At 46.2% G+C, this 140,225-nt stretch overlaps 2 protein-coding genes across 3 annotated transcripts; both read left to right on the forward strand.

Moving 5' to 3' along the window:
- The first annotated feature begins 223 nt into the window (after positions 1–223).
- NXPH4 (neurexophilin 4) lies at positions 224–82,408 on the forward strand. 2 transcript variants are annotated; one of them, XR_008328150.1, is made up of 2 exons: positions 224–817; positions 17,618–18,094. XR_008328150.1 is itself a non-coding variant. In XM_053370441.1 (2 exons), the coding sequence occupies exons 1-2, from the start codon at positions 764–766 to the stop codon at positions 81,495–81,497; spliced, it is 810 nt and encodes a 269-aa protein (XP_053226416.1). In that variant the 5' UTR covers positions 242–763; the 3' UTR covers positions 81,498–82,408. The 2 variants fall into 2 exon arrangements, 1 of the variants encoding a protein (XP_053226416.1); XM_053370441.1 differs by lacking the exon at positions 17,618–18,094 and adding an exon at positions 80,742–82,408 and having other exon boundaries at positions 242–817.
- Positions 82,409–110,299: 27,891 nt separating this feature from the next.
- Positions 110,300–129,993, forward strand: SHMT2 (serine hydroxymethyltransferase 2). Its single transcript, XM_053370460.1, has 12 exons — positions 110,300–110,456; positions 113,461–113,652; positions 115,953–116,032; positions 117,329–117,529; positions 118,064–118,145; positions 122,359–122,481; positions 122,819–122,958; positions 123,671–123,836; positions 125,844–125,943; positions 127,807–127,962; positions 128,809–128,916; positions 129,563–129,993. The coding sequence occupies exons 1-12, from the start codon at positions 110,424–110,426 to the stop codon at positions 129,688–129,690; spliced, it is 1,509 nt and encodes a 502-aa protein (XP_053226435.1). The 5' UTR covers positions 110,300–110,423; the 3' UTR covers positions 129,691–129,993.
- Positions 129,994–140,225: the final 10,232 nt, after the last annotated feature.

Raw genomic sequence — 140,225 nt, forward strand, 5'->3', positions numbered from 1 at the left:
ACCCTGCGATTTTGCGCATGGATCTGAACCCACTGAAGTAAACGGATTTACGCGTATGCTGCCGAGTGTGGGGCGGGGGTGGCGGGGGCGACCTTTGATGTCTTCCTTCCCCCTGAGATCACAAGTTCAAACCAACCAACCAACCAACCCTACTCTCTTCTGTGAAAAGTACAATTTTAACTTCTTCAGCATGTTCTCCGCCTCCCCCCGCTCACATTTTTTTTTTTTTGCCCCAGACTCTTTCCCTCCCAGGAAGAGGTGTAGGAAGAAAAATCGCAACACCCTCTCCCATCAGCGGCGGGCGGACTGGGATTGGTGAACTAGGGAATTAAGGAACATCATACCCCCCCCCCGCCGCCGCCGCCAGCGCCCCCTTCCCTGCCAGCATCTTGGGCAGGGCGCATGCAACTCACGCCCGTCTCTTCTCCGCGCGCTCCCCTCCTTCCGATCAAGTGCAGAGTCAACTTTCTCCCCCCCCCCCGCCTCAATTCTCAGTGCATCTTGGATTGCTGCTCCGGATACCTGCTGCTCCTCCTTCCCGCACAGCTCTTTCGCGGTCTCCTTCCCACCGCAAGGATTTTGTTGTTTTCCCCTTTTTTTGGGGGGGGGGTGCCCGCTGCTGCTGGTGGTCTTCCTTTCTTCGAGCTCCCCACACCTCCTCCAGACCCACCTCTCTCTCTCTCTCTCTCTCTCTTTCTTTCTCCCACCCACCCCCCTTCCCCGCCGCGCTCTCAATGCTGGCGGAAGATTTTTGCCTTGAAACATGAAGGTCCTTAGCTGGGTGCATCTGCTCCTTAGCCAGTGGCTCTTGCAAAAGGTAAGGAGCGAGCGGGGAAGGGAGAAGGCGCGGGCGGCTTGGCTGGCTGGCTGGCGGGCGGGCGAGGGGGTCGCGGGCGGGGGAAGTTGCCGTCGCCCAAGAAGGCAGCCTTGTGCCCGAAGCAAACTTGCCCCTTGGCACGAGGGAAGGGAAAGTGGGCACCAAAGGAACCAGGAGAGATTTCTGCCCGGTCCAAAAAAGGCTAGTAGTGTGTATATGGCGAGGAGGGATTGCTTTAATTCTGGCCGCCGCCCGCATCGTTTCCCCAACTTTGACTCGACTCCGGGTTACATTTCGTTGGAATGTAAGCAGCAGATACTTGACGCGTGTCTCGAAAGTTAAAGGAGACGCTGTTTTCTGGGGAGCGGGGAGTCATCTGTATGCATTCATTGGCGAGCTGGGCGGGCGGCTGGGTTGTGTGTGGGTTGCGTGTGTGTCCTGTTTTCTTAGCGTGGGACACAATCAGATTATGTAGCAAGTTCGTCTCCCCCCGCCCACAAAAAAGAAACCAGCACGGAGCGCTTGTGTGGGGTGTTTGGTTTGGTTTTTTTGGCGGAGTGGGGCGAGGAAGAGAAGAGATTGCCAAGCTGTAAAAACACCTCCTCCGCTCTCCTCTGGGGCGACGGCCCGTCTGGCGGCTCCGCGGAAGGCGGCTCGCGAGACGTGAATCGTGTAAATATAGCCTGGCTGCCAATTCGGATCCTCTTCCCGCTTAGCCCGCAGACAGCGATGGGGGCGGTTAGGTGTAACTCCGGGTCAAGGCGCGCTCGCAATGCTCGCGCCGCGGCGCTTCGCAATGGCATCGTAAAAAGCCGAAGAGCGGCGGCTTGGTGACGCGCGGGCACCCCGAGGTCGAGTGGTCGGTCCAGCTGAGAGCAGCGCCGATCTTTCTTCCCGAACTCAGACGTTCACGCTCGTGTCATATTCCAGTACAATATTGCATATTCTTTCAACTCCCATAGGGCTGAAATGCGCACGGAACGCGCTCGCAGGCGCGGCACAAGCGAGGCTCCGGCGCCCGCCCTCACGTACCCCTTGTGTGTACAAACGCGCGCACGTGGTCGTGCAGTGCCACTTGGCTCCCGGAGGCAGGTGGATCAGTACGGAGTTGGTGTGCAAGGTTTGCACGTGGGAACACCATGCAAGTGTGAATAGACTGCACCTACACGTCCGGGTCACACCGTACAATAGCGATTTCGTGCAAGGTGGTGGGAAATAGTGTGTGTGTGCTCACACATATTTCAGACTCTTGTTCTGTGAGTTGTGCAAAGTGTTAGAGAGCTGAATAAACGTACCTAGCATTTGCTAAGATCTGGGGCTCTCAGGGCAGATCAGCCCATCCAGACCTTCCACCACAATCCCAGCATTCAGAGTTTTATTTCCATTTCATTATCTACAAAAACTGGTTTCCACCACTTTTTCAGAACCCACTTCCACTGGCTAGGAAAAGAGGTACATTTTATTCCTCATGACATGGCAACTCCCCTGCTCCCCTCTTTTGAGGTGCTTCTTCTGGTTCTAAACTGAGTAATTTTAGACAGAGCTTTGACCTTTTGCACTGGGTGTTCCTGTTGCGAATTTAGCTTGTCTCAAATGCCACAAGCACTGCAGAACCCTGGGAGCCACTGTCGCTTCCCCCAGAGGATCCGATGCACTAGTTCCAATTTGCTCGTCTTGAGGACAGGATGGTTGTTTGCTTGGTGCAAGCCCTCAGAAAAAATCAAACTGGAACCCAGTTCAGGCACAAAGCCTGTCCCCCCTGCCCTTCTGACCTTGACGCCCATCTTCTGAATTACAATCCAGTCCGAAGAGATGTCTTCCATAAAATGCATCATTCTCTCTGTTGCACATACGTATGAAAGGGGATGTAACAGCCAGTGTGTTGCTGTTGGTTCTGTTTCTCCAACATGCTTACAGATTGTGGCATTAAGTGTTTCTTTGTGCCTAGTATATATAGCATACCCCTTATTGGTTAAACCAGGGGCCATTAGCTGTTCCACTTGCTCCTCTAATTTGCCCAGTTTAAACTGAGTGGAGAAGCACTTAAAGCAAAGTGTTATTAAATAATTGCAGAGGCCTTCCAACTTAGACTCCCCCCTCCTACTTCCATTCCCCTGGGCTTCGGGGCTTCTTTTTTTCTACCAAACATGCTGCCATGTTTTTTTAAAGTGACTTTTGGGAGCAGAAATGACCTGGCCCTCGTGATTTGGAACTTTAGAACTTCCCAATTTCTCTTTAGACCAGTCAAACAATAGCTTTCAAAAAGAATCATAAAATTTTGATTCTCTTCCGTCTGCTTCATACACATCCGCTGGTGTGCAGTGTGTGTGTGAAATAATTCTTTCACAGGTAACAGGCATTGCAGTTTTTAGTGCTTGCAAATGGGGAGTTAAGAGCTTTGGTTTCATTTTTAATTTTTTTCTCTGCCTGTGTCTTATTTTTCTTTTTATGGCATTGTAATGTTGCAGGGAGAAATAAGGAACGGGCTCATTAAGCACCAGGCCAGCGAGAATCGGATTTCATGACAATCAATTTTTACTTTTCAACAGTTTCATGAATGCAAACCCCTCCCCCACCCTCTTTTCTTTCTCAAGGAGCTAGATACAGACTTTTGCAAGGTTAGATCTAACTAGTTTGTCTTTCTTGGGCTTATCTTATTCTATGTAGCAAGATGGGGAGGAAAACACTATTTGGGGGCTACCCTCAGCTTTCCATCAGCCTGAGAGCACTGCTTTTAAGAGGCTGTGGGGGGACCTTTGTTTTAATCAGATAACAGTGATTTTTGTTGCTGGTGTGAAAGGCAGGGAGATCAAAGGAATGAGGTGTGCTTTGGGTTTGGAAAGAAGGTTTAGCTACTGGGGTTTTTTTTGAGCCCTGCATTAGAGAAAAAAACATTCAGTGAAGGTACAAATGAGATGCTCTCCTGATTCTCAAACTAGGTCTTGTGCGATGTGTGTGTGTGTGTGTGTGTGTGAGAGAGAGAGAGAGAGAGAGAGAGAGAAGATACACTACTGTGAGCTCAAAAAAAGCCCAACATCTGGGTGGGAAATCCGCAGCCCCCCAACTACACCTCACTGGATCATCAGTTGTTTCAAATAAATATTACAAGCAAAGTTAAGGAATGAGAAACAATTCAGACACCAGTGCCTGGTCTATATTAACTTCTCAGGCTGCAAGCCGCCACTATTACTGTGGAGGTGCCCCATTAAAATGTGGGGCTGCTTTTGTGGACTTCAATTTTTTATTCAGTTCCTTTGTGGCCCTGTTATAGTGCATCTTAGGCAGACAGCATCCCTCTTCAACTACATTTCTAATTTATCCCAACATTTTCCGTGTTGTCCGTACCATTTAGACAAATGAGATTTTGCAGTTGCCTATAGAACCAAAACCTTGTTGTGAATGAATATTTAGAGCAGAGCACAGCAATATGCCATTCTTTCACCTGAGAATTTGGTTGATATTGAAGACCATTGGAAGTTTTTATTTGCCCCATTTGTGCTTCCTGGTTTCCAGTCTACCCAGCAGCAGGCAAGGAAGTCTAAGATCATGATGTGAAATCCAAAAAATAATAGTGCTGAATGTTGTAGCTGCCATGGTAGCATTTTTGGAGTTTCCCTCAAATAAACAAAAGAAAAGGAGCAGTTTGTTAGCCCTCAAGATGTGGACTCTAACTTAAAATAATGTCTGACTGCTATCTGGTAATATTGATCTACTAACAGGGAATTGACTTCCCTAAAGTCAGGGGAGCTTCTCATCTTCCTTTGTATCTTCCAAGAAGTCTGTGATCGTGTTCATGGGGATTGTGTCCCCTTTTATCTTCACAAGATGATAACTAACTCAAGACTGCTCAGTGGGCTTGGAATGTAGATTTAGGGTTTCAGATTTATTTGTTTCTTTTAAATGCAGAATTGCCAATCACGTATATAAGTATCCTATCTGTGGCTCTGAGGATGTTGAATGTGATCCTGCCACCTCAGAGTATACTTTGACTGAAAAGCATAGCTAAGTGAAATTTTACTCACCTATTTCTATCACTGAGATAATCAGATTCAACTTTATGCAACCTTTGGCCATAAGGAACCCAGGATGTTGCTTAATACCAGGTCAGCTACGGACAGACTGTGGACATTATACAGTTAAAGCACATTCAACCCACATGTAAAGCACCTAATTCATCCCCGAAGGATCCAGGGAACTGTAATTTTCCCTTCACAGAGCTACAGTTCCCAGCACCCTTAACAAACTACACTTCCCAGGATTCTTTGAGGCTAATTGTGTGCTTTAAAGGTATGGTGTGAATCCATCTAGCCCAGTACTCTTCTACCTGAGAGCAAGCCTGGTGTGAGAAAGAACGACTTGGCATGAGTACCCTATCCATTACCAGGCTTTGCCCAGTACCAGAGCTTAGTGCTGAAAGGCTCTCTGTTGACCACCTACAGATGTCCTTTGCAGAAAGGGCACGAGTGCCCCACAAGGCAATTGCTAACAAGCCGATGTACATTGTCTCTCTGAAGATGCTAGCATTTTGGCACATGGCAAGCTCTGCAAGGGGGTTCAGCTGAAAATCTTGTTGACTCTCAGCCCAGAGTTCCCTTTCCATGCTGATCAACCTTCAACTAGAGTATTTTGTCAAGTTGAGGTGGGAACTCTGATTATCCACAAACCAACCTGAAGTTATTTTAACAAAGTGGTGGTGGGGAAATCTACAGATTTTGATAGTTGATACTGCTTTTTGAAAACAGTTCAGTTGATGTTGAGCTTCTTACCCAAATGTTGTTTATGGTGTTTAACCAGCACACAGTATTTAGAGAAATTTCTAACTTTGCTTTTGCAAATTGAAAAAAGCTTATTAATGGCAGCCCCCTGTGGTTCAGCACCATCCGGGTCAACAGGACCCTGTCCATTAACTTGTTTTGTGCTTGTGTACATTTCTGTCAGCAGATGCTGGGAGATTATGAGGAGTGGGATCTACAGCTCTGAGCTAAAAAAAAGTAAGAAATCCCCAAACATTGCAGGATGGAATAGAATAGTGCTAATCTGCTTGGTGTGCTTGCATTGTGGTTGCAAAAGAGACAGTAGAATTTTGAATTTACTTTACCAAGGACTAGTATGTTGGAGGAAAAGAGGAACTGGGTGGGTAAAACATTAGAAATAACATGATCCAGAAGTGTATGAATGAAGAAGACCAAAAATGTAGCAAGGAGGTAGGGTTGGGGGATGTAAAGCAAAGGTGTGGCCTTCCAGCTGTGACTGGATTCTGCTTCCCGTCATTCCTAACCACTGCCTATGGTAGCTGAGGCTCATAGGATTTGGAGTCCAGCAACATCTGGAGAGCCCCTGTGTCCCTCACTCAGCCACCGACATCCCAAGAATCTCATTTTGGAGTGTTTAGAAATTGCTACTCAATTTTTTACATTTTTGGTGAGAGGTGTCTCTTTGTTATGAGGACCGCAATTCTGCTGCTTTTGAAGAATGAAGGCTGTACTGAACTAAAAGTGAGGGTTCAGATTCCAGAAAGCCATATTCATCTATTATAGCAATGCAGATTTCTCAAATCCAGCCTCAAATATCAACCTAACAGTGGTGTTTAAAAATGTACAGTGGAAAAACATTGAAAAGGAGAGATTTGGAAATTGCTACAGCAGAATCCCTGCCCTTCCCCTTTCCTGATTCCATCTTTGTTTCCTGTAGTTCCTCCGGTGCTTTTTTCTGGGGGGACGCAGGGGAATGCATACCCCTAAACATTTTGTGAATCTTTGTACTTTTATCCATGTACTGTATTTCTTTTTCCCGATTTGAACTATAAAATGGTGAGTCAAAACTTTTAAAGGAAAAAAGCACTGAGTTCTTCCCTATGTTCTGCTCATATACTGCCTCAGTTCTTTGGAGGCTAGGGGCGGGGAGGGGCTGATGGTCGCAGCAGGAGGCAGCGACCTCAGGACTTTTAAAAAAATGATTCCTGGCCCTACAGAGGAAATGGGATTTAGTTCAGAGCCAAGAGATCAGAGATGGGGTGCAGGACAAACCTCTACTTTGGTTTTTCCACTCAGTTTGCTTCAGTAGGGTGCATTTAGTGCATCACTTTCCCCCATATGAAAATGGTTCTAATAACGTAGAGCAGGGGTCAGCAAACTGTCCCTCAGACCTTGGGGGGGGGGCAGACTAGATTTTTTTTGGGGGGGGGAAATGAACAAATTCCTTTGCCCCACAAATAACCCAGAGATGCATTTTAAATAAAAGGACACATTCTGCTCATGTAAAAACACGCTGATTCCCGGACCGTCTGCAGGCCGGATTTAGAAGGCAATTGGGCCGCGTCCGGCCCCCGGGCCTTAGTGTGCCTACCCATGATGTAGAGGCACCCTTGCAAAATGCAACACGTTTAACACATGTCTGTCTCTAAAGGAGTTCCACAAAATGAACATCCTATTATTTTTCTGACCCAAGGACAAAGGCATGTGTCCTCATCCTCAGATAATAATGCCTGTCCTTTTGCTGGGCTTGCTATCTTGCTGCGTTCGGCATTGCCCTGTCCTGGGGAAAGGGCTGGCTTCGTTTTCTTTTCCATTTATTACGCTCAATAGCCACTTAAAGTAGCTGATGGGTGCCTGGAGCCCCGTCTGGCCCTGCTGTTTCACAGGGTCATGCGGTGCCAGATGTTCCTGCATTTAAACAGCTGCCGTAGCCTCATTTTGATAAAATAATAAATCCCTCCTCTTTGGCTTTAACCCCTTTCTGGCTCATACCACTCACAGCCAGTGCTACATAGCAACTTGGAGCTATTAACGTTCACACTGGATTGACATAATGATGTGAGGGGCAGGGAATTTTTTAACCCGTAGAGAAATGGGCCTGGATTGTAACTGGAGGGGGGATTTATTGAGGCCTTGAAGCTGTTAGCAGATGTATAGAAGGGATAATTTTGAAAGGGGCTGCTTCTCCCACTATTACAGCAATATTATGGAAAAAAGGGAACACTGAAATTCCTCCTCCAGTAAAACTGATTCAGTGCACCATAACACTTCTTTTCTTTGACTCTTGCAACCCTGGCTGGAGTAGTAACTGGTGCTCTTGTCTATAAGACTGGTGGTGGGCACTGAAGGAGTTATCCTGCCCAATTCTGAACTGAGCAAATCTAAGAAATATTCCCCATCTCAGCAGTATTAATTAGCAAGGACACACTTCTTCATTAGCCACAGCCTTGTTAAGAGCTCATTGTCTGACTGGCTCCCCCGTATTGTAATTGGGACTGGTAGGTAAACAGACAAAACACAGTTCTTATTTTGGGAGAGAAGCAATCATGTAACATGGGAAACAGCTTTTTCTAATGGATGCAGCAGCTAGGTTCAGAAGGGCACTTGAACACCTGAGAAAATGAGAAGCAAAAGTGCGCTTGTGGACTAAAAGAGTGGGGAGCAGGCTGAGAGCCAAGATGCCTGAGGGATGTGGCTGACTTGGGCCCTCTGGAAACAAAATGGCCGCTGCATGGCTGCTACATAAAATGGCACATGTGTGACAGGCTCCCAGTGGAGCAAGCGGTGCAATGCCATAATCAGTGCTGGCTCACCTTCCATACAGATGGAGTTCTAGGCAGCCTTCATGTTCTGTCCTTTAATGTGTGATGGGATTCCTGCTCTATTTGTTTTGCCTTTTCCTTAAGAAAGGCCCAGGCTCACATAGAACTAGTTTCATCCACATGGCGAACACAGAGGTGGGCCTGGAGCTGGGAGGGTAAATTTAAGAACCTTGCTTGGTCACGGACCTCCTGCCTAAGGGATGTGGCTGACTCGGGTTTGGCCAAGTTGCTCTTTGTTGGCCTCAGTATATAAAATAGAAATGGGGATGCCTTACTTCCCACATAGTTGTTGGGAAGCTGAAGATAAAGCCATAAAAACATTTTATATTATGAACAAGCAGTATGTAAACCAGGCTTCCTCAACCTCGGCCCTCCAGATGCTTTGAGACTACAATTCCCAGCATCCCTGACCACTGGTCCTGCTAGTTAGGGATCATGGGAGTTGTAGGCCAAAAACATCTGGAGGGCTGAGGTTGAGGAAGCCTGGTGTAAACCATTAATAAATGCATCTGTATGAGTATGTGCAAGTCTCAGGAGGCATTAACACTTTTAGCCTTATTTAGTCAGTCCAATTTACTCTCATAGTTCCAAATTGAACCTTGGAGTTCTGGCTCCTATATTCTTCTGTATTTTCCACCTCAGTTTAGGCTTATGCGCTCTTACTTTTTGCCCTGCTCTTTCCACACGGAGGTCTGCACTTTAGTGGTCTGTGTCTGAGTGTTGTTGTGGTTGGTTTTTTTGCCCCAAGTTTTCCCCGCAAAATCCTGCTCTTTAAAGCTCAATCGGAGCAACTGCCAATTCTGGTTTTCCACAGGTTGACTTTGCTCCAATTGAGCTTTAAAGAGTGGGATTTTGCGGGGAAAGCTCAGGAGCAAAAAAAATGAAGGTAAAAAACTGGGGGGTGTTTGGATAGAGAGCTTTAAACTGTGGACTGTGCCTGGAAAGAGCGGAGGAGAGTTAAGTGTGGACAAGCCCTTTGTCTCATTAGACCCTCACTCATTATACATACAAAAATGTGAAAGGTAAGTATGTGCATCCAGGAACTGGGCGGGGGAAAACAACAGCGCATTGTGCAAGCCTAGAAGGCCATATTGGAGATCCAGGGGTCACTGATCTAAGCAAGCCTCGCACACCCTTTTGTCTGACTATCAAGGGGCGAGTGGACAGAAGCTGCTGTCCCTGGCTGAAGAGAACCTGCTGTGGATTTCCTTTTCTTCCCTCTCTTCCGCTTTGCACCTGCATGCTCCATGTCCATCCAGTAAGGGGAGCTCTTGATTTCTATTCCTCTCAGTTTCCATTCTAGCCCCCTTTTAGCTTTAACTCAAAGAAGCTTGTTGAGAATTGGGACAAGCTGTAGTTGGCATAGCCAGTTTTCAGCCAGAATGTGGATACCTCAGAATCCCAGCTGTTTTTACTTTGTTTTACAGTTTTGTTACTGGTATTTTCTTTATATTTAAGCATAAGTTTCTAGCCCTTATGACTGTTGAGAGATGTGTTTCAGATGTACAGTGCCTTTCTAAAAACTCGCTCCTTCTGTTTATGTGTAGTTCCTTCATGGCTTCCGGTGATACTGCTCTCTGCATATACCAAACCCAAACAGTACGTCATTTGGCAACACCTGGGAGAGTGTATGGGGTGTGTGTATGTGATTCCCTCCCCCCAAACTATTTTAATTGGTCACATTTTATCTTGCCCTTTCTCCAAGGATAGCTGATTCAGAATAAGACATGCAAAACAAACTAATTTGAAAATGTTTGAATGATAATCCATAATGTAATTGATTCTGAGTTAAAAATCTTGAGTTTCCATTGTGCAGGATTTGGAGAAACAGGCCTGGCCCCCAGCAATACCAGGAAAAAAATCCGGGGAACAATTTGGAAATCTAGGGAATCCACCTCCCTTTCCTGCCCTGTATTGATTAAATGTTAAAATAAGACTATCTCATGCCTTATTACTTAAGAGATGCCTTCTTTTCTTGTAGAGCAGGGAGAGTCATCTGGCCTGCCAAACCTCTAGATCCATACCCACCTCCTCCCATCAGGTCCAGCCTGTTCTCCCTAGACTGCTCTTTCCTTGCTATTGATCTGCAATCCCTGTTCAGTTGTGCAGCACTTCCTGCCATGTGATCTCTCCCCACCCTCCAGATTCTGCTCAGCTGATTGCAGGTTTCACTACTGCTGAGCAATAATCTTTCACTTTGTAGTTTGGCTCCATTCTCCACCCATATGTCACCCCTGATCACTTTGCCCAAGAGACTGTGTTCCTGGGGGGTGGGGACCCACCCCAACCCAACCCAACCCCACCCCAACCCCACCTTAAAGCTATATAAAGAAGGCCTCCCACTGTTTTATGTTCCTACCTCATATTACTTCCATAGAACTGGTATATTCCATCAGCTCCCAGCATTGAATACAGCACATCCTGGCACAGCTGGCGTTCGCCCGATGTCCTCAGTGGAGCAAGCCTCTCAGCTCTCACGGCACACCCATATGATTTTCCTTGGCATTGCTTTACTCCAGGGGTCAGCAACCTTTTTCAGCTGTGGGCCGGTCCAGCGTCCTTCAGACCATGTGGCGAGCCAGACTATATTTTTTGGGGGAAATGAACGAATTCCTCTGCCCCACAAATAACCCAGAGATGCATTTTAAATAAAAGCACACATTCTACTTATGTAAAAACATGCTGATTCCCGGACTGTCTGTGGGCCAGATTGAGAAGGTGATTGGGCCGCATCCAGCCCACGGGTCTTAGGTTGCCTACCCCTGCTCTACTCCCTCCCAGACTGTCATCCATTCCCCTTGTCCCATTTCCTTGCCTGGGCAATCCAAGGAATTGAAAGGGGTGGTGGTGGGGAAAATGTGATGCCAACAACCAAATACCAAGATGAAGGTCTACCAGGTTTGTGTGTTGAGCATGCTGCTTTATGGAAGTGAGACACGGGCAACTAACACCCACCAGGAGTGACACTTCAATGCCTCAGGAAGATTTTGGGCATCACACGGCAGGACAGAGTCTCAAACAAAGATGTGCTCTTCCAAGCCCACTTTGCCAGCATGTTCGCACATTTCTGTCTCAGTGATGACCTGGTCATGTACACAGAATGGAAAATGGCAGGATCCAAAAGGATATGCTCTACAGGGAGCTGACTTCAGGCACCAGGACTGTTGGCAGACCAACTCTGTGTTACAAAGACGTTTGCAAACGTGATGAAGGCTGGCAACATCAATGCCGCCATGTGGCAATCCCTTGCAGATGACCGTAGTGCCTGGAGACAGACATTCAGGTCATGTATCCCCAGCAATGACCAGAGGAGAAATGACCACTGGGAGAAGCGCAGAGAGAAGAAACACCATGGTGCATCTATAAGAGTGAAACTTGACACCTTCAGCTGTCACCCCTGCAATAAAATATTTTTCTCCCATATTGTTCTCTACACTGACAGCAGGAGCTGTAACTCCAACAATTTTGTCTCTCAGGACAAATCAGTGCCAATAACAACAAAATTCCTCCACCAGTTCTGCATAACTGGAGTGGTGGTGTTGAAAGGCTGCCAGAAGAAATCGCATTGGCATGAGCACCAAGACGATGCACAGGAGCAACCCCTGAAACCAGATGTTGTAAACCAGATGTTGTCTTGCATCTGCCTTGCATGATCTGCTCCCCGCCATTCTAATGTGTGCATAGGTAGGTAGGTAGGTAGGTAGGTAGGTAGGTAAGTAGATAGATGGATGGATGGATTGGATTGGATCAAGGTCCAGCTAATCTAGGACTCATTGCAAGGTGGTCCTCTAGAAACTGACCTGTAGACCACCAGTAGACCATGATCAACCTTCTGACTCAAAACAACAACAACAAGCCTGGGGCAAAATCACAGCAAGGGATTTTTATAAGACTGGGTTTGTCAAGAGGCCAGAGAACCAAGTTCTCTGGCTTAGGCTCCCCCAGTTTGGGACTACATCTGTTCTGTCTGGGTAAGGTTTGAGTATGTAAATGTCACTCTTATTTGAATTCTATCTAAAAGTAAAAGGTAAGGTAAAGGACCTCTGGACAGTTAAGTCCAGTCAAAGGCAGCTATGGGGTTACGATGTTCATCTCGCTTTCAAGCCAAGGGAGCCGGCATTTGTCCACAGACAGCTTTCTGGGTCATGTGGCCAGCAGGACTAAACCGCTTCTGGTGCAACAGGACACCGTGGCGGAAGACAGAGCGCACGGAAACACTGTTTACCTTCCCGCCACAGCGGTACCTATCTATCTACTTGCACTGGTATGCTTTCAAAGTGCTGGGTTGGCAGAAGCTAGGGCAGAGCAACGGGAGCTCCCCTCTTTGTGTGGATTTGAACCATCGACCTTCTGATCGGCAAGCCCAAGATGCTCAGTGGTTTAGACCACAGCACCACCCGCGTCCCTGAATTCTAGCTATTGTTGCTATTGCCATACACAACTGTCAAGGGCACTTCTCAGACAGGAATACACATGGCAGATAGTTAAGTATTTCTTTTCAAAGATAGCACAGTCACTTCTACATCTCTGGATATCTACACACCCCAATCTAAAGGCTAGGCAGCTATTCTCAGGTCCGCATTCTATGGAGTAGTTGCAGCAACGGGGGACCATTCCCTCTCCACCAGCTTATGCACCTTCCTCCGAGGGGCTGTGTGCCTGCAGCTGGAGACTGTGCCTGTATGGAAAGGAAACTTTCTCTGTGCATCCCGTTTCAATTCCCTCCTCGTTCTGGGAGAGTGGTGCAGGAAAGGGTGGAGAAGCACCTTCCCTTGCCTGACCTGCCTTTTTCTCCTCTTCTTCTGACCCATCCTGTGCTCCACTTTCCAGCTCCGAAGCTTCCCCATGCCTCTGATTCTTGCCTCCTGCCTGGTACAGGTCCCCACAAACCATTGCCCCTCTCTCAGAAATTGCATCTCCTTAACTGGGAGAGGGGGGAAAGTAATTCAGGGGTGGGGTGGGTAGATTTACCCTGAGTTAAATCTGAGTAGATTTAACCTACTTCCTAACATGCCATAAAGATAAGTGCTTAGTGATCTGTACTTCAACACCCTTATTTCAGTTTGCTGCTCAATTGAGCACAACCAAAGCCATTTTGCTTCTGGTGGCCCAAACAATGCCCGTTTCCACCAACTCCTGCATGCCAAAGGCGCATCTGAATTTGAGAAATTATTATTATTACTATTATTACAACTACAAGATCTCCACACAGTACATGTGGGGAATCACTTCAGCTAATGTCATGCCAATACTGTACATACAGTGGAGCTCTTTTTGTTTTAAAAAAACTAATAACATGGAAGACCTCTGTGTTAAAAACTGTGCAAGACCTCGGCACCATTTTTCGATTTTTAAAAAATGCCATCAGATTCGGGGTGTGTGTGTGTGTTATTATTTAAATGTGTGGAGGTACAAAAATACCTGCTTGCATGCCCAGAATGGGAAAAGGTAGAGGAAGACGGAGGTGCAGGACCAGAAAATACACCCTAAGAACATTCCACCAAGCACTGCTCACTGGTACAGATGGGATACCGCAGAATGGTTATGAAAAATGTGTGGACACTTGCATACCAATTGCCCACATGGAAAAGCAGATCAGAACAATCAAATTGAGAGGTTAAGCCCCCATCTGGAAGTCCCCTAATGGAGCCATTGTTAAGTCTCATGTGCATTCTAGCCAATGGTAAGTGTTACAGTCTCAGGAGGTGCAAGAAGTACATTCAGTTCTGTCTGAAAATGCCTCATTTACTGCCCCCCACTTACTACACTGGAATCATCGTGGCTTAACAAGCTTATTGTGAGCCTGAATGAGATATGGAGAATGAACCGCAGGTGGAGGAAGGCTGGGCCCGCAAGCAGCGAATTTGGTATCTCTTGCAGAATTCAGCATTGTGCGAAATCTCTTTAAAAAGTAAAGCAAGTTTCTAGCACTCAGGGCTAAACATTTCTAGCTCATATGAGGTAAAATCATAGAATTGTAGCGTTGGAAATGTCCCCAAGACTCATCTAGTCCAACCCCACAGCCATCCCTAGGTGGGCTTGAACCCCCAGCTTTGTGGTTAACAGATGCACTAACCCATTGTGCCACTGGGGGAAATCTCACACATTGAGTTAGGGGTTTAAAGAGACTTCCCGCAGAACAGAGGTGGTGAGTGCTGCAGAGCTCATTGCCCCCTCATGGAAAACAGAAATGGAATGTATTATTCAAATGAGAGCGAAAATGCTCTAATTTGCATAATTTATTCCATTTGCAGAATCTGTTTCCTTGGTGCTAAATTTGGACCAAGTGTGCTTGTGGGCAGAGTGTACAGCAGTCCTGGGTACAGGAGGAACTATAACTCTAACTAATAATTATTTCTGAAGTGCTCTTAATCGATATTAAATTTATTTTCTGAGTGTTGCATACTGCCTGGATTCCTGCATCTTACAGCAGTAGCCGAGGTGCTAATGTTAGGAACTATGCATGATTGAAAAGCTGTCTCCAAGAGACCGGAGTGCTGGCTGGTCTCTTTCCAGCCATCTCCAGAGCTAATATATTGCCGAACAAACACACTGTAATTCAGATTGAAGCTTTCCAATATGACTCATTTCCCTCCCTTTTAATAACACTCCCCCTGCTGCGGCCTTTAAACCCTTGGCTGCGAGCAATTCAATAAGGAGGCACACGACCCCGTCTGCCACCCCGAGACAAGCGCTGCGCATATCGCAGGACGCAGCACATCCATCTGGAATAGAAACGAACCAGCGGCTGGGAAGCTGGGGCTAGACTGGGGCAGAATCCGACTTCTCCTGACAAATGCCACTTGCTTTTTAATAAGAATGAAATATTCTTCCTTTGCCATCCCCCCCCCCTTTGCGGTTGATTATTTTTGAGAGCATTGCAAGAATCAGTATAAACAGGGAGGCTGGAGGTCAGAACTGAGGGGCACCGTCAGAGCTAGGTTATCAGGAGGTGTGGGAGGAGATTGACAGACACAGGATGTTATGGCCAGTAAGCAGAGTGTCCATGGAGGGCGGGGGGCTCTTTGCGTTTGCATTCACTGGAAGTTCATGTGTGAGCTTGTCTTATTCAGAAGTGCGGCTGTGCAGATGAGGGTTTAGAGCTCCTTTATCTGTACCTGGAGCAATGTGGTTGCTGATGCTTCTGTGGTTTCTCCCACATCACTCCAGGAATAAATGTCTGTCCACATGGTTGTTTTGTTTTTGCTTTTGCTTTATAACAGAGAGATGATGCCCACACTCCCTTGGGAAGTGTATTTCTTCTCTGTTATACAAACACCATAAAGCAAAACTTCATGGTCAAAGATGTCCAAAACTTGTAGAGGGAGTAACTGCGGAGGCAGGAATATTCCATGCTGCCCCAGGAGCCTCTATAAAGTGGGCCTTAGACTTGTTTCCAAGAGAGGAGAGTTCAAGTCCTACCTCTGCCATGGATTCATAATATCAGCCAGGCTAGTATTTCTGAGGGTTTCCCCCCAAAAATGCTAAAAACTATTTGAGCCTTCCGTATTGCACATGGACACTGGTTAATGCAGGAGAGAATTGGGATGTTTGTGTAGTCAGAGTCAGCTGGATTTAAAGATTGTGGGAAGGTTGGTGCCTCTTTCGTGAAATGCTAACTTTAATGCCAAGAAATTCAGAAGTGGAGTGGTGGTTAGGGGCAAGACTGTGCTTTACCTCTCCCCCGCAAACCCCCCACAGTTGAGGAAGATATCCCCCAAGCTAACAATGGCCAATATTTTTTGCAAGTGTGCAACAGGCTCAAAGTGTTGCTCTGGTTAATGTTTGCATAAGTATTTAAATGTCGTTTGTGAATTATTTGGAAACAGTGCTATATTATGTAAATGTTTCTGACGTCGTAAGATGTTGCACAAGGTTTCTGGTGGAAGAATGGCATGCAAGCTAACTGATTATGAAAGTAGACATGCAAACCCCTCTCCTCTGAGCCATTCGTGTTAGTCTGCTGAGCCAGAAAGAAGGCTGTAATGCAGAACAGGAGAGGCAAGCGGGACTGTAGCTCTGTGGGCCCCCCAAGTGTGCCAGGCCTATGGGACCCCTCTATGGGTGAGAGTGGTGACACTCAAGCTGCAGGCTGGCTATCACACCCATGTCCTAATAGATGTCTGCGTTTAACTGGAGGACTAAACTAGGAAGAGTCAACAGTATCATATTGAACACTCCTCTCCAAAGTGTCCCTGAATTCTGCTTTTGAACCCAGTTATTTATTTATTTTACATTCTTAGCCCACCCTCGCTTTAGGGAACTCAGGGTGAAGTACTGTACACGATTCCCCTATTATATTCACACAACAACCCTGTGAAGTAGGTTAAACTGGAAGATACTGACTGACCCCAGATCATTTAGAAACTTTTGTGGCATGTATTTAAACCCAGTTTTTCCTCTCTTAAGTCTAATGCTAGCCATCACACAATACTGGCTCTCACTTGTAAGGCTTTCTATACTGGATCCCTTGGACGGAAGACTATTGCTGCAGTGTTTGTTGGTGAGGGAGTGTCCAGTGTTCAGGATGACAGGAACCCACCTCAAAGGGGTGAAGCGCAGTCAACTGATTTTACTTAAGCTGAAAGCAAAATGTTCATCAGCAGAAACCTGGGCTGTGTATCCACCATACATTTAAAGCATATTCCCTGTCAAAAAGAATCCTGGGAACTGTAGTTTACCCCTCACAGAACTACAGTTCCCAGCACCATTAAAAACTATAGTTCCTGGGATTCCTTGGGTGAAAAATGTGCTTTGAATTATGGTGTATATGTCAGCTTACTAGAGCTGTGGGACTAAAGAATGAAAGGACGCTGGCTGCTCTGTGGTGAAGCAAGATGTGCATTTGCCTTCCCCTGTTACACACAGCTTGGCTTACTTACATGAGCCATCCTAGGCTGTTTCCTCTCTAAGGACATTGGTACCTAGTTCCTGAGTGTGTGCTGCTGGTGTGGATTGCAGAGAATGATATCTATGTTAGCTGATCCAGCTTTGCGGCAAAGGGCTGAGATGGATGGCCTCTGAAGTCCTTCCAACTCCTGCAACGATTGCGTTGCCATGCGCCTATCGCTCCCGTCACCATAATCTGCTACAAATGAGCATTCAAGGCAAAATATTATCCCTCCTTAGCAAATCCTCATGTGTCGGCGACACAGGTTTTTAAAGGTCGCCAGCGTTGGCGCGAGACCCCGGGAACAAATGGTTCGTGTCTCTTTTCTTTGTAGGTGATCGAAAAGCCCTTTCCTCTCCCCACCCCAGCCGAATCGCTTCCCCTGTTCAGCATTCCTCCTCTGCTGCCAAGGCTAAATGGCCCCGAGAAGATGAAAACTTTTCTCCGCGCCCGACTGGATTGATGCTAAAGAAATAATCAACCCCCGGATCGCCGGGCGAAAAGCCATTCGGCAAATGAGCACCGGGACTGCAATCTCGGCTATTAAGAGCCGCCAAGGCTCACTCTAGGATTGGAATTAATTTCCCCCTTCTTCCTCCCAGGGCCTGTTGTGGGGATGCTATAAAAGCTGCTGCTTCAGCTCTTGAGGGGTTTTGGGGGAGGGGGGAACTGTCCCATGGTGGACCGGCTGTCTCTTTATCTCTAATCCCTCCTTCAGTGCTGGTCGCAGGCAGCTGAACTCACACAGTTAGCACTCACAGTGGACAAATACTTTTTAATTTCTTTCGCTCCCCTGAAGGGCAGAAGAACATCTGCCATATATATATATATACCTTCTCTCTCTCTCTCTCTCTCTCTCTCTCTCTCTTACACACACGTATCTACATCTATATCACAGTCACAGAAAGTCTATGCTCCACTAGGTCATTGTGCACGTCCGTTTTAATAAAGCTCTTTTGAATCTTGTGAGGGTGGGAATGTGTCTTCCTTATGTAGTTTTTGTTCTACGCTGAAGATGCACATCTTTACTCCAGCTTTATATATACATATGTACATATGTAGGGCCCACCCTATTACCTTGACTGTAATTTTTTTAAAAAAACTATTTTAATACTGCATTTTAAAGTTGTTGCAGCACTCCCTGGGAAGTTACGGTGAAGGGTGGGGAAGAATTCTAATAAATAATAAGACTGACAAATTAAGTTTGTCAAAGGAAAAGCCTTTGAGAAAAACGAGGGAAAACATCTGTCTCAGCCACGAGATCCTTAAAATACAGATGATTTAGCTCTCTGAATAAGGTATGATTCACAGAGATCAAATCCAAATCCCAAGAGCAGCAGCTCTGAGGAAAATCTGTAAGGGGAGATTTAATTTGTCACCCCAAGCAGCAGCCTGGGCTCTGACCTGGAACAGAAGTGGGTGACCAGATCCATCAGGCCAGCATAACCAGAAATAAAGATGGCAGAAACTCACCCAGGGCCTAAAGAGACCCCTGGAGTTTTTAACCGTGAAGCCTGACCACCCCACCGCCAGGAACCAACCCCTTCCACTCCAGGGACCCACATCCAGTGTTAGAAACTCAGATATATAAGCTAATCACCAAAGGGCACCTTAAACAGAGGTTGTAGTCATCACAATGGAATATCTAGGCACCATTTTATTTGCAATGGATATTATTATTATTACAGTGGTACCTCGGGTTACATACACTTCAGGTTACATACGCTTCAGGTTACAGACTCCGCTAACCCAGAAATAGTTCGCCAGAAGCGGCTTAGTCATTCTGGCCACATGACCTGGAAGCTGTCTGCGGACAAATGCCAGCTCCCTCGGCCAGTAAAGCGAGATGAGCGCTGCAACCCCAGAGTCTTCCGTGACTGGACCTAACAGTCAGGGGTCCCTTTACCTTTATACCACTTTGTATTTAAAAGAAAAAAGATCTCAAAGCAGTATACAACACATTGAAACATTAAATCAATCCAGAATAAAATAATTAAAGCTTCAAAGGAAATATTTCAGATCTAAGTGACATTTTGCTTTCCCCTTATTTATTTGCCTACTAAATTTATGTAGCTGCTCCATAGCAGAAGTACTCTAGGACAGTGGTTCCCAATTAGCTAATTACTGAGGACCCCCTATTTTTCAAAAGCCAAGCCATGGACCCCCTACTTTTGAATTTTTTGATAACCCTATGCGCTGGGGGGGGGTGCGCCCAAGGTGAAGCACAAGTCCCAGAGCCCAGTGTGTCACTCCCAAAAGCAGCGCCACTCAGGACTGGGCTCTTAGCACGCTGAGCAGCTGTATCCCCCCCCCCAGCTGCCAGAGGGCAGCCGAGAAGGATGCAGCTACCACACTGGAGGGCAGCTGAGGGGAGCAGCGGGCAGGTGCCCTGCAGGCTCTGTGCTGCTCACGGTACGCGCAGACACACCGTCACATCTTGCGTTCCATTTGGGATGCGAACGGGGCTCCGGAACGGATCCCCTTCGCATCCTGAGGTACCACCGTACAGTTGCATTGTGTGTCTTCAGACTATTCTCTGGACCCTGAGAAAGGTCTTTATGGCACTGTCAGCAGTGAGGCTGAACAAGCACAGAGAGACCAAAATATAATCTGAACACCCTCCACTTACAACTTCTTTCTTTTTGCAATAATTGGGTTGCCACAAACTTAAGCAGGGGTTACCCAATGCTCATTAAATACTTGTTCAGTAGCCCAGAGTAGATCCAGTGAAGTTTTCATTTTTCAGAGGGCAAAAGGGAGGTTGAAGAGTCCACAGCTAAGCTGAGGTTTGAACATGATACTTCCAGGGTCAAGAGTCAAAGGGTGGTTCCTAAATTACAGGAGTGGCGTGAGGTATGCTGCTGGCTAGCAAGGGAACTAATTATGCCAGATCTTCCCAATTGACTGTTCCCACCCATTAATGTGATTGGAGTCTCATGGGATGGAGCCATAGGGAAACAGCAGCCAACAGTGGAACCGTCCCTGTGGCATCTTACAAAATGCATAGTTATATGCATGCAAGCGCACTCAAATTTCTCACATCCAGTAATTCATGACTCTTGCCTCCAAGCCCTACTAAAATGAGAGATTTTGCACAAGTATGACTGCGTACTAACAACTCTCATCCATTTCACTGGGGCGAGAGACGTTTCTAGTGGATGGAGCCTTGTATGTTTAATGCCAATACCACCCAGCTGCCCAAATAAGCCACGTTACACCAGTGACACACCATATTTAATGTGAACAGCGCTCCTGCATTTCTGCAAGCATCTGTCTGCTGCAAATGTTGCTCCTTTCTCTTTTTTTAAACTGGAGTACTGGAGCACTGCGTGGTTTTTAATGGGTAATAAACAGAAGAGCAGAATATCTAAAGGTAACTCTGTGACCTCCATTAATGTCATGTCTGAACATGTTAAACAGTTTAATGGCCCCATTAGGGTCCCAGCTAATGGTCGGAAGGCACTAGATATAAATGGTTCCATCTCTGAAGCAAAAGTAGAGGCTGCCGTAGCACCACAAAAATGGTGCTCGAATGAACAAGGTTCTGAAAGGTGCATGGTACCCCTTCACCTTCTGTTGCTTTGATTGGAGACTTTTTCCATTGTGATGCATTTTCAGGGACTATATTGCCTTCTACTGAGCAGGTATCAGAAGACTTCCTGTATCCCCAGTCTACAGATTGGAGAATGGATGCACAGAGAAATTGATGCCTCAGTATCACATGTTCCGTTTCGGTATCTGCTGATTCCTATATTAAAGGCTAGAGAGGGGAAAGGAATTGAAAAACAAACTGCTAATAGTGCTTAAATTTTATGGATCACTATTCCAAAGTGTACATGATTTCAGTCATCTTAACAGGAATCCCATAAGGTAGCCCAATACAATTCCTTCTGTATTATAGAATGCCTAGGGGCACCTGCTGAGGGACAGCAGCTTGCCTAAGACCACTGATTCGGTTCCTGGGGTGAGCCAAGGTTTGGACTGTGGACTCTCTACTTGTAGTTCATCCACTATGGAGGACACTGTAGCTCTCCAGATGTTGCTGGACTCCCTACTGCTGTCATCCTTGACCACTAGCCATGCTGGCTGGGGCTGGTGGAAGTTAGAGTCCAACGATGTCTGGCATGCTGCAGGTTCTCTATACCTGCTCTGCTACCCTGGCACTCAGGAAGGACCTTAGGCTAGGCAGCGTGAGGGCAGGAAGGGCATGTTTTTACCCCACATAATGTCGGGAGTGAGATGTGACTTGGTGCATTTGTTTGGTGGGAGTTGACTTCTCTGGTTGAGATGAAAGGGAGTGAGTGGATCTGGGCAAGTGATGGATGCTTTGGATTTGCCCCCCCCCTCCCAGCATTCTGAGAGAGGTTGGACTTTCAGCCTTCTAATGCTTCAAAGGACATTTTGGGTAGTTTATTACCAGAACTTTTTCTGAGTCACTGAGATAAAGGCTGTATGGAAATCTAAAGCAGAAATAAAAATGAAGAAGAGCATCTTTTCTTCCAACTCTCATCACTGCAGGTCTCTTCCAGTTTAATCTTTGGAACATCGGGGGGGGGGAGGTTCGCTTCCAGCTACCCCTCTGTCCTCGCCCTGTTCATTCCGGGAACTGAACAGAGAGAAGAACAGGACATCATCACTGTTGCCCTGCCTTGCTTTCCTAAAAGTCTGGCTCTCCCTTTTCTTCCAGCTCAGTCATCCTCTTCTGACTGTACTTGTCCACAAAACAAATCATCCCTCCTGGTGCCTCTGCTTTGATTTCTTTTTTAGCAATATTTCTCACACGGTGATTTTCATCTGTGTTCCTGCTCTCCCTCCCGTGGCCCCAGGAGAGAGCAGGGCTATGTAGCTAGAGAGGGTGTGCAAATAATATATTGTCCCACCTGAGCCAAGCGAATCAACTGTCTCCCCAGAGGGCCTTTAAGATGCAGTGGGGCTGCTGTTTGTTTTGTTTAACTCTTTAAAGCGGATGTAGCTGAACGAAATCAATTGGGTAGGCAAACATGGTATGGGGGAGGGGAATAGCAATCCTGGGACTGAAGATGGCCAGAGGAATTGAGGGCCAGGGGTGGGCCTGAGATTCCACAAAGACAGTCTCCTGCTGTTTGGGTGTGTGTGTTGGGGTAGGGCAATGGAGGCCGGAGGGAAGGGCGAGCAACCGAGGTGGGATGGCCTGTGGCTGTTTTCTGTACGTTCACCAATATTGTTTGTGTGTTCTGGGAGCAGGGAAGGTCCTTGTTATTTCAAGCTTTTCCCTTCTTGGAATTACTTGGGGAGCCTGGGGAGGCCTTTGCTCCCATCGCCACCCTCTGATGCCCCACTTTTTCATTCCGACGTCTGACCTTATGTGCCACCAGCAATCGGCTCTCATACAAATCAAGGGGCGTGCAGCATGGCGGGGGAAAAGGGAACTTGGAAATGCAATTTATGACCCTTCCCGATAAGATCTTATAAAATTTCCTGGGCACACTCGAAATTACATTTCCATAGCTCCGTCGCACTGATCTCCTTGAGTATATGATACTTGCCACTTTTATGGCTACATTTATTGCAATAATAAAGCGAAATGGTGGGGCCGGTGGTGGCAACGATGGAGAAACGGGGAGCGTCGAGACATTTCATTTCCCCCATGGCAGCAGACAAAACTTTTGCTTTCCAAAAGGAAACACCCGCCTGGGAGTCAGGCCTCTGTTTGGTGCCCTGAGCTGGGGGTGAGCCATGGTGCATCCCAAACCACTTTCCTTTCCCTGCTTTATGTGTGGTGCATGGAGTAGAGGAGTGAAGGAAGAGAAGGAGCGAAGGGAAGACCCGCAGCTCCGTGGCAGAGTATTTGCTGTGCATGCAGAAGGTTCCTGGTTCAACCTCTGGCACCATCAGGCAGGATTTTGAATCTCCCCAGTCTGAGACCCTGGAGACACAGGACCATTCAGTGCCAGCAGTACTGTGAGAAAGGGTTGGTGTAAGGCATCTTCCTAAGGCATTCTGTTTTCTAGTTCTTCATCTTCGTGGTGTTTCTGCAGCTCCACATTCGGGTTCTGTGCCAAAGCAGAACAAACCCTTGCCAGGCAAGTGGCACTGCCCTACCAGGGTCTGCCTGAGACATTTAGTTGGGGTCTGTATCAGCTCTATGTGTACCCCAAATTACAAGGTGGCTCAATATTCAGAGAAGGGTCTCATAGAACCATAGAATTGTAGAGTAGGAAGGGACCTCGAAGGTCATCTAGTACAACCCTCTGCAGTGCATGTTTCCAAGTCAGATGGTGCCATTAACAAGGCTGATCTGGACCCCCAAACTTCTGAGTGGCTCTGTGATTGTTGGTTATTTTTCTCCCCTGAGAAATAGAACCAAGCTGACCTGGGTGGGAGGGGGAATCTTTTGCTTTAATGGGCAGGTCCATCCCGTCCAACATTTCTCTGATGAAAATAGGGACGTCCCATTACATAATGATCATTTTACTGTTTATACCCCACACATCTTTCTGGGTTGCCATATATATATATATATATATATATATATATATATATATACACATACACACACATAACAAAGCATTAAACATTTTTTTAAAAAACCTTCCCTATACAGGATTGCCTTTAGATGGCTCAGGGATTGGGTAATTCCATACCCTCCAACATTTCTCAAATGAAAATAGGGATGTCCTAAGGAAAAGCGGGACATTCCGTGATCAAATAAGAAACTGGGACTGCTTCTCTAAATCAGGGAGGTCCCTGGAAAATAGGACCACTGGTAGGGTGTGCAGGTCTAGCTTTAAATCACAGCTAGCTATTTTCCCAGTGCACTCCAATCAAAGTGATTCAAAGTAGTGTCTGTTTTTCACATGGATCTATGGCTCTCCCATGGCAAGTCAATGGAGAGCTTTCCCATTGCACTCCCCAAAATTGGAACTTGTGTATGGAACTCTTCCCCCAACGGTCCTTGGGTTAACAGGGTCATTGTTGGAGCTGGGTGGCCAGCTGGCTATGAGAAACATAAAATCATAGCCAGGCTAGTGGTTTATCTAGGTCAACATTGTCTACATTGACTGGCAGTAGCTCTCAAGGGTTTCAGATGGGGAGACAGTCCCAGCTCTACCTGGGGGGATGCTGGGGAGTGAGCCTTTTGCTACCTCACCTTCTGCTTTTGGAAGTCTATAAGAAGCTGCTGCAGGAAAGGGGCTGTGAGCATCATCATGGAAGGCTGTTTCTAAGACTAAGGTGAAAATTTGACACTACCTTGTTATTTCTGCTAGGGGATGGTGTGTGCTGTTTAAGTAGAGCATTTACCGTACATAGGCTTTCAGAAGTTTAGAGTCTTAGTGTTCCTTATAATACCCTGTAAAGCAGACGGGTGGCGCTGTGGTCTAAACCACAGAACCTAGGACTTGTCGATCGGAAGGTCTGCGATGGGGTGAGCTCCCATTGTTTGGTCTCAGCTCCTGCCCACCTAGCAGTTCAAAAGCACGTCAAATGTAAGTAGATAAATAGGTACCGCTCTGGCGTTTCCGTGTGCTGCTCTGGTTCGCCAGAAGTGGCTTAGTCATGCTGGCCACATGACCCAGAAGCTGTCTGTGGACAAACGCCGGCTCCCTTGGCCTATAGAACGAGATGAGCGCGCAACCCCAGAGTCGTCCACAACTGGACCTAACGATCAGGGGTACCTTTACCTCTAAAGCAGATCAGTGTCGGCCTCCCTCTCCCACTGGCGGTATTTAAGAAGAGCGCTTCTGGACCAGACCAAAGACCTACCAAGGCCAGCCTCTGGGTTCCTGCAGTGGCCACCTGGATGCCTCTTGGGAAGCCTATGGCTCCATGCTAAAGTGCACATTGCAAGCAAAAGGGTCCCGGTTCATTTCCTGGCATCTCCAAGTGGGGTAGGAATATCCCCTGTGTGAAAGCTGCTTGTCAATGCAGACAAAAACTGACCTAGATGAACCAATGGCCTTAATTGGTACAAGGCAGCTTCTTATGTTCCCACTTGCAGGATCCAGTTTCAGACAGGGTATGTGTGCTGAGGTTTGCCCAAGGCTACTTGCTCAGTTCAGGCCAGAGCCCAGATAGTTTACCACTCATTCTCTCATAAATCCCTGCTCAGAACTGCCTCCCACTGAGTTCAGCGGGACTTAACCCCAAGTAAGTGTGCACAGGAAAGTATTCTGCCCCACTATGGCTGCTTTTCCATATTCCTTCCCCACTGTGTTAGAGCTGTAATAGTTCCATCCTACAACTGCGGCCATTCCTTGGAGGAGAGAGATTGTTGGAAAGTAGCAAGCTCACATTTTTTTGCTCCTGCTAATCAGCCAAGTCTAGGCTGCTTGGCTCTCAGGGTAGGGAATCTAGCCCAGGGGGGATTAACCCCCCAGCCTCACAGGCGAGGATGAGCCGGGCCGCAGCCTGGTTGTGTTCTTACAAGGGAATAATAAGAAGTCTTAATAACCTGCCAAGGTGTGCGCTCAAAGGAGAGAGCGGTGTGGAGATTTCGAAGTGATGAGCCTCTATCGATCTCACTGCTGCCGGGGATAAAGCGATGGATAAGGTCTGCTTTCCCAGAAGCTGCCTTCTGCCTTCTGCCTTGGCTTTAGGGGATTCTGTGTTCATGTGCCTCGATCCCAACCACCTACAGCTATTTGCTGTCCTCGTCGTGGACTCACCCTCCTTTCTCCTGATCTGATGCTGAAGGCTGCACTTGCAAGTTACTCTGCCGTTCCATATCTGTGCTGTGTCTTTCTAGGAACACCCTGGGATTCCACTGGAAATTTGATGCATTGATTATGCCCTACTAGTCACTGCTAGCCCACTTGGCAGACCAGAGGAATACATGGGTGGCCTTTCAACATTTCATAGTTTAAAATGGGGTTATTCTTGTCTACTTGTAACAGTTCTGTTCACACATCCCCAAACACTGACTTATCTCCTAGTTAGCTACTTGTCTTTATACATACAGTTTCTCTCTCTGCTGCCCATTCATTCTGCCAGATTCTCCTGCATTCACTTCTGAAGGAGTGTGACTAGACCATACCAGTTTGATCTTTGCAATTTTCTCGAACACTTTTAGCAACCTTTAATTTCTCGATAAGCAAGAGAAATGGAAGGAAGGGAAGGAGCACACTGGTATTTGGGGTCTACATATGCATGCATTTTTCTTGCTTGAAATAGGCATTGCCCAGCCCCCCAGCCCCTTCAGAGGTGTACAGCTTAAGACAAACTTGAGCAAACTGGTGTTTTTCAGATGTTTTGGACTACATCTCCCATCATCCCTGACTAGGGGCCATGCAGACTAGAGATGGTGGAAGATGAGGTTCAACATCATGTGGAGGTGACCTGGTTGGAGTGAGGTGGAAATCCTATGCATGCCTACTGAGAAGTATGACTTATTGAGTGGGACTTACTCCCAGATAAATGTAGACTGGATTGCTGCAATCCTATTCCACTTTGCCTGGGTATAAGCCCTGTTGAATTCAGTGGGACTTACTTCTGAGTAGACATACATAGGATTGAGCTTTTGACTTCTAGAAACTCTAGGTGGTAACTCTAGCAATTGACACAAACCGGTTTTTTTTTAATTTAAAAAACAGCATCCTGAAGTCTCCCCCAAAGGTAATTAGAGGCAAGGACAGCTGCCTCCCCTGGTAAATGCAATCCATGTGGCACAGTAGATACAACTGAATTGAATAACAATAAATAAATAAGCCAGGAGAAGCTGGGTTTGCACAGGACTAATAGGCCAGTTCTGTATCAATCAACCATAAAGCAGCTTTCCCCTCTCTTAGAGCAAGGCTGTGATCAGCTCTGATTGGCTGGCCTTCATATCAATCAGAAAGCCACCTCCCTCTCTCCAGACACATCTCAGTGTGCCTATATAAATAACTTAATCAGATGCCCATACCAGATGCTTGAATGAGGAAATGCAAAAAATCAGAATATGTATGGCACCATGGGTCATGTGGTGTATTTATTGTGCCCATTTATAAATGTTCATAGGGGGAAGTGACATGGGTCAGAGTTCATAGGCTTTGGTCATTCCAAGTTTTTAATATATGGGAGCATCAAAGATTGCAGTCTCATTGGCCCCCAGTTAAATTCAGTAACATAATAACATGCACAATACCATACAGCAGTATGGTACCTCATTTTTTGTGTGTGGTGTCCCCAGTTTAACAACAAAGCTCTTGAATCAGCAGGGTGGGTAGATCTCATGTGGACATTCTCCCATCCCAGCAGTTCTTGAAGCATGAGGTAGGCATTCCCTAGGGAAGCATTGTACATCTAAGAAATCCTGGACAGCCTGAACAAGCAAGCAGGTGGATGCACAGAAAGAAAATGGCAACCGCTTCACTCTTCCTCCAGTCCTAGTACATGAAGCCAAGCCATGGTTTGGCTTGGTGTTATGTCTGAATCTGGGTTCATGGTTTGTCTCTCCCAACCCATGAGCAGTTTGCCAACAACAAACCTCGGCTATAACTTTTTGTCTGTTTGGAACAAAACAGACCACAAGCCCAGATTGGCTCGCAGTGCTAAGCCAAACCATGGTTCAGGTCTGGATAGCATGGCAGCAGCACAATGAGGAGAGGCGGGAAGAGGTTTCAATTTCTGCTTTGTGCAGCTGTACATTTGCTAATTAAGCTATAGTTTGTCTTAGAATTGCATGCAGGTTCTCTTGGATTTCATTACTGTCTTTTCTTTGCCAGGTCACAATTTGCAATGATGGTAGAAGCCCTTATATGCTGCAAGGTGGTTAAGGCACACAAGAGCCCTCTCAATAGACCCAATAGACCTTAAGCCATGTTGTTGTTTGGCTTATTGTCCCTAAGCCTTTTTTCCATGCCTCTGCCTTTCTCTGACTCTTCTTCACAGGTTCCTCTATCTCATTCTCCTGCCTGTTCCTCCCCTTCAATCTTTCAGTTACTGTTCTTGACCCTCCTAACTCTTAGGTTCCCTATAGTCTAGAATTTGCCAGCCAGCTTTATAATTTTTTAGTCTGTTCCTTCTTCCACAGGACATGTGTGAGGTTTTAATGGTAGATTACACTCTCAGCTATCCATTATCATAGGAGCTGGCCTGTTTCTGACCACTTTGTGCCCTGAACAGTTGGAATGTTTAAACACGTTCTGTGACACCACACCAGTTTAACCAATCAGATGCCTTGCAGCAAGTGCAACACAGCAGAGATTTAATCTGTATAGGCCTCAAACATAGTCAGGTAGAGAGAAGAGTCTTCTGCTGGAGGTGTTTCTGTATTTCTTTTACTGCAACTCATCACCTGGAAGGTTGGATGAGCTGACTATATTTAAAATTGGCTTGCCTTTTCATCCGGGTAATCAGTTGCAGTAAAAACTCAGAAAACGCCTCTAGCTGTACAAACACTTTTACCCATATCTGTACAAATGACTGTCTGGGATTGTGGCCTAAAATAATTTTTTTCAGCTGTCTACAAAACTAGCTCCTAGAAATTTGAAATACATTTTCCAGCCTGATCCCAACCCACTATTCACCTGTCCTGCAGTCAACATGCAGTCTCACATGTGGGTACACTGTGGGGATTCACTTCATGTGTTGAAAGCATGTGTGAAGGCATCGCATGCATAGCGCTTCTTCTCTTCCACCACTGACGCATCTTCTGGTCATGCTGTGAGCAACTGTGAGCAGGGGCCTACAATCATACCAACAGACACATGTAGGGGCCTCCATGAAAAGGAGGACGTCAAATGACTCATGACTCCCTCGTGTAATAGGTAGGCATGTAAGGACTCTTCTCACAGAAACCCAACACACAGAAGATGAGCACTGGGCATACCAGGCAGTATTAGAAACTCAGATATATAAGCTTGGCACCAAATGGCTCCTTAAACCAGGGTTACGGGTGCCAAAATGGAATGCCTAGTTGCCATTTTTGAGCCAGACGACTTTTTGGTTCCTGAATTCCTTCAGATTGTGCAGATAAAATATAATGGATAGAATTCTACAGGATGTGTTGCTGGTGTGTGAAAACAGTCAAGATCCAAGGATCCCCAGGCACACACCTCCAGATGGTGGAGGCAGAAGTCTTCACTTGGTTGCAAGTGGCTGATAGCCAGGTGCAAAATGTGCCTGGCAAATTTCGAACGCTGAGGGCAGGAATGGGACTAACCCCCACATCGCCCCTCACATATGCTTTTAATGCATGAGAGGCCTTCTGTGACTCACTGAGGAGGCTGGATGCACCATCAGCGTTTTGTCCTCCCTGCCTCCGGCAGAGAAATTAAATAATGATATTTTCGTATCTGGGAGCAGTTTGGGCTTCCAGTTTTGCTACTTCTGCGGCAGAAGGTTTTAAACCACTGATATGCCAACAGCAGCAACCTCCTATTTCCTTTGACCAATTGGCTGGTAGCTGTTGCCAGCTTTTTATGTATCAAATCCAAAGCTTTCCTTTCTCTCTCCATTTACTGGGTTCACTGTTCATTTATTCCTTTCTCTCCCTCTTTTTTTTTAAACCACCCGATGAGTCACCCAGCTCAGATTCATTGTCCTCTCGGCGGCTGCTTCCCCTCACTGCTTTTCCATTTTGCAGAGTTTGGTGGTTAATAATGTGGGAAGGGGTGTGTGTGGAATTGAGTGGTACCTCCTCTCTCTTTCTCTCCCTCTCTCATTCTTCTCCCCTCCATTCCTGATTTCCTCCAGGCCAAAGATGTTCAAACACACAGAGAGAGAGAGAAAAGAAAGAAAGAAAGGGAAAAGGCAGGAAACAAGTGACAGGGATAAAGCACAGTAGAAGAGGGTGGGGGGAGAGCAGTGATGAAATATTTATTAGCTGGCATGCGTTCCGGGCGCATTAATAAAGCAACCACATTTGCATGGTGCTCCTGTCAGGGGTGGTGGTGAGGTGTCTTATTTGAGGGTGGGGAAAAGGAAAGAAATACACTGGGTTGTGGCAGAGGAGTGGGTGTGAGAGAAAGAGAAGAATGTGACGTCCTTACAAGAGAGAGATTTAGGACCTGGACACTATGTGCAAAATGCATGCTGGATGGTTCAATCAGTGGCTGTTAGTCATAGTGGCTACGTGGAGCCTCCGGTTTCAAGGACAATATGCATTTGAATGCTAGATGCCGGGGTCAACAGCTGGAAAGGGCTCTTGCCTCCAAGCCTGCCATGTTTCTGGCTTCCCAGGGCAGAGCTGTAGCTCCCGTGGGGGGTGGGGGAGAGGCTAGCCAGGTTTTTTGCCCCAGGTGAAGTCTCCAGAGGGGAGCCCTTGAGGCTTCCAGCATGTGTGTGTGTGTGTACAGAAATGCGCATGGTGGGGTGCCATACGGGGTCTTTGACCTGGGTGAAATAAAGCCTAGTTTGCCCCTACCCAGGGGCACTGTAAGAGGCAGTGCTGGTCCAGAATATAAGCAGGGCTCTTCCCGCATTCCTCTTTGGTTCTGATGGAACATAGGAAGCTGCCTTATTGCTCCATCTAGCTCAGTATTGTCTACAATGACTGGCAGCTGCTCTCCAAGATTTCAGGCCAGAGTCTCTCCCAGTCCCAGCCCAGGACTCTCCTGGCCCCAGCCCCAGGGACTGAACTTGGGAACATCTGCGTGCAAAGGGTCAAATGAAAGCTGAGTGGTTTCTGCAAGGGCCTCTTGAGTGTCAAGCAGCAGGAGTTTCTGTGGCCTGCATTCTAGGAAAAGCATCACCTGCTGGTTTTTTGCATGTGTGGCTGCCATTAGAGTCACAAAAGCAACACTGGTAAAATAGTTGGCAACGCTTGAGGTATGCTGCCGTTGAATACATACATTCAGTTCTTAGCATCATGGTCAACAGGCACTGATATGACCCCCTTGGGGCTACCTAATCTTCATGAATTGAATGTTTAAACCTTAAAACAACAACTGCTCATGTAACACCTTTTAGTCATTTAATTCCCTAGGTTTAGTTTCGCTTTCTGGAGAAGTACTTCCTTTTATTTGATGCACAAAGGTTCCTAACTTTTTTTCCTCCAGAACTCATGCGCCTTCCGCAGGTGTTTACCATGCAGAATTTCAGCCACCAATGCTTTTCATAGCATGTGGGTTTAAGGTTGTGGGAAGAATCAGCTGTTGAAGTTCTGAGTGTGATGTAGCTTGGGAAAAGGCTAAACTCAGTGTGAAGGACAGAAAAGGTGAAGTAGGGGTTGGTCGTGTTGTATGTTGGAATCTTGGTACTTCCCTGATGAGTAGGAAGTTTTCAGGAGTAAACCTTTTAAAAAGTTGGCTGTTTCCTTGTGAGGAATGAGAACTAGAGACATGGAGTGTTTTTGTATTGTTGTCTCCCCTCCCTGCAAATGCAAGCTGAAAAGTGGGAAGCATGCAAGCATCTAGACAGATGGTGCTAATCTTCAAAACAGTGTAGATTTCCACCCCTCAAGCATCAGCATACTCTTGTAGCCCTCCAGATCTCCTTATCAGCCAGCTGCAAAAGTTGTTGGTTCTATTCCAAACTGTCAAACTGTTGCCTTCAGCCTGCACTTCAAGCAGGAAAGATGTGTGCTCAGTAGCTTGGTGTCACCAGCCATCAAAGGCCATCTGGCAAGCACATTCAGCTCCAAGTAATACAGAAACGTGAAGGAAAGGTCATTTTGTGCGTCTGAAAGAGAATGCCTGCAACAATCCTCTTTCCCTTGTTTGCATTCTCTCTCTCTTCTTTTTCAGCCTGTGTTGTTCCCTTCCTTCCAGTCTTCCCCTCCCTGCATCTATCTTTACTGTTATTCCCTCTCTCCCCCCTCTACGTGCTTTCCCTAGAAACTGCTCAGTCCCCCTCTTTTGCTCTGAACACGGTGGTTGGTATGCCACTCCTAAGCAGACACTCCGGAGTTGCACCCAGGACCCCCCTTGAGAGGACCAGCGTCCTGTTAGGGTCCCTTCTACATTTCCATCCGGCACTTTCGATCTTGCTGTAGTGAATCCGATTTCCTTTCTGCGTTGGGGAAGGGCAGGGTGGGAAAGAAGAAAGCAGAGAAGCCCCCCTGGCGACGGCAGCTCCATTAGCGCCCACGACTAATTGTCAGGGTGGTTTTGAAATTAAGATCAAAGCCTTTGAAGTCGGGGTCGGGAATAAGCGGATAGGCACCAAATGCCAAGCGCAGGGAGTCCAGCCAGGAGCTGGTTAACCCGCGTTTAGGAAGGAGCAGTCGGGATGTAAATGAAATGAGTCTGTAGCTGGCTGGTTCCCCAAACAGACGGCCAGAGACCGAATCTCTTTCAAATGCCTTTGATTCTGGATTTACTTTGCAGAAGGTTGGCCGTGTCTTTACTAGAGTGCAGCCCATATGAGAGAAGGGGGGGAGGGTTAGGAGCGCAGTTCCTTCGGAGTGCAAAGGCAGGAGGAAAGATGGGGGGGGGGAATATCAGTGGGGGTCGTTTGGAGCGGATCAAGAGGAGGAGAGCTCCAGACGCAGCCCTCAACTCCACACTTTTTAAAAGGTCCAAATTGTTTAGTGTCAACATTTGCATATTAATCAGAGAAGGATTTTTCCATAGAATGAGTATGCAAATTATGCAAAAATCAATGTGGTTCCACTATTTTCCCTCCTAGTTATGGAGACAAAGCACTGCTCATAGAGAGCTGTGAAAAAAAGCCAGTGTGGTGTAGTAGTTAGAGGGTCGGACTAGATCCTGAGAGATCAGGGTTCAAATCCCCACTCAGCCATGAAGCTCGCTCGGCGATTAGGCTAGCCACTGCCTCTTAGTTGGGTAGTTTGTCATGTTTTAGGGCGCTCCTAGCAACTTAAAATAGGGCTCTGTGTGTATATGCAATTTATATGTAGCGGTTTAGACTTCCTTTCAACGGATTTCTGATTAGGGGCTCATCCACACTTTCCAGGCATGGTCTGCAATTGAAAGTTCCATCTCCAAGCACCCTTTTTTTGCTCTGGTGCTTTTTCCGCAAAAACCCACTCTTTAAGGCTCAATCAGAGCAAACATCAATCCATGAAAACCCGAATTGACGTTTGCTCCGATTCAGCTTTAAAGAGCAGGTTTTCATGGGAAAAACTCGGGGCAAAAACAAACATATAAATGCTCAAACACCTCTGCCTGAAAAGAGTGGAGCAAAAGGTAAGTGTGGATAAGCCCTAACTAACCCTCCCTGAATTTCACAAAGAACGGGATGCTTGCATGATGCATCCAGTCTTCCTGGATCATAGAACAAAAGCTAATGAAATCTTTTCTTGCCTTTGGGTTTTCTGACCTTTGTTTGTGTGTATGAGCATTTGTGCGACCATTAGCTACAAACTACTGATGTACAAACTATGCATTAGTTGATCACCAAGCCTTGAAATTGCAGGCAAACTTGTTATGGAGGCTGCAAACTGAAATGGGTCACGAGGAACTTATCATAACATGTGCACTCAGCCTGTTATCCTAGCTCTCTTGATCAACTTGATGTATACCTCCAAATAAAGTACAGTATGCGACTCTGTGTGATCAAATGCTCCCCCACGTAAATCAAAACCAAACCTCCCTGCTCATGGAAAACCAGCACATCACTGAGATAATGAGGCTTGGCCCCTTCTCCTTAGCATGCTGGCATTCCATAGGCTGGTCTTCCTCAATCTGATGCCTGGCAGATAATTTGGAATACTACTCCCCATCATCCCTGGCCAACAACCTCTTGAGTGAGGGTAGCAGATGGGGGAAAGCTGCAAGAGGGAGTTTTTGTGTTGAAAAGAAAATAGCACAGGAAAAAACATCCCTGTATTGTGTTCTCCCTCTCTTCCATTGTCATATGTAGTTACTAGTTGCCAGATTTCAGGACTACAGCTCCCAGCATTCCTGATGGTTGGTGATGCAGGCTGGAACTGATGGGAGTTGTAGTCCAATAACATTTGGAGGGCACCACATTGACAAACCTTGCCTTATGCTGTTGTGCCAAAATGTTGGGTGCTTCCTGCCTCAACTCCTCATCATTGGCTGGTGGTGTTGGGAAAATGCTCAGCACCATGTCCATGAGGACAGGGAGGAAATATGTTGCAGAAGGTGGGCAATTCAACACTCGGGCGCCATCTTCAACCATAAATTCCATCCCTTTTGACTCCCTGCCAAAGTCGTCCAGTACCTCTGTCTGCATCCCAAAGTGGTGCAGGCACCGGAGGACTGTCTCACTTGCATTTTCTCCATGCTTTTGATCTACCTGCTCCAGGCTCTGGGCAGCTCCTTTCAGCTCTCAAACTGGCACCCAACCCTTGTGCCACTCATTCCGCGCTTTGGTCACCCACCTCCACCTTGAAGGACTTGCCCCAACTACTTGCAGCTCTGGCCTCTCAGGAGCCTCTCCATATGCAGTCATATGCCTACTTACCTGAGAGTAAGCCCCACAGAATTCAGTTGGACTTACTTCTGAGTAGAAATGGATAGGATTGCATTGTTAGGCACTTGATGTGCATATATTTGATTTGTGTACACTTGATTTGCATGTTTGAGTGAACAAACTAGTGCTGTGTGTAAATTTTCTACTTCATTTTTTGTGTGGGGGGGAAGGACCTTTCTCCATCAGTTAATGAGGAAAGAAATACCATTTGAAAATTATCAAAAGTGGGGAGGGGGAGAAAATGTTGGTGAAATTCTCATGGATGAGGTGCAGGTTTTTGGTTGCATTTAGCTTGCTTTCAAGGGAGTTGAGGGATGTTTGTGGGTGTCCTTTCTTTCATTCTGCATTTCAGATCTCTCTGGTGGTCTGCACTCTGAAGCTTTCCTGAGTGCCTGTGCTTCCTGGAAACCCAGTGATGTCCTCAGCCAGGCTTTTCTGTACACACAATGTAGGAGTGCACCTGATGGCTGCTATTGTTGCTTTAAGGCAGCGGCAGTCAACCTTCTTATACCTACCGCCCACTAATGCATCTTTCTTGATGGTAAAATTTCCTTACTGCCCCCCAGTGCTCAATGGAAGGAGGATTCAGCTTGTGCCCTAGAACCTCCTACCACCCACCTAGAATCCTGAAACGCCCACTGGTGGGCGGTAGGGACCAGGTCGACAACTCCTGCTTTAAGGTGAAATCTTCTTTCTTTTAAAGAAATTGGTGCAGAAAAAATAGAAAGAAATTGGTGCAGAGGCTGGCCTTGCCTCTGGCTCTGCTGTCCCTGACTCTTGCTCCCCCTGCCGCTGGTCTTCCTGCGCTCTGTGCTGCCAGTTCCAATGGGCACCAGGGGAAGGCGCCATGAGGTAACTTCTCACATGGGGCTTACTCAGATCAGGATTTCTGAGGGAAGGTTAACTGGAAAAATAAAACACACCAGCACCCCTCTCTCTCACACACCCAACAAAAGTAGAGAGAAGTGTCCTGTGAAAGAGTCAGAGGAACAGAGGGCACTTTCACAGGTGAACTAAAACTTCTGGGAAACTGGAGGACACATTTTGGCGCAGAGCATGGGAGCAAATTGCTGGCGCGTCTTCTCTTGCCTCCCACGTGCATTCGCAACAGGACTCCCCTGTGGCTGCCTTGTCCCTCCCTCCCTCCTGTCTGCCCCCCCTCCGTGTCCCAGCAGCGGTTTGTTCTTGGGCTGCTCTTGTCAGGCCCTGACAGATGCAGCTTGCTGTGCCATTTCTTCTGGCCTCATTGAGGCAATCGCATTAAAACCCTCTCTGGTGTCCTTCCCCTAGCCAAGATAAATGGGATCTGTCACCAGCTGTGTGTTCACTCCTAACCCTTTGGAAATGCCACGCTGCCTGGCTCTGAACTGCAGGATGGAGCAGGGGGAGGGGAGGCAGGCGGGAGGGGGGCAGGAAGGGCCAGGGAGGGATGTCGCTTGCAAGCGCCAGTTAATCTCATTACACCCACGTAGGTGAAGGTATTAGGGCTCTGCTGGGTCATGGTGAAGTAGAGAGGCTAATAATAGGAGTCCTGAGCGTTTATATCTCGCTTTGAAGAGTTCACATCCATTATCTCATTGTATCTGTATTGGTCAGTGTTATTATTGTAGGTCACTGGTGGGCAGGAGGGAGACCAAGGCTGAGAAAGAATCATTCGTCTAAGACCATCTAGGAAGTCTATGGAAGAGGCGGAATTCGAACTAGGGACTTGTCTTGGAGGACAGTCTTGGAGGCTGAAGCTGCCCAGTCACATTTATCTTTCCCCCAAAGTTCTCTTTTAAACAAAAAGCTGGTGCAGGGGGCTGCACACAAACGAGTGTTTGCAAGGATTTGTTTGGACTAAGGAACATGTCACCCTCCAGAAGTTTCTGGACTCCAGCTCTTGACACCTTCCAATCAGCATGGCCAATGACCAGGGATGATGAGATTTGTATTCCAACAGCACCTGGAGGTCACAGGTTCCCCATCCCTGCCCTAAATGGACTGGGCCTGGCATGTTCCAGGAACAGCCTGCGCCCCTCTCTGTCTTCTCAAGCATGGTGATCCAAGTCAGGCCCTGCTTTAGAGCTGAAGTCAAAGTAGGGTGTGTTCACGTTGCCTCCTTAGGGTGCAGTGAAGTCCTCCCCCCTGTAATTTCACACCTCTTCCCCCCACTAGCTGTTTATATCAGCACAGCTTCATGTCCTGACTCAATATAAGGCAGCTTCCTGGGCTCCTAAGCAAGGGGCTCCTCTGGGTTCTTCCCTTCCACGTCTTTGCTTCATGAGAGGCAGTGCAGTGTACTGTGGTACCTTGGGTTACAAACACCTTGGGTTACAGACTCCGCTAACATGGAAGTAGTACCTTGGGTTAAGAACTTTACCTCAGGATGAGAACAGAAATCATGTGCCGGCAATGCAGCAGCAGCGGGAGGCCCCATTACCTAAGTGGTACCTCAGGTTAAGAACGGTTTCAGCTTAAGAACGGACTTCCAGTATGAATTCAGTTCGTAACCAGTGGTACCACTGCACTTCTCAAGGTTGTGAACTGAAAAGCCCCAGTTCAGATCTTACCTCAGCCACAAACCCATGCCCATGCCCCGGGGTGCCAACTTGAATAAAATACTATATTGTGGGCGGGGGCAGGTAATCAATGCACATACACCACTTGAATGGCCACTCCCCATGAAGTTTGAGGTCCCGACCCCCTCAAATATTTTATTGGGGGGACTGAAGGGACCCCTAGGAATTGGCTCCTGTGCCCATGGCATTAGGCAGGATGCTGCTGTTCACAAAGCTTCAGCCCCTTAATTTATAATGCACAGATAATAATACTGACCTATCTCACAGGGCTGCTTTAAGATTCAAGGAGACCATGTATGTGAAACACTGGATAAAGGCTATTTTCAAAATTCGGAGATGTGCGAGTTTTGAAGGATAATTGTTTTTCACTTCACGTATTGGTTTGTGAAGAGTGTGAATTAGGCGTTTCTCATAAAACTGCAAACAAAACTGAATTTCTTCCCCATCCCTAGTGGAAGGTTAGGCTGAGAGGCAGTGCTTAGACCCAAGTCAGCTTTGTGTCTGAGGGATTTAAACTCTAGTCTTCCTGGTCAAAGACCAATGCTCTAACCATTACACCATAAACTCTAGCAGCAATACAAGCCTAATCAAGACCAAAGCTGTCATATATTTAAGTACCAGCTCAGTACAGAAAAAAGGGGGTGGTATTTAAAATATGTATCATATTTTCGGAGCTCTACTGACCAGGCATCTAGGATTTTCTCCTGCCCAGCCTGATTCCAATTAAGTTCACTGGGCTGACACATTTGCACTGGTTCAGTACACTTCACTGCACACTCCACGTAACAAAAAATATGTGCTCATCCCACCAAGAATGTCACAGGTGTAGTTTATTAACGTACACACCATAACGGCTGAGAAACCCACAGAAGGTTGTATGTAGAATAAGCAGCACTGGATTAAATATTGAAGCCGGCTATCCACATGATGTGGGTCCCTGGGCCTTGAGTTGCATTCCTTGTGTGTTTGTGGGTGTGTGTTTGTGTGTGTGTGTGTGTGTCAGAGAGAGAGAGAGATTTTAAAGAACCTAAACTCAAAACACTATCTAGGGAAATAATTGCTGTTGCCTTTGGCACACGCTTCTTGCAGGAGCCTTCTCTAGGGAGACTGTCACTGTGAGTAAGGGGCAAATGACCTGTGAATTGGAACCAGGTGTCACCAGCACCAGGTAATTGCTGGGACTCCTGGCTCTCTTCCTCAAGTACATGCATGTCCAATGACCTCCTCTGCCCCACGTGCCATCGACCACACTGCCTGGGCTGCCAAGTGTTTTGCAATTCCCTTTCATCATGCCCATTGCAAACTCTTGCTGTGAAAGGGAGTTTGGAAAAGGAGAGAGAGAAAGTGGGAACATGAGGAGCTGCAGTTCCCTCTGTGCCTGGGCTGGTGCAAGCGGCCTTCTTTAGAGGAATCTGGAAAAGGAGATTGATGGATGCTCCCCTAGGCTGCCCACTTCCACATCACCAGAAAAAGGGGACAAAGAAGCACCGATTTGCATGACATTTGCATATGTTAATTTGTACATATCATGGCAAATTTAGAAATATCTGAAATTTAAATAGAAATACATCTCACTGCAGGAAAGACTGGCTAGTTGACCTCTACTGCTCCACTGCTCAGACTGCTGTCTCAGTGCTACCCGATCCTGATGGGCAAATTCAAAGCCCCTTCCTCTCCCTTCCTATGTTTCTTTATCTGATAGCTCTTCAAATATGGGATGGGGAAACTGCCACTCCAAGGGCTACATTCCCTTCTGGATCACTTTCCATGAGCCACCCAACAGGGGCCAGAGCAAAGGTGGGCAGAGCAACCAGTGCAAAGTTTGTCTTTGCACAGTAGGCCACACCTGAGGCAAGCAAGAGGCATTGCCAGAGCTCAAGGACGCATTCCAGCCAGGCAAAACACTCCAGGAGACCAAGAAGCAAGGCTGGCGATGGCCATGTCGTAGGGAGCCAGGGGTCTGGTATGGCTAGAGTTCTGAAGTCCAGACTGAGAGGCTCAGAGGGCCACATTTGATCCTTGGGCCTGAGGTTCCCACACACCTGAAATTGAGGACTGTCCTCTGCAAAGTGGGTTGCATGCCCTTCTAATGCCTGTTGCCACAGCAGGTCCTTCAGGATTGTCCCAAGATTTGCCAGTCTTGAGCTCAAGCACCTGATTTTGAAAAGCTACTCTTCCTTCATTTGTTATTTAATTCAGTTTTAAAGAAAATCTATACCCTCCCTTTCCTCATCCAGTTGAAGATGCGTCTCAAAAAATAGCAGCCAAAGATGCAACACAGTGAAGACAGCAGTACAAAAAAGAAAACAAACAACAATGAAAGCCATCAATGAAGGAGTTTAAGAGGAACTGCAATCAACAGCATGATAAAATGTAGTAAAAGCCAGTTTAATACACACACACACACACACACACACACACACACACACACACACACACACATGCATCAAAAACAGAGGGATACACGGATACACACCCACAAAGCTTCTCAAGGGCAGTCTAAATTGGGAGGTTTTAAAGCTGCACTGGAAGGAGAGAACAAGTAGCAGCTCCCTGTGGAAGCAGTTCCAAAGTTTGGGTGCAGCAGCCAAGAAGGTTTAATGCTGACGCTGTCTCTGGTTGTTCCTCTGTGTTCCCCTTTCTGCAGGTGGGGAGAGGGGAGAGCTGTCATTCTGTTGACGGCTGAAAGTTTAGGACAGAAGAAGCCTTTGCTTCACTGCTTTCCTCACTCAGATTCAACAGGCAGTGTCAGGCAGGTAGCCGACACAGGCTTCTGTAGAGGAGCCAAGGGTGCTTCAGTTGTTTCCCCCATGGCACTTTCCCAAGCAAGCCACTTTTTAGAGGCACACGGGGCTCACCTGAGGCCCTCCGTAGGGTTTGTTGGTTTGTTTGGTCTTTATCCCAGCTTTCCTCCAAGGACCCCAAGGCACTGGAGGAGGAACGGGCACCATCGGGGAGGGGGGTACCATCGCAGCCACCCCCCAGACACACGCTGCGCCCCCTGTCCCCCCTGCCCCGGGTGCCACGCTCCTGGGACGCACGCCATGCCCCCGGGACACGTGCCACACCCCCGGGACGTGCACCAGCCATGCCCCCGCCTGCTCTCCGCCCCCTGTGCCGGAGCATGCAGTTTTGCCACTGCCCCAAGGTGGCCTACATTCTTCTCTGATTTGCCATTTACCTTCACAATAACCCTGTGAGTTAGATTAGGCTGAAAGACAGTGATTAGCCTAAGGTTACCCAGTGAGCTTCATGGCTGAGGGGGGATTTTTCATTTGCTTCCACTTTCAATTTGCATACTGCAAATAGCAATTCTATTTTGCTACTCACAAGGCAGTTTACAAGGCAGTAGAAACAGCAAAATATACAACGATCACACATTCTATAACAATCCAATCCAATGCAAATAAGTCATAATAAAAAGTAAGACTTTAAAATAAACAACTTATATCAAGCATAATCCAATTAGAATATAATATGACACATTAAATTGACTCAGAATATCAGCAAATAATAATTAAACAGAAATTCACTCCCAGCAATTACAATAAATCATTGCTAGACTATAATAAAAATAACAGCAAAGTTACAATAAAATACTATAATACATAAAAGACCACGTAAAAGGATCAAATTGAGCAACAAAGTTGCATAGCTTATAAAATTACAAAATACACAAACGTAAATCACCCTGTGGTCCAGGTCCAATATTTATTGCACAAGACTCCTGTGTACATACAGGGATGGGAACCCTGGTGCCTCAGGGCCTCGTCTAACACTCGGAGCACTGTTGCTGGACTCCAACTCCCATGAGTCCCAGCCAGCATGGCCAACAGTCTTGGACCATGGGAGATGTAGTCCAGCTGCATTTAGAGGGCCACGGTTTCCCCATTCTTGCTTTATAAGGAGGAGAGGATAATGGAAATTTCAGGTGTTTTGGTAAGATCTGTTCATTTGGGGCTCCGACAGGGAACAGACAGACACATGGACATAGACTGCTGGTATTTTAAACAGCACCAGTTTCCTCTCCCTACAAAAGCAACAATATCAAGTCTTTGTAGCTGCCCCAAAGGCTGCTGCTTATTGGCCAGCTACAAAACCCAGACATTCTTTTTCACTTTCGGTGGCTTTATTCCAAATGGTCAGATTTTTTCTTTCATCTCTGTATTGAATGAGAGGAGTTAGCTAGTGGCCACCAGGTGTCCGAGGCCATTAAGCAGGTGCAGGGGCACCAGCTGCTTAGGGCTTGCCGGACACATTTGGAAATGTGAAAATCTGCTGCATGCACCACCACAGAATGGCTGCCATGAGAGTCTGACATAGTCAACAAGGGACAAGTAACTTGTGAGTGCAAGGCAGAGCTGGGATCTGCAGTGCACCCTAGAACACAAAATCACTAGCGTTATCTTGAAGCCATGCACAACTGAGCCTCCCTGTGTCTTATTTTCTTGCCAAGGAATCCAAAGACCTGCTGCCATCCAGCTGCTGGGAATTGCAAGTGGGGAGAAGACTCTTGTGCCCAGGTTCTGCTTGTGGTCTCCCCTGTAGGAAGAGGATTAGATGGGCCTTTGGCCTGATCCAGCAGGGCTCTTATTTTGTTTCTATGCCACACAATAAGTAGCCAGCTGTGTGTGTGTGTGTGTGTGTGTGTGTCTGTCTGTCTGTCTGTCTGTCTGTGTCTGCAGGGCTAGGGAGAAAATGGGCCGAAGAAGCTACAGGTCCCGCTCCACTGGGAGATTCAAAGTGTGTGTTCTCCATCTTTGAAAAAATCTGGTTACTCCAGAGAGTGGCAGTGGCCCAGATCTGTCCTCCATATTTGGGCTTCCATAAACTCAGCGAAGCTTATGAAGAACCATTTTATGCTATGTGACAAATATGTTTGTGGCATATCTGCCAAATGTAAAGCAGTGAGTTTGGAAAGGGAGGCGCACATCTCTAACCATGCAGCAGAATTGCACCATCCTTATTGGGTCTGTTCCAAGAAGCGCACATGGTAGACATGTGGCAGATGGGTCTGCCAGGGAAAAACTGTAGTAGCATTAGTGGGAAGCCCTGTATAGCAGTTTGTGTATTGTATTCCCTAGATTTCCTTAGCTGAGGCATCTCAGTAAAGGGAAAACGCACAGTTTTCCTGCACAATTGTGATGCATTTTCAGTGGTGGTGGCTGAGAGAATGCTGTTTGGTAGCCTCAGCCCTGACGGCATATCAGCCGCAACACTAATTTCCTGGTAATTTCCTGTGCTGCCGGCGGGGTCCCCTGCACCAGGTATCGGGAGGGCCCCATAAATATGCATAAGACGAGGCTTTAATAACTGCAAAAAGAGATGGTGGCAGATTATCTCTCCATCCCCAACTCTTGTACTTTCATTATTTGTTTATGTGGCAGCTGTGCTCTTTCTCAACCATCCATCTGCAATGCACCCCTGTTTCTCCCCTGAGTCAGTAGAGGCAATGATACCCAACAACTTGGTTGGCTTTAAAAGAGGATTAGACATATTCATGGAGGAGGAGAGGGCTATCAACAGCTACAATTCAAAGTGTTGGTGTTGACCTTTAAAGCCCTAAATGGCCTCAGCCCAGTATACCTGAAGGAGTGTCTCCACCCCCAGCGTCCTGCCCGGATGCTGACGTCCAGCGCCCATGATCCAGTGAGCTGAGCATGGCCCCACTGGCACTGTAGCGAGGCCTACCAGATGCATACCAGCCAGTCCTGTCTTCCCAGTCCCAGTCAGAAGATTTTTCGGGCCATCAGCAGGCTACCAAACAAGTTATAAATTCTGTTGGTTTGGCCTGGGCTAATCTTTCTTCTCCAAGGCTAAAATATACCATTGCATGCCACTCCAATCTCCAAGTGGTGCAAGATTCCAGGGGTTCCAGATACTTACCCAAGATTTGTGTTTCCTTTTGGAAATGAGGCACAACAGAGACTGTGGTCTCTTTAGGATATATGGTTTATTTGCACATATATGCAACCTGAGCCTAGATAGAGGGGTTCATAGCATGAATACCCCAAAAGGGTCTTGTTTCTCCCATAGCCACAGCCTTGGATTCAGAAATCAAACATTGTGCTCTGCCTCTCTAGCTTTCCAGCTTCTAGCTCACATAACAACTAACACTAAACTCTGGCTTTACTCCTCCTCACTATCTGCAAGTTGAGGGAGGGGGTTCACCCATTTGCCATCTCCCACAGAGCCCCTTCCTTGGCTCTCTTTACACCTCACCAGGAGGCTAGTCTGTCCCTTTCCCAGAATCTGAAGGCTTGATTAGCTTTTGATACTTGCTGGATCCAGGGATTAGAGACGTCTAGCACCCCTCTTAACACCCCAAGACTTGATTAAATTCTAATACTTGCTGGATCCTGGGATTAGAGGGGTTTGGCACCCATACCCTCATAATGCTACCTAACTCAGCTCCCCACTTATCACCACTGCCTTCTCAGCTCTGTCTGTTCCTGATCACTGGCCACGCTCATTGAAGCCGATGGGAGCTGTGCTGCAAAACATCTGGTGGGAGCCATTTTGGCTACTCCCAACCTAGTAAGTTCTTGGCAGAGGTAAATTCAAACCAGATTTGTTGCTTTTGGTGTAATCCTATTCATGTCTATGCAGAAGTAAGCACTGTTGAATTCAATGGTACTCCCAGATAAGTGTGTATGGGATTTTAGTCCTGGTCTCTCAGCCATTATACAGCACAATCTTTCCTAACAAAGAAGTTTTCTTTGTATGGTTGCTAAAAAGAATCAAAATAAAATCAAAATTCTTTGCCAACATAAACCAAACTCTGGCAGGAAATTTAAATTCCCCATGATTTTGTTTAAAATATGCAAATCAAACATATACCTTTTCCTAGTTTAGAAGGGCAGGGAGATATAGGGGGCACTGAGACTTTGACTCTTGATCACTGGAAACATTCTGCTGAGCTAGATATTTCCCTATACATTACCCACACTCAAGTTTTATTGGGGAGCACTGAGTCACTCCAAATCTTTCTGGACACAAACTTATGTCCTCCCTGACCATTAGACATGCTGGCTGGGTGCGGATGGGAGTTGGAGTCCAATAGGACCTGGAGAGCCATAGGTCGTCATCGTCGTCGCCCCCCCCCCGGCCTAGGCTCAGCACCAAGTCCTTGGATCTCTTCCATGGAGAATCAAGGCAGAAAGCTTGGGCTCCTTGACTGCCTGCTGCACTTTCCCACTTTCCACAACTGAGAGCAGGACCTGTGAATTCTGACCCTTCTCCCCAGGAGGGCAGCTCACGCTCTTCAACCCACTGCAGCCATTTCTCTTATTTCCACATCTGCCTCTTTTCCTTTCTCTGGACTTGGCCTTTCTCCCTGTTACAGATTTGGCTCCCAGTGCTACATTTCCATCCTCCACCTCCTTTCAGCATAGTTAAGGTACTCCTCCCTGCTCTTCAATTAGCTATTAACCTTGCCTGCCTCCCCCCTCCCTTTATCTCCCCATCTCCCACACTGTCTCTCTCTGCCTTTGAAGATGCATTGAAATATAGATAAGGCCCAATGCAGCAGAGAGAGAGAGAGAGAGAGAGAGAGAGAGAGAGAGGAGGCAGAGGGTGGAAAGTAGAGGGGGGCATGGCAGCCTAGCTGAGATTGTCTTGTACTTGCCTTGGCCACTTATTACCACACCCCCCTGGTTCCATGATTTCTTATACTTAATGGCTCAGCCCTAAACTGGGTCAGACTAGATCCAATCCTGAATGCATGTTGGACTAGGACTTGGGAGATCAGAGTTCAAATCCTCATTCAGTCAAGAAGTTCACATCGGGACAGTTGCAGTCTCTCAGCCTGACCTACCCCGTCAGGGTGTTGTGAGGATGAAATGAGGAGGGGAGAATCAAGTGTGCCTGCTTGAGCTCCGTGCAGGAAAGGTGGGAGTGATATGAATGTAATAATAAATCTCTGCACTATACCAGCCATATCCCCATCTTGACTCATCATAATAAAGGCCATTTATGCAAGTGGGAAGTAATACTAAAGAAAACAGTATGTTTGACCACATGCAAAGTTTATTGATACGGGGTATCAACAGTTTGTTCTTACACATCAAGGATTATACTTGAACCCCACTCACTACCAAAGAAGGAGAAAGAGAGAGAGAGAGATGGATTGCTGCAAGAAGTCAAAGTTCTGTGTTCAGAATGAATCATGAAATTTAAATATATATATGCAGTCATTTGCCTGGCTTTGAATGATTCATTCTGCTTTCACCATTCAGGTTCTCAAATCCACAATGTTATTTTATGGTATTAGCGAGAAAGGGAAAGGGTAACGGCAGGAATGGGAAAGTCTGATGACCTTTTCATTGGGGCTTTGCAACTAAAAACGAAATCTGAGATTCCCAAGAGACCAAATTCTAGGCCTGATAGCAAACCTTGCATGTGTGTTCTTTATGAATTGGCAGCCACAGGCACAATGCACACAGCCCTCACTGTCAAGTAGAGGGAGGGGCCACACAGTTATGTCCTTGCTTTTAAAAATGTATTTATATAGGAGATTTTCTACCACTTTTCTCCTTATGCTCCCAAGGTGGCATATATGACAGTAGTCACATAAAACACATTTAAAATCAATATCAAAACAGCAATCAAACTAATTCACTGAACAAACATCTGCAACCAATTCAAGCAGCAGAAAAGTGCTGGTAATGGGGGCCAAGTTCCTCAGCAAAACCAAACAGACACTTCTTTATAATATTATTTGTTTTGTAACGTGTAGGAATCTGATTGAAAGAACATAAGCTTGAGACTGCTAATGGGAGAAGGAATTATATTCTGATCGCACTTGTCCAGGGATGGGGAACCTTTGGCCCTCTGGACTACAGCTTCCATCATCCTTGACCATTGGCCATGCTTTCTGGGGCTGATGGGAGTTGAAGTCTAATAGAAACATACTGAAAGACTCTGAGCTCCCTAGTGCATTCTGATCTCCCGCCTCCTTCACTTTCTCTTCCGGAAGTGTTTAAGTGTTTAGCTGAGAGCTAAGATAGACCAGGAGCATGGGGGCTTGTTTTAATAACTCAGTGGTGAGGGAAGGGTCCTCTTCTTATCACTGTGCATTGGTACTTCATAGAGCTGACCTTCAACACTGAATGAATGCAGAATCAGTGTGCTAATAAGTTCTAAGTCAAATGAAGCCCTGCTTCCAGAGAAGGCAACTGGAGGGAAAGGAGTGAGTGTAAAGAGAAAAGTGTGACAGAGACCCAAAAGGCACTTGGGAAAGGAGGAAGAAAAGGAACAGGGAATAAAATATTGAGGGGGAAGAGAGCTATTGGGGAAAAGTGGGGATTGAGTCGAAGAAGCATTGTGGTGGATGGCCTGCAATTTTGCTAGTTTCGAAGACCAGGCAGAAATAATCACCTAGTTTTTTCTGGCTTCTCAATGAAAACCCTGTGTGTGCACATATATACAGAGAAACATCTATATAAAAAAAAATTCTAAAATTTATATCTTGAACCTCATCATCATAGATGATCCCAAGGCCAGAAGCAACAATATAGTAAGATATAGTAAGATATAAGATACCATTAAAACAGTCTATACAAGTAATTATAATAGAAAAAAGCATTGATCAGTATCTCACTGTGCAGGTCCTATCCTATACATAGATATTCAGAGGGCCGGGCGGAAGAGAAAGGTCTTCAGCTGGCAGCAGCCAAACCTCAGGGGTGATGCACAACTGGGCTGCCATTACTGAGAAGATGCTCTGGCGAGTAATAGATCCTCTGACCTTACGTACTGATGTTGATCCAGAACTGCCTCACAGCTGATCACGAAGTGGGATGGTCTGGGAAGAGGCCCCAAGTTGTGTGGACTTTATAACTTTGAAGTGAATTGGCTCAGGTCTTCCAGGGCTGGTGCTACATGATTCTGTGCCGAAAAGCCCATTAAAGCCTTGTCTGCTGCATTTGGCACCACTATATTAATGCAGAGCAAATCATAGTAAGTGGCTTAGGCTCCCCAGCTGATGTTTCCAAAAAGGAAATAGGGTCACAAATACTTTCTGCCCATGAGCGTAGCCAAGGGGAGGCAAGGGGGCAAGTGCCCCCCCAATCAATACAAATCAATACAAATCTTAGGTTCTGCCCCCCCAACAAAAGCCTGCCTATCCCATAAAAATCCTGACCATTCCCATATATTCTGCTTCACATAAAACTATGATTCAGCAGTCACCCTGACTTGCCTAAGATCCAGGACAAAGCACCTGCTTCTGGAAATCCCCCCCCCCCATGTCTATGTCTAGAAAAATCCAGGCGTGTGGCAGCCCTAGTTAAAAGAAATGGAAAAAAGCCCCCAGGCTGTCTCTATTACCAGTTTAACTTCATCCACAAAGCACAGGAAAGTTGCTTTGTGGTGTAATACAACTCCCCTGAGAATACAGTGGGTTTAGGTTAGGGGAGCGTTCTGAGAGAGAAAGAAATGGCACAGGAGAGGGGCCAGAACTGAGCTCCAGTGAGATCTGGCTGAAAAAAAGGCCCTTGTGAATAGTTCTAGAGCTGTGAGACCCTCAGTGTCGCTCAGCTGACCTCTCAATCTGGGGATATTGCTGATTTAACTTTCAGTATTGTCTAGAGGATTAATTTTTTTAAAAAAATAAATTTTATTAATTTTCATCCAGTTATACATTTTATCCCGAATACAACAAATTATGACTGTTTTGGACTTCCTTCAGCGTCTCTGACAATCATCCATATTTATACCTTTGATACACATTCCCTTCTTTCGTATTGCCATTGTTCCTCCTTACTCCCATTATTTCTAATAAACAATACTTATTTTTTTTTTACAGTGCCTCTTGAAATCCCACTAGCGTTGTGTTTACACCACATATGTTTTTCAGATAATCCACAAATTTTCCCCAGTCCTCGATGAACTTTTGATCTTTAGTATATCTAATTTTCCCAGTTAATTTATCCAGTTCCGCATAGTCTATCAATTTTAATCTCCATTCTTCTATCGTCGGTGTCTCCTCTTGTTTCCACTTCTGGGCCAACAGGATTCTGGCTGCCGTTACAGCATATTGGAAAAGCTTACAGTCCTTTCTTCTTATGTCCTTTCCTACAATACCTAAAAGAAAAGCTTCGGGTTTTTGCACAAAAGTATATCTTAACATTTTTTTCATCTCATTATATATCATTTCCCAAAAGCTTTTCACTTTCTTACATTCCCACCACTGATGAAAGAACGTACCTTCTTTATCTTTGCATTTCCAACATTTGTTATCGACCTTATACATCTTTGCTAGTTTTACATATACCATCTATAAAACATTTTCATCACGTTCTCTTTCAGTAACGTACATGCCGTAAATTTAATATTTTCTTTCCACAATTTTTCCCATTCCTCAAATTGAATATTGTACCCAAAATCCTTTGCCCACTGTATCATTACAGATTTAACCTCTTCATCTTTTGTATACCACTCTAACAATATCTTATCCATTTTTGACAGGGTTTTATACTCATTATTTATTATGTCTTTTTGGAAAATTGATTCTTTTTCTACGTAACCTTTGTCCTTCAAATCCTTTTTAAAAATTTCATTTACTTGAAAATAATGTAGCCAATCATATATATATTCTTTGACTTGTTCATATGGCTTCAGTTTCCATTTCCCTCCTTCGTTAGTTACCAGTTCACCATATGTACCCCATTTTTCTCTCATATTAATCTTCTTGACACTCATTACCTCTAGCGGGGACAACCAATGTGGTACTTTTGGCTCCAATATATTTTTGTATCTTTCCCAAACCTCTATTAAAGAACCCCTGAAGATGTGGTTTCCAAATCCTTTGTGAACCCGTTTTTTGTCACACCATAAGTATGCGTGCCACCCAAATCTGTTATCAAAACCTTCAAGGTCTAATAATTCATTGTTTTCTAACTTTATCCATTCTTTTAACCAGCATAAACATGCTGCCTGATAATACAATCTCATATCTGGCAGGGCGAAGCCTCCTCTTTCTTTTACATCCGTCAATAACTTGAATTTTATTCTCGGCTTCTTCCCCTGCCAGATATACCTTGAAATCACTTTTTGCCATTCCTTGAAGGTTCCTGTACCCTTTAGTATGGGTATGGTCTGAAATAAGAACAACATCTTTGGTAGCACCGTCATCTTTATCGTAGATATTCTTCCCCAAAATGATAGTTTCATTCTGGCCCACACCTCCAGATCTTTCTTAATTCCCTTCCAAACCGGGATATAATTGTTTTGATACAAGACAATTGTCAGGGAACTGCCATCTGAGGCGCAGGAGGTGAAAGGGCTCACGGAGGGTGAGAGAGACCATTCAGCTGGGGAGGGAACCAGCAGGGGGAGAAGTGGAGTTCCAAGGGAAAGTGAGTCGGAGGGAGGGCTCAGAGACACTTCAAGCGAGAACAGTGGGGAGGTTTCAGGACCTCCTATAGGGACACCCACTCCTCGCCGGAAACTGTCACGCCGAGAGTCCAGAAGACGCGTTTCCGTTAAGGAGCTTTTATGCTGGAAGAAGTTCCGTAAACGCCCACTGTCCGATTCAACGAGCAACTGATGGAGCCATGCTTAAGGAGCTCCGTCACAGACAGAGGTTTGTGGACTTAGCCAAACTCTGAGGGACTAGGATTTTACGCACAAGCAGCTCACCATCCCATCACAGCAATCGGACAGTCCCTGAAAGCAGCTTGTGCAGAGAGGCATCATGAGCAACCCAGCCGGAGCCGGGGGAGCAGGAGGAGCTGGAGAGGGTCCAAGCCTGGAAGAAAGGTACAGGGTGTTGGAAGTCCAGCTAGCGCTGCAAACGGCGAGGCTAGAGGAAAGGAGGGCGCAGGATGCAGAAAAGGCAAAAGGCGCTACACTAGCAAGAAAGATGCCAGGATTGGTGCAGAAGTTTGGGGGGGACCCCAGGAACTATCAAGCCTTTAGGACAGAGATGCAGTATGCTCTCGAGCTGCAGTTTGACGACTTTCCCGGTGAGGCATCGCGAGTGGCGTTTGTGATTGGCCATCTCGAAGGGGGGGCGAGAGACTGGGTTAGACCCCTGATGGCAGGGAATAGTGAAATGCTGAAGGACACGAGGAAGTTTTTTCGCGCCATGGATTTGATGTTTTCCAGCGAGATTGAACAGGGACTGGTGCGCAGACAATTGATGGCTTGCAAACAGGGTAGCCGATCGGTTCGTGAGTACTGGACTGAGTTTACAATGTTGATACATAAATTGGGGTGGGACCTATCGGCGGAACCCATTCAAATGCTTTTTGAAGAGGGGCTTTCTTCGGCGGTGAAAGATGAACTTTCCCGGGCGCCCAGGGCGGAGTCTATGGACCAGCTGACCAAATCAGCGCTGACCATTGGAGCGCGCCAGGAGGCAAGAGCCTTGGAGAAGCGGGAGGGGAAAGGAGAGCGTTGGAGGGATTTCCGCATTCCAGAGATTCCGGAGCCAAATTTCCCGCCAGGAGAGCCGATGGAAGTTGGAACAGCGCGCGCGCGCGCGCAGTTTCAAATCCCAGTGAAGGGAGGAAGAAGGAGGGGAAGAGCGCCAAGAAATGTTATCTCTGCCAGCAGCCAGGTCACTTTGCCAGAGTCTGCCCGCAAAGAAAGGAATGGCAAGGGATGGCGGGAGCTGTTGGGGGGAAGGGGGAGGGAGTCCAGGAGCCAGTAAAAGCCAACGCCTGGCTGCCACCGTCAGGGCACTGCAGCCAGGCCAAGGAGCAGTAAAAGTGCCCACTCCGGAACCTCCAAGGCCAGCCCTGGTAATAGAGGTGTTGCTAGAGCTGGCAAACGGATACCCACTAAAGACAAAGGCGCTGTTGGACTCAGGCAGCTCCTGTAATTTTATGAGTAAGGAGTTTGCAGCTGAACACCAGATACAGATACTCCCTTTAAGCAACCCCCTGCAGGTGACCACGATCGATGGGAGGGAGCTGTTGGGAGGAGAAGTTAGCCTACAGACCGTCCCAATGGTTATGAGGGTGGCCAGGCACAACGAAAGGATAGCGTTCAATGTGGCCACCCTGGGAGGGGCTCCCGTTATTTTGGGAATGAGCTGGCTAGCGTTGCATGATCCGCTAGTGGGCTGGCATCAGAGAGTGGTTTCCTTTGGGTCAGCACATTGCCTGGAACACTGCAGAGAGGGAAAGGTGCCAGAAGGGGCAAAAGCCTTTCTAGCAGGGACGGAAGTGGCGGACAAAGGGAAGGTGCCCAAACAATACGCTGACCTGAGCAAGGTCTTCAGCGAAAGGGAAGCAGATAAACTACCACCGCATAGAGCCTTTGACTGCCAAATTAACCTGGTCCCTGGGGCCCAGCTACCCGTGGGCAAGCTGTACGCCATGTCAGACAGGGAAATGCAGGAGTTAAGGGAGTTTATTGATAAAAACCTGAAGAGGGGCTTCATCAGAGAGTCCAGAGCGGTGGGGGGGAGTCCAGTGTTTTTTGTGGACAAAAAAAACGCGGATAAACCCAGGCTTGTAGTGGACTACCGGGCCCTAAATGCCGTGTCAGAACCAGTGACTTTCCCCATGCCCAGAATTGATGACATTTTGACCAGGGTGAGGAAGGGAAAGATATTCACGAAACTGGACCTGAGAGGGGCATACAACCTGATACGAATAAGGAAAGGGGATGAATGGAAAACCACCATGTTCACCCCTTTGGGGGCTTTTGAATATTTAGTTATGCCATTCGGATTACAATCAGGCTCCGCATGTTTTCAATCGCTCATGAACCATGTCCTGGGACCTCTGCTCTACAAGAATTGCGTGGCCTTCCTCGATGACGTGCTGATATATTCAGAGAATGAGGAGCAGCATGTAAAGGATGTCAGGGAAGTGCTGAGCCAACTGCAAGCAAACCAGCTGTGGGTGAAATTGGAGAAGTGTCAGTTTCACACCAAGGAGGTGGAATTCCTGGGGTACCGCTTATCAGACAAGGGATTAGCCATGGATCCAGGCAAGGTCCAGGCGGTGCTGGAATGGAAGACACCGAAAACGAAAAAGGATGTGCAAAGGTTCTTAGGGTTTGGGAACTTTTACCGTAAATTCATCAAGAACTTTGCCCACTTAACGGCTCCCATCACGGACTGTCTAAGCAGCAAGAAGAAATTCGTTTGGACGGCGGAGGCGGAGCAAGCATTTGAGGAATTGAAAAGGGCATTCGCTTCGGAAGAACAGCTCCTGCATGTGGATTTACAAAAACCCATGAGAGTGGAAACTGATGCCTCAGACCGGGCGGTGGGGGCGGTGCTGCTTCAGCCAGGGAGCAATAAGTCGGAATGGAGACCGTGTGCCTTCTTTTCGCGTAAGCTGAACAAATCCGAGAGGAATTACACCGTATATGACCGAGAACTACTCGCCATTCACGAAGCGTTCCGGAGATGGAGACATTTACTAATTGGTGCACAGCATAAGGTGCAAGTGTGTACGGACCACAAGAATTTGGAGTATTGGAGAACGGCACGAGTGCTCAACCAACGACAAGTGAGGTGGGCCCAGGAGTTCTCCAAATTCCATTTTGAAATTTGCTATGTGCCAGGTCCAGAAAACATCAGGGCGGACGCTCTCTCACGCAAACCTGAATATTTGGAGGGGGAGGGAGCGCCTGAAGAGAGACATATTATCCCAGAGGACCACTGGGTGTGTGGGGCGGCCTGGGTGGGGCAAAGGGAACTGGTAGAGGGAACGGTGAATGATGAATACGCCCAGAATAAGCTCAGAGGTTTAAGGAGAGAGGGAGAAGACCCCGGAGGTTTTGAAGAAAGAAACGGGGTATTGTATTACAAAGGGGCACTATATATACCCGAAGGGGAATTGAGGGGGAGAGTACTCAAACAGCTGCACGACAACCCCACAGCAGGGCATTTTGGGCAACACAAGACCATGTGGTTGGTGACCAGGGAATTTTGGTGGCCCAAGGTGAGGGAGGATGTACGGGAGTATGTAAGAGGGTGTGACCAATGCCAGAGAGCCAAAGGAGAAAGGCGGGCGCCAGCAGGGTTATTAGAACCGTTACCCACACCAGAACGACCGTGGGAGGCGGTATCGATAGATTTTATGACTGATCTGCCTAAATCCCAGGGGAAAACCGCCATACTAGTCGTAGTAGACCTGTTAACTAAGATGGGTCACTTTGTAGCTTGCTCACATGCAGTCACGGCGGAAGAGACAGCGAAATTGTTTGTAGAACATATTTTTAGGCTGCATGGCGCCCCCTTGAGGGTGGTCTCCGACAGAGGGAAACAGTTCACGTCCAGATTCTGGAGGAAACTTATGAGCTTGTTGCACGTAGAGGTCAACTTTTCGACTGCCAGGCACCCTGAGACCAATGGGCAGGCGGAGAGGGCAAACGGTATCCTCCAACAATACCTGAGGTGTTATGTCAATGACAGAGAGAACGATTGGGTCGAAAAGTTGGCGCTAGCGGAATTTGCTTACAATAATGCGGAGAATGTGTCCACCGGGATGAGCCCCTTTTTGGCTAATTATGGGTGCCACCCCAGGGCGTTTCCAGGGGGAGGAGGGGAGAGATGGAGTGTCCCGGCCGCTGAACATTTTGTAGAAGAAATGGAAGCGATCCATCGTCAACTCCAACTCAACTTAGAAAGGGCCAAAGAAGAATATAAGAGGCAGGCAGACAAGAGCAGAAGGGAAGGTGAAACCATTAGGGTGGGGAGTTAGGTCTGGCTATCAACCCAAGGGTTGCCGTTCAAGGGGGGTTGCAAGAAATTGAGACCCAAAAGATTGGGACCATTTGAGGTCATCCAACAGGTCAACCCAGTGGCTTTCAGACTCCGGTTACCGAACCACATGAAACTGCACCCAGTATTCCACAGGTCATTACTGTCACCATATAGGGGGGAAGGTGAAGGGGTATCCACACAGGGGCCAGTCTTAGAAGAAAGGGAAAGCAGCAACCATGTGGCGGAAATCATCGACTCCAGGTGGAAGGGTAATCAGGTGGAGTATTTGGTCGCGTGGGAAGGGGAACCGGAGTCGGAAAACACCTGGGTGACGGCAGAGGAGGTCCGTGACGAGATCTTGATCGAAACGTTCCACCAAAGGTTCCCCAGGAAACCTCAGCCAGTAGCGAGGTTCCGGAGGGAGTACTTTGGCACCACCGACGATGAGGAGGAACTGGAAGGATTCAGGGAATCGGAGTTGGAAGAAGGAACAGACTCCGATGAGGAGGAGTACTTGGAAACCGGAAACAGCAACAGGTGGAGGGAAGTGTTCGAAACTTCGGAAGATGAGGGAGGTTCTTTCAGGGGTTTTGCTCCCTCGCCTCTCGCAGAGGAGGGGAGGGAAGGGGGTGAAGGGGGCCCTGGAGGGGAGGTGGATGTCAGGGAACTGCCATCTGAGGCGCAGGAGGTGAAAGGGCTCACGGAGGGTGAGAGAGACCATTCAGCTGGGGAGGGAACCAGCAGGGGGAGAAGTGGAGTTCCAAGGGAAAGTGAGTCGGAGGGAGGGCTCAGAGACACTTCAAGCGAGAACAGTGGGGAGGTTTCAGGACCTCCTATAGGGACACCCACTCCTCGCCGGAAACTGTCACGCCGAGAGTCCAGAAGACGCGTTTCCGTTAAGGAGCTTTTATGCTGGAAGAAGTTCCGTAAACGCCCACTGTCCGATTCAACGAGCGACTGATGGAGCCATGCTTAAGGAGCTCCGTCACAGACAGAGGTTTGTGGACTTAGCCAAACTCTGAGGGACTAGGATTTTACGCACAAGCAGCTCACCATCCCATCACAACAATATTCTTAGGTGATAGCCAAATTCCCAAATATTTAACCTTTTTCACCAATTCTATCTCAGTTCGTTGCTGCAATAATTCAATCATATTTTGTTCCATATTTTTTACAATGATTTTAGTCTTTCTCTTGTTCAGTCTGAATCCTGCCACCCTCCCAAATTGTTCCATCTCATCTAGTACCTCCTTTACACTTTCTAATGGTTCTTCCACAGTCAGTACCAAATCATCGGCAAAGGCTTTAACTTTATACTCATTTAGACCTACTGCTACCCCTTTTATTTGCTTGTTTTGTCTAATTGCATTTAAGAAGACTTCCAGAACCGTTATAAATAACAATGGCGATAGTGGGCAACCTTGTCTTGTTCCTTTAGATATTTGTATATCTTCAGTAATAACATTATTCACGATCAATTTTGCTCTCTGCTCTGTATAGATTGCCTTTATGCCATTGTAAAACTCTTGTCCCACCTCCATATGTTCTAAGTTTTTCAACATAAATTCCCAAATTACGTTGTCAAAGGCCTTTTCATTGATTGTCTAGAGCATTAATAAGCATATTTCTCTGGAATTGACACAGTTGTTTATCCAGTTGTTGTGATGCATCCAAAGGATAACACCACCAAACATTTGTATTTCAAATTTGCCTCCCCATCTTTTTGAAGAAGAGCTTTGTTGCAATTTTTCTGAGCATTTTGTTTACGTAATCCGGTCCTTAAAGTCAAGCCCTCCCGAAGCAACTTGCAGGTGAAAAATGTTTTTAAAAAACAAAACTATAAACACAATATTAATTCCAGCCTTTTCCATGTTGCCTGGCAAAGTGCTGTTGACGTGCCTGGGGGGAGGGGAGGTCCATGGAACAGGTGGCATGGGGCTGGTGATGGGCCACTTTTCTGAAGTGCTTGCCCTGCATCTCCTGGCAGAGCTGCCATCATGTCACACTATATGGTCCCTTCCAAAGCCAGAGTTTTGTCTTTTTAATATCTTTTCTTCCTGCTAAAGCACAATTAAACGAAAGTAAAATGAAATTAAAATAAGCAAGCAAATGGTAGAATTGTACTGGCTGCAAATAGGAAACGAGTCATTAAACAGCTAATGTCAACAGGCCCAGTGACTTGAGTTAAAGGGCCTGTTTCAGTTATGCTGGGGGGGGGGGGGGACGGGACACGGACGACAGGATGGAAGGCAGCAGGAAATGGCTGGTTATAAAGGGCTGATTTTGTGGGATAACCAGCCTCATATAACCAAGATGCTTAAATCTATGCATGCTTAAGTTAATATGCTTGAAGGGGTTAAGACCACAGAGTAAGCTTCCCTGCCAGGCTTAGCTCCCTTGGGAAGGACTAGGTAATCCAGCTTTTGTTTTCTTCCAGTCTACCTGTGGCTAGGCCTGAGCTGGTGAGCTGGTTGCTCCAAGTCTCTTAACAAGCCTCTCTGGAGTTGATCAACTTCACCACTTAGTTCACCACTGTAACTAAGCCAAGTTTTACTGCCTGTGCAACTTTTTCTGAATGCTGTATGGAAAAGCACATGAGAGTTTGTAAGTAAACCATGGTTAACTTACCAACTGTCTCGTCTTTTTCTATGTTGGGGGGAAAGGGAAATTTTGGAATTCACAATAGCATATTTTAAATGTCTAACAACCTATATTCCCATGCTTTACTTTGCTGCATAATTTGTGATTTCTGATCTCTGCAGGAGTTCTCTCACTTGCCCCAAACTTGGATCTTGGCATCCAGGAATTCTCATTTTATACCTATTTTTTCCCCTTGAACCAACAGATTTCAGTAATGCTGGCATTACTGAAGGCCATAGCAAACCAGGAGATCTTTGCTGATTAAAGGCTGCAATCCTAAGCGTCCTTCAGGTTTTTAATGAAAATGGTCCCCAAATCTGCTGCCCCATTCGTGGGTGATGAAAATGGAGGCAGAGGGATTGTCAATTTCAGGAAGAGTTATTTCAAACTATTTGGGGATGAGGGCACACTTACTGTTGGCAGGTAGCTTTAAACAATAACAACAACACCTTTGTAAGTGTTAGTGGTGAAACACATCAAGCCAGCTATGCTGGCCGCCATGGTTCTCCTTCAGATGCCCCTGGAAATGATGCTGTGAAGACATTCTGAGTGAGAAAAATGGCAGCTACTTGCCATCACAAGGAACTCCATTGCCATGACTGGTAGAAAAAAGAAAGAAAATGGGCGAGGCTACAGAAAGAAGAAATCACCCAGCTGCCAACTGTAAACCTCCCCTCCCCAAATAGATAAATCATTCCCATTTTAGGTGTCTGTTTCAACAGTGGGGTAAAAGAAGCATTTTGAGTTTAAAATCTGAACCATCAAGTTTTTGACACAGCCTTATTCCCTGTCACTAAATGGGCCTGGCTTATGAGTGAACAGGCATAAGAACATACCCACAGGGGCATACATTACAGGACTGTTACTGGACTAAATCTATAGTGCTATGTGGAATCAGAGTTTTAATTCTGTTTCCAGTTGAATGCGGGAGGCCAATGCCTCCACAATGCTAAAAGGTCCTGACACAGAAATGACCTGGAGACATTTGAGCTCTCAAAAAAGTGTGCTTTAAATCTGGCGGCTGCTGCAGCAGCAATCATAATCAGTTGGCTCCACTCTTCCAGGTAGATACAAAATCCCAAAGTCTTAGTTATTGCCCTCTTTGCCTATGGTATAGAAGCAGTTAACATGGTGCTCTCCAGATGTTGTACTACATCTGGGACTTAGTTGACCTTTGCGATAATGTATGACTTGGGGGGGGGCAGGGTATTTTCAGTTTCTCTATAGCTTTTTGTACCATCCACCATTGTATCCTTCCAGACTAGCTCTGCGGGATGGTTCTACAATGGTTCTACTACTGTCTTGAGGATCTGCTGTAGTCAGTAGTATGGGGAGACTGCTCTTTGTCCCCTTAGCAGTCATGGGGTTCCACAACGCTTTTTATCCCCAATGCTCTTTAAAAATATGAAGCCATTGGGAGTGATCCTTAGTGGGTTTGGAGTGTGGTGTGATTAGTATGCTGATGATGAACAACTCTTTTCTCCATTGCACCTGAATCAGGTGTGCCTGGGCACAGTGGTGGGATGTGTGACCATGAATAACCTGAACTTGAATCTTGGTAAGAAGGAGGTTCTGTGGGTGAGCTGTTCTGAGGTCCAGAAAACAGTCCATATGCCTGTTCTGCATAGGGTGGCACTCCCTCTAAAGCTGGGGGCTCCTCCTACATCCATCTTTGTCTCTGGAGGCTCAAGTAGCTTCAGTGGCTAGGGGCTTATTCATACTTCCTCTTGTCCCACTGCTTTCCCCCGGGGAAACTGCTCTTTAGTGCGCAATCAGAGCAAACAACAATCAGGTTTTCCATAGATTGCCATTTGTTCTGAGTTAGAGCTTAAGAGCAGGTTTTCCCTGGAAAGGAGCAGGGCACAGGACAAGCAGAAGTCTGCACAAGCCCTGAGAGTGGCTTCTACCAGCTTTGGTTGGTGCAACAGCTACAGCTGTTTGTAAATCAGGAAATGCTTGCTGAAATGTATTCATGGCATGCTGAAATCCATAAAATGTCAGCCTGTGCTTTCACTGAACATCAGACAGGCACCTACAGTATTGGCATTTAAACCCCTGCTTAAAGCTCAGCCTGTTCAGCTGGGCTTTCCTCTGCATGGTGGTCCAGCTATAATAATAATAATAATAATAATAATAATAATAATAATAATAATAATAATAATTTTATAATTTATACCTACCCATCTGGCTGGGTTTCCCCAGCCACTCTGGGTGGCTTACAGCATATAAAAACATAGTAAAACATGAAACATTAAGAACTTCCCAATACAGGGCTGCCTTCAGATGTCTTCTAAAAGTTGTGTAGTTCTTTATCTCCGTGACATATGAAAGGAGGGTGTTCCACAGGGAGGGCACCATTACTGAGAAGGCCCTCTGCCTGGTTCCCTGTAACTTGGCTTCTCGCAGTGAGGGAACCAGCAGAAGACCTTTGGAGGAGGATCTCAGTGTCCGGCCTGAACAATGGGAGTGGAGATGCTCCTTCAGGTATTCAGGGCCGAGGCTGTTTGGGGCTTTAAAGGTCAGCACCAACACTTTGAATTTTTCTCAGAAATGTACTGGGAGCCAGTAAAGATCCTTTAAGACCGGTGTTATATGGTCCTGGTAGCCACTTCCAGTCACCAGTATAGCTGCCGTGTTCTGGCTTACTTGTAGTTTCCAAGTCACCTTCAAGAGTAGCCCCACGTAGAGCACATTGCAGTAGTCCAAGCGGGAGATAATCAGAGCATGCACCACTTCTGTGGGAAGGTAGGGTCTCAGCCAGCGTACCAGATAAAACTGGTAGATGGCTAACCTGGGCACAGAAATGACCTGCACCTCCATGGACAGCTGTGACTCCAAAATGACTCCCAGGCTGAACACCTGGTCCTTCAGGGGCAGAGTTACCCAGTTCAAGACCAGGGAGTCCCCCACACCTGCCTGCCTCCTGTCCCCCCAAAACAGTACTTCTGTCTTGTCAAGATTCAACCTCAATCTGTTAGCCGCTATCCATCCTCCAGCCACCTCCAGCCACTCACACCGGACATTCACTGCCTTCACTGTTCTGATTTAAAAGAGAGGTAGAGTTGGGTAACAATAACAATAATTTATTATTTATACCCCACCTATCCGGCTGGGTTTCCCCAGTTGCTGGGTGGTTCCCAATAGAATATTAAGAACAAGATAAATATATCAAACATTTAAAACTTCCACATTGGTGGTATAGAATTGTTGTATTTATTTATTTTGCAAATATATAATCCTTAAGCACTGGCCAAGGGGAGTCCAGTAACATCTGGAGGGCACTCCGTTGGCTTCCTCTGCTAGAGTATAAACCAGCTGTCTCCCCAGTGGCAGCCACTGACATGTTCCTCTTAGCTGCAGAAGCTCTCTCACCACCAGAAAACATGTGCTCACATGCACACGCGCACACAAACCTCCCACTGTACAGATCATCGTGTCAGACAAGATGCACTCACTCAGTAGCGGCTAGGGCATTAGTGGGGAATAAAGCAATTGAGCTGGGAGCAAGAAGCCTTACAGCTGGTTAACAGAACAGATGGGGACTAGGATTGAAAAGCAAGCAATTGCTTGAACTCGCCACCTGGCTGGAAACAAAAGCCAGAATCTTGAGTTACTTTCTCAACAATTCCATAGTTAGCTTTGCAGCAGGTCTTTCACGCCTTTCTTATAGAGAGGCGAAACTGAGGCCAGAATGATAATCGGATCACTTGCCTAAGGCCACCCAGATTGCCTGAGGCGGAACAGAGGGTTGGATTCATTTGTTTACTGTGTGGCTGTGATCAGTGTTATATATAGCTGAGTTTGATTTCCACGCAAGAGCATCTTCTTGAGAATCCTGGCATTCTGTTATACGTGGAAGTTTTTACCTCTTGCATATTTGCTTTTCATTTTAAAGTGATGACACTGCTCTTCAAGAGCTGTAGGATTAAATAATGTCTGGCAAGGGCTTCCGGTGGCTAGGGTGGAAGATCTGTTATCCTTCACACTCCTCTGTCCCTAGGCTACGGCTCCTGGTCTCAGGTATTCTGCCTTTACCTACTCCTTGTCAGATTTGATTGTTCATTTCTCTTTGCTTTTATGCAAATTAAGAAGAGCTTAATCTAGCATAACTCAAAGTGAGTTCTTCCCACCTCTGCTAGTGCTGAATAGAGCACCTATTACATCAAATTTAACTGATGCAAACCAGGGGTGGAGAATCTGTTGCCCTCCAGATGTTGCCAGACTACAATTCCCATAATTCTTGACCATTGGACTGTTGACTGGGGCTGACAGGAGTTGGAGTTCAACAGTACCTGGGAGGTCACAGATTCTACATTCCTGCATTCGACAAGATATCATTTTTAAAAATAAATAAAAAATCTGCATAAAATTTACATAAAAATATATTTGCCTTGGTAAACCTGTGTATTTTATGTTTTCCTGGATTGCACAATTTTGGTTTCCAGATTTGCAGTACGTTTATAGCTTGTCAACCTGAGAAGGCAGCCTATCTAGGAGAAGGAAACCTCTGATCCTATACTGCTTTTGAGAGAAGAAAAGGCTAAGAAGTAAGCCATACCCAAATCCGGAGTGGAGTCCCTAGGACAGTTGAATAGCACTTTGTACGCCTCCTTCTGACAACTCCTGCAGCCTAGCTGCTTTCCTTTGGACTACATCAGCGAGGCCAAGAGGCCAGCCCACCACCTCCATACACACTGCCCAGGCTTGCGCCTTATCTGGTGGTCCTGACTGAAATATTTAATCGCGTGAGTTGGAAGAGAGGAAAATGTCATTTAGACCAAGCCCTACACAAAATAAGACTATCCACCATCCATAGATCACTGCTCAGTGTAGACCACAAGTACACATTCTGACAAAAAAAAATACTTGCTCACAGATAGCATGAAGTGATTGATGCAAGTAGCGAGTGAGAGAAACATTACCCATAAATTACACCTAGGGAGAAATTCCCTTCCAAGCTCATGGAGTGGGGTGGTTTGATCCGCTATTTTTGAGTTGGGAACTGGGCTTCATGGTCTTCATCTCAAATGACATTTCAGCCAGTGCCCTGTTTTCACACACACATCTGTTTAAATGTGGCTTCTTCTTTGTGGCCTCTGTACAGTCCCACTTAGACAACTTGTTCCTGAGCAGGCCCAAATTTGCTGAATCTTTCAGAACCCTGGAGGTTCACAAGATGCCATCAGGTACTTTCCCCCACTTTCCTGCCAAATTCCTTCCTGATCCACCACAGAGTGGGAAACAAAAGCCACTCTTGTCATCTCACACCCTTTGGAGCACATTGGGGCTGCTGCTCAGTAGTTTCATGTGTTCATTCATTTCAGGGAGCTCTAGATTAAAAATTGCCCCCTGCTTAGGGGCTCAGTCTCAAACCTAGCTGGGTTTTGCAAACATATGAAGGAATGAGAGGTAGCCAGAACTCTGTATATTGGAAAAGAAAATCACAATCCTTACAGTAATAATATAAATCCTGAAAGTTTTTTGGGGGGCAGGCTAGCGGGGGAGTTCACAGTAGGAAAGGAATGGCTCCTTTAAAACCAGCTAGGCCACAAGCCTAACAAGACTTCATGTTGACAAGGAGTTAGGCTGAGAGACACAAGAGGCTTGCTACATCAGCGGGAGAAAGGGGCTTCCAGTCACAGAACAAATTGGAATGGATATAGGTACTGAGCCACACAGCCTTGCAGTTTTGCTCCACTGGTGATCCAGCCCTCCTGCCCCCTTTTTGCTTCCGAAAAGCTCAGACACATCAGTTTCTGAGATGACGGGTTGTCCGTGGCCAAGCCAAGAGATTTTTTTTTTTTAAGTCCGCCAAGTCAGATGCGACAGTAGGTGACAATGATTGACGAGCCTGACATGGGCCCACATGATGATCAAAAGCCATCGGAGCGCAGCTGAGGAACAAGCAGCGAAAAGCAGCTGGAAGGGAGGAGGAAGCTGTTTGAGGGGTGAGGGAGGCATCGCATCAGAGCGGACGCCCACATGATGGATAGGGAGAACGGAGAGCGCTGTAGCCGGCTATCTTCTGTTGATAGATGGAAGAGGCCAAGGTAGAGAATGGGAGCTGTGTTGCCTGTGGCAGACTTGGCAGTGGGGGGGGGGGTGAGGCAGTAGCAAGACAGAGAAGTGAGCAATATAAATTGAGATTGATAAATGGTCCATCTGGTCAGAAGGTGATGAATAAGCTCGATACTGCTTAACCCTAGACTTATCTAAGTAGGTTATGTATGTTTTATAACACTGTGGTACAGCGGGGCTGGAAATTTTGACTGGTTCATCTGCGTCTTGAATTATGAAGTGGTAGGGGGTTATTAAAATCTACAAGTCCCACTCTCTGACTCCCCTGATTGTAGCCAAATCATGCCGCCAATAGCCTTCTAAAAAGAGTAACCAAGGGAGCTGTTGCAGAAATAAGACCCCCACTGCCCCAGTTGTAATTTGAGCTCTGTCTCTTTCCATAAAGGTGGTTATGTGGATTCATCATTTTGGGTGATGGAGGGAATATGTAACCTTACCTTCAACCCAGTAAGTAAGAAAAGACGACAGTGATTCTCAGTTTGTTGGCATCTGTCTGTCTCGAGAGACAATGGAGCTGTGTTAGGCTGAGCAGTGTGCATGGAGGTTCTGGGCTACCCAGATGACAAGACCCCCCACCACTTGGCCTCACCGATGTGATCCAAAGGAAAGCAGAGCAATACTTTTGACAGCCGCTTGGCAGCAGGAGTTGCCAGAAGGCTCCACCCACCTGCCTTTGGGACTTCTCGGGTCCAACACTAGGGTTTTCCATGCTTGATGGTTCTATGTTGGGTGGCTGCTTGTTTTTATCTTTTCACTCCAGAGGTGGTATGTAAACACTCTTTGCCATACAGTCTTTGCTCTGTGATAACCCTTTCATATATACAAGTCACTCACTTGTTGTGGTCATGGATAAACCAGCAGCACATAGAAAGGTCAAAACATGCAACACAGCCTTTCCCAATGTTTGTCAAGCCCTTCTCTTGAACCTGCACCCACTGGAGGAAATTCCACAACCTCAGTAAGCAGCGTCTTATATTAAGGGAGAAATCCCTAAATGGCACAAAGCTAGCTGGTGTAAGACAAACCAGACAAACCAGGAGCTGGCTGAGCTGGCCTAAGCCTGGCAAAGAGAAATCAAACTTTTACAATAGTGTTTGAGTTACACCACCCTTTCTGCCAGATTAATTTACCCTGGGTGGCCTGGTCACATGTCCAAGCTGAATGGGCTTAGGTCAGGATCTAGCCCAAGTCCCCACTCTCTGGTCCTGCCTCTGCCACTCCTCTGGAGTGCCCTATTATCAGGACTTAGGCTGCCTTGATATCCACTGGATTTGGCTCAGCTGGCTGGGACCCAGCTGAGCTGAACTGGGGAAAATACGGTGGCGTATCTCCAGCTGAGCCAAGGAAGGGGTGTTATATTGGTGTATCCCAGCTATGCTTGGAACCTCCCAGCTCAGCCAGAGATTTGCTGGATCCTAACCCCGCTCATGCTGGCAGATCTTGCTATATTCTGCAGTGGGCTGCTACCAGACTAAATAAATTTTAGTCAATGAATCATATAAATTAATCAAACAAGTTGATTATGAATAAAATAAATTTTGAAGTAGAAACGGCTAATTATAACAGTAATAACAATGAGATTCCTGCATTGCAGGGGGTTGGACTAGAAGACCCTTAGGATCCCTTCCAAATCTACAATTCTATGATTCTAAGTCATATTACTGTTTTTATTAGATGATGCCTGGTCATGTTGCAGCAGGCACCACCTTAGAAGAAGTATTTCATCTTTGGAAACAAAGTGAATTATTTTAGTTTCAGTTCACAGTGCATTTTCAGACAACCTGTTTATTGAGCATTCATCTGGTTTGTTTGCACAAAGTTCTCATGGAGGTCATACAACTCCAGCTGTTTATTGGGCATTCACCCTGATCTGTTTACAGGGAATTTATGCAATGTTTCTTCAAGCAATGGTTATTCCTTATTTTTCTGTGCTCCCCCCACCCCATCACTTCTCTTACCACAAAAAGTCAGGTGGGGTTTTTTTAGAAGTGGGTTTGTTGTGCATGTGTGCCAAATCCATTTTAAATGTGTTTGAATCCCACCTAAAATAGCAACAGTTCGTTGGAGAATTTGGCAGGGAAGATGTTGGCAAAGCCAAAGGTTTGTTTGTCAAAGAATTGAAAGAACAGAATGAATTAAGATTGAGAACTGCTTAGCTGGAAGGTCACTAAGCATAGATAGCCAGCCCTGAGATTACTGGATGATATGTTTTTAACTGAATCTGTTTTTATATGCTTTTAACTATTACTGTTTTTAGAATGTTTTAACTGTTTTAGAATTCATTGATTTTTTTAAAAAGAAAATTTGTGGGTGTGTTTACTGTCCTAGGCATAAACGAACTAAATAAATGTACACCATCCTTGGAGGAAAGCTGGGATATACATGGAATAATAATAACAATGATGTGCTGCTAGAGAATTGCTGCAAGAAAGGAAATTTGGAAAAAAGTGCTCCATTTTGTCTTCATACTTGCTCTCTGTTGACCATGTGGTCCAAAGGGTGGCCAGTGTAGGATGGAACATAACCAGAAACCCACAGTACTGAATTAGTTTTTCGAGCAAAAGCCCCTCAGCATATGTAAAAAGCAATCATTAAAACACACACACAAATGAGCAGATGTGGCTCACAGCAGGGAGGTGCAGATTTCTATGGGAAGACAGAGTAGAAGATGTGGAGACCTTTGTTGTGGTCCCTTTGGCAATCTAAGTTAGATATTCATGTTTGGTGAAATCAAAACCAGCAAGCAGATTGATTGCTAATTACACAAATCAGCATATACTATTCATTAATCTGTGTTATGCATGTACTTGGGTACTTTCAGCTGGCTACCCAAGTCCAAACTCACCCTTGGAAGGGTGTCACCTGCTCCCTAGTGGCAAGGAAGAAGGGTGGAGGAAGTGGTGGGTGTAGCATTGTGGGACCTGCTGGCTGGTCCTTTTGGGTGGCTAAATGTTGAGCTCATGACCCATCATCCTCACAGAGGCCCACGTGCAGAATTAGTTACTAACCTGCACAACTCATCATTGTCTTGCTGTTGCAGTATCCTAGAGAAATTGTGAGGAAGCTTTAGTTGTGTAGAACATAGTGGCCTGCCTCTGGTGAGCATAGGGCAGCAGGAATTGCATATGTGCACCAGAGTGCTGTGGAACGAGTGGCTTCCCTCTTACCTTCTGGGTTAGGGGTGGGGGAAGCTCAGGCCCTCTCTGGCCTTTGGGAATCCCCCCAAGCAACAGCCCTCACTGGCCCTGCTCCAGACCCTTAATCATCATTCTTCCTGATTTACTTGCCAAAACTTACACAGAGGTTAGATTATATATTTATTGAGCATTCACCCTGCTTTGTTTGTGGGAGAGTTATATGACAGTGAACGTTCCTCCTGCAATTGTCCTGATTTGCTTGTGGGGTGTCTATATGTTTTCCTGTTAATAATTGGTTCATCCCACACTTTTCAACTCCTTTCTACATCACTTTCCTAACTGCAAACAGTCCGTTTCTTTTTTAAAGCAGTCCTGTTATGCTAGGGTGACAAGAGCCCTTTAATCCATTGTAATTGCACATACCTCCTGATATGCACCTATAATAGAATCATAGAATTGGAGAGTTAGAGTGGACCATGAGGACCATCTAGTTCAACCCTCTGCAATGCAGGAATCTCAACTAAAGCATCCATCCAACCTCTGCTTAAAAACCTCCAAGGAAGGAGTCCAACACCTCCCAATGGAGTCTGTTCCACTGTCAAACAGTTCTTCCTGTAAAAGAGTTCTTCCAAATGTTTCATTGGCATCTCCTTTCTTGTAACTTGAATCCATTTGTATGAGTCCTATGCTCCAGAGGAGAAAACATGCTTGTTCCATCTTCCATATGATAGTCCTTTAGATATTTGAAGATGGCTATACTATCTCCTCTCAGTCTCCTCTTCTCCAGGCTAAACATACCCAGCTCCCTCATAAGGCCTGGTTTCCAGACTCTTGATCATATTGGTTGCTCTCCTCTGCACACGTTCCAGCTTGTCAACGTCCTTCTTAAATTGTGGTGCCCAGAACTGGACACAGTATTCCAGGTGCGGTCTGGCCAAGGCACAATAGAGTGCCTTCCCCTGATCTGGACACTAGACGTCTCTTGATGTCTTTAATCCCTCCTGCAAACTAGTGGCACTCTGGGGGTGCCTATAGTTTGCTTGTTGTTGTTCTTTGCCTAATTTACATACATTTTGATATTTTGCTACCCAGATTAGGCTGAGTATTTGTCCTCATTTGCCTTTTATGAAACTCACAGGCCTTATGGGTCAAACTAGACTCTGATCCTCCTATCCACAGTGTTATTTTCCTCCCCCTTGTCTTTGTTTTTGAAGTGTAGGAAATAAATTCGTCCTGACAAAGGAGGTGTTGCAAAGATGAAACATCACACGTGAAAACAACTGTCCTTTATTTCAACATGTACGTGAAGACACCAGCCTAATTTGGGGCCTTGGGTGCTAGACTGGTTTTTTCTTTTATATATAGGACTTATGGGTCTGCTTTCAAATGTAGTCAGGAGGTTAGGTTTCTATTCAGGGTTCTGGAGTTAGGACTGGCAAGTTGGAACGATGTGTGTGTGATGTGGAAGCTTTGCGGGCATGTGTGTAAGTGTGATAAAAAGTGAGAACCAGAAGCATGGGCTGCTAGACTGTACTTGCAGCTTTTGAAAGGTTAGGGCTTTTTGTTAGGGCTGGCAAACAGGTACTGGTCACCAAGCCTGAAAACTCCCCAAGAGACAGAGGAGCCAGGCCAGGGTCAATAGCTTTCTGTGACCAGGTGGCCTGTTATTAGCCCTTTTGGATTGTCTGGTCCCTGCCAAGTTTGTGGTTGCAGCACCACTCTCTGGCCATCAGTAGTGGTGGCACTGAAGCACAGTGGTGAGCACTTCGACAATTCAGACAGGCTCTCCCTCAGGGTAGACTAAAACCCCTTTTCTCTGATACCTTCACCTTCTGGGTGAACAAACTTGTTGTTTGTAACTTGGAGAAACATTCAGACACAATTCCCACACCTGAAGCAGTACTGCCTGGAGGCTATACCATATGACATTAGTGGATTTGTAGTTTGACTCTCAGAATACCTCTGAGTGGAAAGTAGGTCTGTCTTCCTCCTCAAGGTCCTTTAGAACAGCTCCTGCCACCTCTGAATATGAGACAGTGCTCTCAACAGATGAGGTGGCCACAACCCATTCTGTAGAAGGACTTAAATACTTAGCAACCTGCAGAGCACGGATATAATGCGCTGCTTGATATTGTCACAGGCCAATGCTTCCTCTAGCACAGTGCTGACAGTGGCTTTCAGAGTCTCATCTGGAGGTCTTTTTAAGTACTGGTACCCGAGGTCCTTTAACTGCAGGTGCCAAGAATTAACCCTCTCAGGAGCCCTCTTCAGGCAGCATGATCTGTCCCCATGGAAGCAGTGTGGTGTGTGGCAGAGCAGGGATATGCATGCTAAGCTCTGCTTTCGTCCCTGTCACCCTCTGCAAGTTGAAGGGGGCATCTCCAAAGCAAGGTGCCTCCTGTACTCATGGAAACTCACCATGTGATTTAGAGCCCAGTCTTCAGTAAGTACAGGAGGCTTCCTGCTCTCATGGAGGGCAACAGGGAGGAGCTTAGTGTGCTCCCCCCACTCCCCCCCCAATGATGCTACTCACATGTGAATAAACCCCCAAAGCAGACTAGGGATAGAAAAAACATTTTTGTCAAACAATTGCATTATAATCTCTGTGCTATCACCTCTCATGCAGAAGCAGAACCCAAGGGTTCCATTCCCCAGCCTAGCGCCCTCCAGGTGTTTTGGGATACAAATCAACTTTAATTTTGCAGCCTGTGTTTGCTGGTATGCAATTGAATCCCACCCCCAAATAGTAAAGGTCTGGAAGCTCCTTGTGTTCTTGCCAATTTGCCAATATGGGTTGTAGACCTCCCTTAGCAGTTACAATGCTCAGAACTTCATGAGATTGCACATTTCTGTATATTTCCTAAGTGAAATTAGCAGGATAGGGAAACAGCATTGTTATTATTTAAAGCTGCATTTTTGTGCCAGTTCATATGCCCATTTGCAGCTCACAACAGCTGTAGTTTTTAATTTTGGTTCATTATACAATTGTAGAGCTGCTAGGGATTCAGTTCTCTAACGGCAAATCTACCTCACACTTTCTGAAACGATATGCAAACAGAAACAGCCACCCTTCAAAATCCACACTTCTTCAATTTTTTCAATGCAATTCTCTAGCCAAGTGGTGTGTACAAAGCAAAGCAAAGCAAAGCAAAGCAAACAAAACACCGAACACATTCCTCCTCTGAGAAAGAGAAAACAAGCTTGCTCCCTTTTCCATGTGACAGCCCTTGAGATATTTGAAAATGGCTATCCTATCTCCTCTTAGCCTCCTCTTTTTCAGGCTAAACATTCCCAACTCCCTCCTACCAAACTCCCTCATTTCATTAATATTGCTGGTAAGTTGGGTAGGTTGTGTCTGCAGCTGTGGAGAATTTGTAGAGCCGATGTGGGGAACTTGTGGCCTGCCAGACGTTGCTGAACTCCAGATCCCACCATCCCTGACTCATGGGCCATACTGGCTGGTGCTGACAAGAGTTGGAGGCCAATATCTGGAGGGCACAGGTTCCCCAATCCCGGCTTACAACGCAATCCTAAGCATGTTGCCTCATAAGTAAGTCCTACTGAATTCAGTGGGGCTTACCCCCAGGTAAGTAGGGTTAGGATAGCAGCCTTAGAGGTGGATAAGAGGCCTCTCGGGCCCTGCTCTTGCTTCTAACAAAAGGCAACTCCCCCCAGCTCCATGCCTTGTTTTTCTCCCCTCCGCAGCATGAAGTTCACACCAGCTGCCCTCTCAAGAGCGCACGAGGTTTAATTAGTGCTCTCCAAACGCCTGTGACGAAGCATGCAACATGAGGTTAACCCACGTGCAGCTGCCAGTGGCTGCTTGCTTCTTTCCCAGGAGGACTTCTGCTTCGATTCCTATTCCCTCCTTTCCCAGAAGAGAGGCAGGCAGCAGGACCACAACCCTTTGCCCACCCTGGAGGATTCACAACTCGGCTCAAGTAAAAGCTGAGGCCTGTTCCAGGGCAAGGCTTCTCCCATTCCTGCTTGCTTATGCTGGAGAATGGAGCCCCCTAACAATGCATGGCATTGCATCTTCACACTCATGGGTCAGCTCCCCCCTGCATGCAGTTATTGCCCAGGGAGGCTCCATTTTGCCCAGGCACTGCACACTACCCTGGGGTGAGGGCAGGGGCTCTATGAGTCAAGCAGCTTGTCAGAGCTTTTTTATAACGATACAATTAGGGGCCTTCTGCGCTTCCCAGCTGCATGGTGTGCTGGCTGCCCTCCTACCTGCCTTTTCGGCACTTCCCTGAGCAGGTGTTAACAAACTGCTGGGCGTATTTTCCACACTGAATGCTGAGAAGCAACTGGGGGGGGGCTGCTTAGCAAACAGCACCTTTCTTTCAGGCATGGAAGAGCAAGGACTCACCCCCACTTCCGCTTGCCCCATGCCTAGAAAGCACAGGCCTGGGCTGTTTCTGCTTGTCCTGTACTTTCCAGGCACGGGTCCAAGGGCTTCTGTCTTTGCACGGCTGCTTTCCCCTGGAAAACCCACTCTTTAAGGCTAAATCAGAGCAAACATCAATCCAGAGAAAACCTGATTGAAGTTTGCTCTCATTCAGTAAACAGCGGAAGTGCGGATGAGCCCTAAGTCTCTTTTGGGTTTGTGGCAGGCTTAAATTTTGTCAGGCTGTACCCTTGGACCTATTTTCAGTGTCCTAGACACTTGAGCATGTCTGGAGTGCCCCTGTTTCCTCATTGAGGCTGTGTACAGTGGTCGCTTTTAATTTTAAGAACTAAACTGCCAGTAGGCTGGAGCTCTGTTCAATTGGCATAGCCAAGATTTTTGTTGGGGGGGGGCAGAACCTCAGTTTGCTATGTATTTTTATTGATGGGGGCCAGCTGCCCCTCCCTGCCCCCCTGGCTATGCCCATGATCTATTCCCTCAACTTATGCATGGATATTAACAGATAAATAGTGGTCGTGGAATCACACCTGCCAACCCCAAGCTCCTGCAAAAATTCTTCTTTCTCCAGAGCTGTGATGTCCTGCCTTCTGAAGTGGAATTATCAACATATAGTCATCAGCACATCAAAACAAGTCAATCCACCCATCACATTTGTATCTTGCTGTTCCTCCAACAAACTCCGTGGGCACCTTGAGCCGACCTACTTACTGAACGTTCATCCTGATTTAGTTTACGAAGAGGTTGGATTATATTGGTCTTTATTGAGCATTTGTTCTCATTTATGTGTGGAGTGGTTATGCAAGAATAATTATTCACTCTGCATTTGTCCTTATTTGCTTGCAGGGTCTTTATACATTTTCCTGTTAGTAGTCATTCACTTATCCCACATGTTTCAATTCATTTCCCTGTCATTCATCCTAACAGCAAAAAGTCTGCTTCTCTTTTTTGAACTAGATTTGTTATGCTTGGGTGAGTGAACACTTTAATCCACTTTAATTGTGCAAACCTAAATTTCCAGGACACATTTGAATCCCTTCTGCAAAATAGTGACAATATGGAGGTGGCTGGCGTTGCTTACATGGGGGCTGTCCTATTTTATCCTCACAACTCTACCCCCCCCAGGTTAGGCTCAGAGACAAGGATTTATCCAAACCTCCTCTTCGCCCCGCCAGACGGACAAGCTGGGCATACTAGCCAAGTGGGCAGTTGAACCGGGCCTCCCTATATTGCCAGTCCGATTGCTCTCTACATTAGAATCATGCTAGCTATCAAATCAAAATTCTGGGTATCAAGAACAGCATGTTAGAGCAATAGAGTTGTGCACCTATTGTTACATTCCAACCATTCAAAAATCAGAATTTGTGTACACACACACACACCCCTCCACCCAGGAAAGAAAAAGTATGATTACAACAAGAATATGTTCTAGCCAAGCAAAAGCCCTTGAGAGGGTGTGTACTAGGGCCACTCTGGGGTGTGTGGCTTGAGGGAGGTGCATGGCCCAGACCCAAGATGGTGGGCCAGGTGGAGAGGCCTGGAGGTTCGCATCAGCTCTGGGTCTTGAGGTTCTCCACTCCTGCTGTACATGATGGAGGAGAGTGTGCCCCATTACAAAAACTCTCTGAGAGCCTCATGGGTTGTTGCGGATGTTTCCTCCCAAAGTATTTCACTTTTGCCTTTCCCCCACCCCAACACACAATGACAAACAGCAGATGCATTCTGACAAATCCACTTAGACAACTTGCTATTTCCCTGACGGTTTGGGTGCAATGAAATAGCAATTGGCCCCTTTAAAAATGTTGCAGTGGAAAACCGCTTGGCCCATTACATAACTGATGTTTTTCGAATATGTCCATCACATCCAAAAGACCTCACAACAACCTGTGAAGTAAGTTGGCCTGGAAGATGATGCCTACCAGACACCTGGTGCGCTTCAGGGCTGAGTAAGGAATTGAACCTGGGTTGCCCTAATCCAGTGCTCTAACCACTGCACCCCACTGACCCTGGCCATGCTATGTGTGGCTGAATACATAACCGCTTAGGGATTTTATTGCTATTAAGCAGTAGGTAAAAGTTGTGAAATAAATAAACTATGGGCGTATGTATGTCCTGTTCCTACATGCCAGTCAGAGAGGTGGGCTTGCTGCCATGATCCCACTTCCCATAACATATATTTACTGTATGCGCAATAGTGCACATCTGAAAAGTGCATTTGCCAGAGTCAGTTCAAGACCTTTTGGCACCTCACTCTGCCTCATGGCTGGGCCTGCCCTGGCTTTTGCAGTCATGTTATGTTATACAAATTCAGCTCTTTATTTCTTAGCCAAGGGCCACCAGCAAATCATACAGTAGCGCAATTTAAAACATAGTGCATCACTGAGAATATAATTAAAACAAACTAGTAGCATAATCCATTGTAGTATCTAATCCATTGCAGCATTCAGTATTTCCCCCCAACAACATTAAATCTACAACAGTGCGAAAGTGTAACATTCACTACAGAAGAAGGGTCCTGCCCATTTACACTTTAGCCCAGCGCTTCCAGCAGCAGAGCTGACAGTCCTCAGCCTTGCTCCAAATCGTGCTGGCAATCAATCTTACGGGATTCGGCCCATTCTTTTTTAATAGACAAAACCACAGAAAGCTAGCTAAGTCAAATATGATCCTGTGGGTCTGGTTTGTCAGCAAAATGACCAATATGTCACCACCTACCCAATCCTTTATGTCCCCCAGCCATTTTTGCTATAAATTTCTGCCTAGGGCAATTACAAAGACTGTACTGCAACACAATTATGTTCCAGAGTTTCCACTGTTGGTTGTCCACACTTCTTCCATGGCTGCTCCACAGAAATCCCTCTGAGCCATCCTAAAGTGACTGCAGAAAGGAAATTGTTTGGTGTTGCCAAGCTGATTAGTCTTTGGCACTTTGGTACCTATGTTTTGTTGAGTATGGGGGAAGGGAACTCATGTTATCCAATCTTGGGTAGAAGGGAGGTGTTATTTGGGTAATAATCTCTGCCAACAGCTCATGAAAATCCACATCCATGATATGCTGTCTCATCACATTGAGAGCTTTATTTTCTCCCAGCATGAACATAAGATGAAAATCCTATCCTGAAAAATCCTGTACTGGCTATCAGATTAATGGATTTCAGATTAATGGATCAGATTAAAATTTAACCCAATCAAAAAGGTTTTAGCACCCAGTACCTTCTGCCAATGAGCATATCTATATTCCATACTCTCTAAATGCAGAACCTGTTCACCACTAGGCAGGCAAAGGCAAGTATCCAGACAGATTGTTTGGCAGTGGGTGAGAAAGTAATTAACCCCAAAAATCTTGAGTCAACAGCCTGACCGCAGATTCCCACGCCCTGCCTGTGAGGGAGTGCTACAAGGAACCAAAGCATTCCACTCCAGCCATGAAGTGTCTTCAAAAGAATGTAGAGCAGTGGAATTATGTCACTGAACTATGAATAGTTTTACTTCTTGCCTGGAATCATTGGGCCAGAAATGCCAACAGCATTTCCTGTGCCTCGTCCACTGTATGTGGATTGGGCTGCCTGCCCCCGCAGTCTATTGATGAGCTGCTCCCTATGTATATATTAGGGGCTGTGCCCCTGCTCACTCTGGTCTCCAACCCCTCATTAGCCCTTCTGAGCTTCTGCTTCCTGCCGCATGCAAAGTACTAAGCTCACTTTTGATCTTCACCATCCCATTTCTGAAGGCTCTTCTGTTTTGCAGTCCTACTTTTCACCCCTTTTTCACCTTCACTCCTGTATATATGCCTCTTGTGCTTGCTTCTGTGCAATCCCCCTTGAACACAAACCATGCCCCTGGTAACTTCCTGCATCTTCCTCCTTCCAGGCATTATGTTAAATGCTGACCATGGGATCCTCCAGTCTGGAGCTTGGCCTTTGCATCTCTGCATTAGCCGCGGCTTCTGGACCGACCTCAAGGGTACCCCCACATACAGTAATCAATTTCCAAGGTGGACAATCTTCCCAGCTTAATCTAGCCAGTGCAACCAAGCTAACATTCAGATAGCTAGGTGGTGGTTTGGTGCAGATCAAGGTTCCAGCCAAACATGAACGCTGAGCTGATATGCACTGAGGCACTTGCTGTTGGCTCATATAGAGGTGGCTACACATACTTGGCCAATTGTCCACCTTCGCTTGGAGAAACCATTAGGAACATTCTTTTTTTAGAGAGAGTGAGAGAAACACATTGTAGCCACTACCAATTTCAAGAAGGAAGAGTTTCAGGAGGAGCTGTATCTTCTGTTGTGCACCATATTCAAGGCCTTTGAAATATTTAAAGATAATGGGATGGAATTCAACATCACACTCTTTGTTTGCTCCATCTGGGCAAACAGTTTGGCGTTCTCCCCGTCCCCAAACCTCGAGTCAATTGCGGTGTGTACGAAAGGAGAGGAGGACGAAGCCCTGTTGCACAAGGGACAGTCCTTGCACAGGACTTCCACTTATGGTGCTCATTAGATCAATCCCACTCAAGAGTCACCAGATAGGATGTATGTTTGCATGCCATGGACCTCTAATATTAGACCTAGTGCTTCTGAATGAATCCAGCACCACTTATGGCTAGTTCACACATTTAGGCTCACCACTTGAAGTCTGTAGCAACCAATGATGACTCAGCATGTGTGAATGAGTCATCACAGATGAAGTTGCACAATTTTCATACCTCCTTCTGCCACCCAGCCCAAGCCCACCGCAAGGAAGCTTCCCTCTGGGCCAGTTCAAACATGCAGCATCAAATGGTGATTTGTATGCCTAAATCCACCATCACAACCAGTCAGACACCATCAAGGACCTCACACCCAAGACCTTTCAGTGGAGTAACATGGTCACACCTTCATCTGCCAGTCCCCCAAACTGCACAGTAACCATGTATAGTGGAATCCCATACATGCATGTGTGAACTATGACACAATCCTATGTGGATTCACTTGGAAGGATGTCCCCCTGTAGTCAGTGGGCCCTACTCCCACATGAGTGTTTATTGTAAAGGCTGCCATCCTAAACACAGTTACATGGGAGTAAGTTTCATTGAGCTTAGAGCAAGCGTGGGGAACATGAACTGTTCATCTTGTGTCTGCACTATGAAGATAGACTTCTGTTCACAGATGGGTTACTTCAGAACAGATGAGTCTTAAAGCCTGCCTTCTCTCTCATCACGCTGAGACAAAAGAGATGCTGCAGCCATGATTTTCTGCCCTGGCTGCCTGAACTAATTACAGTCAGTGATTGCAGAGTTCTCTGCACTTTGATTCCATGTGCTGAAGAACTGAGTGGGGAGGACAGAACACTCTCTTGACTCGGACTGCATCTTCTAAGACGGCTTACAGTGCTTTCAACTTTCATTTAAAATTTGATATGCACAAACTCCTTAGGACTAATGCAGACTAAAAGCACAGTGTGAACACACCCCAAGAACCAAACAAGGAGAGAGAAGGGGCGTGGGTTTTTTATATTATTATTAAACCTTTGATCTTAAAATCTACAACATATGATTTCTGGCTCTCAGCAAAAGGATGAAAGCAAGGATGGAGGATGAAATGCTGTTCCAATGCATGCTCAGAAAGTAACATTTGAAATGACAAAGTCCCTGACTCCTTTTTGAGGAAATGCAAAAGACTGGTGTAGCCTCCAACATTTTCCCTTGCGAAAAATGGTGGGATAGGTATCATGCCCCAGTTGCTGCCCTTGGATTCGGAGGATGTGTTCCTTGTTGTTGTTTTTTAAGAGCTCCAGAACCTCAAGTAGGGCAGTGTACCCATTACCTCTTGCTATGGCTCCACTGCTGCTGTTTGAAGCTGAGTACACATGACACTAGCCACAATCCATAAGTATCCTACAGGTAGACGAATGGGTCTGACTCTGTATAAGGTTTCTGTGAGGTACTGAGGTGATAGAAGCTGAAGCAGGAGAGGTGAAAAAAACATGGGGATCCACAAGTTGCGGCTGGGCTTGATTCTAGGAGCCATTGCAGATGTGTTAGAAGGACCTTTGAATTCATGGATGTGGTGCCACGATGCCTACTGAGCAACTGCAGTCTGGTGGTTCCTCAAAACGGAATAAGGTAGTAGGGCTTAAGAACACGGATGGAATGGAAGACTTTTAAAGAAATTACAAAGCAGCCTCATATTATGTGTCTTCCTTGTTAGACAGTGCATCGGCAACAAATTTCAAGAGAGATTGTAACGCAAGTGCATACATTCATCAAAGTAATTTGTTGCTTCACCATAGGTCATAACTAGCAAATGCATGGATTGGAATCCTTCCAAAGAGATTTCAGTTCTGGAATAGATTTAGTGGAAGGAGAAAAATTCAAATATGTGTAGCGTGTTAAAGAGCAGGAGAAGGGAAATGGAAGAGGCAAGAGTTAGGAGCCTTAACAAAGCAGCCTGTGTACAACTTCACCAGCTTCCAGAAGTAGCAAGTCAATCAAAGTAATTTGGATGCCCACCTACCCAAAGTGGCAGAGGAGTTTGCTCTTCCGTAGCTTTTTCATGGTGCATCTGCTCTGGAGTTTGTGACCAACATGGGTTGATCTAGAGGTGTGGGTCTGTGTGGGCACATATATGGCGCTGCCCTTTGGCCCTCTGATCTTTCCCTGCCCTGTGCTGTGGCCATTTTAATAAGCCAGCCTCTCTGTAGCAAGCAGAAGGGTGGAGGAGAGAACTAGATGACCTCTCTCTTAGTATCTACCAGCTCAGAAGAGAACAGAATTGTCATTAAGGAGGGGAGGAACCGGGATTTGCTAATAGGCTGACTTGACCAGGTTTACACCAGGGCTGGCCTTGGCCCTTGCTTCTCCAGCCTCCCTGGATCTTAAGCTGCCAAATCTCCCAGCGGTTTCAGTCATCACCTTTTGCAGCTCCTGTCTCCCTTTTAATGAGCATCCCTGCGTGCTCCCTGTACCTGTGAACAGCTCTGTGTCTGTAGCTCCTCCACCTGCTGCGCTTATGCCTTGCTGCCTTGGGGGATTTGGGCTGGAACCAATCAGTCAAGAAGCATTGGGCGTAAGAGTTGGTGGTGGCTTACATTCAAGGTGCGTGCAGCTGCGGGGGCTTTTATTTCCTCTCTTTTCTTTCTCACTCTCCACATTTTTCCTTTTATTTGGGATGGCTGCATATGGCTCTCTGTGCTGCTAGGCGAAGTGGGTCTGAGATCTGTGAGCCACAGGATTCAGTCCCCAAGGGCCGCTCCATGTCCTCGGGCAAATAGCTGCAGAAGTGGAGTATTTCTGGTCAATCAAGGCAAAGTGGGTGAGGGAGATGGGAAGGGCCATTCATGTGGCATCATCAAGGCTTCACAGAGCTCTGCCAGGGGCCTGTCGCTCACTCCTGTGCGGCTTGCTGCTGCTGTCATCAACTTTCTCTGAGTAAAGTCTTATGACAGCACACAAGTCCCTTCCCTGGGACAAAGCATCAGGCGCTAATGGGCTGTTTAATCCCGGAGAAGGACCAGTGCTGGGATGAGCAGTAGGAAGGCAAGAGCACGGACAAAGACAAATCTTAATCAAGGCAGCTTTTGGTGCCCCGGGGCCAACCCACAAATAGTTAGCCATTGGGATAGTGTGCTGTGAGAGAGACAGCTGTGGAGATTGACGGCACCCAAAGAATATCACCCCACTCGTAAAAAACCCACACAAAAACCCCCAAAGCAAAACCCACACAATGTACTTCACTGCATTCACAGTTGAGTAGCACACACATTTATACTGAATTTATTTCCTTTATTGGATTATCCCTGGATTGGGAAAATCCAAATGTAATGGGGGAAAGTGTGGACTGCTAGTTGGATGAAGAGGACATAATGTGAACAGCGCCAAAAAGAATGGAGACACAAGCAGCTTCAAATCCACATTAAATTTCTGTGTGGACTAGTTAAGGGGTGGGGAATCTTTGGCCCATGGGCCATATTTGACCCATCTGAAGTCCTAATTTGGCCCTCAAGGCTGTTCTTTGGAAGCCACGCCCACCTGCCCCACACCTGACATCATATATGACGTCAGGTGAGGAACAGAAAGCCATGGAATAATGGGGGGCTTACAGTGGGCTCCCAATCGTCTCCCCTTTGGAAGGGTTCATCCTCCTTGTGTGCCCAGCGTTGTCGACAAGTAGCCCATATGCCTGTGATACAAGCAGCTCTAGTGATGGCAAAAGAACCAGCAATCCATCACCACCTGTCATCCAGCTGCTGCGTTGGCACAAAAACTTTCCTGGGCTTGAGTGGGGGAGAGCAGATGACGAGAATTTGTGAATAAAGCTAAACTGGAATATGAGGAAAGGTTCCAATAAAGTGGAAAGGTTTAGAAGAAGAATAGAGAAGATCAGGGAAGCACAGAAGGTTTAAACTTGGTTAGAGGGACTGATTGCTCCTATCAAAGCTGCCAAGTTGGGTCAGTCTAGTGGTTCATTTAGCCCAGACTCCTTGCTTTCAACTGCACCAAATGTTGCTGAGAAACAGAAGGGACCCACACCTTATTATTTGTTCCTAATATCTGGTACTAGCCTTCAGTGACCACCTTGGCCAGTGGCTTTCAGCAGCAGGGTGTTGTGTTGTGGAGGTGCATACCTGGCCTCCCAGAAGAGGGAGAGGCAAAGAGGAGGCCGCACTGACAGCACCATGCAAAATCAAGGCCGTAGCACCTGCCCACTCTAGTCTCTGGCACTGGAAACAGAAACCCATGAATTCTGGTCCTTCCCCCCAACCCTGCGGTCACTTTGTGCCCTTGCCAAACTGTTTGGCTGCATACTAAACCTTCCAGTTTTGCTTGTATTTTCACCCCTTCAGCACAAATAAGCAAGTACAAGTATACTTCCAAAAAACTCATTTTCCCCACTTCCCTCAGAGCCTTTCCCTCTGATTCCTCTCCACGTCTGTTCGCCACAGTTCAGTGCAGAGATGGGTCTGCCTAAGTCCACTGAAATCAGGAGGCTACGAGGGCACATGCTGTAGCTCAGCCTCGGATTATGATCATTGTATCTTAGCACTGCATGAATAGTCCAACCCCTCCTTTCTTCAGCCTCTGCTACCGACATTGGAATGGACCTTTTCCTAACTACTCCATACAGTCTAACATTTCTCCGATGGAAACTGGGACATCCCATTCCATAATGAAAATCTAGCTAAGTTGCCCCAGCCACTCTGGGCAGCTTCCAACATACAAAAATAATAATAAAACATTAAACATTAAGAAAAACTTCCCTATACAGGATTGCCTTCAAACAGCTCAGAGGCTGGATAACTCCATTTATTTATTTTATTTATATTCCGCCCTATACCCGTAGGTCTCAAGGTGGTTCACAGAATAGATTCACACGTGGGTCCCCTAACTGTAAAATAAAAATAAAGATTAATGCACTTCTAATGTTTTTATTTTAAATGTGCTTCAGTTTTGAATAGAGCAGTGGCACTCCTGGAGGGGATATTTTCCCCTATGCCATTTTCTTGCTCTGTATTGCTTACACACCACCAGGAAAAAAAATCAGAAATGAATAAGTAGAGAAATAGCAGCTTGAAGTGGGGAAAAGAGCATGGGTGGGATTTAGCTAAGTTGCATGAATGGAACGAGGTCTGTTTTGTGCAGCAAAACTTCTCTTCCCCCTGTTCTTGTGTGCACTCCCTCTTATACCCACTAAACTTGCTCTGGATTAGGTTTATTTGGGGGCGCAGTGGAGAGGGGGAGTTCCATTGTGAAAGTGGTCCTTGTTCCCTGCATGTGTGCCCAGTGCTGTGTTTATTTCCAAACCATGGTGGGAAAGGATTAAACACTCCCCCAGTTCTGCTGCTCTGATCAAAATCAGAAGCCTACCAATCACCCCCACATGGCAGGTTTAGGTTCAAACTATTTGTTCATTTGCTTTATTTAAAAGCATTTATAAACTGCTAAATATATCAGAAACCTCTAAGCAGAGGTCTAAAAGACAAATATTTTATCAGTAAAACATTAAAACAAAAACACAGCTTAAAACCAATAAAGTAGCAGTATAGAAGACATAAGAGATATCAAAGCAAATAAGAGAGAAATTCAGAGGATTCAAACACGTGGAACAAGGCCCACTCTTGTGGTTCAAGGGAAGCATGGGCAAAAAGGTAAGTCCTCACAAGAAGTCTGAAGCAAGGGATCGCTGCCACTTCATGTGAGCTCAAGGAAAGGGCCTTCCACTATGCAGGGGCAACAGCAGAAAATGTTTTCAGGCCAGACAGTGTTGGCATATTATGGAGCTCACATGTCACAGCTATTGTGACTTGTAATAAAGGCAGAACTTCACATCTGCCAAATGAAGTGTGTGATATGAACAAATGTGCTCACCTGTTTTCTGGGTTGCATGGTTCGTGGAACTGGATTTTTCTGTGTTGTAGAATTTCGGGTGCAGAGCTGTTGTATTTTAAGGGTAACACTAGAATAAAGCAGGGCACCACCATTTCCCACTGTGGTCCAGTGTACACATTACAGAGAGATGAAGCACTCTTACAAGTCCTTTTTTAAACCTATTTGTGTCCTGAAGATACCTAGATGCTTTCTCTGTGCACAGGGCAGGGTACAGATGCACCATGAGTACATGATGGATCTCAGAGCACACCTGTTTTAACCCAAATTCCCTATTTTATCTACCTCTTTGATAGGTTGCGTGTGTGAAAGGCCATGTGACCAAGACCCTGAACTACCTGGAGATGAGTCCCTCAAGTGTCTTGAAGGGCACTGCTTTGAAACCTCACCCACTCAACCCTGCTCGAATATTTTCCAGTGAGCCATCCAAAGCCAAGCTGGACCCATACAGTGGTGCCCTGAGTCCCTGGGACTGGACCAAGAACCAGACGGCCATGGAGCACTTCAACCAGCGAGCTAAGAGGAAGCCCTCCATGAAGGCGGGCCGAACCAAGAAGATCTTTGGCTGGGGTGACTTCTATTTCAACATCAAGACCCTGAAGTTCAGCCTGCTGGTGACAGGCAAGATTGTGGATCATATAAATGGCACCTTCAGCGTCTACTTTCGTCACAACTCCTCCAGCCTGGGCAATGTCTCCGTGAGCATTGTGCCACCCACCAAGGTAGTTGAGTTTGATGTACTGGTTCCCCCTATCCAAGCCCAGCACCTTCACCCTCAGCAGTCCACTTTAGCTGAGCCCAAGGAACCCAAGACCTTCAACTGTCATGTGGAATATGAGAAGACGAACCGGGCACGCAAGAACAAGCCTTGCCTCTATGACCCTTCTAAGATCTGCTTCACCGAGCACACGCAGAGCCACGCCGCTTGGCTATGTGCCAAGCCCTTCAAGGTCATCTGCATCTTCATCTCCTTCTTCAGCATCGACTACAAGCTGGTCCAGAAGGTCTGTCCAGATTACAACTTCCAGAACGAGAACCCCTACTTTGGCTGATGAGGGGGGAAGACTTTGGGAGGGGGGACTGTGCAGAGGGGTGTTAAGTAAGTTGCACTCTTTTTATCAGGACAGGAATTGGAAGAACTTTGGCTGGCAGTGAAAGAAACAGGAGGCCCCCCCCCGATGCTTAGTGAGAGAAGGATGGCCGGTTCTGAACAGGAACTGGATTCTGCTCCATCTCATAAGGCATTCCCTTCCCAGTGGCAACTAAACTTCCCAGGACTTTAGGAAAATAGAAACTGGCCAAAAGGACACTGTTGCTTTTGCTCCCCACTGTACCCCCTTTCCGATGCTGTTTGGGTCATCTCAAGGGAATTCCCAGCAATATGAAGAAATGGCTTGCTGTGGCTTTCATCTCTTTTGTGCATAAATGGGCCCTGCTGCTTCTGTGGGGCTGTAACACTGACTTACATGAGAATGTCTTTCAGGATCATGCCTCCCATCTGGAATATAAGGTTCTGGTAGCAGCCAAAGGTCCCTCTGTGCATCTCTCTGTCTCTCTTCTCCTTGGACTGAGCCACAAATTGTCAGCTGAGTTGCTACTGAAGCTATTCATTGACCTGCCTGGGATTGTGGAAAAAGCATATTAACCCACAGGGCCAACTCACCTCTTGCCAGATGCTCTACAATGGAAAGGACCAACAGAGGGCAGAAATTGCCAAACTCGGGAGCTTCTCTGTTCATATAATACAGGAATGTAATGTGCAATGGATCAGTCATGTTAAATTGGGAGGGAGAGTGAGAATGTGTGTCAGCTGGAGTTAAGCTGAATGCAAACAGGGAGATTGGGGTTCGGTGGGTGAGATCATGTCAGAACAAAGGGTTTGCATGAGAAACTGAAAGATTGGGAGGTGCATAAGAACACATTGATGCAACCGGGACTGTAACATTTCAGTGTGCGCACGTGCATGTCTCTCTCTCTCTCTCTCTCTCTCTCTCTCTCTCTGTGTGTGTGTGTGTGTGTAAGTGGAACTTTATGTTCATAGCAGAAGCCTGAGTTGAGTGTTAGTAGAAATTCAAATGAAATTCTATTAAGGACTGTGAGAGTCAACCGAAACACGTATGTGTGCACAACTTAGGAAAGCGTGTGTGTGTGTGTGTGTGTGTGTGTGTGTATACACAGCATGACAGCGAGTAAGGATGTGTGCTACATTAGGTGTGCTCTTTTGGCCTTAATGGCATATGTATTTGCAAGTACATTTATTTAAGTCTGTATAACTAGGAATGCATATATGCCACCATGACAGTAATGAAGTGTGTGTGTTTTAATTAGGGCTGCAAGCATTCATTGATTTATTCTGCAGATTGATCAACTAGAGCTTTAATCTCAGATTAAAATTTGTCCCCTTTGATTGAGTGGCGGGGTTAAGACTGAGCGGCACACTGCTGTGCAGTCCTTGCAGGTGTAGCAGTTTCCTCTTTGCTGCGGATGGGTTTGCTTTCCAGCTGACACCCAGAGTTTCCAGATCTTTTTTCATTTCAGGGTGAAAACCCACTGGGGTTTTCCTGCCAGCTATATGAAGCACAAAGCAACTAAGGCTGACAGTGCTCATTTGAAAATCACATCAGTTTCTCTTTTAACTCTGGATCTTCCGCAGCACTTACAGGATTTTGAAGTTGTTCCTTTTTGAAGACATTTTGGTTCTGATGACTTTACTGTAACAGGGAATGCTCTGCACAAGAAAGAAAAATGTAAAGGATGATCAATCCTTCTTAATAGTGCTGAGCGGTAGCTTTTGTTGATTAAATTTTAAGCTATCTCACATTTAATAGGAGGCCATGCCTATCCTGCTGTATCATAAAAAGGCACCTGCATTTTTGTGGTTTAGGTAAGATGCAGATTTATTTAAAGACAATTGACAACCCTGCTTTCAACATATATATTTCAGTGTAAAGATTTCGTTAAAGGGTATTGAAGAGACATTTGAGTTTGCATATGTAAGTATGAGTGTGTGCTATCAGGAATCTGAATGCTTGAGTAAGGAGTGTCCGCATAAATCAGTGGCAGCGTAGGTGAGATGGTGTTAATGGGAGTCTGCATGTGATTGCATGTGCTGGTGGGGTGTGAGAGAGAAATTGGCTTACTAAGCTGTATGGGAGGGAGAGAACAGATTCATTTTTTGTAAGAATGTATGGCTGGGCTTGCTTACATGAGTCCTCTAGAGCAGTTACTTTGAAAGCAATTTCTGCAATGCTCCTGCGCTCCCCTGCTCCCTCTTGCACATGGTGTGTCTAGAGGACTTTGGGTGTTCCATGAGAGGCTAGTCTATTGTCTGCCCTGGCTTCAGAGGGATGGGTAGACTCTAGTAACATTGCAACTACTTTTAACATTCTGGCTCAGCGATGCTCTGAATTCCCTTGATTCCTTCCTCTTGCTTATCAGCCTCTCCCTTCCACCCACCCTTCCACTTGCAAGTATTACAAAGGGTTTCAAGTTGGTTTTTAGTGGTTGCCACATGCCAGGTATAGAAATGAACAGGGGAAATGATATGCTTCTTTTTTTGACAATCAGTATTGTTTGTTTGTTGGTTGGTTAGTTTGTTGGTTAGTTAACAGCAAAACAGTAATATACGTGTGGCTCTTCAGGTTTGAATGCATACAGTAAAAAGCAACTACAAAGTAAGGAACAATTTAATTGTGTGCTGCCATTACAAAATCAGACAGTTGGAATATTTTCTGATGTACAACTTCAAAAACATTTATTGTCATTAAGACAGTCATTTATTCATTTTTAAAAGCAACGTGAGTCAAGTACTAGTAAAAGAAGTATGGCAATACCATATGGTTCAGTCATTTCTGGACTATGACATTTGTTAAAATGTTTGAGTGCTCCGTCCTGCAAACAAACATTCAGCTTGCATGTGAGGAAGGAGCCTAACTATCTCTCTCTCATGCTAGCTTCCTCCCCCTACATTCTGAAGTAATACAGTTCTAGGAAGGCAGTATCACCTGATGCTTCCAAATGTGCAGTTCAGCTGCAAGAGCTTAAACACCAGAGATGAAACTTTAGATTGCTTTTCAAAATTGCAAATCAAATCAGAGGACAAAATGTGACTCATTGGAGAGTGGCCTGAATTTTAACTTGCACCTTTTTATGTGAAGGTAGCTTTGACTGAGAATAAGTCACTCTGCCTTCACCTAAAAACAACTTTGTTTCCATGAGTGAAGGACATGTGACACACATCCAGCCAGTTGTGGAATATGTTAGGCAAGCTGCATCGTGCTGCATTCACACAAATGGTGAATTATGAACTCACACTAACAGCGGGTGATGAATTCAGAAACACAGCCAATTCACATATAACCAAGTGACTGATGTCTTGGGGACCTCTGTGGGTGATGTTTACAAATGAAATAAAAGATTCATGTTGGAATTCATGAGTTGTAGATCATGAATCTAAAGGCTCATCCCAGCTGTAAGGGATCCCACCTGGAATTTGCATGGCCAAATGGTGAATCATCCAGTTCTAGAGGTAGAGGCTGTACCTTCGCTACTCTCCTACTTGTTGCAGGAGACGGGTGGCACTGTGGTCTAAACCACTGAGCCTCTTGGGCTTGCTGATCGAAGGATAGGTGGTTCGAATCAGCGCGATGATGTGAGCTCCCATTGCTCTGTCCCAACTCCTGCCAACCTAGCATTTTGAAAGTGCACCAGTGCAAGTAGATAAATAGATTCCACTGTGGCAGGAAAGTAAATGGCATTTCTATGCACTCTAGCTTCCATCACGGTGTTCCATTGTGCCAGAAGAGGTTTAGTCATGCTGGCCACATGACCCAGAAAGCTGTATTTGGACAAATGCCAGCTCCCTTGGCCTGAAAAGCGAGATGAGCGCCACACCCTATAGTCGCCTTTGACTTGACTCAACTGTCTAGGGGTCCTTTACCTTTACCTTACTTGTTGCAGCAAAGCTAGAGAAGTACAGCAGCCCAGCTGAAAGTGTGTGCAGGCTAGTGTCTCTGCTGTTGTGTTTTGTGGGTGTACACAACCATGAACAGGGATGCTCGTGCGCATCAGCTCATGTGATAGGTATGAATCTCACGCAGCTGTCGGTGAATGTAAGTGATTTTGTGAGTGCTTTCAACAATGTCTGATGTCTCTGTGGCTGTATCGGTGTACTTCCTATTGTGTTAGAACTAAGCGTAGATGTGCTTAGTCTACACAATCACCTCAGTGTTACCTAAACTTCCCAAATTCTGTCCCCCATCCCGCCGCTTCCACTTAAAATTGAAGGCATACTTCACCTGTATTCTCAAATTGAGATATATATTTCCAGAACATCGGGGAAGCATTTTCCTTGGAATGACAGGTTATCCTAGTCAGTATTCTTTCCCAGCATGCTTCCCTTTGCACACTTGCACTCAGGGTTGGGACTATGACATGCTTTTGGGATTCCCCACATTTGTCTACTCTAGTGTAGGCTGCATTAGTGAGTCTGAATCCTCCCTGACTCCCTCCCTCAGGAAGATGTTATTTCAGAGAAAGGATCCATGTTGCACAGAGCTTTTCTGCATGAAAGGTAGAGAGCACAGGCGGGCAATCTGTGGCCCTCCAGATGTTGCTGAACTACAACTCCCATCATCCCTACCATTGGCTGTGCTGGCTGTGGCTGATGGCAATAGGAGTGCAGCAACCTCTGGAGAAAGCCACTGTTGCCACTGTCTGCACATGCCCCTGTTTACGTGTTTGGTGAACTTGCAAGTTTATACATGTTGCCAAGGAGGCATGTTATCTGGAATATTTAATCCAGAGCTTGTTGTGCTCTGTCTGATTGCTAGGGCGGACATTGGCAAACAACAAAGCCACATTGCCTGGATCAGCAGGTTGTACTAAGCTTGTTGCTCTGAGAGAGAGAGAAGCTGATGGAGCTTCAGAATCTAATGGCTACTCTGCAAGGAGTGGAGAACAGTGCTGGGGATCTGGCCTGCTGAACCGGAGGCCTTAAAGTGCCCAGAAGAATGCTTGAACACAAATGGTATGGGTTTGGACCATGCAAGGACAGAAGGATGTTGAGATAAGAGAGAAAGGAATATGTTAATAATGTTCTGAAGAGGGGGAAGGAACAGGTTTTGCCATGACCCAAGACTTTGGGATCGTCACAGCTATGTAGTGGGACACTTGGGACGACTGGGTGCAGGTTTTGTGGATTTGTATGCTGCAGTCTGCAGATACTGCGTGGTGGGATGATCTCTATCATTGGTTTTCAACCAGTGTGCTATGGCACCCTGGGGTGACTCAAGGAACATTCCGGGGAGCCGGGGGGATCCTTTCATTAAATTGCAGCCCATATCTTTCTGCATTATCTTTCTCTCTGAGGAACATTCAGGGGAGCCAGGAGCTTTAACTTGCAGCCCATTATCTTCCTGAAATAAAACAGCGGCAAAAAAAGTGGGGAAACACTTTTGCAAGACTGTTTATCTTCTTAAAAACTTTCCCCCACACCAACAAAAATCCTTCTCAGCTTCAGTAACGAACAGTTCCTAGTTTTACACAGAGGGCTTGAGAAATACAATAAAATAACAAAGTAGCTTGATAGTGTGTGTGCCTGGATGTGTGTGCGCTCTATACAGTGGCGTAGGAAGGGGGGTGCAGCGGGTGGGGGCCACCCCGGGTGTCATCACTGAGGAGGGTGACAAAATGGCAAAAAAATATGTGTTTTAAAATAAATTTTTAAAAATTGGGCTCACGACACTTTTTTTTGAAAAAAAAATAACTACTGCATCCCCCTTCCTACGCCACTGGTAGCAAGGTGAGGTGGGGGCACTGGGCGCCACACCGCGGGGCCTGCAGCGTGCCTGAGCCACTTGTCTCTCCTGAGGGTGTGGCGCCGGGTGGACTGCCTGCAAGCTCCACACTGCTTTTTTTCTTTTTCTTTTTTTAAAAATAATTTTTATTAACAGGCCAATCACATCACATTATTCAAATCACATTGGTTCTGAATTATACAGCCAAATTTTAAAGTTTTGAGGGTACCCATATATCAAGCTCCGCACGAGTCCAAAATTCCGGATAACTCCAGACATCACTTATTTTACTGTATTAATTAATCAGTTCTATCCAGTTCAATCCAGATAGTCCTTTATTACTTTCTTTCTCATCTTGTTGTAGTCATATATTCCTTTCTTTGCGATCTCTGATGATTCTCACAAGCAGACTGAAAGCTGGCATCTCTGTGTGGGTTTTGTACTCTTCAAAAGCTATATCAGTCCAGGACAGCCTCTGTTTAATGCTTCCATAAACAAGGTTAATCTCCGGTCTGTCCTTTATTTTTCCAGGCTAGCCAAATAAATCAAATAGGTCAGAGGGCTCTGTCAGGTCAAACTTTCAATTCCGACAGTCCTCCTCTTTCCAACATTCCTGATTCTCCTCCCCCGTCCTTCTTTCTCCGGCAAGCCTGTCTTGGCGAGATGCCATTTTTTAACTGTGTCATAAAAAATTTCCACTTTCTCACCGTTCAAATCTTCTCTCCTGTTGTAATCCATCCCCACACAGTTCTTAAAATCCTGCTTATGATTCTTAAAAGACGCGACGATCTTGTTTCTGGGGTGGAGGGTTATTTTATCACATCATATAAAAGGGGGAAAAGGGGTTTTCCTCCACCCCCCCTTCGTTCCAAACATACAGTCTCTTAGTGGTGACACATCAAAAGATTTACTTATCCATCCATCGCTCCCGGTCACAGAGATCCATTACTCAGCAGCCTTATCGTCGAGCTTTACTTGATATATGTGTTTCAGCTTCATTTCCAATCATATGTTTCCAATTATAATTCCGAGCTGAAGCAACCAGCACGCGCTAATTGGAATCGGCGTCAGGAAGAGCTGACTTCACCGAGGGCTCGTGCCAAGTGTTCGGCACCCCCATCTCTCAGATCAGGGGGTGCATTATGAACACCGCTGGCAAGACAGGGTCCCCCCACCTCTTGGGGGGAAGGGAAGGCTGCCTACTTCCCATAGCAGCCCCTGAATTACCTCGTATGGGTCAGAGAGATGTTATTGTTGGCCATCTTCCAACGCGCCACCTGGTGGCCCCCGCTCCACACTGCTTTTTCGAGCAGCGCAGGGCTTGCGCCTGCCCACCGCGTCAGCCACCCTACATCTGAGGGGGCGGTTGCGGAGAGGCTCCATGCAGTGCGCCCTGCCTTGGCTCACCCCGTCCCCATGGGCAGCTCGCTTCACCCCTGGCTGCAGGACCCGTGCACCGCACCGGGCACCTCAGCAAATAGCTACTCCCCTGGCTCTATAAGGAGGTATTTAAAAATAACTCTGAAAGTGAGGAGTGTCTTCTGTGTTTCTCCCTCTATCCCCTGCCCCCGACATCCCTCTCCCTGCTTCTTCTTTGCTTCTCCCTCCAGGCAACCACCCTCCTCCTTAACAGTCACCCAGCTTTATGGGCATGGAGGGAATGTTGCAGGAAAGGGCCATGTATGCATGTGTGTCCTGTGCTGTGTGTTTCTCACTTGCCTCCCCTGCAATAACAGCATATTTCTGCTTCTGATCTTAATCTTGCTTTGCCCTCTCCACCCTCACTTCCACCATGTGCACACTAATTTTTGGAAAGGCAGGCTGGGGCTGCCATGTGGAGTGCATCAGCTCGGCCCTGCAGAGCAGTGGTTGGGGTCCTGTTGACACACGCGCTCCCACTTACACATGCACCAAAAATGGCACTGGCAAGGGGCGGGGTGGAATGGTGCAGGGGCAGAACACTTACACATGTCCTGTAACGGAAGCTCAGTGTCAGCGGCTTCCACAGGGAATCCGCAGAAAGAATGTGGTTGGTCAAGGGAGCCGGGACTCAAAAAGGTTGAAAACCACTTCTATGGATCATTCAGGACCCTGGTAAGGATAAGGGAACCACAGGTCAGTTTTTTAAAATTCTCTCTATGTAATTTCAAAAACAGCCATTTCTACAAGATGGAAGATGTGGAAGTTATGTTCCTCTGCAGTTCCTGAGTAACCCAAGGAAAAAAAACCAGGGCAGCAGGACAGAGGAGGCAAAGGAATGGAGCTAGCTCAAGCGTGGTGTGGTGATCTGCTCTCATGGGGGTTCCCTGAGGTCAAGCATACTTCAATCAATGCTTAAAGCAGCATGTTTGAGGAGGGGGCTCACCAAGGATGAACAATGTGGTTTCTTGGGGAGAGATGTTGACTTCCTGAGGGAACATGATAACCTGAATCCAAGAATTATTAGACTGAGGCTGCAAAGGAATATTCCAAAGTCAACGGGGAATGTGCTAAATTACTGCAAGGTTCCTGCAGCCACAGACTGACTGAACTGTCCCAGCGGGCAAAGGTGAAGTCAGTTGGGACAAGATGTTCCAGGCCCATACCATGCTTGGACTTGGGTGGGGATCAGAGGTGTCCTACATGGAAGCAGATGTAGGGGTCTTAATCTTTGGAGAAGCAAATGGTTAGTGATTAGGCTACTGGCAGAGCAGTGCCAGCCAGAAGGAACTTCTGGTCTCACTAGGGCAAAGGGAGACCAAGTGGTGGCTTGTGCTGCCTTGTGTTGGCAGTTGGCTGATAGCTTAGCCTCAAAATGAGGCATTAGCATACATCTAGATGTGGTCACTTCCTCTGTGCTTGATACGAATCCACACTCACAGCACAATCTCCTGTTGAGCTAAGCTAAATGAACCACACAGTGCTGGGCTTGTGCTGAGTGCCAGCTCACCTTCATAACACAACTGGTTGCTCACCCCCTATAAAGAGTATGGCAGGGGTCTCCAACGTGCTGCCCTCCAGATGTTGCTTGACCAAAGTCCCATCATCCTTCACTTTGGCTAGCTTGGCTGGGGGCTGATGGGAGTTGGAGTCCATCAACATCTGGAGGGTACCATGCTAGGTATTCCTGGAATATTGGATGCATCGAACATGCTTTCTTCATTCTTTAAGGCCTGGTTCAGCTCCTCTTGTGGCAGGCTAATTTGCCCTAGCACACAGTTGGCATTCAGTGGTGTATCCTCCCCAGTGTGTATGTGTGTATTGTTATCTTCAGTCATACCTGTTTTGTGTTTTTATGTGCATTTCCGTAAGCATCTCACGCTAGTGCAGAAAGAAATCTCCAGTCACTTCCATGTGGACGTACTGCACACACAAGTCCAGCTTCCTGCATGTATACATGTTTGGAAGCCACTGCCAATTGCAGCTTCCCAATTGCACATGGCCAAATAGATTCATGAACAATCTTCACACATCATAATGTATACATGGTGGTGCATGCAATCTGTACATGCGAAGGAAAACCTGGGAAGCAATTCTTGGTCATTGCGTCTCAGTCTTGTTTTGTGTGTCCTTTCTCTGTCCGTACAAGTTCAGATGGTTGCTCTGTTTAAATTAGGATGCAAAGAACACCTTACAAGGAGTCAGATTGTTACGTTACCAAGCCCAGTGCCATGTACTCTGCCCAGCAAAGCATGTGCTCTGCTGCTGAGCTGTGACACTAGTAGGGGCTCCTAATGAGGAAATATCGTGAATCACAACTGTTTTCATTTGGAAAGGCCAGGCAGTTTTTAGCCAGTGAAGTAGTGAAGCTTGAAAACACGCCAGCAGCTCTTAATATACTCTTACATCTCTGAACTGTGAAGGAACCAAATATGTTTGTAAATACCTCATTACTTTTTAATCCAGCCTTTAGGGAGGAGGCAGGCAGGGAGGGGGAGGCAGGAGGTGGAAGGCGAGAGGCATGGAGTCCACAGGTGGTTGTGTCATTTGGAGTTTGTACTGCCGTGTACTCGTGTTGTGTATTGGTATGCATAACTATGCCTCTTTCCAAACATGGAGCCAAAGTTTGTACAATTCATTATCAACAGATTTTCTCCATGAACTCAGCCCCCTATTGCAGCTGATGGCATGAGAAGCATCATTATGTGACTCTTTGCTGTCAAGATCCTGTTTCACTGCCTCCATTCATTTCAGGCATCAGATCATACATAGCATCGAATGGCATAAATCCCCACGTCAGTGGCAATTCCTGACCGGTTGCTGGAATGCTACTTGTTTCTGCATCTACTGTTGTGAGAAACACAAAGGGGTGTGTGTGTGTGTGGGTGGGTGGGTGTGCGCAGATGCCAAGGGAGTGCATGCACATCTGTTTGTATGTGTGAGTACGTATGCATGTAGTTGCTAGGTGTGGCAAGGGTGTGTGCAATGTGTATGTGTAATTCAGACAGTACATGGCAGAGGGGACGCGGGTGGCGCTGTGGTCTAAACTTCCAAGCCTCTTGAGCTTGCTGATCAGAAGGTCAGCCATTCAAATCTGTGTGACAGTGGTGGTGAACTCCCGTTGCTCTGTCCCAGCTCCTGCCAACCTAGCAGTTCGAAGGCATATCAGCGTGAGTAGATAAATAAGTACCCCTGCAGCGGGAAGGTAAATGGCATTTTTGTGCGCTCTGGCTTCTGTCACGGCGTTCCGTTGCGCCAGGAGCATTTTAGTCATGCTGGCTACATGACCCGGAAAGCTGTCTGTGGACAAACGCCGGCTTCCTCGGCCAAAAAGTGGTGATGTGTGCCACACCCCTTAGTCGCCCTTGACTGGACTTAACTGTTCAGGGGTCCTTTACCTTTACCTACACGGCAGAGGTTGCAGGAGTTGGCAGAGGCTGATGAGCTGGTAAGAGGCCTTGCCTGTGAGTGCAGTCTGGGAAATCAGAGACGGGAATTGTGACAACAACTTCTTCTGCCCAGGGACTAGAGAGCTGTGCCTGCAGATGAGGTCAGATTACAGGAAGCTAGAAGGAACTGTCACCACTCCTGGGGAATCACCCCCTGCCCTGCCACCCTCTGGACTATCAGCCATTCATTGTTGTCATTATCTATAGAATGTCTGTATTCTGTGAAGAAGCAACAGGCCACTGGATGACGGGTTGAGAAGGGGGCAGCAGCTAAGTCTACTTCGCCACGGCAGGGTTGCTCCCTTTGCAGTAGTACAAACCCACACCCTGCCCACCTTTGGCTGCACCCTTGGCCAGGGTGAAGACTTCTTCATATTTTTATATATTTAAATTAAATAAATGAATAAATGAAAAACTGAAGAGAATTCGTTTTTTGGAAAGGGGTGACTTATGAGTGTTGAATGTGGCATCACTTTGAAGTTTTATTACAAACAAGTGGCGTATAAATTGGGTGAAATAAAAGAAAAATGATTATCATTATCATCACCGCTTAATATTGCTTAATTGCCAAGGTGGCTACTCAGCGGTTCACAAGTATAAAACCAATTACAAAACATACAAACAAGCATCCATAAAACACACAATACAAATATACTTTTATTTTTTTTAAAATGTTAACGTATCTAGATGTGGTGTTAGGAACATAATGAGCTATGTTACATCATCAGCTCAAGCTATTTGTCAATCTCTCCCAAAACTGGATCTAAGCAGACCGGCAGCAACTTGGCCTCAAGGGTTGTCTTTTTTGGGGATTGTCGGTCTTATTCAGCCACTCAACTTCAAGGCACGGGCAAAGAGCTCTCTGGCGCTCATTTCAAGACAAGAGCAAATGGCTCCCAAATCCATGTGAACAGGTAAGGAGGGTGGTTGTGTGTGTTCTTACAGGCCTCTGCCATTAGAAATACATTATGCTGGAGCTTTGTTCACAGAGAAACACAAAGGCTCTGCAAAAAGGTGTGTGTTACATTGTGTGTGTTACATTGTGGATAAGGATTTGGGGTAACACACATTGTGTGTGTTACATTGTGGATAAGGATTTGGGGTAACACACATTGTGTGTGTTACATTGTGGATAAGGATTTGGGGTAGTCTGTGCTTGTCACTTGTTGCAACACAGGAACTAGCCAACCAGTGCGCTGCCTGTTCCACACAACAATCACATTGCACTGGTTCGCTACAAGAGCTAGTGCTTTGAGAGTTCTGGGGGTGGGGGGAGCCTCGCAGCAGATACAAAATGGGAATGGCAATAGAAGTATTTGCAGAAACTCCTCCGATACCCCTGCCCCTTTGGTCCTGCTGCCAGGCCATTGTTTCCAGAGCTCTCAAAGCACAAGCTTCTATAACATGGGTAGGCAAACTAAGGCCTGAGGGCCGGATCCAGCCCAGTTGCCTTCTAAACCTAGCCCGGATTTGTCTGGCTACAAAGTAGTTGGCATACGCCCTTTCAGAGTTGGTTACATTGGTTGGAACCCTAAACCCAATTAGCTGGAAATATATTTCACTTATATCAGTGGGTCTTAGTTCTAACTAAACATGTTGAGATGGATTCTAGAGCATGGGTAGGCAAACTAAGGCCCGGGGGCCAGATCCGGCCCAATCGCCTTCTAAATCCAGCCCGCAGACGGTCCGGGAATCAGCGTGTTTTTACATGAGCAGAATGTGTCATTTTATTTAAAATGCATGTCTGGGTTATTTGTGGGGCATAGGAATTCGTTCATTCCCCCCCCCCAAATATATATAGTCTGGCCCCCCACAAGGTCTGAGGGACAGTGGACCGGCCCCTTGCTGAAAAAGTTTGCTGACCCCTGTTCTATACTCAAGTTGTGTGTTAATTGCACTATCAAGCGAGCCATAGTAGTCAATCTTTATTGTTATGATGACAGATCAGTCAGCATTCAGCAGAAAGCCCCAGAGGTGGGACAAGAGCAAATCAGATGGAAGACGCCATCATCTGTGAAACGGAAGCCCTCTGCACAAGAAGGTGGTCACTATAGCTACCCTTCAGATATGTTGGCTCTATTCTATAGTAGTTTAACTGCCACAGTTTCCTCCAAAGACTTGTGGGAAATGTGGTTTGGTATTAGAAGAGGGGAGCTGAGAATTCTGTCTCCCTTGCCCATCTCACAGAACTACAGTTCCTGGGGTTCCCTGTGGAGCAGGAATGACTGCAAAGACAGTTTTAAGTTTTGTAGCGCAGCTGTGCCATAAAAATCTGCATCTTGTTTTAAAGTAAAAACACAGCATAAACTTCAGGGGAGAATATAGAAGCCAACAAGCAAGCTTCCCAATTGCTGCTCTGACATATTTTAGTGTGGTGCAATTCTTTCGTGCTTGCAAGTTGTTGTCAAATATTAAATATAATGCTTGTGTCAATTCCAAGATCCTCTGTGGTACATATGAGCTTCTCTGTCACCAAACAGATTCTTGCTGGTCCAATCTTCTTTTCTCTCTTCCAGCATTTCATCAAAAGGAGCTGGCTGTTGTTGTTACCGATTCCTTTTCTCTATGCTCCAGTGGATTCTTTTCACCATGAAACCAAGTGGAACCATCACCAGAAAAGAGTTTGTGTAACCTCTGGCTCTGTGTCACTGATGTGTCCCTAGCTGGGCTAGACCAGCCCAGGAGATGAGAAGGGGGTGTGTGCAGTAATTTGTGGGACTTGAGTCCATGGCTAGGTATGGAGGTGCCTCTTCGCATGCTAATTTTTGGCTGTGTACTCACCACACTTTATTGTATAAACAATGGAGACTGAGTACTTGCTTGTTTCCATGTACTCCGCACACAATCAAGATCTGTTGCATATTTTTTGCCCCAGAAGTGGTTTCATTTTGGAAAGAAAAACGTGTTGCAGGTTGATTCTGCATTGCCCTGCAGTGTGTCCATTTGAAAACAGATGAAAACAAATGTTGACAGTCCCATTGATGTCGGGTATATCAGTGTCTGCCCAATAACACTGTGGGTAGGCAGACGCCAAGAATCAATCAGCACTTCCTCCTCCAGTCATCTTCTAGGGCATGTGTGGCACGGGGGGCAAGTCCGCCTGTGCAATAATGGACATCTGGCTCTGCTCAGACTCCTGGCTTGTTTTTTCAACTCTAACTCCCTGGGACGACTCCTGGTTCTCCTCTGCTACCTCGTGTTCAAGCCTTTAACCAAGACACCATCAATTTTAGAGGCAACACATGCCAATCAATATTCAGTCTGCAGGCTGTACCTGCAGACAGCACACAACTGATCCAGAACTTTGCAGAAAGGAAGGGTGAGCGTTAATGTGGGATGAGTGTTAACATGGGATGCACTAAAAGTAGTGACACCACCAAACATCAGAACATAACATTGGTCCCACTCATAATGCTCATCTCTATTATGAAATGAGTGGCATTTCCGTCCCAAAAAAAATATTCTCCAAATTGGAATGTAAACTGGAATTTTTTTGCACATTGTTATAATTCAGCAGACATACCAAAAGCCTGTTGCTTTCCATGTGCAAAAGCTACTTTATGTCAATCCCTTTTAATTATAACTGAAGTTTTCATTGATTGCTGTGAACTATGCCACCAAACCCCTTGTCCAACAAAGCATCATTTCAGTTAGCATTTTCGGTTAGCATTTTCTTTATTTGGCTCCAACACCCAAAACCCTCCCTTGTTCCTAGGGGTGTTTGTATTGTGGGAAGGGGTGAGTTGTGTTTCCAAGTGGCTCTAAGCCACAGCTGGTGCTGGGAATGACAATCCTTAAGGCATAATATGGTCTGCAACACACAAGGCCTTTTGGTGCAGCGTTGTCGCAGGACGGCAGAGGCTCCACTGGGGCCCCGACAAGGGAGGCATGGCCTCGGTGCCCTTTCCTATCAGTGCCAGGGGGCGGAGCGGGAAAGCTTCCCTTGGGTCCGCTTCCTGGCCATTTAAGCAGGCCTCGCCTGGGGCCCTACCTGCCTTTCCTTCATCGGGCTCCTCACCTGCCCACCCTCGGTTTAAGCTGATAGTCAAGGACTTTGTTGTGGTTACAGTGGTCACCGTTTTTTGGGGCCAAGTAGGAATTTGTCCACTGGGCAGATTGGCTCCAACCTGGTGGTTTTGCCTACCTCATAGCAATCGTCAGAACTGGGTTGGGCATCGGGTCAATCTGTTGTCTTGGATGCAGGGGAAGGTGTAGTCTGCGCCTGCCCCTCCAAATGCTGGGGTATCTCTTTAAAGGGATCCAGGGGGAGTGGTCATGTCCAGGGCTGAAGGAACTCCCACAGACGGCAGTCCCTGAGGGGGTCACCCTATTTGATGTAAGTCTTAGGAACCCCCACTTGGAGTGACCTACACATCACTTCCGGTGTGCGAGCTTGAAGTATTTTGATTGTCCCATGCCCCAGCCAAACCTCTTTCATCTGTATTCAATAAAGTTGTGGCCAAACTTTATTTCGATCCAAACCAATCTTCTTCATATGGGTTGGGGACTGAGGAGCACAAGGCCTGGACCTGCAAGCACACCACAACATCTTGAGCTGGGGGAGAGAACTCTCAGGACTCTTACTAAGTATGTGGAGTCATTTCTCAGCCAGTTGCAAATTTACTTGGTGGGAGTTTGTCGATTGCTGTGTGAAAGTGTGTTCAAGTTCCTTCTCAGATCTCCACTGTAGGACACGCCGTGGCCAAGTCCCTTCTGTCTTTTCTAGATTCCCTTGGTCACTTTTCCAGAGTTGTGGTGGTGGCAACATCCTCTTTTTTCTTCTTTCCCCAAACCACCCCTATTCCTCCTGCTTTTTTCTTCAAATCAATGTGCCAGCATTAATCAAAACCTTAGTTTCCCAGGCCCATTAATGATGAGAAACATACTGGTAACTGTGCAACAAATTAACTACATGTGGAAGGTACTGAGGGACGTCGCTATGATTCTCCCCCTGGAATGTCCATTAGACTGGGACAATGTATCCCTGTTCAAAGCCGCACTAGCAGTGACAGATAGAGATGATCTTCCCCCAAATGGCCTCTCTCTCTTCCTCTCTCTTCTCATCATCAGCTCTTGCGCAGCGCTTCTTGCTAGCTGACGCATCACGTGAAATTTATCTTTTTGCTTCCCACTGCGAAAGCTTTATTTCCTGAGCCCAGATGTTTGGTTTTGTTGTTGTTCTAATTAGATTCTGTTCAGTTAGTAGTAGTATTGCCTCAAGCAAGTAAAAAAAGAAGAGGTGGGGGGATTAGAGGAAGGGAAGGAAGAGAGTTGTAGTGAAAGGAGGAGGAAAGGCTAGAAAGGGGGAGGAAAGAGCAGTCTCAGTGCAGAGAGCATTCAAGGTGGTGAAGGAGTTATGGATCACACATCTAGGACCTTTTGCTGGCAGCAGAAGGAGCCCTCAGTAGCCTTCTAATAGTGCTGTTAACTGCATATACACCACATCAGTGCCCCCCAGATGTAGGCGGACTCCAACTCCCATCAGCCCCAGGCAGCATGGATGATGGGAGTTGCAGTCCAGGGACATCAGGAGGGCCATAGGTGACCCATCTGCAGAAGAGGTGCAGCCAGTGGCATGAGCAATGGCAAAGGGGTTGTGGCACCTTTGAGGAGGAGCAGGGGAGCCTGCAGAGCTTCTGCTTTTTGCAGAAGGACCCAGATTTAATCCTGGCATCTTCAGGTAAGGCTGGGAGAGACCCCTGTCACTGCCTGTCATTGTAGACAACACTGAGCAGAACGGTCCTGATGTCTGTTTCTGCCTAAGGGCTAGTCCACACTTAAAAACTTCCCTCTTGTGGCCTCTCCCCACAACACCTACTCACTATGGGCCCTACTAAAGCAAACAGTCTAATTGGGCAACGTCTAAAAGATATCAAGCATCAGAACAACCTGGCCACTATAAAGAAATTCTGCCCTTGGTATGTTCATTTTCCAACTCTCCATTTTGATTTTCTGGCCCCATATCTGCACAAACTTATTATCCCAAAATACAGATGTGCTTTTACACTTGCAAGACTGGATGTTTTGCCATCTGCAGTACTTGAGGGTCGATTCCAAAAGATCCCACCTGAGAAACGTCTTTGCCCCTGTGGAGATGGTAGCACCAAAACAGTGGCACACGTCCTCCTGTCTTGTACTCTCTACAAAGACCTGAGGAACGAGATCATCACTCCACGCATACTAACCATCCCAGGGCGCTCAACCACTGCCACAATGGCCTTTCTTCTATTAGATCAAAATGAGCAGATAACCGCAAAGGTTGCTAGGTTCATAGCAGGGGCAATCAGAATAAGGGCCACTAACTGATGGCTGATTCAGGACTTTAAATTGTGCTCTTATATCAAATTTCCTTTTCTGCGTATACTGTAATGTTTTACTGTTGCCATGGCCATTGGCTAATGCGAATAAAGTTTTATCTTATCTATCTATCTAGTCTACACTTCCATTTGCCCTGCCACTTTCTCCCAGGAAATCCTGCTCTTTACTTCTGAATCAGAACAAATGTCAACGGGGCTTTCCATGGATTGGCATTTGCTCTGATTCAGCAGTAAAGAGCAGGTTTTCCCAGGGAAAGCGACAGGGCAAAGGAAAAACTGCTTGGACTCATACTTTCTAGGCATGGGACAAGCAACGTGTGGATGAGCCCTAAGGCAGCTTCATCTCTGCACTTCTGCCTGCCTCTCTGGTTTCATTTTGTTCTCCTTGAATTAGTAGTTCAGAGGCAAAACTTCAGTTGTATTTTTAAATAACAGCAACAGCAAAGCCTCAATGCTCCTAAAACAATATTGGGTCTGTATGTGTTCTACTGGAGCGCACACTGGAGCATACATGCATCGCTTAATATACAGAACCATGGACATAAGTGATGCAGAGGAGAACCCAGATCACTCACATATAGAAACAGGAATATATAATAAAGCCTTCAAAGGGTATGAGCTGTGCTTGCAAACTGCCAGTCATATCCTGGTTTAGAAAATGTCAGAGAAGAAGTGAAGACTTGTAGTGCTAGATCACACTGTTCAAATGAAAATGCAAAGCATAAGCCCCCAAACTGGCATGGATTCCTATAGTTCATTATTAATTATCATTATGTTTTAATGCAAATTAAATATACTTAAAGCAATCTAAAACAATATTTTACTTAATAAAATCAATAAAGAGCAATGAAAACAACAATATTTGCAATTTTCCTACAGGTAATTCCATTTTTTTAATTTTTAATTTTGCAGATGTCATCGGCATGGTACATCTTACTTTACAATCTTACGCAGTGATAGATTCTATTTCTTTTTCAATAATGGTTGTTCACATAGACTAATATTTCAGGCTGCAATCCTAATCCCATTTACTTGGATTAAGCCTCGCTGAATTCAATAGGACTTCTGAGTAGCAATGTTTAGGATTGTGCTATTAATCATTCTTACATCTTACAGTCTCGCATAAACAAATATGTGTTAGAGATGGTTCCCACCCCCAGCTTCTTTCTTGTTTGTGTAACAAACAAAACCACAGCATAAGTCAAAGCAGTATACAGTGGTGCCTCAGATTATGAACTTAATTCACTCCGGAGGTCCTTTCTTAACCCGAAACCATTCTTAACCTGAGGCGCGCTTTTGCTAATGGGGCCTCCCGCAGATGCCGCACTGCTGGCGCACAATTTCCGTTCTCATTCTGGGGCAAAGTTCTCAACCCAAGGTACTACTTCCAGGTTAGCAGAGTTTGTAACCCAAAGCATTTGTAATCTGAGGTACCACTGTATCAGTATTGATCCCTATAGTTGTAGCCTCCTCCTCCTCCCACAGAGAAGTCTGCAAACGTGTCTCCAGTGGTTATAGGAGATAAAACTGAAGACCTTACTGATCACCTCCCTAATTTCAACATCCTGAATTGCTGCTGGGGTGGACTCACTGCTGGCACTCACTTGAAATGCAGCCAGTTCTGGATAAGGTCAGTACAACCAATGATTCAGCAACATCCACTTTGTGTGGGTGTCTCTATGGGAAGCAGAAAGGGTACTTATGGGGGGAGAAAGCAATAACCCAAGTTGGGCTGGAGCCAGGGGGGTGTTGGAATTAAAGCCACAACTCTTGCAAGGAATGATCTTTAGTAGCTGGGATATGTTTGTGCAGTAACTACACCATAAAGCACCTTTCATCCTGAACAAGAGACCCCTGGGGCACCTTAGTGTGAATCAAGCAGTGCAAGAACATAAGAGCTGCCAGACAGCATAAGGGCAATGATCCATCTAGCCTGGCATTCAGCTTCTCCAATGGTAATGGAGGCTGGAGAGGAAAGGTCTGAGATGCAGCAGGTGGTCTGTCCACTGTGGTTTATACCTGGTATCCAGATGAACTTGAAAATGTAACAAAAGCACATGGGAAGATCTTCACTATTCAAATGCCCTCCAGTGTGGGGGACTTCCTGAAAGCTAGAACAGTGCTGTGCACCAGGAGTTTCATTTGCAACAGATTGACCCAGACCAGGATGTGTCCCATCTGTGCCAGGGACTCAATGGATGTTTTGTCTGACCATTTACCTAATGGCATTTGATTAATATTTGGAAAGTGCATCATCAGATGCTTGTTGTTGTTGTTTAAACCTTAATGTTATTCCTTCACGTTAAATAAAGACCACCTTTTAGCAGCTGCCAAAAGAGCTCAGTCAAACAAAGGGTTCTTTCAAAATTCTGATGGGAAAGTGAGGGAGCTTTTTACTCAAATACAAAACTCATCACCACCAGATTCACCTTCCTTACGAATGGACCAGGGGTGAGGTGGGGGAGGCAGCTCCAGCAAGGTGGCCTTCAAAATGGATTAGGCCAATTCATGAAGAGACCATCAGTGGATAGTTGCTATGAGATTCCTCCTCCTCCTGTTGACATTTGAAACCCAGACCATGGAGACAAGCAATGTGGAAGGTTTGTTGCCTCCACCATGCTTTCCTGATGGACACCTCAGAGGTAATGGTTACATGGCTAGGATTCATGTTTTGAAACTCCTATCAGATTTTTTTCAAAAACAACCATAAAATCTTACACAGGTGGAAGCACGCAGGGATGAAATAACGTCACAATTACAAATGAGAAAGAACGGCAAAGCAGGATAGGCTCAGAAATTCATGAAAAATGAACAACGCAAGATGGAATCCTGAATTATACCCCCAGTTGTCACATTTCACATTGGAAGTTACATTGTAAACTTCAACTTTTTGTCCCACATTGAGCAGTTCCGGGGGAAAGCAGATCATAGCACCTAGTAGAAACTTCTTGAATTTCTCCTTCTCCAAACTTCTTTCCAAGTCTCTCGCCCCGGCATACGCCTAGAAACACATACACACAAAACCTACCATAGCTGCCTGTTTGATAAGGGAGTGTGGGGAGATTGCTTGCAAGCAAAACTGCATCCCACTGCATCCCACAAGTTTCTATGGCAGGGATTGGGAACCTCCTCCTTGACCACTGGCTGTATTGACTGAAGCTGATGAGAGTTGGATTCCAGGAACATCTAGAAGGCACCACCCTGATCTATGGATTGGGGAAACTAGCATGCTAAATGCCACTATAGCCACCTGCTGTGAGAGTATGGCGGAATCTACATCATACGTTTAATACACAATTATGCCACTTCTCCCAAAGAATCCTGGAACTGTAGCTTACCCCTTGCAGAGCTACAATTCCCAGCATTCTTAACAAACTCCAGTTCCCTGGATTCTTTGGGGTAAGCTATTACTGTTAAAATATAAGAGTGTTTTAAATATGTGGTGTGGTTGTGACCTAAGACTCCTTTGGAAGCTGCAAAGATGCCTGCATTGCAGAGTGTTGGACTAGATGACCCTCGCAATCTCCTCCTTCCAGCTCTACAGTTCTCTGATTCTCTGATTCAGCACTTGTGGCTGCTCATTGACTCCTTATTTCAGGGTCCTTACCTGCTTCTTCTTTCTTCTTCTTCTTTGGCGATCACTCATAGCCGAGTAAGATTGTGTTCCATAAACACGGTTTTAACAATGAGTCCGTAAGTGACTGTGGAGGCCAATTCTGGACCCACACGTCCTTCCACAGTGGGGACATTAGTTCCCGGATGGGAGTTGATCACGGTGTGGATTTGCCAAGCGTGCCTTCCTCTTAGCACATTTCTCCCTTGCATTCTGAGTTTGAGAGTCTTCAAAGCCCATGGCACCTTTGGTAAAGACTGTTCTCCAACTGAAGCGCTCGCAGGCCAGTGTTTCCCAGTTGTCAGTGTTTATACTACATTTTTAAAGATTTGCCTTGAGACAGTCTTTAAACCTCTTTTGTTGACCACCAGCATTACGCTTTCCATTTTCAAGTTCGGAATAGAGGAGTTGCTTTGGAAGACGATCATCAGGCATCTGCACAACATGACCAGTCCAACGAAGTGTGAGCATGACCAGCTGTTGCAGCAGAGGTGCACAAGGCACTGCCTTCACATTTTCGAGTCACAGCAAGACTCTTACATTTTTTATGATAGCCATTTCTCCCTTTCTGTTGTAATTTCTTTAGAGCTCCATTTTATCATTCTTTTACCTGCCAGTTCATTGTCCATTGTTAAATAGACTTGTAACAGACCTGTTTTCATAATAATGCAGTGTTATAATGATGGTGGAGGAGGAATGTGGGTTTAATACAGTGGTACCTCGGGTTAAGAACTTAATTTGTTCTGGAGGTTCATTCTTAACCTAAAACTGTTCTTAACCTGAAGCACCACTTTAGCTAATGGGGCCTCCCGCTGCTGCTGCGCTGCTGCCACGTGATTTCTGTTCTCATCCTGAAGCAAAGTTCTTAACCAAAGGTACTATTTCTGGGTTAGCGTCTGTAACCCGAGGTACCACTGTAATATAGAAAGACCCTAAGGCTGTAATACTAAGCATGCCTACTAGAAAGTGAGCTAATATGGGCTGCTGCTACTCAGAGTAAACACGTGGAAGGATGGGTGTGCTTTGCTGTCATAGTCAAGGGGGGTGGGAATCTTTTCCTGTAATAGTCAGCTGGTGATCTGCTTTGATTTTTGTGCAATTTTTAATTGTATTGTAATTGTTATAAATCACGTTGATTTTTTAAAAATTAACTTGCAGTAAGTAAATAAATAAAATGGGGGAATGGATCCTAATTGTGCAAGTTCACTCCAATGTTTGAGGGATTTTATGCTTGCTTAGTTTTTGTTTGTTTGCAAATCTTTTTGCAAAGAGCATGTCCTCAGTGATGTAAAATATTTCTAGGGTTGCTAACTGCCCAGCACAACCCCTCACCAAACAATATTCTAGTCTGCTGCTGTGCAGTTTGATATGCCCCCCCCAATGTCTTCAGGTGAAACTTTTCACAGCATGGAGATAAAACACGATCCGTCGCCATTGTCATTTATCAAATTATCTCATTTATTTATTACCTCAGATACGTATGTAACACCATTTGAATCCACTAATAAATGATGCCCGAACCCTGAGTTGCTCTTAAAAGCACAGCTACAGTGACAGCTTGCAAATTTGGCAACCCTGTGTTCCCATTTTTAATGCCTGATTTGTAAGTGAGCCACTATAGGGCATCACTGATAGCAAGCAATGCCATATGTGACATTAATTGCCTCTCTGTTGAGGCTGTTGTGTTACCGCACCGGGCCTGAGCACACAGTAATTGCCTAATAACAATAATTAATAGATAATGCAGCCCTATTACAAGACAGCATGAAATCTCATGCTCCTGTACACTGCTCATCTATTGGCCCTCGCCCTGCAGAAACACACACATGAATAATGTCTTGGTATATGTCACGAGAGGGGGAGAAATAAATGTATTAACTGAGTCTATGGTTTTGGTTGATTAAAGTCATCTGACTTTAGCATGCCCACCAATTAATCAATTAAGTACTAAAACTCAGCAAAACCTCAACGCAACATGACACAATTTTCATAATTTTCATTGCAGACAGGTAGATTTCCTTTATTCAGTCAGTTTTAATCTGCAAGCAGTGCGTTGCTCAATGAATGTTTGCAGGCCTAATGATAAGTCTACACTATCCATCATTTTAATGGTACTTCTGTACTGAGATGCAGCAGCAAATGCGGGGACAGGAACTTAAAAAGGGGACAACTTCCCACTCCCCCACCCCAAGAATTTTCTAAAAAGAAAATAAAAGTGGGAAGCTCAAGATTGCCTGGCAGTCATTTTGTTGTAGGGTTTTTTTTGGGGGGGGGATTCCATCTGAATGATGCCTTGAGTCACTTTCAATTCTTGGGGTCCTGTATCCCATGGAGATTAGAATCTGACAAGAGGATTTTGTTGAACTAGTCAAATAGGTTTCTTTGCAAGCCAATGGCCTTATACTCAGATAATTGTTCTTCTAGCCCTGCATTGTCTACTCTGAGTTGCAATGACTCCCCAAGGTCAAGGACTGGCTGAGCTGGGATGACAAGAGACCTCTCTTGGGCCCTCATCATCCTGATTCAGCCAGTCCATGACAGATGAATGCCCCCTTATCCTTTTTACTGGAAATGCATTCCCCCCCGCCCCACCAAAAATCGAAAGGGTCTCAGGAGGGACTCAGGAGGGCCACACAGGCTCCCCATCCCAGATCGAGGGGTTTCCAGACTTTTCCAGTACCTCTAGAACGCCTTCCACACTGTGCTATCATCAGCTGAAGAACCCTGCCTGTCTATCACAGATCTCCAGTCCTGCAGGCTGCTGAGGATCCTGGGAACAGGCCATTCACTAGAAAGACCATCTCTTTGTGGGAGAAACTGGCCCAGTTAATCAAATCTCTCTCTTTGCTGTGTTAAGTGAGAAGTACACTTCAGAAGACTTCCAACATTCCAATGTTTTGTAGGGGAAATCCCTCATTTCAGGGAACTGTGTTTGCCTTTTACTGGTTTTCTCACTGAGTAATCCCAATAACCTTTCCTGTATTTTTGTTGGGAGCTGCCCAGTGTAGCTGGGGCAAGCCAGTCAGGTGGGCAGGGTAATAAATTCAAACACAAACACTCCAGGGTGACCCAGAACACAATTTGTGTGGTTAGGTAATTTTAGCCTCTGGGCTTAATTGATGATGGTAGTACTGTGTGCTGAACTTCCCTTACTTGTAAATGTGGTGAGCTGAGTAGGGGCCCTAGACTTCTGGCCTAAAGTCCTGCCCGGATGGCACCACCAAGAGCACTGAGTCAATCAGGCAAACAATAAATCAATCGTGTACTCCTGACAGCAAAAGACTTGCAGGGAACAAGCTACCAGAACAGTTTACATTGAGCCCTGCTCCTTCCTGCAGTACGAAAAACCTCCAAACAATGCAAGAAAACTTTTTGTTATTGGCTGAACGTGTCCACCCCTTATAGGGGAAGGAACCATTCACAATGGCTCACAGGGTCACGAGAAGCAGCAGCACTGGCTCCATCTATCACAAATCACTGCAAGATAAGAAAGAAAACCTGTAGGTGGGGCGGGGGGGGGGGAGATGGCACCACTGACTTCTTTCCAGCATTGCTGCTGGGGCTGAAGAAGGCTTGGATCAGCAGAGCAAAAAATTAAAAATGAAAGATGTGCAAACTGCTAGATCAGCAACTAGCATGCACACTTCACTGAGGAAGTGTGGGGGAGGGGAGATTTGAAGTGAGAAGCCTAGAATGTTACAGAAATATTGCACTGGTAGGCTGCTTTGGCAAAAGTGAATTTTGCCAGATTTATGTCAGTGTCTAACCTATTGCTGAGCCAGTGACCTAAAATTGTAGTTATCAGTGGGGAAGTATAAAATACAAGAAGCAGTCGGGGGACCAGTTCATGTTTGGGGGTCGAGGAAGAGATTCATCATAAAGGTTCATATTGGGACTGCTGGTGCCCTTTCCCATGTTCATAAATGATCTGAAGTGAGCGGCAGGATGGCTGTGTTTGCCAGAGGTTATTCAGTTATGAAAGATAGTGAAAGCCAATGCAGATTGTGAAGTGCCCCAAAAGCAGCTTTTGTAGCTGGAGAAGGGACAACAAAATGGTAAATGAGCTCCAGTGTCTGAAAGCGTTGCATGTTGAAATGAGACACAATTCTAGCTGTGTATGTACTATGTACATGTACTATGTACACAGAGATGGGGCCTGACCTAGCAGCAACTAACAAAGGAAGTGATCTTAGGGTTGTGGGAGTAACCCAGTTAAAACTTAGAAGAAAGAAAGAAAGAAAGAAAGAAAGAAAGAAAGAAAGAAAGAAAGAAAGGCAGGCAGGCATATTTCATGCTAGGGATTATTAAGGCTTGAAATTATTATTACGGTTTGAAAATAAAACTGTCAGTTTCGTTGTACCTTTGCACAAATCTATGCTGCCGCAATGTTGGAATACTACTTACAGTTCTAGCTGCTCCATCTCAAGAATGCCATTTCAGAGGAAGAGGAAGAAAAAGGGGTGACCAAAAATGATCAGAGGGTTAAAGTACCTTCCCTACATACAAAAGTTAAAATGGATTTCTCTTTTGGGAAGTGGGGCTCTTTATACAAGTACAGTGGTACCTCAGGTTAAGTACTTAATTCGTTCCAGAGATCCGTACTTAACCTGAAACTGTTCTTAACCTGAAGCACCACTTTAGCTAATAGGGCCTCCTGCTGCTGTTGCGCCGCCGGAGCACAATTTCTGTTCTCATCCTGAAGCAAAGTTCTTAACCTGAAGCACCATTTCTGGGTTAGTGGAGTCTGTAACCTGAAGCATATGTAACCTGAGGTACCACTGTACAGCTGTGTCATACCTCACCTTTTCTATAGTGCAGCATTTGGTTCTTTGAGTCCGAGGCTGGGAGAAACCGAGCAAAATTCTGCTTTTCCCATTGCCCAGAAGTATGTGAATGTGCATGCCTGTATGCATTGTTGTTTATGCGCAAAAGAGATAATGTGGTGTACACAGGGAAGTGACATCTGGGTGGTGTTTGAAATAGCTGGTATCAAGGGAAGAGCTTTGGAGCATGAACTTGTCCACTATGGGGGTGGGACCTACTGGTTAACTTAAAGCAGGGCTGGGGACCCTCAAACCTAGGGGTCAAATGTGGCCCTCCAGACCTTTCCCAAGGCCACACATATCTCCAGCTCTGCTTTATACCCTCCATGAGTGTTTCTACCTGTCTGGAATGTGTCCATCAACTCTGATGAAGTTTCTTGCTTTTCCTGGACGGAGAATACAAAGGTGTGTGTGAGAGTGAAGAAACTAGGTAGAATTCATATTAGTTGCTCTGCCCACCTTTGCCTCTAGCCCCACCCATCCATGGAATGTGGCCCCTAGAAGGTTGCCCCAAAGGGAGCTGTGGCCCTTGAACTTAAGAAACTTAAAATATCAGTGGTTTGCTCACTGGAATGCACTCTGATGCCCACTTACTGTGGGATTTCCTTCTGAGTAAACAACTCTCATGGGATTGGGCTGCTGGTTTTACTGTGTTTAATGGCCAAGAAAGCTAGAATATAGCTAGTAGCTAAAGCTGGTGACTTTTCTCCCATAAATTTGGGGATGGGGTAAATACTGTTATGAGTTCATGGAGGGGGGCAGATTTCCCAGAATTCTTGGATTAGGTAAAAGTTAGAATTAATCAAGTTTTGATTAAACAGTGCCAAATGCTGAAACCCCCTAGTTTAGTTTATGCTAACAACCAGCTTGGCAAAGCTGCTAAGGTGGACCATTGGCAGCAGACAGGTGATGACCCATCAATGTAAAGGTGCTGTCATGGGCTCCCAGCTGGTTGTCCAGGAAAGTATAAAGACAAGGAAAAGTTTCTTACAGCCCTTTTTTATTTCAAACTTTACAGAGAAAGGCTATAGAACCCAGCCTCTTGGATAATGGTGTAGTCCAGAGTGAATCTCCACCCTCCCATCACTTCTACATTCGTCATCACCATCCTCTCCCCTACGGGTGCTGCTACGTGTCCTCTGTCTTTGAGCTCTTTGCTCTCCTACTTTTAAGGCTTGCTGGGTTCTGGGAGATGGTGGGTCTGGAATGCTTTCTAGTGACAGTGTCATCTGGCTGCTGCTCCAGCTCTGCCTGCTCCTCCTCTCCCATGATTTCCCAACTTTCCCCCTCATCTGTCTTTGAGCTGTGACCTCCTGCAAACCACTGTTGTAAATCTATACGGTCTTCCTCTTCCTCCTCCCTGAAAGGGTCAGGATAGGGAGGTGGTCTCCACCACTCCTCCTCATCTGCCCAGCCCCTGACCACCAAGGAAACCACCAGAGGGCCATACAAGGAGGGGAGGGGCTCCTCCTCCAGCCAGGGGCGGACGGACTTTGGCAATATCACCATATCACCAGCAAGGACAAAGTGGCACTCTCCCCCCACCCCCACCCCAATTCTTATTTTCACAATAATTCCTTTTGGTACATTTGCTTTTTTATGGATCTTCTCAGTAGGTACCTGTATAAAAACAGGTTGTTGTGGTTGTTTTGCACCCCCTTGGCTCAGTACCCTCTGCAGGAGAGCTGCTTGTACTGCCTTAAATTCAGTGTTGCAAGGGAAAGAAATGGTTTAAGATTGCAGTGCTAGATGGTGGAGGCTGAAGGAAAGTAGCGGCACTTTGTCCATGGGTGATTGTGGGTCATTTCTCTGTGGTACCTTATCTTAAAGTTTTTAAGTGTCTATACGCTTATCACATTTATAAATTTAAATTTACTGTTGTACATTGTTTTAAATGTTTGCTTTCCTTCTGGGATTGTACCCCCAAGTGTGTTTTATAAGGTGGTCTCCGACCGTAATAAATTATCTTTCTATTTAGTGGCACTTTGCAAGAGGTTTGAAAAGTGGGGAAGAAGGGGGACCAGCAGAATCCTTGGTGGGCTGGCTGCATCAGGCTGTAACAAAGGGATAGGCTGCATGGCTGCATCCTCTCTTTGCAGACCTGAGCCTGCTGCTCCTAAGTGAGGAGCAAAGAATCATCTTGAGATGGAAATCCCTCTACTCTAGACACAGGTTGTACATGTGTAACTAAACCATATGTCATGAAGACACCCCAGTCTTTGCTGTGCCTCATTTCCGAAGTAAACACAAACCCTGGATGAGCACCAAGACTGCTGGAATCCTGCACCATTCAGAGATTGGAGTGTCATGTAAAAATACTTTGCCCTTGTGCCAGCATGCATCTCTAGTGCAATACAATGGCTTAAGATATAAAGATCTTAAAACACAAAGAAGCAACACGTGAATGCTTGCAACTCCATTGTTTTGGGCGTGGAGTGAGATGCTTTAATGTGGTCTGTTTGTTGGGAATCTTCTTACACTGACAGGAGACAACCACAGAGTAGCTGAAATTCAGGGAACGCCTGCATGAGGTTTTGTTGGGGCTCAGATGGGCTGATTCAAGAATGCTGATAGAGCATCGTGGTTAAGAGCAGGTGCTGCGAAAGGCAACTCTGCCACGAACTCACTGATTATCCTTTGGCGAGGTGCCTGTTCTCATCTTAAGCTACTCGCCGCGTAATAATGGGCGTAATAAGTACTGCGGCCACTTAAACAGTGCCAAAAGGAAAGAGGACAGAGTTTTCCCACAAAACTGGCATATAGAAATGCAATATATCTATCCATAATGGAGAAAGCTTTGACCAGGTGATCTATGTGTGCTTGCTCAGGTACATCTTTTGAATTTGGCCAATTAACAGGAACCCTTCCAGGGGAGCAGGAAAAGTAAGCCGCCTATAATATGCAGAAACAGTAGGGTTGCACATCTTTTTATCCGTGCCTATAACAGTCACGTGACAGACAGAAATTGAACAGGTGCAGCCTTCTCCTGCATGCCGATGCAGCAGTGGCAGAACCTGTACGATTGAATTTCTAACTCTTAAAGCGACGGAAGCTTGGACAGGGACAATATATCTGTGCACGAGCAGCTGTATAATCCTACATGTGGCAAGGCAGACTGTGTACGTATTAAATTCAGTTGCTGTAATAACAGGCAATATATAGTTCTGAAACTGAGCCCAGCAGCAACACCCCTCGTTTACAGAATTGCAAATTTCCCCGACACGTTACTGATGCATATACTTTCCCTTTATTGCGAGAGGAGAGCGGGAGCTTTTGTCCGTTCCGCGGTTCAAATGCAAGACAAGTACGAGCTACTACGCGCAGCCTGCAGGGCGATCCGCTCGGCTGACTTCCAACAAAAGCGAGAGAGGGAAAGGGAGGACTACATTTCCCATGATACCTTTTGAACCCGGTAGTAACTGGCAGTGGCGGAGGAAGAACCACGTGTTTCCCTTCCTCCAGCCCACCGTCCTCCTTTCAGATCTTGGAGACTCACTTAGCGTGAGCAACAACTAGCAAAACAGTTTGGGGGTTTTGCACTTTCTGCACCTTAGGCTGCTATGCTGCCTTTTCCCTTTAGACACTTTGCTAAGGTAAGGCGGGGGATGCGAATGGCAGGAGGTGGGGTGGAGGTTGGATCTGCTGGGATCTCCTAAGTTGAGTGTAGGGAAGAGATGCAAAAGGAGGGGGGGTTTCCTTAGACCCACGCGCAACTTCACCGAAGTGCTATGGAGTTCAGTGGCTGTGGATGTTTGGAGCAGCTGGGCGAGTGCGCGTGGCTTGACTTGTAAAGTGGAACTGACCTGAGCGACACCTCCATCCTGCGCCCTCTCTCCTCCCTCCCCATATGCGGGGCGCCAGGAGGCCTTTCCCTAGACAGTTCAGTTCTGGAGTGTCTGGGGAAGTACTTTTTTTGCTCCTCGAGTGAGTGAAGATCTGTCCTCACTGATGGCATTCCCCCCCCCCCCCAAATGGGACTGTTAAGTCGTGCAAGTTTGGAGAGGCAAGCTTCTTGGGTAAGGAGTTTATATACCCGCCTGAGGGTTCAAAGCCAGGGATCTGATAGCAGCACCGATCTGTGCGCCATTCTGCAGCTCAATTATTATTTAATTCTGGCTTAATGGCTCTTGGATGCGGCACCGAGCGAGGCGAAGAGTTATCTTGACGTTCCCAAGACTGCTGGGAGAGGTTTCAGCTGATAATAGAGTCTCGGTCACGCTTTGCTGACTTTTATAGGCTAATTTTTGTAGCATCTCTTTCCCTTTCTCACTGTCCTATCTGACATTGCAGCTTCGAGGGAAAGAAAGAGAAATGGGCAGAAAGAGGCCCAGGTTCGGAGTGGGGGGAAGTGGGGTGGGAGGAGCAGGTACAAACGCAACTTGGGCAGCTGCTTTATCACCTTACCAAAGTCTCTTTGGCAGAGGCTTCTCTCTGGCACCAGCTGCTATTTGAGCTCTTGAACCCAGTCAATAAAATGACATACCCCCTGAAAACGGCTTCCTGATTCGCAGGCTAAAGATATCTGCATTGGGTAACATGATTACAACTCAAAATTAAAAGGAAAGAGTTTCTACAGCCAGTGAACTGTAAATATTTTGTAACCCTTCTATCCAGCAGTCAGAAACAAGTTTGTGCCTGCACTTTACAAGAAAAAACAAACAACCTCTGCAATTTGTGGAATCACTTTTTGCTTAGAAAACGATGATGGTTTTCAAATGATGCAAGGAGTGTTTCATTCATAGGCCAAGATACATTATTGAGTTTTCCCTCCTTGCTGATGCAACCGAGATGAGCCGGTTACATCATCTGCAGAGGTGATTATGAGTTTTAGATGCTTTTTCAAAGTACAGCCTTTTTTATTTAAAAAGAAAAGCTGCCTCCTTTAAATGCTGTTGGCTGGCATTTGTGTTGCCTTTCTTTGAAACATGTGGGAAAGAAGTAGGAAAGAAAAAGCAAACTGTGTGTGTGCACATGCAACTCCCCCCCCCCCAAGCTGGACTTGCCAACTCAGCATTCAGCAGCAGCAGAAGTTGTTATGTCTGCTGTTCTGCACAAATGAAGCTCACTTGACCATCTGCAATGTAACACCATAACAAAGCCAGCTCTGTTTCAGCAGCCCTTGAAGCAGCTCCTCCTGCCACCTCACCACTCCAGCTTTTTCTTTCAAGAATTCTCACTGTGTTGCTTTTTCAGTGACGGAAGTGGCAAGAAATTACTCCTTTCCCCAAACTCTACATGTTAATGCAAGCAAATGCTATTCTGTAGGTCCATTGGGGCAACGCGGAAAGAGGCTGATAAACTTCAAATATTTGCTGCTTTCTAGACTTCTTTTTTATATATGTTAGTTGGTTGGATGATTTATCTGCCTGCCACCCCCCAAACTTCATAATCTCCCACTGGGCTCAACAGCTGCCTTAGATTACAGAAGGCTGTAATATAAATTCCTCAGCACCCATCTGGTTTGCATGATAATAACCTAGTTCTGAAACGGACATAACTGCTAGGGAAGGGGGGCAGTGAGGAAGCCCCAGTTGGCAGCTCCAAGATCTAGCATGGCATAGTGGATGGAGTCTTGCAGCTGGGCTGGGATGTGAAATCCCTGCTCCGTCACAAAGCTTGCTTGGTGATTTTTGGCTGGTATCCATAGCCGTATTCAGGCATTATTCTCTGTGTCAGCCTTCCTGAACCTGGTGCCCTCCAGATGTTTTGGAACTACAGTTCCCATTAACCAGAGCCAGTGCGGAAGGGATGTAGCAGGGGTAGAGGGAATGTGTAGCTCTCCAGATAGGGTTGGACTACAAGCCCCATCATTCCTGAAAACTGCCCATACTGGCTGGAACTGATGGGAGTTGGAGTCCTAGCAACACCTGGAGGGCCACAGGTTCAGGAAGGCTAACATGGAGGATACTGGCTGGATATGGAATATTGTTGCAGTGAGCTTTTTGCAGTCAAGAGACCACCAGATGCTCCAAGACTCATGGTTCTTTTTGTGAACGTCTATTGGTTTGTTTTTTTGAATGGTAGGGAAGCCGGTGAATGCCAGTAAACTCTCTGTGTACTGCTTATGGTGGGACTTAATCCCAAATCCAAGATGGCTGTCTGCCTCTAGAATGAGGAGGCTTATATTGCACAGGCGTACTTTCCCCATGTGGGATGATACACAGCGAGAGAAAGAGAGGTTGGGTGGAACACACACACACACACACACGATGGCAGGTGGGGAGAGAAATCTACACAATTTTGCAACATGTCACCTATTTGCTATAGACCTGATTTAATTGCAACTTTTCATAAGAAAAAGGCTCCTACTACTGGTGTCAAGCAGGTCTCATGGGATACGCAGTCAGGGTCTCCTAGAAATCCAACAGGTTTGATGTATTCTTTGCTCTGGTAGAGCAGGTGCCTGGATTGCAACATGCGCAGCCGAACTTCCAAGATGGATTGTGCCCTTTGTTCATTCTAATGTGTGGAAAGATCACCATTTGGACCCCCTGCTTGAGTCCTCAAAATACTTTAGGATGGCCAGGCTAATATAACTCACTCTTCCTTCCTCCCTCCCTTCCTTCCTTCCTTTCTTTCTTTCTTCCCTTTTGCCAGCCCTTGCGGAGATGCTGCCAGGCTGCAGGGAGTTTGCGGGCCCAACACAGCAAAGCAGCTGCTGCATCAGCCAAGGAGACGCCAGGCTGGACCGGGCAGGAGAGCTTGGCCGAGAGTGACCCTGAGATGTGGGCGCTGGTGCAGCAAGAGAAGGATCGCCAGTGCCGGGGTCTGGAGCTCATTGCCTCAGAGGTGGGTGTCTCCTTCCTTAGCCCCGGAGTACAGCACAAAAGGGTCTTATCGTTTGGCTGGCGAGTGCTGTCTCCTTCCTGGTGTAGTGGAGAGCCAGTGTGGTGTAGTGGTTAAGAGCGGTAGTCTCGTAATCTGGGGAACCGGGTTCGCGTCTCCGCTCCTCCACCTGCAGCTGCTGGGTGACCTTGGGCCAGTCACACTTCTCTGAAGTCTCTCAGCCCCACTCACCTCACAGAGTGTTTGTTGTGGGGGAGGAAGGGAAAGGAGAATGTTAGCCGCTTTGAGACTCCTGAAGGGGAGTGAAAGGTGGGATATCAAATTCAAACTCTTCTTCTTCTTCTGTTAAGGGACCTCTCTTGGTCATACAGGCCTTGGGTCTGATCCAGCAGCTCTCTTACACACTTGAGAGTGTCGTAAGAGTGTATTCAGCCCCAGCTGCCTAAGCCACTTTTGGCCCTTGTGCCTTCAGGCTGAATGCTTGACTACAGCTATGGCCTTTTCCAAGGGATGTCATTGAGCGTTCTTTCTTAGTAAATTACAGGAGGAGAGGCTTCCTTTAACCTCATTTGAAGTATGCAATTTGAGAAATAAATAGTTCATGAGGACTAGCTGCTGTGTTTTTAAACTGGGTTTTGGTTTTAATTCTTCCCTTATAATTTAGTTGCTATTTAATGAATGATGTTTGATTAAGTTTTGGTGTTGGCTGCTTTTGAGCTCATTAGTTTTAAAGTGCCATAATAATTTGAGAAATAAATAATAAAACATTTGTAATGCACAGTTTAAATGCAAAATGTTTAAAGTCAGGACTGTAAAAAATATTTCAGATTCTTAGATTTCAAGAATGAGGTCTTTTTAACAGGGCTGGAAAAGCTTTCAACCTAAGCGTCCAAAGGAAAAGAAAAAACGTTTTGGGATTTTCTACCCCCCGCCCCACCCCCTCTGCTTTTATAATCTTTACCTGGATGTATGGGTTATTATGAATACAAAGGAAAGGCAGTTAATCTGGGTTCATGAATGCAGAATGCAAAGGGGTTGGATCCAGATTAGGTCATGCTTAAAGCTAGACCCACTGACATCAATGGAGCTTGACTCCCATTCATTTCATTGGTTCTGCTCTAAGCATGACTAAATCTGGATCCAGCTCACAGTTATGGTCTTGTATATTTGACATGCATAGCTGGCCCAAGGCATTTTGCTGCCAGAAGCAAAGGGCAAGAGGCTTCCCACCCCTATTCTACATACAAAAGCTGATTGACTGACAGCTCAATCTTACTTCAGTGCTGGCAATGGGACAGCCTTCTCCCCCACAACTTTAGGCATCAGGCTAATTCCAGGAGCACAGGGCTGGCAGTGTAGTGCACACACAGCTCTGTCCTCAAACACAGCGGAGTACCAGGAGGGATCAGAAGGAATGGCCAGAGAGGCTGTTGCTGCCCCCAGCCCAGCGCCTCACTCTGGCTAATGCTAGGGCCGGCCCTACTAGCTTTAGAAATGACTGGAGTAATAAAATAGCGTAAGCTAATGAAAGGAAGAGGGATTCTAATCTGACATAGAACTAGTCTGAGTTTTTCATTTTTGAATCCAGATCCTGGTGTATGGGCAGGAGGAGATGTCTGACATTTCTCTGCATGTCTTTCTACCCACTGTTCTGATCATCACACCCCCAGCTGCTACTTGGCCCCAAAGTTGCACCTCACTGTGGCCCCAGCCTGGATCAGTCTCTCTCATCTATTTGGCCTTCCCCTTCGGATGCAATTCCTATTTCTCTTTTCAAAATGACAAGCCTGGATAGACTACTGCAGAGCAAGACTCATTACCTTGTCTGGGTCTTAGTTATATCTTATTGCAAGGTGAAAAAGTTACTCCATTTTTATTCACCTGGAAAGAGAAGCATACAGTCTGAGGAGCATCGCATAAGAGGGGTGGAATGTTTCTAGCTCTCTATCTATTGCTTGCGTGTGATTCCCTTCTCTCTCTTTTTTCTCTTTACCCCTCCACCTCTTTTTTCTTTTCAAAATACTGTTTATTAATTTTGCACAAATTTTAGAAAACAATAAAATACAGTAGAAGAGAAATGGCAAATCACATTTTGATAAACAGATATAAGTAATATTGATGACTAGTGTATCTTATACTTCACAGTAGGAATACAGACATAGGAAATGAGCTAAAAAGAAAGAAAAAAGGGGGTGAAAAAATATCAATACAACTCTACAAAAATCATGCAACTTTAACACATTCCATATATCAAGGAGTATGGGAAGCTTTTAACTTTTGAAACTCTTTCTCCCAAATTCCAGAATTTCTGCAGCCGAGCTGCGCTCGAGGCTCTCGGATCCTGCCTCAACAACAAGTATTCAGAGGGCTACCCTGGCAAGAGGTAATGCCATTGTTTAGTAGTGAGACAGTCTGGGTAAAATAAATCAGTAATGGGTTGGGATGGAGGGTCCTGAAAGCGAGTGAGCAGAGACTGACCAGGTTTGATGGCCTGCAGACTCTTGCAGTGGATAAAAATGATGCAAAGATGTTAAAAACTTGCCAAGTAAATATCACTGGGGCTCGAGTTGCGGAGATGTTAGGCCTGGTGCCGTCATATTTTTTTGGGCTGCAGATAAAACAAGGGCAAGTATGCAGGAAAAGCACCCTGAGAGTCAGGGTGGCATCGTGGTTAGTGCTGGGCTAAGACCTGAGAGACCAGGGTTCAAATCCCCACTCAGTCTTGAAGTCCACTGAATGACCTTGAGCCAGTCACAGTCTCTCAGTGCAACTTACCTCACCAGGCTCTTGTGAGGATAGCAGTGGAGAGTGGGGGAGAACCACAAACATTGCAGAAGTGCCATTAAGGAAGAACAGCAAGGGGCAAAATAGTGGTTCTCATTAGATGGGGGAGTGGTGGCCCTCCGGATCTGGTTGGGATTCACAGCCCCAACCGGCATTGCTGTGGGCCTTTAAATGTCAAAGTGTGTCACAGGATGAACCTAGGGAAGAGCAGCTCACACTGTAATGTCTAAGGGCACCAAGGAAGAGGGATGGAAGGGGGTGAAAGGAGGAATAAGCCAAAGGAAGACTTAGCATTAGTGGGAAGAAGCTATGGCTGGGCAGGGGAGAAGGTGTACAAACTGTGTATGAAGAAAAGTCCTCTTTTCTCTTCTTCCTGAGACTGCCGTGGATAGCTTGGGGCTTGTTTCTTACAGTGAAGAGACAGAATGCAACCGCCCCCAAATTGTCCCGGTGCGCCTGGTGTTTGCTTGACGCATGGAATGGTCCTCCCTTGGAAGAGGCCTGAGTGAAAGAGACTTGGGCAGGGCCCATCTTGGGCCTGAGCTGTTGCCTCTTTGATTGGTAATCACCCACAGAAGCATGTTAGGATGAAATATTAGGAGTGAGGAGAGGCGGGGGGAGGGGCGTTTTGTCATCTGGGAAAAGAATATGGTAATGAAGAGGTGGGCGCATGAAAAGTCAGCTACGGAGCACTGGGGTGGCAGCAGCAGGCTTTGCTAGGGGATGGTGGTCTTGGCAATTTCCTTTATACATTTTGGCATGGAGAGGCGAGAGAGGGGTCTCTTTGTTTCTTAATGTCTTCTTCTCTGCTTCAGAGATAATGGTGCCACCAGGGCAACGGATGTGTGGGGTGTTGATGTTTTAATTCTGCTTTCCCCTTTGCCTCCTGACACAGGTATTATGGTGGCGCTGAGGTGGTGGACCGCATTGAGCTGCTGTGTGAACGCCGGGCCCTGGAGGCTTTTGACCTGGACCCCGAGTGCTGGGGAGTGAATGTCCAACCATACTCTGGATCTCCTGCCAACTTTGCTGCCTACACAGCTTTGCTGCAGCCCCACGAGCGGCTTATGGGCCTGGACTTGCCTGATGGAGGCCAGTACGTTTGAAGTGGGGTGTGGAACTGGCATGGCTAATAAAGGCGCAAGTGAGGAAGGTGTAACTGAAGGAACCGGGATGGGGAGGTAGAAGGAGCAGGACTGCAATGCTGACACAGTGGGTCTTTGTGGGGGGTTCAGGGCATTGTGCTTTTTCTTCACACTGGTGATAAAATCCTCCACAGGATAATGGTCCCCTGAGAAAGCGAAATGTGCTGGCCCTTAGTCAGTTTAATATAGCAATTGGTTTTTCAACCTTGTGTCTGTAGAAGCTTCTGGTTCCCTTCTCCCTCTGGTTTGTGGAGATTTTGAACTTGTATTTTTTGGGGACATACTTTGCCTCGTGTAGTTACTAGATCCTACTCTGCCCCATAGAAAATCCCGCTTGGAAGTGACTGTCCTACTTGAGGACGGATAATTAGTTAATCTGTGGGTCCATTTGGGTGGGAAGGTTCTTACTTGGTCCCATGGTCAGAGTTCTGCTATGACTGGGGCTTAGATTATCTCCTGACAATATGTCTTCCCTATTCTTGCAGCCTAACGCATGGGTATATGTCTGACATCAAACGTATCTCGGCCACGTCCATCTTCTTCGAATCCATGCCCTACAAACTGAATGTGAGTGAACAGAAATGTGTCCCATCCTTCCTTATTCCAAAATACCCCCAAAGCAGCTTATATTCATAAATGAAACATAAAACTGAAACTTCTTGTTCCAATAAAATTCAGTCCAATCATTAAAACAGCAGTTTAGCAGGATTTCACAGACAATCATGGTGCTCATAAAAACAATTTTAAAGCATTTTAGAAGAAACAGTTTTACAACCAGTCATGGTATGAGTGGTTAAGTAATCAAAATTTAGCTTAACCTTCCAACTGAAAAGTAGCTGCAGGAGGGATTTACACAAATATAGGGCCACCACCAAGTAGACCTTGCTTGTAGTACTTGCCAATCTAATTGATTTCAGCGTGGGGAAGCTGCTGATGATGATAATAATGATTTGCCTTCATGTATACAAAATGTACGGCGTTGTGTGTGAAGTGTTAGCTGTGGTTTTCTTAAAAATAGTTTTTATTAAGATTTTTCTGTGTTGCAAAACAGATAAACAGGGAATCACCTCCACTTTCAATTCATAGTCTTTTTCACAGTTCGTTTACATTTAGTGAGTGTCACTTTTGTCATAGACATCTTGCTGCTGGGGGGAGAAAGGGGGCAAGGGAGATGGGGGGCATTGTACTTTTGTTCTGTTGACTAGTGTTAGTGTGGGGGTTTGTGTCGGCATCATGTTGGTAGGTAGGGGGTTTGGCACCTTTCCCCCTCCCCACCACCCCACCCATTTCCTCTGTGCTGAGAGTCTGTGTAGGATCCTGCCTGCAGTTCTACAGCCCTTCTACATACCATCAGCTGCCTCTACCCTGTAGTCAGCTCCCTTGCCTGGAGAGGGAGACACCGTTGTGTGGTGTGTCTCCCCTCCCCTCCCCCCCCTTTGTATCGGCAGATGAGAACTGGATCTGTCCAGTGGCCCAGATTGTTGTCTCTCCCACCCTCCATGGAGCACGGTTGACAGGTGTGTGGAGCCACCCACCTGCCAATCACTTTACATCATAAAGATGTCAGGTGACCCATTTTTGCCCACATGGTTTGAAATCAAACAATGCAGGCTCCGTACAGCCTGAACGGAGCATTTTGCAACACCCTTGGGTAGCAGTCGACAAGCCTGACTATCAGGTGATTGCTGGGCCTTCTAAAGCCCACTGTAGGGCTGGGCAATGTTAGGTTTTCAACACTGCGATGCATCACCAGCCAAACATTGTGATCTGGTGATACACCGTGAAGTTGAAAGAAGTTGCATTGGCCCCAACCCACCAGGCATGGGGTGAAACTGCCGCAGTGCTCAGCGCTGGAGCTGAGGCACTTTCACCCAAGGACTTCATGGGCCGGGATGATGCAGCTTGTTTGCACTGCTCAGGTGGGGGGCAAGAAGGCTCCCACCCCCAGCTGAGCAAGCCCAGTCTCTCCATTGAGGGGCAGGCAGCTGTGCGCCCCTGAACAGATAATTTTAAAGGAGCCACCACCCCGCCTCTGGCTCACTCCTCAGGACTCCCTCTGCCTTTGGGTTCGTGGGGGGCGAGCGAGCTGCCTCTTCCTCTTAGCAGAAAGGGTCAGCCCACTCGCTCCCCACTTGCTTGAAGATGGTGAGAGCCCTGCCGATGTCGGGGTGAGGGGCAGGTGAGCTACCTCTTTCTCCTAGGAGAAGGAAGCAGCCTGCTCGCTCCCCACTCACTTGTAAACGGAGGGAGCCTGATGGGCTCAGTTCTCAAGGCTCCCTCAAGTGTAACGGCACCTCCACCTTGCGCAAGCCAGAGGCGGGTTGAGGGCACCGTTACACTTCCCCGCTGAGGGACGGGAAGCCAGGCAACCCCAGAACAGAGAAGTTTAAAGGAGCCACCTGCCCAAGCGGGCAGCCAAGGGAGGAACAAGCTACATCGGCCCCTCAACCGTATGAGGGCCAGCCAGAGTGCAATGGCACCTGAAACCGCTGCTGCTCCCAAGTCCCTCTGCTGCCAGCAGCTTCTTTCTCCCTTGCGTGCTGAGCGCTGGTGGCAGAGAGACTCAGCAGTGGCAGTTTCACCCACAATATACTTCCGGGTGAAGCAGCCATTGCAATCCAGTCCTGGGTGATATATCAATACACTATGGGTCAGCTGATTGTTGGGCATTTGTGCTGGTACACAGGGCTTTGCAGTCCAGCTGATTGACTGTTCCTGCAAAATCTCTTTCTGCTCAGCCGTGACCTTACCTGCCCCACATCTGATGGCGTTTATGATGTCAGGTATGGGGCAGGTGGGCATGACTTGGCTGAAATGGCCTGGCAGTCAAAGGGGAGGGGCCTGTTGAGCCTGTTTTAATGATGCATTTACTATTGCTGTAACCTGTCCTGGGACCTTCGGGTGAAGGGTGGATGATGGTGATGATGATGATCTAGGTGCCCTCATAGTCTTCTCCCCTAGCTAGTGTTTTTGCAAACAAGGGCCAGGCTCTTTTAACCACATACAGATAATGCTTGGAAGTAATCCTTTCAGGAATCTGAGAAGAGGTCTTCCATAGCCTGTGTAGCTTCTTGTTCCTCTTCATAACTATCCAAATTAGAATACATTATGCACAGTGCTAAAGAATGCAGATTAAATCACGTAGAGAAAAGAGTTGAAATTTGGCAGATGTGCTCAGTTTGCGAAGCATGTATGGATTTGGATTTCTTGGGCACCTGTTGTTTTAATACTGTCAAGATGGCTCTGTGCTATTCCTTCAGCCTCTTTTATCTTTAACCTCTCGCTCCTTGAGTGCACTTTGCCCACTGATTATCCCTTGCACAAGATTACGGGTGAAGGAGATAATTTCACAGTTCACTCACATCCACTTTTCCTGAGTGGCTCTGAAGTGTAGTTGCTGTTTTTCCCCAAGGCAATGTAGAGAATCCTCTCCTCTTTTCTACTCCCCAAGAAGTGTCAGTTCTCTGTGTGCTCGACCACTTGGCCTGCCTCTGCCAGCTACACAAAGATGCCTGAGGTTGAGAAAACATTCTCGCAACAATGCTGCCTTGTTCTGGGAAGGAGAGGCGGCGGCAGCGTCTTTATAGTTCTACATTCTCAGTCAGTATCGGCAGCCAATGAAACTGGTTGTGGAGAGGCTACCTGGTGGCAAAAAAAGAAAAGATCTCTGTTCTGATTTATTTATTTTGAAAATTACCACAAATAAAATGTAACAGCATGCAGAATTCAAAACTAAGAGTCTAAGTCCAGGGTAAGCTTGGGTAAACGTAAGGCTTAAAGAGCCTTAAAAAAAAAAGCTTTTCTGTTTAATCATATCATCAATGCATACTGTGTTACAGTCAAGCACAAGGTAATAACAATAAAAATAACTTAAACATTTTAGCTCTGGATCGTAGCATTTTTCAAATTGTGATGGTTTTTATGCAAATCCCAATTTCTTATCTATCTTAAATTTTGAATTGATTTGATGATAATTTAACCGATACAAATTCTTTAATCTCTTCTATTTTTCTCATTTTTGGCTCTCCTTCTGAAAAGTCTAACAATTCATTATAGGTACCCAGTTATCACTCATATTAATTTTTTATTTGCTTCCGCTTCTATTGGGGATAACCACCTTGGTGTTTTGTTTTCTAATAAATTTAAACAGGCATTTAAAGGTGGTTGCTATTATTATTTCATTTCATTTATGAGTCTCTTCCCATGAAGCATCTGAAAGTGATTTCACATTACAGTAGAAAGATCTGTTAGAAATTTCATACTGTATTCTGGTCTCTGCCTCACAAGAGACCCGAGGGAGGCTATTCCAGAGGGTGAGCCCTCTGGTGGAGAAGGGCTTTCATCCATGTTGCCACCAAGTGACAATCTGCTGGTCATGGACTCCTCAAAAGATCTCAAATATCAGCTGGTCTGAACCAGAGAAGGCAGCCTGCTAGGCATCCTAGTCTTTTAGCTAAAAGAATCCCAACTTGACTCGCTGCAGTCCTTTCTGGGGTTTCATAGCCTGGGTGTTCCTGCAGCCATCTCTGTCTTAGAAAGGCAGGACATCAGACTGTCTGCAGCTTCAGCCACCTACAAGCATCTTAACAAGACATTAGGCAAGGGGGCAGTTGAGACGTAAGATAACTCGTCTTCATATGTGGGCTGGATTTGGTGTGATTTGCCACCCTTCTCTATGGAACCTTTCTCTCCTGTGTGTGCATTTATGGGTGAAGGGAGAAATATTGGCTTAATCCCCATGCGTTAACCCATCACTTCCCTCCCCGCCCCCTCCCTGCAGCCAACAACAGGATTGATTGATTATGATCAGCTAGAAGTAACGGCCCGACTCTTCCGCCCGCGTCTCGTCATAGCTGGGACCAGTGCCTACGCCCGCCTCATTGACTACGCCCGCATCAAGAAGGTAGCCCCTGGGGGCAGTGGGAGGGCAGGCAGTTGTAGGGCTTTGGAATGCACCCCTGTTTTGTTGTAAGCCGCTTGGAGCATGTTTTTTTGGGGGGTTGTGTGGAAAAGCAGCATACAAATAAAATGAATGAATAATGTTTATTTTCCCTACCCCATAGTAAAATTCAGTGGAAACGTGAGTGTTAGGGCTCAACTGGAACCTGTTTGCTTCTAATAGTTTTGGATCTACAAGTAGCTGGCTTTGGGCTGGAGTGCAAGGGTGCTTGTTCCTTTTGCTTCCGAGGCGTGTGGCAAGGAGCATGTGAGCAGGAGACTGACCTGTTCTTCTCCGTCAGGTGTGTGAAGAGGTGAAGGCCTACATGCTGGCTGACATGGCCCATATCAGTGGTCTGGTGGCAGCCAAAGTCATCCCTTCTCCCTTTGATTATGCTGACCTGGTCACTAGCACGACTCACAAGACACTGCGTGGAGCGAGGTGAGCATGACAAGGACGGAGTGTGGGGTGGGGAAGCATCAGTCCTCATCATTTGGGGGTGGGAACCTGATGCCCTCCAGGTGGACTCCCATCAGCTCCAGCCAGCACAGCCGATGAGCAGGGATGTTGGGAGTTTCAGCTCAACAACATCCAGAGGGTGTCAGGTTCCCCCACCCCTGCTCTTTGTGGACTCAGTGGAAGAGTGTGGGCTTTGCCCGCAAAGTGTTCCCCACCACAGGAGGAGAGGGCCAGAGGTTCCTCACTCATTTTTCATCTCTTTGGGGGTTGTGAAGACCCTCTGTGATGCCTTAATAATGGTACTTAATCTGCTTGGGAACTGTGAACATGGCTAACATGGTCCAGTTGTGAAATCTCTCTCGCTTCACCTGCAATCTTGTGCCTAGGGTAATTAGAGGGCAAAGTACTCTCTGAGCGAGAGGTCAAAAATACTGGAGTTAGGACTTTTGGCAAAAGGTGTTGGGGAATATAAATGGAATTCTTTGCATCATTTTTAGTTTTGCTGGTTATGGGAAAGGCAAGGACTGTCCTCAGCTATTGGAAACCCTGTTCAGCTTCCTCTCTGGTTTCTGAAGCTCCAGTGAGCATTGCCCTAACTAACCAAAAAGCTTTGTACGCTTGGGACCTATATCTGAGGAGCCCTAGTGATAGATGTACTTTCATGTTCACACTTCCACACTCTTGTCACATGCAGGTCTGGACTGATCTTCTACCGCAAAGGTGCCCGTTCCATAGACAAGAAGACTGGCAAGGAGATTCCCTACAATCTGGAAGAGAAGATCAACTTTGCTGTCTTCCCTTCTTTGCAGGGAGGGCCCCATAACCATGCCATTGCAGCTGTCGCTGTGGCACTGAAACAGGTGGGAAAGGGAAATAAGAGCCCCGCATACCCGTTTGGACAGGATTTTCGACGTTAACTTGTATCACCACTTTGGCTCCCTCCATGGCCTGAAATGAGCAACATTCACTCTTGGTTTCCCAGCAGCCCCTGAAAAAGAAAGCTGTTGATTGGCTAATCAAGTGCATTGCTCAGTGCAAATGATCTGTACCCCATAGTAAGCTATTCTGTCTCCTTTTGAAACCCGCCTTGCCTTCACGCTTTGGCGTTTGTTGTGTGCTCACTTCTTGTCTCTCTTGTCCTGCCTGTTTGCCTTGGTGGTCTGGACCAAGGCCTGTGTTTATCCTGCCCTGGACCTCAGTCCTTTCCAGGGTCCTGATTCTGAAAATTCAGCTCATGAACCAGTGAGCCTGATATATATATGCTGTTCCATCAAGTTCTCTTATGTCTGAGAGGAGCTACCTTTTAATCAAAAATGTTGCCTCACAGGAGCAGTAAGGGCCCTTTGCTCCCCTGTCCTGCTGGAGTTGGGGCACAAACTCCCCATTTAGGGGTAGGCGCCCCCTGTCCCGCTACTCTCCTAGCAAGCTTCTCTCCTCCATATGGTCCAGTACGTTCGCTCTCTTAATTCTGCTAGGAGAGGCTAGATTCCTGCATCTTTTAGAAGATTAGCTTTGATTTCTTTTTATTTCATGTTTTGGTATACTGCCCTTCCTATCCGAGGGTAGTTCCCTCTAAGCATTTACAGTGCTATACAATGACATAAATATAATGCTACCCAAAAAAAGCAATTGAAAGAGATGTACTTTACAAATTCACCACAACTTCAGAACCCATTTGGAAAGCGGAATGGGCAACTCATTGTTTAAAACATCATTTTCTTTCTTCTTGGTTTCATTTAAAGTGCTTGAGAGAATAAAAAAATGCCATAGCCTAGTGCCTAAAAGACAACAATGTAGGCACCAGATGAACTTCTTTGCAGAGAGGATTCCACAGCTGGGTTGCCACTGATGAAAAAGCCCCCTCTCTTGTTTCCAAGAGCATAGCTATTTCTGTTACAGTTCTAATAACTAGTATTGGTAAACTAACTAGTATTAGTTTGCCAATATTGTGCCAGCTAATTGACTGCCCTCCTTTTGACCAGTTAAGTGCCAGTGTTGGAGAGTGTTCCCTAGAGCAGGACGGGGGAATATCAGGCTCAGGAACCAAATGTGGGTGTCTAAACCCTTCTACCTGACCTTTGGGAACACTCAGGCCATGCCCACACCCCCAGCCCAAACACCCCTCTCCCCATCCCACAGCCCTGAGCTGCGCCCTCCTTGTTCAGTTTTGCCTGTCTGGAATATGTATACCTGAAGGAGCATCTCTGCTCCCATCGATCAGCCCGGGCACTGAGGTCCAGCTCCGAGGGCCTTCTGGTGGTTCCCTCCCTGCGAGAAGTGAAGTTATAGGGAACCAGGCAGAGGGCCTTCTCGGTAGTGGCACCTACCCTGTGGAACACCCTCCTGTTAGATATCAAAGTGCTAAACAATTAAACAACCTTCCGCAGAAATTTGAAGGCAGCCCTGTATTGGGAAGCTTTTAATGTCTGATATATTGTGTGCTCTTTCGTATTTTTTGGGAAGCTGCTCAGAGTGGCTGGGGCAACCCAGTCAGATGGGCGGGGTACAAGAAATAAATGGTGATGATGCCCTTGAAATGTGATAATGCCTCTTGCTTGTGTGGATGGAGGAAGACGGGTGTAGAAACATGTGGCTTTTTTGCATGGCTGTATAGAGGCCAAAGTAATGTGCGTGGCTCCGCCCACTTTTACTTCTGGTCCCGGCACTCAATCTTGGCTCGTGGCCCAAGGTAGTATGTCCGTCTGGCCCTTGTACTGAAAAAGGTTCGCCCTCTCAGCCCTGGAGTTCTGGGCTGGGAAGAAACTGAGAGAGTGTTGCCCCTGTGGAGTGACAAAATGCTGCAAGCTGTGCTGCTTAAAGGAGAAGTGCTGATTCTGGCCCACTTTGCACCCCTTTTTCCTTTGTAGGCCAGCTCACCTATGTTCCGGGAGTATTGCCAGCAGGTGCTGAAGAACGCCAAGGCCATGGCAGAGGCATTGCTGCAGCGAGGATACACTCTGGTTTCAGGTATAGTGAGGACCCTCCGTTTGCTTCTGAGCAGAAGCACACAACCAGAGGAGTCACATGGCGGAAGCTTTTACTGGGCTGTACCATTTCAGTGGTACAGGTCAGTGGATGGCACATTTTAGGCATTCTCCTATATTAAAAGCTCCCAGCGTATACAGAAATTGGTATGTAGGGGAGAAGAATTCTAGGCTTAGTTATATCTCTGATATTCTAGTTTAATGGTAGGCACAGGGAATTTTTAATATGGGATGGGATTCAAACATGTGCTTCCCCACCTGTGGTCTGAAATGGCACATCCCAGCCAACGGCGTGCCATCTGACTCTTCTGCTTGTGTGATTTAGCTCTGGGTCTTGACTTTATTTTGGTGCAGTGGGAAGGGAAGTGTTGGGGGAGGTTAGCCAGTGAGTAGCACATATGGACGCGGGTGGCGCTGTGGGACGCGGATGGCGCTGTGGGTAAAACCTCAGCGCCTAGGACTTGCCGATCGTATGGTCGGCGGTTCGAATCCCCGCGGCGGGGTGAGCTCCCGTCTTTCAGTCCCAGCTCCTGCCCACCTAGCAGTTTGAAAGCACCCTTAAGTGCAAGTAGATAAATAGGTACCGCTTTATAGTGGGAAGGTAAACGGCGTTTCCGTGTGCTGCGCTGGTGCAGGATCGACAGAGCAGCTTCTTTTTTTTTAAGAATAATTTTTTATTAACCGACCAATCACATCAAATCAAACCAAATTACATAAGTTCCAAATTACACAGCCGAATTTTAAATTTTTTTGGGGGGTACCTATATTTCAAGTTCCGAAGGAGCAGCTTCGTCACGCTGGCCACGTGACCCGGAAGTGTCTCCGGACAGCGCCGGCCCCCGGCCTCTTAAGCGAGATGGCGTGCAACCCCAGAGTCGGTCACGACTGGCCCGTACGGGCAGGGGTACCTTTACCTTTACCTTTTAGCACATATAGAGATGTGAAAGCCTGTAGCTGTTTGCAGAAGCATGCTATTTGGAATGGGTGGAATAAGAACAGCTGTGGGAAAGTTTTAAATGCATTTTGATCAGTGAGTGGAGTGCTGGTTCAAATCCCTCCTCTGCCAAGGACCATATAGTAGTCTCAATCAAGAGGATATCTTCACCTTGGAGATAATAATAATAATTTTATTTATATCCCGCCCTCCCCAGCCGAAGCCGGGCTCAGGGTGGCTAACAACAATAAAACAGTACAAAAGTACAGCACAAACAACACTCTAAAACCATTCATTATAAAATTAATTCAAATCAAGCCGCTGGCAACCATTGGGCCAGAGCTCCGCGAAGATTGCCGAGGGAGGGAGGGAGATGTGAAAAAGGTGCTCATATAGGACACTTTTTTTGAAACTGCTGGTGTTCAGTTGCATGAATCGACCTCTGAAACAGGGATGCCTTGCCTCTAGCCCTCCAGATGTTGCTGGACTCCCTCTCCCATCAGCCCCAGCCAGCATGGCCAATGGCATCTCACAACATCTGGAGGGGCCACAGGTTAAGCATCCCTGATCTAAACACAGTACTACTGCTTCTACAACCTAGCAGTATATAAATTTTATGAAATAAATAAATAAAAATACATGGGATAGTTTATGAATTCAGTGTCACAGTTTTTCTGGGGGGGGGGGGAGGTGGTCACTAGGATGATTAGATAAATTCATGGTGGATGGCTCCATCAACATGTCTGCCATAATGAAGAGGCTGTGTCGGCAAGCAACTATGAAGGTCTTTAACCCAGCAGGGTAATTCTAATGATCATCATAATTGTTATGAGATGGACCTATTATTTGAGTGTTGAGAATGGATGTGAGTTAGGAAGGTTATACTCTGTCTATCTCTATCTCTCTGGTTAGGTGGCACTGATAACCACCTGGTACTTGTGGACCTGAGACCAAAAGGCATTGACGGGGCCCGGGCTGAGCGGGTGCTAGAGCTGGTGTCCATAACAGCTAACAAAAACACCTGTCCTGGGGACAAGAGTGCATTGACACCTGGTGGCTTGCGGCTTGGTAAGAACAATGACTTAAATAAAAAAGTCAGGTGCATGGCTGTTTCTGATGTTCAGAGCTGCATATAATTACACTGAAATAATCCAGATTCTGCCCAAGAAAAGCTAAACTCTGCTTTGAGATGCCTTCTTTTTAAATAATATCAATTATTTTTGCTCAGGACTGTTAGGAAGAAAAACAGTGGGAAGGGTGTGGAAATTTGGGAATAGGTGCACTACTCACATTCCATGGATGCATCTTGTGAGCGCTGAAATCAGTACTGGGCCCAGAGTTCAGGAAGCTCAGAATCTTATTCATGTAATAAAAAAACAACTTTCTATCCCTTAAGGCTGCAAAAATAGGCTTGAAAGTATCCCAGAAATTAGAGTGAGGAAAGAACGTTCCAGTATCTTCTAAATTTTTGCCCTTAACTAGTATAATAAATTAAGCAGAGCAAGCAAATCGCTATAAATCACCTCATTTCCAGGTTCTTGTTTTCTTGGCCCAAATTACTTCATTCCTTCATTCACTTTTAGTGCAGATTATTTATACTAATGGGGAAGGAAGGCTGAACTGGGATAGGACACTACAATCCATGATGACTCTTCTCTTCTCACCCCCTCCCCCGCTGTGTCCTCCCCAACACACACCTGGAATACCAATTGCAGAAAATGGTATTGGTAGGTATTGCTGATGTTTTTGTAGGCAATCTGTCAATATGATTAAGAAAGAGAGTAAGGAGAATGGAGGTCTTTCAACTCCTTGTCAGGTCTATGTGTGTGTCCTTCTCCTGCTTATGAGCTTTCACACTGTCCAGGATGTTTATTCTTTCAAAGAGAAGAGCTGTTCTCTTCCAATCCCTCACAGGGGCACCTGCACTTACCTCCCGGCAATTCCGAGAAGGCGATTTCCAGAAGGTGGTGGAGTTCATGGATGAAGGAATCCAGATTGGGCTGGATGTCAAAAAGAAAACCTGTAAGTTGTTGGTGTGTTATGGAAAAGCTAGCAGGTTGAATTGGGATGGGTTGTTTGCATGTTGCAATTGCTAGTACATGTTGACTACCACTAACTTGAGACTTTGACTTCTTTAGTGGGACAACTAGGTGATCTGTTTGATAGACTCATTATATTCAGGGCTTTTTTTCCCAGCTGGAGCTCACAGGAGCTCAGCTTTGGCACCTCTCAGGTGGGTGCCATTGCCATTCTAAGAGAACAAGGGAGAAGTTTACGGTGAGCTCTAGCGCCTCTTTTTCTAGAAAAACAGCACTAATTACATTTGCTGTTTCTGAATGATGGATTTCCTTGATTCAGCTGAGACCCAAGAGGTCACAGAACATCCTCTGAAGGTCAGGTCGTCCCCAACTGCTTTACTGGCCCTGCTCTGTGCCTTTTAACACAGAGAAGTTGAGCAAGTCAAGATTTTTCCACCATATGTGTCTCTATGTAACCAAAAGTTGGTTAAACTGGTAAAATGGGGGTTCCTGATTTCTCAGGCTTGGCCCCAGATTTAGGAGTGAGTACATTCTTAGATAATTGAAACTCCTCCCTCTGTGCCTCAGTCTCCCTGTGCTTTTGCAACTCCTGGTTTACTTATATCCCTGCTCTCCTTCTTCTCCCACAGCCAAGCTCCAGGACTTCAAAACCTTCTTGCTGGCTGACCCAGAGACGAAGCAGCGCCTGTCTGACCTTAGGCAGCGAGTTGAGACCTTCGCCCGTGCCTTCCCCATGCCTGGCTTTGATGAACGTTGATGTTATGCCCAACCAGAGACTGTCTGATTACCCCCAGATGGGCGGGGCTTGCCAGAGGCCAGGTGCTTGGGGTCCCTGTAGTCCTACCTCTGAGAGCCAGCCAGCAGGTGCCCTTTTCTGGAAGGGTGATTGCCTTGGCCACCTTTTCTCCTTCTCCCAATGCCCATTTTATAGTGACTCAAAAACAACTGACCTCCTTTCCGTTTTATAGCAGGACTAGTCTCTGATCCACGGTACCTGTGTAATATTTCCGCCTGCCCACTATGCAAGATGGGTTGTAAGAATTAAACAGCTTCATCTCTCTCCCTTGACTAAACCAAAACAGAGCATTTTTGAAACTACCTTCTAATGTCGTGCCCTTTGCCATCCATATTTGAGAGTGTTTATGTATACATGTGTACATGCTCACAGTACCTTCTCTGCCCAGAAGCACACAGCCAGCGATGTTAACATGCACACTTGTGGGCTTCTAAGTACCATGCAGACAGAATTATGCTTTGTGAGATTGTAAGAAGAGCCTTGCTGGATCAGGCCAAAGCGCACTTTGCTCCCAGTGGCCAACCAAGTGCCTCTGGGAGGCCCAAAGCAGGACCTGAGAGCAGTCACTTTCTTCTGCTGCTCAGAGGCCTGTGCCTTCCATCTTGGGGGTCGGCTCAGATGACTTTAAAAGGAGATTGGACAAGTTCATGGAGGACAAGGCTCTCGGTGGCTTCTGGTCATGATGGCTGTATGCTACCTCCCGATTCAGGGTTTGTGTGCCTGACTATGTAAAGAGAGCACTTTTTCTGTTAATTATAGAGCTTTAACATTAGCTTGTCCAATGAGAGCACAGAGAGGAGTCATTTCCTTTGACAGGGTGAAGGCAACATGATTTGCTTGTTCCCTGAAATTCTGCTGTGGGGAAGTGGTTCTGTCAATGCTCCCCACAGGAGCCAGAGATGGAGCCTTTGCATCCAAGTGGTTCTTGCAAGTTTTCCAGTACGTTGTCTCCTTGTTAGGGCATATATAAGGCTGCTTTCGCAGTGGCAATATTGCACAAAATATCTACTTGCTGTAGGTTTATTGCGTGAAAAATGGATTCATGGATTGGCCCTGTTTCATTAAACAGGAGCACATCCAGCCCCCCCCCCCCCAATGTGAATGTAGGTAACTTTACTACATGGAAAGCTGGTCTTCTCATAAATCACTGTCTGCTTTCCTTCATTTCTGGTTGGGTGAAGAAGTGTGGTTTAGGTATTTGCTCTGACCAAGTGGCTTAATGACAGGATTCTACATGGTCAATGGACCCCACTCTTCCCATCCACTACAGACAGGAAAGGAATTGAGAACACACTCGTAGAGGAGCACTGCAGAATATTCTCACATGCCAACGCATGCAACCTTTTAAAAGCTGCAAACATAACTCCCAACTCCTGCATGTTTTCTGTTTCTCAGAATTAGGCTCCTTGCTTACTTCTGCATGCTGACTCTGCCTTCTGTAGAGGGATGTTTCTTGTGGAGAGCACTCACTACATGAATCTAATAACTAGATTTTATTTGGATGAAGGATGGTGAACACAAGCTTCTCTAAGTCTGGCAGTGGTGTCTCTGTGAACAATCCAGAAGATGAATGGGGAAGCTTGCAGCAGCCCTTCGAGGTGTTATTGAACTGCAGCTCCCAACATCCCTCGCCAGCTTGGGCTGATGGGAATTGCAGTCCAACAACATCTGGAGGGCCTGCGCTAGATGGAAGGGCAGTTGCTGCTGCATGCCTCCCTGGGGAAGTAGCAATCTCTGGCCATCTATTATTTGTCCTTGGGGCACAGTTTGTGTGCGCATGCATGTCCACAAATGCAGTAGTCATGACATGTGGTGAGAGGGAGAGATTCTTTTCTATTGTGTTCTAGAAAAGCATGTTTCTGGGCCGAGGCTTGCTGCATTCCTCAACTTGACTCTTTCCTGGTCCTGCGCACTGGGATCTTTGGTGGCATAAGGTCACCAGTAGGGACCATGAGTGTGTGTGTGTGTTTTGCTACCCAAAAGTAAACAGTTTTCAAAAGAATTAATCTCAACACACAGCTTCCAGCATCTGTGTCTTGCTCACTGTGTGTGTGTGTGTGTGTGTGTGTGTGTGTGTGTGAGAGAGAGAGAGAGAGAGAGAGAGAGAGAGAGAGAGAGAGAGAGAGAAACGTTTGCCTTTTTTGGGGGGGAGGAGGAATCTGCATATAAAATTTGGAACACAACACAAATCGCATGACTGGGAGCATCTCTCGGCAGCATTGTTCTCGTTTCCTGCCCAACCCCACTCCCCCAATTTTCTCCTCATCTTTTAGATTAATGGTCAAAGCGGCAAATAATCCCCCTGAGACAGTCTTGTCTCCCTTTCTTTCTCCTACATGCTTGGGAATTCCTTCTGCTTATTACTAAATCAACTTACTACATTTGTTTCTAGTTTTATGGAGGGAGTCTATAAATATTCACCAGAAGGCTTCAAGTTATGGGGAACTGTTCTCTCTTCGCTTCCTCCAGCCAATGGCAGCTTGTCCTGATGATTAATTGCTCTCACTGGTGACAATTGGTGCCTTATTTCTCATTTGAATGGATCCTGCTTTAACTTCCATTTGTTCTTGTTCAGTTTCCCTCTGCCACTGCTTGCTTTTGATCACATAGTTTGGTTTTAAGCTTATTTTTGTGTGGTGCTTCCCAACATGCAATGCTGCACACATGTAAACACAGGAGAATAGTGGGTGTACTATGGTTAGCTGTAGTGACATTCCTGGTAGGTGGAAGCATGTTACTGTAGATAAACACATTCACTGTCTTTCGGATGGGGAGGAGCACACTGTACCAGCAAAATTAAGCAGACATGCAAGTTTTCCCTAAGATAAGAGGCCCTCAAGAATCAGGTCTAGAGGGGCGTGTGTGTGTGTTTGTTTGTGTTTGAAATCCAACATCCGACAAATGTGTGCATCTTATGCAAAAGAGCAACATGCACCCATTACACTGCCAAATTCATTCTACCTACAGAATTTCCTAATGTTCAATTCCCGTGAGGGCCCCAGGACTGCGAAAGGGGCCAGTTGCAGGGCCTCCACCACCGCTGGAGGCAAGACTCATGGTGCTAGACCCTAGACTCACGGTGCTACAGTTCCCAGGTGGGCACAGGATGCAGAGCCCTCATCGACTCAGGTTCCTCGGCAGATTTTCCAGATGTAGAGTTTCCTGGGCAGAAATTCAACAGTTTAAGCCTTTACTTACATGGAAATATAATTATGGGGAAATACTCACTGTGATTGTGCTTTCTCTAATTTTGCATTTTGCCACACACCCATGAGAGCCATTTTGTGACTGCTGCCCCCACGACACTCTCAAACAGTGCCAGATTACCAAAAAGGCAGATTAGGCACCAGCCTATGGGCCCCATGCCTTTCAGGGGCTCCATGACAACGGATCAAGTCAAGCTCTCTTCGTTCAATGTCATCCCACTAGAGCGAGAGCATGAGAAACCTCCAGGTACAAGCTTTCTGTGAGTTAGTGTGTCATGAGTTCCACTGACTCCAAATCCTAGTAGAATATTAATGAGTATTAGGAGAGAATTTGCAAGAGCTTCTCTCTCCCCCCCATGCAATTTCGACTGACTAGGGACCTCCACAGGGTTTAATCTAGCACTGCTCTCAAAATATGCCTCTTGGTCCAAAAAGGTTGGTGGCTTCTGCAATGAAGAGATAAAGGGCAATTGCATGAAGGTGCTTAACGCTGCCACATTTTATGTCTTGAGGTGGTATATTTATGCTGCTGGCACTGTTAATCTTAAGCTCAAACATTGATTTTTCATGTAACCTGTTGCAGAGGCTTGTCAAATGCACACCTGATGCTCAAGCACTGCAAGGAGCTGAGGTTATTAGGGAGATGCCAAAATATTACAAGGGGCTCTGCTCTGACATAATACCTCATGGCTTCAAAAAGCTTGTTCTTAAATCAGGTTGCAGAGATGGTAAAGTTTTTGCAGTATTGATCCAGGAAATGTAGCCTTTAATGATGTTTATCTTAATTGGCAATATAACATTGTTTAGGAGGCAGACCCCAGCAAACAAATGTACATATTCTGCCCCTTGAGTGAAATCGACTGCATGAAAAATGAACAGGGAGGCAAGATTTCAGATTCAAATGAAGAGGTAGAACAGCATGGACATCTACAGCAATAATGTAGAATTGTGGCTTGTAAGGTTGCTAGGTTGCAACCTGGAGAACAGACTTCTTTCTTTAATGGTCTTGGAGAAAGAGGATTCAGCTGCAGCTTCTTCCTTCGCTGACTGACCTCTTTGCCTTCCTTTCTCACCCATGTGCTTTGGGGAACAGTCTTCTTAAATCAGTCAAGACTAGAGAATCTTGAGACTGAGCCCCATTTTGCTGCTGTTAAAGCATCTTTTCTCAGACTTCCAAGAGGCATGCTGAGGCACACTGTTCTCTTGGAATTAAAACAGAAGGTACACTTAAACCAGGACTGGTGGGACTGGCAGCAAACTATTGCAGCGTGAAGTGCTTCTGTTTAGGTTGCCAGCCAGGCATACCATCTTTCAGGATACTCCATTCCATTTCCCTTCCCCAAACACCAGTTCCACAACCACTAATATGCTCGATCCTCATTGGACGGTTTTTCAGGTCCCCACCTTTAGGCATTAACTTGAGAGTTTTTGTACTTCTGCAAGCTTACAAATACCTTCCTCTTATGTGTGTGGATGGGGCTACTTTCACTACGTAAGGATCAGCATTCTGAGGAGTTCTTCCCCCAAAGAATCCCAGGAACTGTGCTTCACCCTTCACTGGCTATAATTCTCAGCACCCTTAACAAACTGTAGTTCTTACGATTATTTGGGGGAAGGCATGTGCCTTAAATGTGCAGTTTCCTCTGAGGGCAGATACTTTTGCTGCCTCTTCATTTAGTGCAATTAGCTCACTCCAGATGTGAAAGCACAGCAGAATGACCAAGTCCTAATAGTAACAGCTGCCTTATACAAATATAAGCCATAAGTTCATCAAGCTCAGTACTGTCTGCACTGACTGGCAGCAGCACCCCAGGATTTCAGTCAGGAGCCTCTCTCAGTCCTACCTGGGGATGCCAGGGATTGAACCTGAGACCTTCTGGATGCAAAGCAGATGCTCTGCCCCTGAGCTGTGGCCCTTTCCCTGTTAAAGGTGGTCTGTCCATTTGATCTCTATGTGAAGTGCGGAGGGGTTCCATCCTGTCTTTGGTCTCAGGCAGCAAAATGTCTAGGATCCTCACTGTCCTTAGGGCTCTCCACGCTTGCATGAAATTAGGCCAAGGGGGTTCTTAAGATGCAAGTGCACCACAAATCCAAATTAATGGTGTAATGTTGGAAAATGTTGATCATTTTTCCTACCTAGGCAGTTATCTTTCCACAAGGACTGGCATTGATGCCAAAATCCAGCATTGCCTGAGCTCTGCGAGTGCAGCTTTCTCCTGCATGAAGAGCAGAGTGATTGTGGACCGGGACATTTGCAGGGAAACCAAAATGCTTGTTTACAAAGCTATTATACTACCAAGCTTACTGTATGCGTGTGAAACATGGACCACTTATAAATGCCATCTCCAACTCCTTGAAAGATTCCATCAACTGTTTCTTAAAACAAAAATTACATTATCACTTGGAAAGACAGGCAAACTAATGTCAGTGTACTGGAAGAAGCAAAAATCACCAGTGTCAACGTAATGATTCTTCAACATCAGCTTAATTGGACTGGTCATGTTGTTCAGATACAGTATCTGATTATCGTATTCCAAAGCAACTACTCTATTCCGAATTTTAAAATGGATAGCATAATGCCGGTGGACAACAAAAGAGGTTTAAAAACGCTCTCAAGGCAAATGTACTATAAACACTGGCATCTGGGAAACACTGGCCTATGAGCGCTCCAATTAGAGAATAGCCTCTACCAAAGGCGTCATGGACTTTGAGGAAGCACAGACTCAGGACAAAGGGGAGAAATGAGCTAAGAGGAAGACACATTTGGCAAACCCTTACAGTGAACAACTCCTGCCCGGAAACCTATGTCCCCACGGTGGAAGGATGTGTGGATCCAGAATTGGCCTCCATAGTCACCTACGGTCAGTCACACTGTTAAGGCCATATTCATGGGAGATAAACTTACACCGAAGAAGAAAGAAGAAGAAGCCCACTTCTGGGCTACATTGAGTCAGCATAATCTGCTCAGCATCATGGTCCTGTCTCCTGAGTGGCAGATCTGAAATGGAAACCTGAAGTGCAGACTATGTGACACCCTTGTCTTCCACCACCCAGCCCTCCATCGCTATGGTTGCCTCAGCCATACCTGGAACTGTTAGGGAGGTACAATCAAACAATTCTCTAGGAAAAAATTGTGCCCCTTTGGTGGGGAAGGGGAGAGACAAAGCTAGGCTTGGCCAGGCCAGTGTGTGGGGATGGTTAAGTTTCCCACTCGCTCCCTTCTTTCTCTGCTTGGCCTGAAGCCTGGATGCTTTTCAGAGCGTTTCTGACGCTGCCATCGCTTAAACCAGCAACAAACTCTATTAGCTGCTACTGCAAATTGGATTTGTTCAATGCGATTGGATTTTGCCTCAGGCCTATGTGGCTTTGTTTGGGTGCGGGGAGTGGTGGAGAGTGGGGAGGAGAGGAGAGGAGGGTGGAGGGCGGCGGCAGCCACTAATAATAGTGACTGTTGCATTTGTCTCCACAGTTCAAGCAGAACAGTAATCTGCTCCTAGAGGGCTGGATGAAACAATAGATTTGGGGAGCAGCAGAAAAACCACAGGTGACTGCAGAGGCATTAGACAGTGGTGTTTCCTACTCCCTTCCCGAGCATCCTTTTTAGAGCTTTCACAATGTGGAGCATGGATGAAAGCAACTGGTGTGTTTTTAATAAAAAGAACCTGGTAATGCTTATCAGTTCTGCTGAGGACCAAAACAGAAATGATGCAGAAGATCTGTGGTTGCATCGCCTGACATTCTCGCTCCCTGCCCCCACTTTAAAACAGCTGGAGTGGTGGTGGAGCCCTTTCCCCTCTGCAATGTTTTCCTGGTAAAAATTACCCTTTCCCAAAATGTTTTAGGCTCCCTCAAGCTCCTGCTCTGACTAAAAGCAGAGCCCCATTTCCCCCAACTGCTTTAAAGGAAGAGCAAACTGTGGTCACATCCACACCATGCATCTGAAGCATTTTAATCCCACTTTAACATTCATTGTCCCCCCCCCAAAAAATCCTGGAAAGTATAGTTTGTGGGATAATCAGCCTCATATAACCAATATGCTTAAGTCTAATTAATGCACAAAAGGGTTAAGACCATTGAGTAAGCTGTCCTGCCAGGCTTTGCTCACCTTGGGAGGGATTAGGTAATCAAGCGTTTGATCTCTCCCAGTCTACCTGAGGAGCTCAGCGTATGAGGTTTGAGCTGCTTGCTCCAAGCTCAGCCCACATGGCCCTAACAAGCCACTATTCAGTTCCTATATCAATAATTTAGGAACTATCACCACTGTATAACTAAGCCATGTTTTATTGCCTGTGCAACTTTATCTGAAAGCACATGGATCTGATCTTTGTAGAGTTTGTAAGTGAACCATTTTTAACATACCAAACAAGAATGCTGGGGTAAGAGGGAAGTTTTGGAACTCATGCAGACATATTTTAAAGGTCTAACAGCCTATATTTCCATTCTTTGCTTTGCTGCATATTTTGTGATCTTAAATCTCTCCTGGGGTTCTCTCACCAAAGAGTACTTGTCTCAAACCTGTATCCTGGCATCCAGAAATTCTCCTTTCTACATAATATTTTTTTCCTGCACCAACAGTTTGTTAATGGTGCTGAGAGTTGTTAGGGGACCCCTCACATAGATGCAATTCCCTGCACCTTTAAAAAACTACAGTTCTGATTATTCTTTGGGGTAAGCCATGATTGTTAATGGTGGCATAACAGTACTTTAAATGTATGGTGGGCGTGGACCTGTGAGAGAACTCATCATGGCTTCACTGTGCCATGTCTGTTTTGGCTCCTTAGCTACAGGTGGCATCTGTTACGTGTCTTCAAAAAGCCCCATTAGCATCTGCAGTGCTTCCAGTAGCTGCCTGCACAGCAGCACGTCCTGTTCTCAGATCTGGTCTGTATTTGTTTTTTCTTGGAGCCAAACCAAAGAACACAGAAGGGAGGCAGGCAGCACTTTTTGCAGAGAGTTAAACAGCTGCTTGAAAAAAGAGGATTTCTGCTTTTGGTCTGTATGCTCACATTCCACTTTGGTAAGCAGGTTGTGCAGGTTCTTATATTTGTTTCAAAAATCCAGAACCCCAGTTTAACTGGAGCCATCAGTGGCCCAAAGCAAATATGTATGTGTATGTGATGTGCCTGTGTCTGTGTTTGTGGTGAACATATACCACAGAAAAGTAAAGTAGCTTTCAGATGTCCTGTTTACCAAGCATTTGTCTTGTTTGCAAGGAAAGTATAGAAGGCACCAGCTATTTATTAAGCCTTCATTCCAATTTCTTTGTGGGGAGGTTGTTGATGGTGTTGCCCCAAGTGTCATTCCACACCTCCCAGTGCATTTTACTGACACTTTGCTTGTTGCAGAAAGTCCAGTCTTTGGGGGCAGTTGGTTTGTTGTGCAAAGACTTCCAACTCAGCCTTAATTTCATAACCTGAATTTTCTGCTATGTGACTGAACCCCATTTTAAAGTAGCAAAAGTCTGTAAGTGCCCCAAGGGTGCTTCCAGATGGGTGTTTTATGATCAATGTTGCTCATGCATGCTTGGTTTGGTTTGGTTTTTCCCCACATCCACACAATGTCATTGGAATCAAGATTATCTGGAATTTCCCCCAGATAATAAGTTCTTGCCACCTATTTGCAATATCTCAATAAAACATAGGTAATATTGAGGCCTCATCTGGAAGCACTCCAAACCTCTTTCAAAACACTTTCAACTCTCTTTAAGAATGCATTTCTTCACTCCAAGCTCAGTTGCTTCTAGAGGTTGGAACCACCTTTATTTTGCACTTGTGTGATGTTTGTGCTTCTTCCTTCACACGAGTGGTTCAGAACAAGTGCCAGACTGCTTGCATTTGCCATATAAAATCTGTATTCAAATTTCTGCTCAGTTAAAGGGCTACTTGGATGGTCTTTGGCAAGTCCCTCTCAGGCTAACCCAGCTGGTACAAGACTGAAGCTGCTCTCTGGGCGTCTTTGAATGAAGGTGGTCTACAAATAAATAAGCTTTCTTTGGCTTTCTGGATTTTGGCTGGAGAGGCAGCATCTGCCAAAAACAATACTCACCCATCATTGCACAAATTATTATCGCTCAAATGCTTAATTCTTACATGCATACATAAGCAACCTCCAAAGGCATCTACTTACCATTCAGGTATGTAGTTCTGCATTCATGTATGTGTAATCAAGACTGCTGTTCTTATGCATATGGGGCAGTATCCAGTGCACTCATTCCACTAGTGCAAGGCTTTATGCTTTTGCAACTGTACATTCCGCTCTCTCCTCTCACTGTGCATGCCCTGCACCCTCCCCAAACAGATTATTTAGCACTGCATTGGCTAATACCTACAGCATGCATTTGCCTTGTGTACACTGTGTTCATATACACACAGAGAAACATGAGAGAGGAGAGAGGAAATGTTGGGGCTTAATTTGGCTGAATACAAAAACGGGGACTTATTTCTGCTTAACCCACATGTGTAGAAATGGGTTGTGGTTACTTGGTAAATGAAATGTACTCTAGAGATGCTCTACAGTCTTTGTGACTGCTTTGCATATTCCAGGCCTGTATGTCTTGGCACAGAAAACAGATTTCTGGCCCTGGCTCAAATAAAATAAAAGCCTGGTTATTCATGTGTAATACTATATACCGGTAAGTAGTCTCCATATATGCCTAGTTGCATGGATGCTAGGTGTATGATAGTATGCTTAGTATACTTATATTTATATAACACTGTGTACCCAAATAACTACGTGCGAAAAAAGAAGAATAAATTAACACATGCATGCATATGTTAGTGAAGATTGTACTTGGAAGGTCAATACAGCCCAGGTGGTCAGGAAGGCCCAACAGAGACTTCATTTCCTTAGGGTCTTGCGAAAGAACAATGTTAGATAGCAACTGATGATTTCCTTCTATCGGTCCACAATAGAAAGTGTTGTCTCATACTGTATTATGGTGTGGTTTGCTGGTTTGCCAGCCATGGACAGAAAGTCCCTACAGAGGGTGGTGAAGACAGCACATGATATCATGGGCTGTCCCCTGAGTCAGCTAGATGCCATCGCAGGAGACCGTTGCCTCAGAAGAGCGAGGAACATTCTCAGGGATGACTCACACCCTGGCCAGCACCTTTTTAATCTCCTGCTCTTGGGCAGGAGATATAGAAGCCTAATAAGCCGCACTAACAGGTTAAAGAACAGTTTCTACCTGTGGGCTGTGAGGCTGCTGAATGGAAGACAGCAACATTGCATCTGTCGTTTGGGGTTGGTGGTCGTACGACAGCACACAGAGTGTAACAAGGACTGAGACAT

Source organism: Podarcis raffonei, chromosome 2 (genome assembly GCF_027172205.1).
Source record: "Podarcis raffonei isolate rPodRaf1 chromosome 2, rPodRaf1.pri, whole genome shotgun sequence".
NCBI classification, from domain to species: Eukaryota; Metazoa; Chordata; class Lepidosauria; order Squamata; family Lacertidae; genus Podarcis; species Podarcis raffonei.

Excerpts from the sequence above, each read along its gene's own strand:
- SHMT2 (XM_053370460.1), top strand. The coding sequence starts at position 110,424 with ATGCTGCCTTTTCCCTTTAGACACTTTGCTAAG. Across the intron at positions 110,457-113,460 it reads CCTTTAGACACTTTGCTAAG|CCCTTGCGGAGATGCTGCCA; the intron begins GTAAGGCGGGGG and ends CCCTTTTGCCAG. Across the intron at positions 122,959-123,670 it reads AAGACACTGCGTGGAGCGAG|GTCTGGACTGATCTTCTACC; the intron begins GTGAGCATGACA and ends TGTCACATGCAG.
- NXPH4 (XM_053370441.1), top strand. The coding sequence starts at position 764 with ATGAAGGTCCTTAGCTGGGTGCATCTGCTCCTTAGCCAGTGGCTCTTG. Across the intron at positions 818-80,741 it reads GCCAGTGGCTCTTGCAAAAG|GTTGCGTGTGTGAAAGGCCA; the intron begins GTAAGGAGCGAG and ends CCTCTTTGATAG.